General features: G+C 48.4%; 5 protein-coding genes, 1 long non-coding RNA gene and 6 pseudogenes across 10 annotated transcripts; 8 read left to right on the top strand and 4 right to left on the bottom strand.

Moving 5' to 3' along the window:
• Positions 1 to 8,203: 8,203 nt before the first annotated feature.
• BICD2 (BICD cargo adaptor 2) lies at positions 8,204 to 57,445 on the bottom strand. 3 transcript variants are annotated; one of them, XM_066195054.1, is made up of 8 exons: positions 57,039 to 57,343; positions 28,958 to 29,170; positions 25,919 to 26,071; positions 22,751 to 23,203; positions 20,749 to 21,768; positions 19,566 to 19,717; positions 13,582 to 13,747; positions 8,210 to 10,390 (listed from the first exon to the last, which is right to left on the bottom strand). In XM_066195054.1, the coding sequence occupies exons 1-8, from the start codon at positions 57,276 to 57,278 to the stop codon at positions 10,385 to 10,387; spliced, it is 2,403 nt and encodes an 800-aa protein (XP_066051151.1). In that variant the 5' UTR covers positions 57,279 to 57,343; the 3' UTR covers positions 8,210 to 10,384. The 3 variants fall into 3 exon arrangements, with proteins under 3 accessions (XP_066051148.1, XP_066051151.1, XP_066051150.1); XM_066195053.1 differs by having other exon boundaries at positions 13,537 to 13,747; positions 57,039 to 57,342; XM_066195051.1 differs by having other exon boundaries at positions 8,204 to 13,747; positions 57,039 to 57,445.
• An 8,298-nt stretch (positions 57,446 to 65,743) lies between these two features.
• On the bottom strand, positions 65,744 to 69,154 carry LOC136296321 (T-cell surface glycoprotein CD1b-3-like). Of its 3 annotated transcripts, none has more exons than XM_066195316.1 (6): positions 68,941 to 69,154; positions 67,472 to 67,732; positions 66,642 to 66,926; positions 66,263 to 66,547; positions 66,045 to 66,141; positions 65,744 to 65,910 (listed from the first exon to the last, which is right to left on the bottom strand). In XM_066195316.1, exons 1-6 carry the CDS (start codon positions 69,011 to 69,013, stop codon positions 65,865 to 65,867), a joined length of 1,047 nt encoding a protein of 348 aa, XP_066051413.1. In that variant the 5' UTR covers positions 69,014 to 69,154; the 3' UTR covers positions 65,744 to 65,864. The 3 variants fall into 3 exon arrangements, with proteins under 3 accessions (XP_066051413.1, XP_066051414.1, XP_066051415.1); XM_066195317.1 differs by having other exon boundaries at positions 67,472 to 67,729; XM_066195318.1 differs by having other exon boundaries at positions 67,472 to 67,680.
• A 2,733-nt stretch (positions 69,155 to 71,887) lies between these two features.
• On the bottom strand, positions 71,888 to 74,375 carry LOC136296344 (T-cell surface glycoprotein CD1b-3-like). The gene is made up of 6 exons (XM_066195348.1): positions 74,251 to 74,375; positions 73,690 to 73,947; positions 73,250 to 73,531; positions 72,871 to 73,155; positions 72,669 to 72,765; positions 71,888 to 72,500 (listed from the first exon to the last, which is right to left on the bottom strand). Exons 1-6 carry the CDS (start codon positions 74,324 to 74,326, stop codon positions 72,440 to 72,442), a joined length of 1,059 nt encoding a protein of 352 aa, XP_066051445.1. The 5' UTR covers positions 74,327 to 74,375; the 3' UTR covers positions 71,888 to 72,439.
• A 3,746-nt stretch (positions 74,376 to 78,121) lies between these two features.
• Positions 78,122 to 87,173, bottom strand: MAJIN (membrane anchored junction protein). The gene is made up of 8 exons (XM_066195650.1): positions 87,073 to 87,173; positions 86,729 to 86,774; positions 85,385 to 85,460; positions 82,817 to 82,942; positions 81,462 to 81,493; positions 79,396 to 79,468; positions 79,146 to 79,290; positions 78,122 to 78,360 (listed from the first exon to the last, which is right to left on the bottom strand). Exons 1-8 carry the CDS (start codon positions 87,171 to 87,173, stop codon positions 78,315 to 78,317), a joined length of 645 nt encoding a protein of 214 aa, XP_066051747.1. The 3' UTR covers positions 78,122 to 78,314.
• Positions 87,174 to 87,616: 443 nt separating this feature from the next.
• On the top strand, positions 87,617 to 91,288 carry LOC136296456 (uncharacterized). The gene is made up of 3 exons (XR_010722930.1): positions 87,617 to 88,026; positions 89,802 to 89,959; positions 91,040 to 91,288. It is a non-coding gene; the product is annotated as an uncharacterized lncRNA (long non-coding RNA).
• A 5,408-nt stretch (positions 91,289 to 96,696) lies between these two features.
• Positions 96,697 to 102,003, top strand: LOC136296531 (PHD finger protein 7-like). The gene is given in 11 exon segments (XM_066195668.1): positions 96,697 to 96,808; positions 98,808 to 98,918; positions 99,246 to 99,337; positions 99,795 to 99,919; positions 100,000 to 100,173; positions 100,175 to 100,216; positions 100,218 to 100,355; positions 100,570 to 100,683; positions 100,830 to 100,948; positions 101,103 to 101,273; positions 101,879 to 102,003. Coding segments are annotated over 11 exon segments (1,323 nt in total).
• Positions 102,004 to 103,035: 1,032 nt separating this feature from the next.
• LOC136296530 (PHD finger protein 7-like) lies at positions 103,036 to 107,027 on the top strand (annotated as a pseudogene).
• Positions 107,028 to 109,519: 2,492 nt separating this feature from the next.
• LOC136296529 (PHD finger protein 7-like) lies at positions 109,520 to 113,484 on the top strand (annotated as a pseudogene).
• Positions 113,485 to 115,899: 2,415 nt separating this feature from the next.
• On the top strand, positions 115,900 to 119,891 carry LOC136296528 (PHD finger protein 7-like; annotated as a pseudogene).
• Positions 119,892 to 122,228: 2,337 nt separating this feature from the next.
• LOC136296527 (PHD finger protein 7-like) lies at positions 122,229 to 126,220 on the top strand (annotated as a pseudogene).
• Positions 126,221 to 128,557: 2,337 nt separating this feature from the next.
• Positions 128,558 to 132,549, top strand: LOC136296526 (PHD finger protein 7-like; annotated as a pseudogene).
• Positions 132,550 to 134,886: 2,337 nt separating this feature from the next.
• On the top strand, positions 134,887 to 138,878 carry LOC136296525 (PHD finger protein 7-like; annotated as a pseudogene).
• The last annotated feature ends 466 nt before the right edge of the window (positions 138,879 to 139,344 follow it).

Genomic DNA, 139,344 nt, shown 5'->3' with positions numbered 1-139,344 from the left:
GTCTTTTGAGTGTTTGTGCAATCTCATTCTCATGAATTCGCAGCTGAGCCTTTGCACTTGCAGATAAAGCAGAACTGCTTTATTTCTCATTTACAATGAGATTGCAAATGCAATAAAAACAATTAAATTTTACGGTAGCACTGAAACTTATTCTGTTGCTTTTAAATTTGGGGGGGGAAAAAGGGCAGAAAGAAATAATTGATCAAAGGTGGTTTTCAAGGCAAAATATTTCTAAGCCAAAATCATACTGTGGTAGGGTTTGGTTTGTTGGGGGGGGGGTGTTGTTTATTTGTTTGGGTTTTTTTATGATATCTTAGGCAAAAGCAAGTCTATTCCACATTCACCAAGCCCACTTACCACAGCAGCCAAAAATTCAGAGGAAAAAACCCCAAAGAACAATATACAGAAATAAGGAACTGCAGATAAAAGTAAAGCAGCCCTCCATTTGGGACACAGGTCCTGTGGCAGCTTTTAAATTCTGGCATTTTTAAGATTTTTAAGCAGAATGGAATAGTGTTTTATCTGCACATCCTGAAGTACTTGAACTTAAATATTTACTGGGGCTTGAATGTCAATTTTTCTTAGCACTGAGACATTTCCAGTCGTGGACTTTCTAATATCACTGGTAGTCTTTATATACTGACTTAACAGGATTTTTTTTTTAATTTAAATTGATTCAGATCTTTTTAAGGTGATATACTTCAGAGTTGTTTTATGGGCTCTCTGAAAGCAGAATTAGGTTGATACAACAGTTAATGAATGATCAGTGCACCACATGTTTTTGGAGCCTGATGTTCACAGCTGAAAATGTCCTCTGTGTCCAAGGAGGGCACAAGAGCCATTCTTCATCTTTTAAATGCTGGGCTGGAGAAAAGAATAATCCTGTGGCCATTGCTTGACAAAAACCAATGAGCTACAACGGTGGTAGATCCATTCACTTCTGTCTCTGGGGTATAAAATGAGGGTGGATCGCTAGGGGACTCATAATATATTGTTTAGAAAGGCTACACTTGATGTGTGACTGTCCATCCTCACCAGAGAGGATGATGAGCATGAGGAGGTGTTGCTGACCACAGGCTAACAGCCAACATGTGTGACAGACAGCAGAATCCTCACCTGTCAGTGGGTGTCTCTCTGTTTACTGGCTGTTGCCAGAATACCAGGGCTGAATTCATGACAGTAGTGTTATAGAAACCTCTGTGCATAACTTAGGTTCTGTTTACTGTGGGTTTGCATTTATATTTTTAAATTACTTGAAGTTGTTGGCTTTTCAGATGTGCACATTAATTTGCAGCAGTGGGGGTGAACTCAGTGACCCAGAAGATCCTTTCAGCTCCCATGTTCATAATTTATTCTTGCATCACATTATGAAGTAAATGAGGAGCTATACCTTGTCACTATTCAATTAAACACTTTTAAAAAACACTGACTTTTGCATTACCTTAAAAACAAGATCTGCTTTATGAATTGAATCATGCATGAACGGTGATGCATTTCACAATCAGTGACTTTCAGGAACACAAATCCCATTATTCAAAAGGAAAAAGCACAGAGGTACCTAAGTGCTTTTCACAATTAGCAGGATTAGAGTTAAGACTTTTCAAACATTAAATAATCTAAAGGGCACTGCAGGTTTTATCCAAGATTTTCAGCACCCTGAAATCAGCCAAACTGAGATTCTGTCAGATTGCTGCTTTGATTAGAAAGGTACTAAAACTGGAATCTCTGTCAAACAGGAGAGGGAAATACTGGTTTTATTTCCTGGGCAGCACTAGATTAGAAATTTACTCCAGAAATGTTGACTTCTAATACATGCCACAGTAGTCTGGCAGATATAAGGTATAGCTTTTTAACAGAAAGAGGGAATTCCAGCACTTGATTTTTTGTCACCCTAGTCACTGTTAATATGGGTTCAGAAACAAACACTGAATTCTGATAAAAAGAGTTGTCGTCTTTTTTGTGTCACTCTACATACATTTCATCAGTTATGGAATTATTCTGTTACTTAAGGGTGATCCAGCAAATTAGCTGAAGCCAAAATATTTAGTAAAACTTTACTCGGAAAAAAAAAAACCAAACCAAAACAAAATGGTTAGTACAATTTTTCTGTAATCTATTATTAAATTATCCAGAATACAGATGTATGTTTCTTAAAAACAGATTCTCTATGACTCTTCTTGAAAGTCCTCGAAGGTTCTCATAAAGTTTCACACTAGCCATCATCAATGCTCTACTCACAGACCTGGTTGGTCTGTGTGTTACCAGGATCTTGGCGATTGCAAGAGTGTCATGAGTTACTCCTGCAGCCATCAGAGCTGCCCTTGCAGCCACGTGCTACAGCCCGGGGCGGTCACCACAGTCCTGCACAGCCTGGGCTGGGCTTAGTGCAGTCATTAGGCAGAGGCGAAGGGAAAGGTCTCCACACAGCTCCTGCCCTGTCTGTTTTCTGTCACATGGCAGATCTCAGGTCACATCTGTACCCAAGAAAGCAGGTAAGTAAACCTCATTTATTAAATGAGTCAGTTTATCCAAAAAGTCAGTTTGCATCTCCTGTCTTCAAGGACTCAGTGGGCCGACCCTTGCACAGAATGTATTGGATATGAATGTATGATGGATCAGCACAAATACCTTAAGTGACTTTTTCCAAAAAAAGTTTTTAAAATCACAGAATCATAGAATGGTTTGGGTTGGAAGTAGTCTTAACGATCATCTAATTCCAACACCCATATATATATATACACAATTATATAAATCCTGAACTTCCTTGAAAGTCAGAATCTGAGTGGCTTTTTAGCCAAATCACTTTTATTTCTAGATATTTATCTCCCAAAATATATACTAGATTTAGTTTTTACCTTGTGCAGACATTTTGGATATGCTTAATAGAGAGGAGATGTTAGACTATCTGTTTGTCTTCATACCTATATTTTTTTAGCTGTCACTATGATGAGCAAAGGCAGGCTTTAAGTGGTGTGGTCTTAACTAGCAATCCATTTGCAAGGCTTAAACACTTTTCAACCAGCAGCAACTGTTCCAGCATTTGACTTCACTCACAAGTTAAAAAAATACAGTTGGAGATGAACTGCAGATGGAAGAGGAGTTTCTGGTGGAGTACCTTCAAATGTCTGAGACAAATCAGATCTTTCTAGGAGTGCTAATAGCCTTTAATTGTTGATTAAATAAATCATTTACTACTTTTCATGTAGCAGGTTGATCTGCTAGTGAGAAATTGCACCCATTTTAGCAGGTATACCACTGGACTAATTACTGTAGTTTCCACATCAGCTCTTGGCAGCAAAACTTCCTAAACTAATGAAACGAGGCATGTATGTGGCATGTATGTGGCCGTGCTATCAATTACATAATGAGATTTTTGATTGATTTCAGTAGTTTTAGCTTTGTTCCTCTCTGTGCAATAGGATGATGTCTGCTGTAGGAACCTCAGCATTGCCTGCCTGTTTTTTTTAACAATTCACAAAGCCCCCCTGCAAGCTGACAATGCCAGTGCATGGTGAGCTGAGAACGTGCAGAAATACTCACAGGCAGCCACATCTCCCAGCCGAGCCACTGGCTGCTGGACTCAGCTGCGATGAAACCTTGGCCATGCTGATTGAAGCAGTGCTCTCAGACTCGGGGTTATGGATGGGCAAAGGGGAAGGTGCAGACCAAACTCTCAGTGGTTGCCAACCAGTCTGTCAAAGTTCTGACCTAGCACACAGCTAAAGACAGCTTTTGCTGCCGCAACCCATTTCTGCTAGGCGTTGAAATTAACAAGCAGGGCAAATTCTAGGCACAACAGATCCTGTGCAAGCCCAGAACAGTTATGTGACACATGGACAAATGATGAATATTCTGGAAGTGAACTGGGTTACAAGAGCAATGAAAAACAAACAAAAAAAACCCCAAAACAAAAACCAAAACAAAAACCCAAACAAACAAAAACAAAACTCAAAACAAACAAACAAAAAAGGAGAGAAAAATAAAAACTTCTTCCCAACTGTGGTTCCATTTATTGTCTGTCATGTGACTCAGGATAATCACTTGCAGCACTGGTATCCATTTATAAAGCTTCATACTCTTGCGCTGCCAAGCCAGGGACTTGCTGAAAGAGCAAGAAATACATCCGAAGTGAGCTGTACAAAACCATGGGTAACCACGGCAAACCTGAATGAAAGGGAGAAGGGCACGGGTGGAGGGGAGAATTCTTGAGACAAAAGTCAAATCTTTTAGTGTGAAAGAAGCGTGATCAGCTTTGATCTGCTCTCAGCTCCCATTTTCCTTGAAGCAGCAGAGGGTCCTGTGAACGGATGAGCCCTGCTGGCTGGTGCTGCCTGGCCCTGCCTGGCTCTGTCAGGCCCTGCCCGGCTCTCTCGGGCTCTCTCTGGCCCTGTCTGGCACTGCCATCTCCTGTTCTCTGCCAGAACTGCTCCCCGATCACACACAGCTGCCAGAAACTCTGTTTTACATGTTCAGGCATAAGGGTCACATCCCTTTTATGTTTCTTACTATTTTTCAGCTCCCACCACGGATTGTCCTCCCTTCATGTCGACCACAGCCAATGTTATTTCTCCAAGCTGACTTCCAAAGGGAGTTGCTGTGGACATTCAGCAACTAGGTGATTATGTGTATTGGTGAGAGATGGTAGCTGGGAATTCTGTCCCTACAGAGAAAGACAAAACCACAAGGAACTCACTTTTACAAACTGAATCTTATTTTTGAGACCTGTTACTAAACAACCTCTTGATTACCAGCTAAAAAGAATTAATGCTTCTCCCATCTTAATAAGGCAGGGTAATTTTAGGATACTTGTTAGAGCCAAGTAAGATCAAGCAACAGAACCTCCCTACAACACTGTCCACGGCATGTCAGCACTCTGCTCCCTGATGGAGACGTCGGGCTGCTAAACAGGAGAGAGATTTCTGCTCCAGCTCTATGACTCTGATACGTGGCTCAATAAAGGTTTGTTGTTCATCTGGCAATAGCAGGAAGCTGATGTTTCACTGCTGGATGAAGTATTTCATTCTTCATCCCTTGATAAAGCTTTGAGCTGCATTAATTTGAATTCCAGGGTAGAAGCTACAGAGGAAAAAAAGCTAAGCCACATTTGAGATTGCTGAGTAGAAGCTGCCTGAATGTTTAGTCAATATAATTAGAAATAACTGTCATAGTTAGGACCAGTCTCACCACCAGAAATTAAGGGGAAAATGTTTGTTATTATGCAACTGCCATATTGAGTGTTTTCTCTAAACTGAAGTTAGCATGTATCTGAATGCTGAGACAATGCTGAACTAAAAATTTCTATGTAAAAAATAGGGAGTAAAGTTTTGTGGAGAAGATACAGAAGAAATTATGTCAAGCAATATGAAGAAGTGTATAGTTAAATGAATTGTTTCTTATTTTCTCCTTTAACTTAATAATGGATAATTGTAATTCCTCAAATAGACTGCTGTTTGAAAAGCAGAAATGATCAGTTTCAAAAAAAGATTTTAAAATGCTGTTTTAAAATCACATAATTGCTACTGAGAATTTATTTTTAAAAGTTTTGCTCTTTTGGCATTTTTTTCCTCTTACGATTACTTTAAAACCCTAGAGTAAATCATCAGTATGGAAGTTTCTCCTGCCTGTTAAGCCTGCTACAATATTTTAGCCTAGGATATTCACAGCCCAAATGTCCACCTGCTGACATTTTAAAAGGAACAACAGAGATGCTTCAAATATATAAAATTGTTCAAAATTCTTGCAACATAAAAGAGAATCACAGAGGTCCATTTGGCCTACACAGAGTGTCCTCCTAGTATGACACTTGGTTCAGTCAAAAGCTACAGTATTTGGGGGTTCTGCCCTGAAAGCAATTTGCAACTTAGTTAAATCCTTATTCTCATAAAGCCAGTGGAGGTCTGGACATGCACTGCCTCACCTCAGCCTGCCTTAAACTCACCTCATCTACAAGCTTCGCTTATGTATGTAATTTTCACCTGTAAGTAACACATTACATACATTGTCCTAGTTAGGTATCAGTATAGATTTGGTCCAAATTTTAAAATTTTTCTCAGGTTTTCTCCAGCCCAGTCACAAAAATCAGCTTTCATTCCATGCTCCCACTCAGTGTATTACCTTTGCTTCAAAAGTACTCTAACATCTAGACCAGATCCAGCTTGTTAGCTGGCTTTCATGGGTTTTTTGTTTTTTAAACAGTTGCTGGACCTAGGACATTTTACAACCCCTTCACTTGATAACGATCAAAGCTGATGGCTTCCTTCAGGAGCAGCACGTCCCAAAGTCACAGGGCTGGGTCAGGGGCAGATCAGCCCCCATGTTACCTTTGAGACAACAGTCAGGATGAGGAAAGACATTCCCCCGCCAAAGCTGTGATAGCTCCTTCTTGGGGAAATTTGCATTTGCACTGGGAAGCAGCATCTTCCCCTCCCTTCCTGGGAAAGGACAGATGAAATTATTTTTTGAGTGGTTTGAATATGAGTGATTTTCCCAACAATGACTGATGAATGTTTGATTGAAGCTTTCATAGATAAACATTTAAAATAACCCTCAAAAATAATAATATACTCAGAATAATCATTAACTAGCTGTTTTGCTTGGTTATGAGCTCCCAGAGGTGATCTTTATAGTTTTTGTTTCTTCAAAGTTCTTGAAGATGCAAAAATACTTTTTCCTCATCCTGTAGGTCCAACTACTACATCAGCCTTTAAAAATCACAAGAATGTGAATATATTTTTAAACTCAAACTACTGTAAATATCTGTCTAGCTGAATTTTACCATGTTATCTAGTGGGATCTCCAAAAAGCACCTCTGTCTTAATTTTGATTGCCTTCATCCCACAAAACCAGGTACCTGGGAACTTCCAGGTCTCTGATCATTAGGCAGCTCAGTACATCCAGAAATCTGCCCTGTTCCTCTTTCTGGAAGTGAGCAATTTGTTTTCAAGCCTCACTTGCAAGACACAAAGGACCACTGCTGAATTACTAACTCCATAGCAAGCAGGAGTGTGACATTTGCTGGCAGATTCCTCTCCCAGAGACTTAACTCCAGCCACATCTGCAGCTGGAATGCTGAACCCACCCTCCATCTCTGCAGAGGCAACATTTCCTCCAGGGCTTAGGGAGGGGATTCTTCTACACAGAAAAGAGTCAAAGAAGTTAATGTTTTAATCAGCAGCCATCGCTAGACAAGCTTTTAATGTAAATACTCTCCTTTGCCTGTTTTCTCATTTTCTTTCTTACTAAAGCATTCTCAAATGACCCTGCTTCACTGTTTCACAGGTCGGCTCTCACGTGCATGCAGGTGGATTTACATGTTTCGTCTGTAGCTCATCCTGCAGGTAAAGCTCCTGTTATAGAAAATGCAGATCTCTACAAGCAGGGCAAGTATCCCAGCACACATGCTCTGCTAGTTCACAGCATACCCCTGAGCAAGTGTTTTCCATGCCCAAGGAAACACTGGCATCTTGCACTCCAGCTATAAATTATGTTGATGTGCTGGTGTCATGCAGCTGACTCCTACCAGGTAAGAGAAACAATCAGCAGAATGGTTCTGAGAATCCTACCTGGGGGCACAAGAATTGGTAAATTAAGAGTATAAAACCACATTTAATGTTTCTAGGAGACAATATGAAGTCATTGATCCAGGAACATCTTTGTATTGATGGGGCAAACCTCGGCCTTGCCCTCAGAGTTTTGGCATTGTCCTTCATGGGCCTTTTGTGAGTTTGTTTGCTAATTCTACTGGACAAACATCAACCTAATGCATTTTCACAGAATCCCTAACAGGTTGGAAGGGACTTCAAAGACCATCTTGATCCACGCCCCTGCCACGAGCAGGTACATCTCCCACTAGACCAGGGTGCTCAGGGAACACTGCCAGGCCAGGAAATACTTCCAGGGAAGCGTTCAGGGCTAGGCTGGATGGAGCCCTAAGAGTATGTGAGTGTTTTGGAGAGTGTATGAGAAATTAAGATGTAATTTCAGGATAACTTGTCACCACAGCCTTACTCCTACCCTTACTTTCCCTGTACCAGTAGTACAAGTGTCTGCAAGGCTATTCAGTGACACACATTAAACCAGTCTGATCCAGGCCAAAACTAATCCAAGAAGATGACACGAAATAGGAGAGGATGGTGCTCCCTGAATGTGAGCACTAATAATTCATCTTCTAGTTCTGCAGAAAACTTCATGTGATGTATTCCGTTTCTTTCAGATAAAAATCAGTATTTATTTGGGCCCCGGCTGAAAACCCCTTCAGCAGGTGATTTAAACCAGCACCATGTTACACCACAAAACCAATAGGCAGAACACACCAATTCCTTTTGTCTTTTATTGCTCCTGCCAATGTGACTACCTTTACGCAGGCACATTGCTTTCCTAGATTAAAAACTGTTTTATTAATCTGGAAGCAGTGTTTTGACTTCCACCCCTCCTCCTAAGGTTATCCAATTAACACAAAGTTATCCTTTTAAGAAGTTTTAACTTTTTTGTTTTTCAGATCTGTGTAAAGGTTACTTGGCAAGAATACATACACAGGACGTTAAATGGAGACCAACCCACCACTAAAAGGTAATGCACATAGAACATAATACAGTACTTTGACATCATTTCAAATAAATACCCACATACAAATGTAGTAGTTTTAAATGCAACAATATTTCTTATGAATCAATAGTGTAACAGAATATGGAAATAAAAGTCCCCACATCTAGGAATAATAATGCTCTTTCCAGCAAACAGAAATCTTTTCTGCACTGTCAATATTAGTTCAATTTGTACTTTTTTTGAGAAGTGGGAAGGCTCCCCTCCAGCAAGTACCAATTTAATCATCCACATGAGCCTCACCAAGCCAGTGAGAACCTGGCACGGCTTGTTGCTGCACTTCTCTGTTTCTGTTTGCTGAAATCACAATTAGATACAACATGCAAAGGAGATCCCGATGTGCTGCGGTTCACGCCTGCACACAGCGCTGTGGCTCCTGCCCCGCCACCGCCCACACACAGCGACATTCCCGACGCCTTCCCGGACTGAAACCATAAACGTGTCATACACTGCTCATCTCTTCAACATGAGTCCATCTGGTTCCCAAAGTGTAGTCGGGTTCATTCAGGTTTGTGGTTTTGAATTTTTTCCCCTCTATACCCCTGAATTTGCAAGGATTTGCATGATGAAATATCATTGATTAACAGAATTTTTTACAATTCCTTGAATATATAAACTCTATAGTAAGCCTACCATTAAAAATGTGCGAAATGGGAGTTCACTTTGCACTTATTGCTCCACATCTTTAACCAATTCCAAACCAGCCATTCCATTCCTCCTAAGTGACAGGACTTAGCCTACGCTACTCTAAGAGTCTCCCTTCAAATGATCAAAGGCACTACTGGCAATAATGAGTGACAAAAAGGCGCTGACAGATAACACCCTATCACTGACCACTTTAGAATTTTTCTTTCTAAATGTACCATAATTTGGCACAATAAAATGAAAAAGTAACAAAACAATTCCAATTTGGAATTTAACTGGTATAGTTGTATAAAATTCTGTTAATCGATAATACTTCAACTTCCTAAAACCCAGGAATTCTGGAATTTATGTAATACTACTTATTTAATATTTTTCAAGTGCCTATTACTGTTTTAACCAGAGCAAAGTCAAGTTTTCTTCTTGTTACATTGAACTATTCCTAAGAATAATAATACGATATGAAAAAAACCCCAGAATTTGAATACCCTGGATTTCTTAATGAACATGGCAGTTAAAAAAATCAGTAATTTAAACATATAAAGCATAACATTTTAATTAAAAAAAGATGCTGAAGCACAGCACATAGTTTAGCAGAGCTTCTGCTTTTCGTTGAAACTCTTTTCTAATCACAATCTAGACCGCCCCCCAAATCTCTGCCACATGCTGATATATAATTCATAAGTCAAAAGTTTCAAATTGGAGAGAGACTATGAGCACAAACCACTGCATTTATATAAACTCTTCTACATAAGGAATTAAAGAAGCTAAAGAAAAAATATCAAAAGTGCACAGGTTTAACAATCAGGTAAAAAATGACCATCTGCAATGAAGTAAATTCCCCCATCCAACATTTCTAGGAGAGCACAGACTAATATGGTGAGCATTACATTTGAAGTAGGTTTCTTCAGCACTTGTAAGGTTTCTTACTGCAGCAGCATTTATAGGTAAAGCTTGTTTGTTTTATAGCTTCAGGCAGTAAGGGAAGGTTTCAGGTAGTATATAGGAAAAGGTGTTTTCAAAAGTTAGGATCGGGTCAGTGGTTTCCATTCTGTGTGCAATGGGCCACCACTTTGAACCACAGAGAGGAGGGCTAAGAAATGCTGTTGCACTGTTGGAAAGGCCTTCTCCAGGGACTACTCTACAGCTGAAAAATGGAAAAATAAAATAGCATTAGGAAAAAAAAAAATCAGTGTTTATCTCTAAATCAACTGAAAACTTAACCCCATCCATGTGCTGCACAGGCAGGTTAGTTGGCTGAGGGTCTGTTAGCTGGCTTGGGGGAACAGCAGCCACTCCAGCTCGCAGATGCCTTCCCACTGCGTGAACAAGGCTTTGTGGGCTCAGCCTGGAAGCAATAGCTTTGCAGAAAGAAGGATTCTTACAAGTACTGAATAAAGCTTTGCTCTTCAAGCATAAGTTAAAAGCAGTGAGTGTGCAAGAAATGTTTTCAGTGAAGCTTTAGGTTCTCCAGAAACATGCAGGTCAGTATATCATGCAGGCCTATGCAGAGAATCATTCAGAAGAGCCTGCTTACAGAGGTAGGTGATGGCTTAAGGAATTTTCCATGCTTTACCCCAACCCATTGAGACTGATACAAAAGACTTACAGCAAATGAACATCTCAAGAAATTGTTAACCAAAGAATTAAAAGACTCAGTCTTAAATATTACCTAAAAATACCAACAGCAGGATCAAGTCACTTTACACCATTCCTCAGGTTTGTTTTTTTTTTTTTCTGACAGGATAAACCATACTGGAGATAGACTCAAACAGCAGTCAGGCTGGCTCTTAGGGTTTTTTTGAATATTTGCAGAAATGACTGAAGATGGAAATGATCACTAAGGCTATTGGGCTAATAGCAAAATTGCTCATACTTGGAACTGAAAGAATGAGCCAAGCCTGAAAGCAATAGTCACTGTCTGGTAACACCAAAATTGTTACAGAAAATTCCAACTAATTTGAAAAGAAACCTAACAATGCATTCAATTAGTTTCTCCAGCTTACCTTTTTGCCATCAGTATTTCGCAGAAGTACTGTCACTAGAGACATGGAAGCAGTGAAAACTGTGTTAAAGCTCCCTACTAAGGTGGAAGCAGAATTGTTACTGAGTCTATTAGAGCAGAGAAAGTTAGCACTCAAAGGCCTGCTTTCACCACGTATTTTTAAATTGTACTTAATGTAGGAATGAGAAGAATAAAGGCCTTTTGGAAGATTGTGCAGCAAAGAGAAAAGCAGGATTGAAAATTATAAAAGATGTCTCTTCTATAATATCAAGCCTGCTATTTAGCAATATTAAAGCTCAAATTCAGGAGAATTCAGTATTTTCTAAAAGAAGTAATAACAGACACACAGGGCCTGGTTTCTAAAACCAGAATTGAAATTTGTTTAAACCCCAAGCAGTCATGTTTTAGAAATGTATTAGAAATGAACCACTTGAGGTTTTTTCCTTCCTCTCATGATCAATAAATGCAATTCTGGCTCTGGGCTGCAGCATTTCCATGGTTCCCAGCTTTGTAGCAAAGATCCATTTGTTTCAAATCCCACTATATTAATTTAGAAGACTTCCCCACAACACGCCTAAAAAATATCCGGGAAGCCAAAATCTCCCATGGTTTCCCCTGAGCAGGAAAGCCAGCCATGCTCTTATCAGGTTCTGTTAGCACCGGGGAATCTCCTGCGTGTGCACGGAGCAAGCTGTGAGCACCAACAGGGACGGGCAGGGGAGCACAACCACAGCACAGGGTTAGAATGCCTTTGGGAACCACACTAGCAAGCACTCACCAGCACAGGCTTGCATTTCTTTTAGTAACACTACAGGCATATAAAAGTATTTGAAAGAGTACAAAACGAACAGGGCTTTACATTAAAATAAAGTCTGAGGCTAGGCACTTCAAACTCCAGGTTAAACAAAGAACTATGCCTTTCAGTGCTCCACAAATTTTCCACAATTTTAGAAGCAACATTTTCAATCTTTTTCTCTTATGTAGGCACCAATTATAAAGTACACTTTTATACTATCAAACTTATTGTAATTAAGTGGGTAAAAAGGCCCCTTAAAAGTTCACTATCAGACAAAGGTTTATTTGTTTTTAAAGATTAGTATGTGCACTAATCTACTTCATAAATCATTATTAGCAGGATGATCTGGATCAATTTCCTGTGCCTCTAACGTAGAGCCCTGTGAAACACATGGCTTGCATATGGAATGCAGTATCTTCTGTGTACTTAAAAAAAATATAAGAGCTCTGAAATGCTGCCTATTTAGGTTAATACTGAGAGCTGAGAAAAACTGTTTGTGACCAACAATGCTAGACCATAGTCACATTAATTCTACACATACATATTGTGTGGCTACAGGTTCTTTCCTGTACAGGATATCTCAGACAGGTTCTTTCCAAAGTGTTATGCTTGCAAGGAGCAACATAAGACCAGACCACACAGATCCTTTCAGGACATAACTTCTTAAAGAGAAACTGTCTACCAGGTAGAATCCCAATTCTTAACATTTTAAATTTTGTATCAGATTGAGTTAACATTGCATATTTTTAATATAAATGTGCAAGCTTCTTCTGATTATCCCTCTCAAGAGAGGGACGCAGAGTGTAGATAATGTACCAAGTTTTCTTCTAGCTTTTACAGCCTATAAAAGCTTTAGGACTTTGGTTAGTGGTGATACAACAGCAAGTATTTAACATCTGCTACAACAGGCAAATAAAGTTTGACTCCAGTTTCCAAACACTTTGCATTCCCAAGACATAGCTCTAATTTTAACCTTTGCTTTTCACCACTTAAGCCACAGTAACAAGGAAGGTTTTCTGTTTGTTTCTGCCTATGAAAGCATTTATTGAAGTATGCTGCAACCCTGGAGAAAGGATCACATTTGTGCTATACAAACTACAGTAAGTAACACCAGATATATACTCTATCAGATGTACTCTTAACACTTACCATAAACAGCAAACCCCAGACATGTTAATTGTGGAAAAAGCTAATTGCTTTCCACCATTAACTTGTTAATAGCATCCCCATACTTATGCATTAGTTACAGTTAAGACCACCGTAATACAGTCTGTATTACCCGGTTCAACAACATACTAGTACAAGTCAACTCACTGTGACGTTAGATAGTGGGGATTTTCGCTGACAGTTACAGCATAAAATAAGATGCAGAATATGGTTCTTCTAGACATGTGTCCTAGTCACAATAGATTTTGTATTTCTCACTACAAAACACCTGGTTGTTCAAGACAGATCCTTCAGACCTGTCTCCACAGGACCGAACGTGACTTACACTGGGGTTACTGCCCTTGGCTTTGGAGGCAGACTTTGTGCGCACCCTTTTGGACTGCTCGTGGTCCAGTTCCAAATGTTCCAGGCGCTGGGTCAAGGCCAGTTTCTGTTGGATAGCCATCCGAAGCAAGGAGTTCAGAGTCTTCTTCTCATCTTCGGCTGCTGCAAGTTGCCGCTGCATTTCATCCAGCTGCGTGACATATTCATCGCATCTGCAATGAAATGCATCAATCTTTAGCAATACCGCTTCTGTTATAAACACCTTCCAATACAAGCCCTTGTGTCCAGCCTATACAGCAACGATAGCTTTGCAGCTGTTTACACATACACTCTTAAATGTGAACTTCAACTAAACTTGTAGAAAACCACAACTGCTTCTCATTGGGGTTCTTAAACACCCATCCTCAGCACTTCATGTTTGCACCTTTTAAGATGGTGTATAATTAACAGCCTCCTTGGAGAGTGGAAGCGTGGATGTAACTGTACTCATGTCTGAATTTCAGTGAGATGTCCTCCCATGCCAAGTAGACCCCATGCAGTCATTCTACTTTTGCCTCTGCCTGCAGAGGATCACAGTGGTTCTAAGCTTCAGGTTGGAAAGGGTCTGAGGGCAGTAACAGCAGCATTGTGAAACGGCCACCTGAACTGTGCCATTTATTACTTTACGCAAAGTCCAAGTAACAAATCTCCAGTGGTGACTGAACAGCACTATTAAAGACAACCATCTTTCAGAATTCTACTTTAACCTACTCCAATTATGCTACAAATAGTGGCTGTCTTCTCAACAGCAAGTGACCTTTATTTAATTGTTCTCATCAAGAAAATCAAATTTAAAACAGTTAAAGGAACTGAGTTAGTGGGAAGGCTGTGGTAAATCTGTATGAATGCCTCAAGTTGTTCCATCTACAGTCATTGTCACTGAGCCTGGAAGCTGCTTAACTTGCACCACAAACAAAAAATTAAAGTCTATATGTAGGCGCATATTTACTGCACAGAGACAATATTTATGCATATGGATAGAGAAGTAAATATTCATAGCTCCCAGCTGAAATTACTGACTGCGAAATACAGCTTCTTCACAAAAGCAAAAAAGTATCAGCAGAGAAGTTCCTTTAAATTTTGAAACAGAAAAGCCCCTGACTTTAGGGGCCATTTAGCATTAGGTAATATAAAGCAGACTGGGAAAAAACCCACCACAAAACAAAAACGCATTGATATGCAGATTCATCAGCTGTGTTTATACTATCAAACCTCAAATTCTACTCTCCCTGACTTTAAATAGCAGGATTAGGCCTATATTCCTAATTATATTTGCTTGGCAATAGAAATAGGGAAAGGAAAAAAGCATATTTTTATTTTTGAATACATATAGAGATTAAACAGTAACTCAGAAATACAAATACAAAGCTGCATGAACTATAACTGCACTGCAGCTTTACAGACCAGAAAGTTCGGGTGAGTTTGGGGCCCCCACAGACACAGGAATCTGTCCCCTCGCATCTCTGGGCATCCTGCTCTGGAGTTCCTCACAGCCTCTCCCACACTGTGCAGCCCAGGAAAAACCAATATGTGAGGGGTCTTTCTTTAAAACAAAACCAAACCCAGAAAGCTTAAACTTGTTGGAACACCAGCACCTGCCCTTCTCAGTGTGGTTAGATGAACCTACACCAGGTGCTACACTCCACGGAGTGGAAGCCAGACTCAGGGCCAGATCTTGTCCCATTAAATCATTTCACCTCTAGAGATGAACTGAAATTGAAACAGCCCTGGGAAGTCTAAGAAGACTAAAGTAATCTTGAAAGCCTAAGAGTCCTCCTCTCTGAGGGAAGGTGTTACCAGCTCCAGAAGGAGGGAGTAGTCACAAAACTGAACTGCTCCCAGCTTCCTACTGACCCTGTGCCCTGCTGCTCCAGACTGTCAGAGACGTGTTTTCTTCCCCTGGGGGTGGAAGCAAGACACAGACTAAAGATTTCTGGGAGGTCAGAGAGCCTGTGGGGTTTCACCCCTGCTTTCAAACACACTCATGATATCTGAGGTGAAAAGCAAGGTCTGGTTATATCAGAAGTGATCTTTGTGCTTTCTTTTATGTGTATACCTCAAACCTGATTCCTTCCAAGCTCCACTATTGCAAACCAGGGGGATGTCCAGAATAGCATTACCAATTTCTTGAGGAATGGAATGTGATCACTTCAGGAAAATTTGATCTGGCACTGTTGTGGCCTGTCCCTGTTCCCCTTGTTTCATGCTCAGTATTCCCCTCTCAAAAGATTTGGGCAACATAAAAACATGTGGAGGTTTCCCCCCACCCTTTTCCAGCTTCTTTCTTGTGAATTAAAATATGTCCATGTTTTTGTACAGAACATAAAGTTAATGTAGGCCCAAAACTTTCAGTTCAGTCAAACAGTGTCAAGATTGCTGCTGCCTTGATTTGACATGCAACAGAGAAGTGTTAATCCAGGCTAGCCAAAGCAAAGGGGGCATATCTCTTCATCCCCACCCCATTTGGAACAAAAAGAGATAAGGAAGAGAAAACCAAATCAGTGCAGTAAAGCAGAGCAGGGACTTTCCACACCATCTTACTTATGTTCCGGTATCACTCCTGCCTCTTGACCAAGCACAGCCAGTCCAAACCAATGTCTGACTGGTGACACACATGCCTGGCATAGTCTAGAAAGCAGTGAAGTCTTTCCCATGTGAGCCAAGCCGTAATTAAAGCCAGGAGTTTGACTCAAAAAATTACTGTAGCAAGTCATTATCTCATAGAGCTTCCTGTTAGCACAAAAGTTTACAACATCAACCGACTGTCCTTAGAAATTACAAGGTACTCACTATTTCAAATACCTAAACTGGTTGTTTGGTTTTTTGTTTTTCATAGAACTCTATTCAGGGAGTTTTTCCTTTCTTCCCACAAAAGGGAGGTGTTGTCAGTAGCATATACGCACTTGCAGGTTTTAACTGTACCTGAGCAACTGTTTTCTCCTATAGAAGAGACAACCGGGCAGAGGCAGGAGTGTTAACTGCTTTGCCTACACATCATCCTGCATCCTGAACCTGCTTTCCTGATTCTTTAATCCAAAAGGAATCACATAGCCTCAAACTCAGACCTTATCCTGGCCAAGCGTGGCTGTCCTGGGTCAAGGAACATCACACTACAAAGCACAGCAATCATTTACTGGAACAAAGGGGCGAGAAGTTTCCTAGCAGCGACTGTAGATGCTGCACGCCAAGGTGGACTGGGATCAGCCCTTTCTTCCTTCATGCTGCTCACTGACTCTTAGCTTAATTTTCTCAAAAAACCCCAAACCAAACCCCAGCAATGTTGCCTCCCTAACCCTCCAGGACGACACAGGCTCTGGACCTGCTTTATAGCTGGCAGCAGCATCTAGGGCAGCATATCTTTGTGCTCTGTGTATTTTTACTGCTTTGTTTGACAGAACAATAAAGGCTCCTTCCCTTTTACAATTCCATTTGTCATGTGCTAGGCTACTTCCCAGCTATATATTCAATAAAATCAGAATAGAAGATGTCTTTCTTTTAAAACCACCTTCAAAAGAAAATCATTTAGCTTTCACACTTCTAAGAAGAATATGAAATTAGTATAAGCATGTTGTACTTTCACACATTTACAGCTTTAAGTAGATAGTGAACACAAGGCTTTGATGTTGCCCATTTTCTTACTACTGGTAATTAACAACAAGAAAAAAAGAAGCTTAAGGAAACATCAACTAGATTTTTAAAAACAACACCAGCTATATACCAATATCTACACAGAGAAAATAAACATCCTGAGTGTTAAATATAATGATGAGAAATAAAACCTAAATCTTCTGAAACTCTCTGAGGCCAAATTATTTAAAAACCTAACTCGACATTTTCCCAAGCTGCATACCACTGCTTCCCACAAACACTGGTTTAGCCTTAGTTCTACAGACCAATTTATGTAAGGATCAGCATGAAATAGTTGTAGTACCATTTATAAGTAAATTCACTAGTGACTCAAGATCTGTTCCAGAAAAAAAAATAAAGAAAAAGTGATGTAACCAAATGCACCTGGGCATATCCATATTTTTCCCTTCCTCCCTGCAATCAATGAGGACCACGTGACAACTTCCACAGAAACAAGACAGGTGACTCAACAGTGACTGAAGCAGGCTTTAGAGAGAAGCATCAACTACTTCTACCTTGAGAGATTAAATTGTCAACCCACTAAGGAAATTCAAATATGCAGGATTAAAATCACAATTTCTCAGCTTTATTAAAAACTGGGAAATGTATTAGCAGAGACAGTTAAAATGACATGTAAGTGAGCACTGACTGCATTTAGCTGCAAGAGATCAGCCACCTGCTGTCTGTAACTCAATCTTTATATTAGTATTTAATACTAAAGACAGATTTTCTTCTCCCCATCTTTTCCTTACCCCAGCATCTAATTCCAAGCTCTTCAGCTCTCTCCACCCCCACACCACCCAAGCTGTGTGTGTGCTTTGCTTTTAACAGCACACAAGCACTGACACTTTCTATGAATTGTCAAACAAAACCAGGACTTACCAATCTAAAACACCATGGAGACAAGTAATTGCTGCTGCAGTAATCTCCCATATCTTAAAGTAACTCACTTTCCACTTTGATTAAAACCAAAGGGCAAACTGCCAAACAAGAGCTGGCTCAGTGTACTGTGAGGAGCTCCCTGCACCACTATTATTTTTCACTGTGGTTCACTCTCCTCAGCAGCAGTGTTCAAGCAGAGCACCAGGAACACGGGAAGGTGGTGCGGACATAGACACTTCAACAAATCCCTGGAAGAAGGCTGTCACAACCCAGGTCTGGGGCCTATCTACAAGAGGCACCTACACCAAGGTTGAATCTCAACAGATGCAGCATTACATTTTAGTTCTCAGAGAGTCCAGAGCAGGCACCTCAGTGCTATAAATGTGAGTGTGTGCACAACATCATTTATGGAGTTTTGTAGCATGCCTATTGGATACTGAAATGCCTTTGTCCTGTCTGGACACCTTGCTTTCACATGGATACTGGCAGCCTGGACTGGTTTTGTCTTGATGTACCATTCACCACCTCTACATCTAGCACCAGGAATAGGAGGTAAATGCTGTTATTCCCATCTGGGAATACCTTTCTGGAAATGCTAAAAGTCACATCTTCTGCGTCTGGCTCTGAGCATTAATGAGGAACAGCTGAGGGAGCTGGTTTTATTTAGACTTGACAAGAGGAGGCCCGGGGGGGATCTCATTGCTCTCTACAACTGCCTGAAAGGCGGTAGTGAGGTGGGGCCAGTTTCTTCTGCTGTGCCTGCAGTGAGAGGATCATAGGACATGGCCTTGAGCTGAGACAGAGGAGATTCAGAGTAGATATTAAATAAATGTTTTCACTGTTCAGGTGGCTGGGCATTGGCATAGGTTCCCCAGGTCCCTGGAGGTGTTCAAAAGGCACCTGAATCCAGTGCTGGATGATTGGGTTAGAAGTTAAGTGGCAGTGCTGGGTTGACAGTTGGACTTGGTGACCTCAAAGATCTCTTCCAAACTTGATGATTCAGTGATTCTATGTGTCAGCACCACACAGCACAACTAAGAAGCAGAAGCAAATTCCAAAGACAAAGCAATGAAACAACAGATGCCAACTGCAGGATAGACAACCTAAGAATACCAAGACATTTGCAACAGCTTTACCTTTTTCTAGACCATCAAGGTAAAGCAGAGTCCCATCTTCAGTGTACATTAAATGCTCATTTTGTATTGTTAAATGTCACTCCTTCTCAGAGCTAATGGATTCAAGAACCAGGGATGATAGGTAATCTCCCAACCAACTTGCCACAACAGCTTTATATTTTGTAGCACACTGTGTTCATGCATGTTCCTCATCAATAGGAGCAATCACAGACACACACATTGCAAGCAGTGAACTTGGGGAAAAGCACCTACCGCTCCACTCTCTGCGGGGTGGATGGGAAGGATGTTCAACTCTTCCCCACACAAGCAAGGAAGTAAATTTTGCGGAGCTCACTATAGTCTTTACCTTGTAGCAAACATAGCTCTCAGGGAAGAGAAGGTGGCAGCATCTTCTTTCAAAGCCTTCAGCTCATTTCGCAGCTTCATCATAGTCTCCGTAACCATTGCTTTCTCATTCTCATACTTGCTTTTTAAGTTGGCAAGGGCTACTTCTGCAGTCTGTTGGTTACCAGGGAGAACAGAACATAACATTTAATTAAACTCTTCATCATATGGCAGGCTAAAAGACTTTTAATCACTATTCACATAATGAAACATTTACTTTGTACTGGAATGTGAAACTTGTGGTCAACTTATCTTGTACAGATAAAATAAAATTTCCTTTCTGAACACTGGGAACAGCTGTCTCCTACTCCCATTAACCATGCAGCAGCATCAAGGAAGTTACAGAATATAGATATAGTGAAACCTATCTACTAGCAACACAAAGGAACAAAACAATCTACTTAGTATCTCAGTACTTAAATGCATTTGTCAATCACTAGCACAGTTCTCCAACCATTATAGCATTTTACTTATCTTACATTTGGGAGACCTTTATTAAAATGTGCAAAAGCAAACTGAATGTGTTCATTTCATTCTTAAACAACAATATACCTTTTTTAAGACAATTTCAATTTAACCCTAGAGGAAAAGACAAAGCATGTCATGTGGTGCTTCAATGGCAGTTATTTTCACCTACAGCACTGCTAATGTTGTTGAATGTCCAAACCCCTAGGACTGATTTTACTTTTCACCTCTGTTATTTTGACCACATTCTTATCTTGGAAGGCTCTCTTTTATTTTGCAGTTTGAGAGAGAACAATACTTAAATTTCAGAACTCTTTTAAGGATAACTATAGAATTCTTTCAAGTAGAAAATAAGATTACATCTTCATTTTAGGTGTCCCATATTAAATATAACCTGATCTAATTCAGACAGACAGTAGATTGAAGCTATGTGAACCTTAATAAAGTCTCAAGAGTATGTGAGAAGCTGAAGTCAGTTACAGCCCCAGTGCTCATCTTTAAGTGGGACAGCTGGGTGCCTCTAATGGAACAGCCAGCTTCAGCCTCAGACTGGCCAAATACCAGCAACAAAAGCCCCACAGAGCTGATGCAATGGCAGAATGACCTCAAAGATAAATTCTCTTTTGCTTATGACCTAATTCCCTGACATTGTAACCTTTGAACCTCTAAGACCCGGTTACCTGTTTGTTGGCTTTCAGCACAGTTCTTAGAGTTGCTATCTGTTCCCTCTTGGTACTCAGCAAGGACTTCAGCTTCAGGATTTCTTCCATGAGAGCTTCCTTGTCTTTGTCCACCACGGGGCCAAGTTCTTGAGTAGCAACACGCTGCCTGGACAGCTCAGTTGTTCTGTCCACAGCAGCTTGCAGGTGTTTGATCTGATCCCGAATTATGGCAATCAAGTTGTAAATGTTCATCGGTTCCTTCCGAGGATCTGACACAGGGGATGGCAGAGATGACACCGGGGATGGGCTGCTGTCACCACTTCCATTCTCTGCCTTTCCCAGCTCAATAGTTAACAGCCCTTTAGAAAGAAGAATGGGAGATCTTCTTCCCTTGGCCTCTGGACTACTGCGTCCACCTTTACCTTCCTTGTAGTAGTCCAGCATCACTCTGTTTGGAGTTTCATTGTTGCACATGCACACATGGTGGTATAAATTGGCCAGCTCTTCACTGAAGGTGACTAGTTCATCCTGGGCCACACTGAGGCTGCCCTGTGTTTCTCCAGCAACATCACTGACTTTCTTCAGCTCCTTCTCCAGCCTGGCCATCTGTTCTCTATCATGCCGACTGGACTTCTCCAGTGAGGTGATCTTTTCAGTGAGAGCTTGGCTCTCAGTCTCATATCTACTCTTCTCTTCCTCATACTTAGACTCACATTCTTTGTATTTTGCCTTCAAATTTTTGAGCTCTTCTTTCAGGTCAGTAATTTCTGCCACAGCCACTTTGTACTTGCACTCCAGGATCTCTGGCCCATTGATGTCAACTTCATAATAGTCTCCATCTTCATGGCTATCCCGGTCCTTCTCGTTGTCAAGGGCAGACTGACGTTCCTTACTGGCCTGGAGCTTCTTCATGGCGTTCAGATTTTCAGTGAGCCTGCCAATTTTCTCATGCTGCTCTGAGAGGGCCCCCCGTGTATTTTCCAGCTGCTTCTGAGATTCCTGCAGTGTTGTTAACAAGTTAACCTTTTCTCTTTCCATCTGAAATGCAGGAACACAGACATCCATGTTAAGGGAACTGTATCACTGAAATGGTTTTAACTCTAAGAGACAGCAGCTTAGCCAATGGTCCATATGGTTACAGAAATCCAATCACTTGCACATTATGGGAAAGGCTCAACAATGTATTCTAAAATTATCTCAAGTACAGTGTTCATTCCCAATTCTTTCACATCTCTTCTTCAAAACGCACGTTTTTACACATTTTTTTCCTAGCTGATGGTCTCATTGTGTAAACTTCCTTTCAGATAACGACAAGCTAAAATTTATTGCTATCTTCTAAATTATCAAGTAAATTCTAGAAAACACACAGCTACTCTATGGTGAAAGCTTGGAACTTCATGAGAGACTCAGAAATACCAAAACTTTTTCAAGTTTCTCCTCTTAAATTTCTCATTTTAAAAAAAATCTGGAAGTTTTTTTGCACATGGGCTTTTTCTTATAGGATTTAAAACACACTTGACAAAATATTAGTGGGAAACAGAAATGTGCACCTTGTTCTAAACTCTCCAACCTCCTAATTGCACAAAGATAATACAAAAATGCTTGTTGCTGATTAAGACTTCATGCTCTTTGAACTAATTACAGAAAATATAAGTACAAAACTACTTTTGATGAAGGTGATTGGAGTAACTTTCAACTTTGAAACAAACCACTATTGTTCTTGCTAGTGATATAATGAAGCATTGCACAGCAAGTATTGCACAGGAGGTGCATTAGAACTTTCCACCAAGGAAAGGACATGACTGCCAATTCCATTGCATTAAAATAAAAGAAAGGAAAAGAAAAAAGCTGTGTTTTTTCACTGACAAACACTTAGCATCGTCAAATTCTAAATCAATTGAAGCCTTTAAAAGTACAGTATAAACAGTACCACATGAGATACCGAAAAGACTGAAACTACATCCCAAACAAACTTTAGGAGCTATTTGGAAGTGCACAACTGTTTAGGAAACCCATTTACCTGCACAAGCTGCTGTTTCAGCTTCTGGATTTCAGAAATGTTTAATTCACTCAGAAGATCTGAAACGAGACTTGGGGCTGGAGGGAAGCTTTCATTTTTCTTAGGTGTTGAAGTACTGTTCTTGCCGTTGCTGAGTTTGCTGAGGCAGTTTTGTTCAAATCCATTCATGATTTCATCATTATTGGGCTCTGTGGCTTCATCACTGAACTTCAGCCCATCCAAAGAGATGTTTAAGTGGCTGTTGTACATGGAATCATTGATGTTCATGTAGTGAGACAGCTCCTTCCGAAGGTTGTTCTTCTGCTCCCTCTCTGTCTTCAGTGTCTCCAAGGCCTCCTCAAGCTGGCGCTCAGAGATCTCCTTCAGTCGGATGGCATCTTCCAGCTGGCTATTGAGAAACTCAGTTTCCTCTTCCAGCCTTTTGATTTCATGTTTCAAGCCTTCAAACTCCACCTGGAGATATACAAATGGGGGAAAAAACCTCTAATGAAAATGTCTGCCTGCAAGGCACCAAATAATTTTGCTTCTGAATGTTTGATGTCACTTAAATATTCTAGTAATAGAATACCTCTTTTATTTCTGGGGTCTAGTTTTAGTACTATGACTGTAAACATGGCTTATGTAATTCCCGGGTTCTAACACAGAAGTATCCCAAAACAGTCTTTCCTAGCACTGCATGCAACATTTGTTTGATTTAAAAATTCCCTGGCCAGCCTTCCTACAAAGTTAAGCTTCACATTTCTAAAACCTGGCATGACAAAGGTACACTTTGGTACTCTGCTTCACTGCCATTCGAATACACCACAGGATTAAAATTGTGATCAAGCTCTGCTTTTTTACATTCAAAATAAAATGCTATAGCATTTCTCTCATCATCATTTCAGGACATCTTGAAAGGGCTGCAATTCGGACTCTACACTTGAGAGTCTGAAACACATTGAGTTTGATGGCATGCTATTTATTACCTCTAATACTGCACTTTTTAAAATCTCACTTGCACTGAAATTATGTACACCAACGACTGATGTAAAAATTTAAATCACTTGGGGAAAGCAGGGAAGAAGCAAACAAAGAATATTTTTCCTTACCCTAAAAGAAAGGAACTCATGCCATATGTTATGTCACATTATTTATTTTTTGCCAATTGCTAAATGTATTTTCGATGTCAACATAGAGCAACTTGGGAGTGCTGAACCACACCCAACTTACAAACCAGGAATCAAGCATGTTACTTCAGTGTTACCTGGGAAAACTTGATGGCTGCTTCTAGTTACATCAGTAACTAGAATAATTAAAAACTAGAATAATTAGAAGTTCATCAAGTAGGATTAGGACAAGGTAGAAAATTAAATAATCCACTGCCATGAAAAGAACAAGCTCTTGGTTCTGTATACTTCCACTGAGAAAATATTTCAGACAGTAGTCTATTTTCAAAGTTTCCACAATAAAAATACAGCAGCCAATAACTACTAGCAAGTACAGAGACAGCATCTGAGGTTAAATTTGGCTCAGGCCAGAATAGCAGCATTGTCCAGTATTGTTATTCTCAAATGTGAACATGGGGCTGGGAACTTTCACCTTCTGCTCTGAGTAAGATGAAAGGAAAAAAAAAAGGTAAAACCCCAAAGTAACCAACTACATAGGTTTGATTTTACCAGTTCCCTCTCTCATCCAGCCTGCATCTAGAGCTCAACACCCCCTTTCATCTCTACTACAGGATGTCAGGGCACCCAAAACTGCATAATTAGACCAAATATATGCAGATGAGAACAGGTCCAACCTGGAAGCTCATTTTGGGCAGTGAGGCCCAAAGTAATAAACACTAACACAGAGTTTCACTTGGACATAAATAAAATACATTCAATATCCCACTTTTTTAGCTTGGCAGGGTGGCTTTTGTTCAGAACATTGAAGGAGCTCTGCAGCAAATCCTAAAGAGATTTTACTATGTGCTGACTAGAACAGATGGTATTAACGTTGAGTTTTCTAAAGAATTTTGATTTTAGGAATATTATCATGGAATTGTAGAATCGGAGAATAGTTTGGGCAGAGAAGGACCTTAAAGTTCATCTCATTCCTTCCCCTGCCATGGGTATGAACACCTTCTTCTAGGCCAGGTTGCTCCAAGTCCTGTCCAGCCTGGCCTTGAACATTTCCAGGGATGGGGCAGCTGCAGCTGCTCTGGGCAACCTGTGCCAGGGCCTTACCACCCTCACAGCCAAAAACTTCTACTTAATCTATCTCTGCCCTCTGGCAGTGGGAAGCCATTCCCCCTTGTCCAAGGTCCTTTTCCAGCTTTCTTGGAGCCCGTTTAAGTACTGGAGGGTCTCCCTTGAGCCTTCTCTTCTTCAGGGTGGACACCCCCAGCTCTCCCAACCTGTTCCCTTGCGGCATCTTTTTTGCCTATGTCTTTCAATTTCCCAGTTGAGCTTTATTTATGCAATGGGACTGACAGCTACCTGAAGAATAAAATAGCAAGTCCCACACTGATAGATGAACATAAGTGAAGTATGCCAAAGACCACATCTAATCTAATTAGCTCTACAAGTGATAACTTGGGGAAGTTCTAAAGAAGTTCCAAGAATGCAGTTTTCTAGAACTCTGGAAATTGCTGGAGCTGCACAATTAAATGTGACCTTTCAGACAACCAGTCATACATATGTGACACTGTAGAGCAACTACAACAGCACTCCAAGTTTAATGGAAGCAGCTAAAACAGAAGAGGAGCACAGAAACGAAGAGAGAAGGTAAAGATTAAGTAGCAATGAAAACATATGTTTCAGAAACATCCCCATTTCCAGATACCATAGAGGGGGAAGGATGGAAGATGCATGGACGGGGAGCATTGTGGAGTGACACTGAAAAACTACTGTAGCAAAAAAGACTAAACCAAGTAACAAAGCAGAGCGATAGAGACTTTTCTTCCACCAGAGAAAAAGAAGGCAATGGAAGGACCTGGAAGTCAAAGTAGAAGCAATGAAGTATTATGACTGTGTATAAACGGAGTAAGAAAGGAGAAGTCTTGGTGCTAAAATGTAGAGCTTATAGTCTCAAAGTAGTACAAAGGTAGAAAATAAGTAGTTGGATGTTCGAATAAGACAGAACCATACTGTAACACAGGAATTAACTGGTGCTACCAAAGCAATGCTCACTGGTTGAAAAACTTGCCTGACTTTGCTTCAGGACAGACACTTGTTTCTGGAGACAGATGTTTTCCTCTTCAAGTTCAGTATAGTCCTGCAGCAAACGTGCTTCTCGGAATTTATATTCCTTAATATCATCTCGCAGGCGGGCCCTTTGGATCTCCACATTCTGGTTGACCTGGAAAAACAAACAAACCCCCAAATGATGGCAACTGGGTCAACTACAATTAAATTCCAAAATTTTATATCTCTTATGCATTTTTGATGTGCACTAATGAATTGAATAATACTGAAACAGGAACCCTTCCCCTCACCCCCTGAAATTACAGAAAACCAAGTCATTTACACAATATTTAGATTTTGTATTCTTGCTTTTCTTACAAATTCTCACCATTGACTCAGAAAAAAGTCAAGAAACAAGCAGGGAAAGCAGCATTCACACCTGTGTTGTTTCATTGGCTGTAGCAACCAGCAAAAGTTTTCCAAATCAGAAGTCAGTGCCCAAATCTGTTTCCACTTTAACAAGAAGGGCCTTTTCACAAGAGAAAGACAGATTCAGATGACTCCAGATGTTCTTATTTGGACATGTATTTGCTGCTGCTTTTCAACACACATTTTCTTTATAACCAGAGCAGTAAGTTGAAAATAAGATACAATTAATCCTTTTGGAGAGAGACACAGAGTTAAAACTCATGGAATCGAAGATCTCAGGTAGAAAAAAATAGAAACTGGTTGACATAAAATACTCCCTTTCCTCAGCCTCAAGACTTATGCAGGACTTAATGAAAGACTTCAAAGAAAAAGTTACCATTGTTTTGAAATAGATAAGAAGTAAAAAACAATATATTGGTGTAGTATGATCTTGGGATCTTTCATGAATATATACAAACACTTGAATAAATGGAGCTGGAACATATATACAGCTAGAGGAATGGCTCACCGTATTAGCTTGTATGTTTTCCAATATTATTTTCCTTCAAGCCCTATCTTCAAACACTTAATTCATACAAAGTGAAAAGTATGTTCTAAAACATTCATAGAATTAGCTTCAGATATTGGCAAACAGGGAATACAGTTGCCTCGAAAAACACTGTTTTTGTAGCTGTGCCCATGATGCAATGGGGCAGTTTTCCACTGTTCTAATTCAAAACCACTGCTGGCTGCTGACAGAGGCAGCCTGTCACCTCAGCTGGCACACGGGACCTGCTGCCTGATCTCACCTGTCCTGCAGCCCAGCCAAGCAAGCCTCAGCCTCAGGCCTACAAACTCAGATTCCTCCCGAGCTCTCCACTCCCAGCCAGACACAGGCACACCAGCAATGACTAAATACAGCCTCAGCCCCTGCGAGCGTGCAGCAGGGCTCCCCTGAGTAACCACACGGTACCAACAGGCACACACAGCACACTGAGATAAGGGAAATGTTTGCAGCTGGAGCACGTGCCAAGATTTGAATCTGGCACGTTCTGAACACAAATACTGAATCACCTGCAACTGTTAAGATTAATAAATTGAAATTACGATTCCCTCACACATCAAGTAAAGATTAGACTATATAAAATTGTCTGCTTGTTTTTAGCCGCAAAGTGAGCACAGCTTCACAGCACACCAAGGAATCTAAATTGCTGCAATCAGACACTACAGCACACCAATGCAAATTACAAGTCGCTATATCCTATATTCCGTGCCTCAGTAAGTGCTGTCTCTCTATCTTTGCACAAACCCAGGGCCACAGGGAAAGCTGAGGGATGATGTGAATTCACGTTTTTATGTCTCCTTAAAAGGTGACTGGAATGTGGCAGTATCCAGGAAGAAAAATCACCTCTAGTTGCAGTGACACTGGAAGCAGACTGGAAATCTGCTGCTCAGTGCACTTTGGGAAGTGACCAGAATCCTTCACAGACACCGTGCTACCTCTGGGGTGGGCAGCTTTTCCATAAAGCTAGACTTAAAGGTTGGGAAATGCAGACAAGAGCTGTGTCTTTGTTTCTAGGAACTGTTTCCCTATCTGTGGACAAGGCTTGATTCCAACTCTGTTCCACAAAGTCAAAGGAGAAGTTGACTGGCCTGTTTGATCACTTGTGACTGTTTGTACCACAAATCTTCTCTGTCATACCCCAAAAAGAGGCACCAGTGAATCCCTCCATCTCCAGAGAAGTAACACACATTTCCTCATCGATTTTACCACCAAATATTATCCACATATTTGTTACCATGTCCTAAAAAAATTACATGAGACACTTGCAGCTAAGGCCACGTGGAATAAGCTGAGATTCAGGTGTGGGCTCTTGGACAGCCTCCCTTCCTGGCAGGGGAGGCCAGTTGATTAGCTTAGGACTAGACAAGACTAGTCGTCAGTGCTTCAAAGAAGGTGCAAGAAAACTCAGGAGTAATAACTGCTGACTGTTTTATCCATCCATCTGTGGCTTATAGTTTCTGTAGTTTCACCAGTCTGAATTTAAGCAATGGTTTGAGCTCTCAATCATTTCTGCACCAGTGCCACAAAGACTTCTGCTGAGCTACAGATTTTGTAAGTAATTAAACCCTTTAAGGAACTTCTCAGCAATGATATCCCCTTAAAAATATGTGGTTTCAATAGTAAAACAATAAAAGGTCAAAGCTATTATGTTAAGCAATCTACATAAATGTAAAAGCCATCACTTCATGGGAGAAAACACAAGACTATAAACTTTACTATCCCTCTCTTTGTGCATTTCAGTGTTTTGTTATACCACACCTTCAGGAATTAGGGAGGAAAAAGGGATAAAAAGGGAAATTATGCCACAAATATTTTGCACCAAGAAAAACTGCATTGGGAATGAAGCAGAAAAAGTACATCCAAGGGTCTCTGTGCTTGGCCTAAACAGGTTCCTCTGCTTTTTAAAGCAGCAATTCTGGAACTGAGGGAACTGATGTGCAGTACCCACAGGACCAGCACGGCCAAACATCCAGCCACGTGTCTGTCAAATCACCCTTCAGCTCAAGAATCTTCCCTTTTTTTTGGTTACATAGCACCAGAAAATGTAATAAATCCAAGCTGCAGTGCACCCTGTGCATCTTCACTCACCTCCTTCAGTTCCTGTGCAACAGAATTAAGGCGTTCGTTTTCAGACTGTGTGTTGGCAAGGACATTTCTTATCTGCTTCAATTCTGTCTGCAACTCCATAACCTTCTTCATGTAGTATTCTTCTTTGGTAGCTGATTCTTGAATCAAGGTTTCCTCTCTGCTCTCTCCATCTGCTGCTACCTTCTTGTGGTTGGTATGGGCCTGTCCAAAAGCCTAGGACAGTCAGAAAACACATCTTTTATCAGTAAACCTATAATTCTGCATAAGTAACTTCAATTTTAAATAGTTGCAAACACTTACCCTCATATATTTCTTCAAGGCAAAGGAACGTAACCTTTTCCTACACCCTGCAATTCTGGGGTCAGATTTACAAATGCTAATACGTGGGCAAAAGTAAACCACAGCACCCAAATAGTGCTTTGTGATGCAGAATGCTGAAGTAGAACCTCGTATTAACCCTTGGGGGAGGGAACAACAACGCAATGACTTGAGTCTGCTCTTAAAATGACTGGCTCTCAACCAGATGACTGCAAGATGACGAGGCACTGCTGCACACACATATTCTCTGTAGTGGGGTCAGATTCACTTCTGCAAAACCAGAATCACTGAGAACGCATTTGGCATCAGCCCCCTGTTCCCCTTCCCAGGCTGGGAGCTCCCAGCAGCTGCTCCTGGCTGGGAGATTACAGCCCCCTCCCCTGGGCTTGGCGACATCAGCAGGGCTGCTCCGGATCCAGGCTAAGCCAGCGGGGTCACGCTGGCTGAAGTAGGTCAGCGGACAATCCCCCAGCCAGTTTGAGACAGCAATCCCCAGCAGTGTGTCAGTAAAGGCACTCGGAGGCAGGTCAGAAATCCAACCCACCTGGCACGCCTGCCTCTGGCTAGTCGTGACACTGGCATTATTTTGCCTCCTCACATTTCTTTTCGCGGGTCTTCATTTTGCTAAAAAACCCTTCCGGGTGATGGTCCCTGTGGGAGTGTTCCCCACGTGTGCGCCCAGCCCACGCAGACAGCCCAGCTGCTGTGGTACAGAACAGCCTGCGGCTGTCGCTGGCACGTGTTGGGAGAGCAGAGCTGGCCACTTCCAGTAGTTGTGTTTGTAACACACGGCCTGGCAGATCAGCCATATTCAACGAGATTAAAAATGCAATCTATTAAGTGTTACACACGCTTGCACCACAATCCAACCCAAGGCGTTTCTGGAGTTTTCAGCTGCCACAGCATCTTTTCAGGATGCAAAAACATGGCAGCTTTTCCTAGTCAACATTAATATCAGGCCAAGTCACGGACAGAGAAGCATCTCATGAAACTCCTTATCTAGTCACGCATTTTCAACTGATTGTCTTTTGCCAGCTCTTCAGAAAAATACTGTCAGAGAAGGAAAAACATCTGCTTTGAAGAGAAACAGATTTCAGCGTTTTATTACTTCTGTATATTACAGCAGGTGCATTAACAGCACAGAAACTACTGACTATACCAGGGCTGAAACAACTGATCAAGTATGCTAGCTCTGCCTATGATTAAAGGCACACAGATATTGCTCCTATCAGACTAAATTTCATGTCATATAAGCAAGTCAGAGATACAGAAGACAAATATCCATTGCAGAAATTCCAGCCAGATTCAGATAACCTAAGGGAAATTAAAAAGCACCATATTTCAGACAAAAAGCACCATCTGTGCAAGTCCTTGTCAAATGAATTTCAACAAAGCAGCTTAAAAGCCTAATACCCAAGATCTCCATAAATGTTAAAGAGATAACAAAAAGCACACCAGCTCCTCAAATACACTATTTTTTCCCCCTTAACAAATTAAGATCCACCTTTTATAGACCAGAATGTATGACAGATCTCTGGCATAGAGAATGGGACAACGGGCATCCCTTTGCCCAGTGAAGCAGAACCATTTGCTAAGCTGCAGGATGCCAAAACAGCAAATGGAAGTTCAGGACACTTAAAGCCACAGCTGATCAGCCAGACCGAGAGTCCAGGCATGATTCCATCAAGGAGCTCAATAATGCCACTAAGGGAGGGACTCTTTAAGAATAATGACTAATTTGCTCATGAGAGTTCCAAGGCAGATGCTAGGCCTTGGGTTTCTTTAACATCTGCAAAGAAAATGTCATCATTTTGCCCACGTCACAATTGACAGGGAGTATTTAAACACAGAAACTGCCATAGAGGACAAGACTGTGTTTTTAATCCAATATCCTGTCTTCTACAGAGGCTAATGCCAGATGCTTCAGAGAAAGGTGCAAGAAATCACATAATCTCCTCAAGCTGGGGATTGCCTTAAGCCTCAAAGGAAAATGTCTAATGCAAATTTGGAAGAGCTACTAGCATTGAGTTACCCATGTAAAATACCTCTTTATTTTTCAGGGGTTTATGCATTTTTTGCCTTAGTAAAATCCTACAACAATGAATTCTATATATAAAATCTTACTCTTACATGACAGTTTCTCATCAATTTACAAGTTTCTCACATTTCCACATAAGAACGCATATTTTCGTTCAGAGGCTTGAAGGTGTGTTGTTAATTCCATGGTCAACTGTCAACCATTCAGTGTGTTTTGAGACATCAATCAGAACTCTATTCTCTGGTGATGGCAAGGTGAAGTTCAGTCAGTTATCACTACTTTTATGTGTGAGAGGTTTTTCCATTCACTACAACAGTCAGACTCCCTTTTCAGAAACTGTCTTTTATTATGGCTTGTCCCAGCCGGCACAGCTGACTCAACCAAACGGGAAGAGCTCACACACATTAACTGCAGAAACCAGCTCATGGTCACTCCTACCTAAGGATGCTGCTGTTCTCTGTGGGCTCCTGTTACTCCTGTGCAGGAAAGCTGTTATTTGCTCTCAGCCAGCATGCTTGCAGTGTCGGCAGAAACCCTGACATTAGCTTGAGTATTACTGCCTAGAGTACAGCACTGTGAGTAAACAGCCTCTGACACACAGAACAAGAGGAACGTCTTTCAGAGCCATGGTCATCAGGACAGGCTCAGAAAAATTCAAGCTGCATACATTTATAAGACAACACTTGAAAAGCACTTCCCTTCCAACCAAGCTTTGTTATCTCTCTTGTATGTACTTACAAACAACCTCAGACATCACTGCTGCAAGCCAGTTTCATAACTCCCGTGTAGAACAGGAAATGTAACTTTTAACAAAATTGTGCAAAATTACAGGGCAATGCAATAGCCTGCCATAGCTACAGCCCAGACCTGTCTTAAATCCATCTAGTAAAAGGAAAACAGACTTTTTACTGCTATGCATGAAACCCCTACACCTTCATACATCCTGAAGCCCAGCATCTGCCCATCCGCTTTTGCTGTAACATTATCTAAAACACAGAAGTCAACTCTTCCTTCTCTTCCAAAACCTTTATTTCCATATACTAGGGAAGAAAACTGTCCACAGTTATATTGGAATGATAGACTTTGGAGCATCTCTTCACAAAATAAAAGTTCCTGACATGAAGGCTGCAAAACATCATGTTCTGCTCAACAGCTGCCTCTAGGAATTATGAGACACTAATGTTAAGGGATTAACAAAGTTCTTATCTTCCAGATTCCCAAGATCAGAGCAAAAGCAAAATCAAAGGAGTTCATGAAACAAAATTCTGTCTTGCTATTTGCTCAGCTGTGCTTGTCAGTGCATTGGAAAGCACTTTTCTGGACAAAGGTACAATTTACTCACAACTATCTCTTCAGAAAGCTGCACGAGACACACATCAAAAGCCCTCCTTGGGTTTAACACCATCTGAAACCAACAAAAATGAATATCTACCCCCCAACACACAACCTCAAATTGTGCAATACACAACCCCAAATTTTGTACAGTCATTTACCTCTGGACCAGGCAAACATGAAACACTTCCCAGCTGGGGACTCGCAGTTACGTGTCGCAAGCACAGTGAGCTTAGAGAAGTGCACCAAATCATTCCAAAGCTAATTTTTCTTGCTCTCATAACCTGCTGCAAAGCTGCAGATCAGCTGAAGCCCTGACAGGTTTCCTTCAGTCAAGCTGCCATCCCCTACCAGCCATGCCAGTCCATGAGATCCTTCTCTCTTCTTTCAAATACACTAGACAATGTTGCCCAAAGGCCAATTACAACACCCCTGAAACACACAGAAAATTTACCATAATTTGCTGGTGAAGGTTTACCAAAGTTAGTACCGAAAATGCTATTAAATCAATCTCCCTGTTCGCAGAACTACCTACATCAGCAGACTCAAGGCACGTAGCAAATACATGCTATCATATTCTTAAATAGCCCAGAAAATACTGTTGTTAAATTAAGGAGATTACTACAAATTTCAGATGATGATGTCTTAAATCTGAAGAATACAAAGCTCTCCACAACAACTGTGAATGGAAAAAAGAATCTGGACAGCAAATGGATGAGTCAGACTCATCCAAAAACTGCAATGTTACATTCCATGGTCAAACTCAGCTCACTTCAAATGAAGCCCTGGATCAAACTACATTTAGACTGAGTTTAAAGTACTGATGGTCCAAAAGACAGACTTCATAAAAGCTGAAGCTTCTTCTAGGTTTGATGGTAACACAGATTCATCTGTTTATGTTGCAAGAGGAACAAGATCTCAATCATGCAGATGCAGATAGTTTTTTGCATGAAACACAGTACACTGAAGGATGCTTTCATATAAAACTCCAAGCTTTGAGAAGAAAGTTTTCCCAATTCTGTGAAGTTTAGCATACCGCTAAGATATCAAGTTCTTAAAAACATTGTTAAAATTTTAAGCATGATCTTTTGAAAGAAGTTCTTTATCACAGCACAGCTGTTCACAGAACACACAAAATGTGAAGAATCTCTGAAACACGCTTCCTGGAGAATTCCAAATGCTTCTCTCAGAACAGCTGCTGTGATATGGGAGATGCACAGATTGACCTCAGTCATGCTTAAAAGCAAGACTCTCAGGCCTTCAGGAAAATCAGAACAGTCCTTCCTTATTTGCCTCTATAATCTGTCACTCCAGACCTCTACTTAGCCCAAAAGTCATCCAAAATTACGCTGGTTATGCTTCTGTATTTTCTGGGATCCTGAACTAGACTGCAAAAAAAAAAGAGTAACACAAAATACTGGGATGCCACTATCAAATAAAACCTCCCAAAGAAATGCTGGAAAGGGCTTTTTATGAACAAACCCAGCACGATCTCAAACACTCTACTAACCTCTGAAAACAGCTGATGTCCCTAAAGGCCTGTCAAGAGCTGATCAGAATTTAGGTGCTGCACAGGGACTCTCAGAGGCTCTGGAGGCTGCCCGGCACTGTCTCTAGGGTACTACCTTCACTCTGTACCTGTCTTCTTACACACATTGAACCACATCAACTAGGAAAGTGCAAAAAAAAAATCTCTATATATTAAAGCAGATATACTGACAAGGAAAGTCACAGCCCACCCATCCCGAGATGACACAGATAAACAGAGGAAGCGACATCCCCCTCATACTCAGTCAAAATCACAGGGAGATTCCTGTGCCATGCAGGAACACACCCAAGCAAACAGAAAACAACACAAATATTTCAGTGAAGGAGTTTCGTAAAGTAAATTGCTTAAAAATTCATTTGTCACCTGTTGTATTGCACTAAGTAGTTAGTTCATTTTGTTATATTGCACTGGGTGCTTTTGTTATATATATACACAAAATATTGGTTGCACCGTCCCATGAAGGTTTGCATCTCCCTCACCTGATGCCCCCTGGGTCAGTCCCCATTGGTAAACAGACCCCCTCCCCTGCCCTCCCCTCTTCCCTGGGGCTTAAAATTCCCCACACAGGGGTCTCACCCTCTTTCTCCTCCTGGGCTCCAAGGTGTAGGTTCTACATTAAAGCTGTGGGACTGTGTCCCGTGAGGATTAAGAGCCTTTTTGTCTTTTATCTTCATCCTAGTCCAGATTTCCCCCTGAGATCCATAGCTAGCCAGGACTGGACCGCAGGAGCAAGGGAATCTGAGCAGCCACCTAAACTTGAACTTTTGTTCTCCGTTTAAAGAAGGAGGGAGGGGGCAGAGAGAGACAATTCCTTATACATGAGCTGAAAAAATAAGAAAGAGAGAGGAAAATCTTAAAAGAGTGCAGAACTCCACAATACAAATCAACTTCTGGACATCATTGATCCTCGTGATCATTTCCTCTCAAATGAAGCCTCCTTCACCTGTGCATGTCTTCATTTCTTCCCATTTTCCAGGTTGTGCATCCAGCCACAAATGATGCTGAAATGCCAAGCAGCAGGGGCAGTCTTTAGTAAATGTCACACTGGCCGTTTCTCTGCAGTGAAACACTGCTATAAGATGCTAACCATCCTCAACAGACGAAGCAGAATGAGGCATTAACCCTTTCCTTCACTCACACAGTGATGTTTAAGAGATGCTTCAGCCCTTCTTGCTATCACAGTCACATTAACATGGCTGTTGCACCACCACAAGCAAACCAGAACTTGCACACGTTCCTCCAAGAAACGCATTAGGAAGAAGAGGGGTTCATTTCAAACTCATTGACAAAAAAAGCTGACATAAGTACATGAAAAAAGGAGGACTTGTCTGAGAAGAGCCCCTTGCCTTTCTCAATCAAGCTTGAAAAGCAGAGTGATGCCTGTGTGCATGCATGCACCAGAAAAGCAGTACCATGTACGTCCATCACCAGAGGAAACACACACAGAGGTGTCTATTCAACTTTGTGGTGAGGTTTGAGAGCACTCTAGTAGCTATGTTTCTATTTCTTTTGTGCTGAAGACCAAGAAGAATTTGCAGAAACTGCTCCTTTTAGAAGGCCAGCATTAGGTACTTTTGCAGTGAAAGAATGGTTTACCCATAAAAATTAAACAGAATCCAAGCCCCCAGTAAAAAAGTTGCCATTAATCAAGATGTTCTTTTTCTTAAAATAAGGATAAAAGTCATGAGACTAAACATCAAACAAGACATTTTCCTTCAGTTGCTCTCTACCACTACTCAAGAGAGACTCATGTCTTTTTCCAGGAGGCTTTCTACTGATTAACAGAGATCAGCCCTCATCCTCCCCTCCTTCAGCTGCAGGCACCAAACTGTGATCAAGGCACACATGCTCTTTCCCTTTTGTGTAAGGGAGCAAAGCCAGCCCTGTCAGGACTCATTACTGTCCACTCTGACTTCCAAGCAGAGGTCCTGGAAAGCTTGGGAGTTAAAAGCCAAGGACTTTAGTCACAAGGTATTTCATTCACCACTGTCATTCATCACTGCCATGAAAGACTGTGGGCACCACTGCTCTTGAAGAGGTGAATGTTGCTTTTGTTTCAAATCTTGTAGTATTAATTAGCTAAACACATACCCTCCCAAAATGTGGTCTCTGTCACTTACAAACACCTGTGACTACTGACATCAAAAGTACGTTCTCTGACAGTGTGGAGCATTTCCTCATCCCCAGTGTCCTGCTCTGGAAACCTCCTGCTCATGGCCACCTCAGAACCCGCTGCTGTCTAAATCATTAGTCACCTTCCCAGGAAAGCCACACAGCCAGAAGCCCCCTGCACAGCCCACCAGCAAATCCAGCTGTTCTCATTGACTGCAATGGGCACTCAGCCCAAAGCCTGAGGTTTTGGTTTTGGTTGGGGTTTTTTTGTAAGAAAAATTCCTTTAACTGTAACAGGGAAGGAGAATTAAAAAGGATCCAATTGCCTTCTACTGAGTTTAGACCAGAGAGGAATGGAAGTTTTGGTGAGCAAACATTTCTGCTTTCTCATAAATAAAGAAAAGGGCCATGTGAGGGGAGAAAGGTGAGGTGGAATGACACACAAGTCAACAGAAAAAAGTACTCCTTTCAGGATAACTTTAACTGATGGGTTAAGGAAAAACATAAAACAAGTTATCCTGAGGCATCTTTCTCTACTGTGCATCATAACAGATCGATGAACTGCTGCAAGCAACATCTACACAGCTCCAGACCAAGCCTGAAAGTAAAGATGGAAATGTGTAAAAGGAGTTAATGCTGCTGAACATCAGCACTGTTTAGGAGGTAGACAGCAGAGACTAGAGATTTCTACTTAAAAGTGCAAAGGGTGCCCTTACCTGCCCACTGTGATAGTGAAACACAGCTCAAACTCACTCTTCCCAGAAGTCACACTGCAGGAAATTTGATCATCAGTTGCTGATTTTTAAACCCTTCTGCTAAATTTGATGAAATTATTTACTTGTACAGGCCATTTCATAAAGTCAGTTGATCCTGTTAGGCAGGTTATTGGGTCATCTTCCACTGTATATGAAACAAGGAGTGACTGCAAATGGACTCTGTACAGTAGTGTCCTGTTAAAAGACTATTGCTCCTCTGCAGGCACCCGAGCTCAGCACCTATCAGGACACATATTACAAATGACTGTGCAAAAACTTGATGTAGGTATGATCTATAATGAAGTAATTCTTAGAAACTGAAAACCAGGAGCAGTGATCTGTAAGTACTGCACTTGATCTCTAGCAGCTGACCTCAAAGAATAATTTCACTAAGGCCCATAATTAGTTCTGAGAAGATATGTTATGAATGTTCAAAGGGTGCAATGGACACTAGAAACTTAGAAGCAGCCTTTTCCTTCTTAAAATGTTAGCTCTTTACTTCAAACTCAACAAGATCCTATTGAAATTACACATTTCATAAAGGACAATGCAGGGTTATCTTAAGTACGTGCCTCACACAGCCTTCATCGTAATAATTCATAGAAGAAAAAACTTTAGTGTTACTAATCAAATGATACCCATTGCTGTTCAGTAAATGCTTGATCAATAAATCACTGGAAACTGGGCAAATGCATCACAGAGTACCTCTGCTCACATCATTGCCTTCCTCCTCATCTTCACCTTTGATAAGGACAGTAGAATAGAACAACACTTTTGTTACTCTTATCAAATAAAGGGAACAATGGAACCTTGGAGAAACAGATACGGCTGACAAAGCAGAAGCCACACAAACCAGGGATATTGCAGTTCCTCAAAAACAGGGGTTGAAAAACAGCCACCTAAAAAGGACACCAGAAATTGAAGACCACCAAAGAAGACACCAACAAACACATAACGAGTTTCAAGAAGGGGGGCAAGCTATGTAAAATAAAGTAACACATACACATCAAGTAAGCAGGGATAGCTAATGAATATGTAATCAGTGTGTACAATAAAATCTCTGTTTATCAGGGTATTTGATTAGAGGAGGGATCCTCCAAGTGACTACGGCTGCAATGAAGGATGCCTGCTTACTAATCCTCAAAACCATGTCAGAAAGCTATCTGGCCAATTTTGGTACCATCTTAACCTATCCTGTGGCTCTGTGGGGCTTGGAGGCTGGATGGAATTAAAACACAACATTACCACTAAAAGATCCTGCAACATCATGAAAGAAAAATCAAATGAGATCTCAGGCCTCTAAACATGTATTTAAAGTTAGGAGGAGTTACAACTACCACAGACAACTTATAAACTCACTAAAACCAACTTAACAAAGCCAGTATATGCATTCTGTCCTTCACATTAGACCAAAATGGAAATAGTTTAACTGCCCCACACACAACTTGCAAGAAGAATCTTTCTTTTTCTATTTGAACACAAGTTTGCCTGCAGTCTATCATGCACATGCACCGGGAATATGGCCCTGCAGGTGTGACCGAGTTCCTCTTGGTAACCTTGGATCTCCAGCCCAGCACCACCACCTCCCTCATCCACCACCCTAGCCCACATTCAGACTGTGGCCAAGCCACCACTTGAGTGCCAGTACAGACCTCAGCTCCTCGTTCCTTCCTCACCATCGCAAAAGCTCTCACACTTCCACGAGTTTGGGAGCAGGCTCTTTCTCCCACACTCAAACACCCCCAGGGGCCGAACACAAACCTCAACTAAGCAGCAAGCATAGATTCACAAACAACAGCTCAAAGGAGATCTGGTACCTTCAGGGAAGTTGTGAGGCTTTCCAAAACATTACATCACTTCCCACCATGTCAGCCCACTCCATACTGACATCAAGCATCTTATAAAAGGTCATGCAACAGTGAAGACTTGTGCACACTTCAGGAAAGAGACTAGTCCTTGATCTGGCTTTCATTTTGCTAAAATAATGGTTCACACGTTCTCTGGAGAAAGCCCAGTTAACACACAAAATAATTCTAGACTGCGTTTCATAAAATGTTGTGGTGTGAGTTGGAGAAGGATTACACCTTCCAGAGTGTCACAGCAGCTCAACCCTACAGCACAGCTCACTTACCCTTAGGTGCCTGCTAAGTAATACACTGTAAGGAAACAAAGCGACACTGGAGAAATTTGGAGTATCAGGCTGCCCACCTTCAGCTGTAAAAGCCTGCTGAGAGTGCCTCAGTGCTATTACCTCCAGAACTGAGAGAAGCTGCTGCAGTATTATGAACTACTTTTCTATAAAAGGAACATAAAAACAAAGCACAAAATATAACATCCTTGTTCTCACACAAGAAAGATTACTTATTATGTATGAGTACAATCCACTTAAGCAACCAATGTTTAAGTGCAGGCTTCTACAAGGTCAACCAAGAGTTTAAGTTGGCACCAAAGGAACTGCTCCCTGGCTCAGCAGCCAGTCCCAAAAAATTAAGTTTAACCTCTCTATCACCTCCTCTGTCCCAACCCAGCATTTGAAATTAGGAGAAGGTAATTGCTTTAACTGGGAGCAATATTGAGAGGTTAGGGATGAGAAGACAGCTTCCCCTCACTCCTTAACTATTGGTAATCAAACACACACACACACAGAGTGGTGATAGAAAATACTTTCCATCCTCTTCACTGGCTTTGCTCCCCAACCAAAGACATTTTATCTGTATGGATAACAGTAAGCATGAAATCCTCCAGTGATACCCAACTAATTGTTTTCATTTTTTTTTTTTAATGCAATAGCATCTCATTGAATGAGGACTAAGAACAATGCTTGCCTGTTGCATAGGCACACCCACTCTAGAAATAAAACAAGGAAGTAGATTGCATCCTGCAAAACATATGTAATGCACAGCTTATTACACTGCTGCCTGCTTGTTTATCAGCATAGTGGCTTCCCCTGGTGTGACAATAATAGAGGCTTCCAGGAACAAGCCCTGCTCTACAAGGAGCTAGAAATATGGCAGCATAAACACAGCCCAGTACATATAAATGCCTACTAGTTGTTGGTACCAGAATGAACCAGGACATGAGGCACTTTGGGGAAAAATAAAAAAAAATTTTAAATCTCAGACTAATTATTTAAAATACCTAAACAGATTTTTAATCACCAAAAAAGGAGACTAGTGCTTAGTGTGGAAACACTTCCTGCATGTGTCAAAGTTACCTGTGCTCATGTGAGCTCTGCTGTTCATGTACCGTTATGCAAAGAGCTTTATAAAAACCGAAACTAGTAGTCGGCCTTTCTGGTTTTAGTGGTCTTCAATCATTCTCACACATGCACCCACACAACTGCACAAGGCATTTCATCAGATGTACCATTGGTTGCTAGTTCTGCACGGCAAAAGCAGACATTTTCTTGTTATCTAAATGCCCTTTCATTAAGAACTCATAACACCTGAATAACAAATTTATTTCCCCCCTAGAAGCTAAGCAAAGGTCCAGAGAGTTTAACCTAAATATAACTTTTATCATAATCTTTTGTGTCCTACTAGCACAGTATTTACAACAAACTCCAGAGGAGCCTCTCAATTCCCTCTGACGTGTTCTGCTTGCAGCCTACATCCAGGCTTCACACTGAACTATAGCATGTTCACTTACCATTGCCCATCACGGTCGTGTTTTGCTTAAAAAAATAAACATTAGACATATTTGAGCCTCTATTTTAAGGTTTGGGTTAAAAAGCAAGAAGGGAGAGGGACAAAACCCAGCTTTCTTCTCAGAATGCAATTTCTACAAACACCCTGTAGAGAGCAACTGCCAGCTGCAACAGCCACGTGGCCAAGTCACTGGTGTGCACCAGTTAATCTGGAGCACACAGCCCCGTCAATACTCAGTGTGGCTGGTGAGGTACTGCCCAGAGCCCCCAGACTTCTGTCTGCCAGCGGTGTCAGTGTCAGAAACAACTCAAGGACAGGATTTTACCATCACTTCAAAAAGGGAGGACAAGTGCCTTTCCGTCTGCTCAACTCCATGAGACGCTTTCTGGAGTAAAGGGAGGATTAGAAAAGAGAGAGCTACAAACTACAGGAGGAAGTGAAGCCCTGGTGCATGACTTTAACACTGGCAAACGGGAAGCAGAGGCTTCCCTTAGGGCCCCATCCCTGGAGGGGTCCCAGCAGCAGTGCACAGGAAGGGAGAAAGCCCCTCAGCACATGACAGCACAAGCACACTGGCAGCTATTTTTACAGGGCCCTGCCAGGAGTACAGCAGTCACTGCTCATTCTGAGGCAGAATGCCTGTCAAAACAGAACAATAACAGGCACTGTCCTTGCTGGCAAGAGCAAGAGTTTTGGCTAAAGCAAACAGCACTGCAGAGACTCCTGCACACCATCACACACGTGCTGAAGGTGTTATGGATCCTGCCCCTTTGCTCGAGCCCATTCCAGCAGCATCCAGCACGCCTAAAGAGACTGCAGGTTATCCTGGGATGTGACACTGCTCTGTGGCCATCTGAAAGGCCCTACATCACCATGACACCATCAGCTGCAAAGCAAGTGCCTCTTCTCTCCAAACATTCAAGTACTTTTCATGGTTTAAGTTCAGTCTTGTTTTCTACCTTATGAGCAAACCCACAGTCTCAAAAATTCAGGCCTGATGGGACCAGGGGAAGTCAATGAGTCTCACTGCCTGAAAGACAGAGCCGCTAATTGCAATGGGAGACCTTACCTCAGCAAGACACAATGTCTAAAACCAAGATAAACTTGGGAATTCCCTAAACTGGATCCAATCTGAGAAACTCAAGGATAGCTCAGGAACGCAGTCTGCTCCTGACTTCAGAAAACTTTCACAGAAACGATCATTAAAAATAAAAAATAAAAATTTTAAAAATCCCCACCAAAAATCAAAATGGGGCTTCAGAAAACACCCAAACAAAGCCCACAATGTTCTGTCCTGGCCAGAAATGCAGCAGCAAGCAAGCAACAGCAAAGGGTCAAGAAAAAGCTCTCCTCAGATTTCAAATTAATCGAACACAATTGCTGGCTACTGAAAAGAGACCAGAATTGGTTAAAATAAATGACTGAATAATAACAGGACAAGCGCCTGATTACTACTGGACATGGCAAAGGGTGGTCTTTTTTTGCTAATTAGATGACTGCAAAGAGAATTTGTGTAGATTTTTAAATTATTGGCTGAACTGTAAAGCACCTAGTCAGAGAAGAAAAACATTTTAAAAATTCTTCAAAGTTAAGAGATGCATTAAAACTCACAGTCAACATAGAAAAGATGTAATTACCAAACACTTCAGAAAACTGCTCAGCAAAAGTTAATTACACGCAAAGAGCAGTTAATTACAGTGAGAAATTAACAAAAATATGAATCACTGCAAGTTCCAAAGGATGTCTTGAAAAAACTCTGTCTTGGGAGTCCAAGGCCAAGGTCTGAAACCTGAAATGACAATAATGCTTCAGAGGACCCAGTGAGAAACAATGAAGAGCTGAAACAGCATGATGGGTTCACACATACTGAGAAACTGCCAAAACCATTAGACAGGAAATCTGTTCAAGCTTGTCAAAGACAAGAAACTTGAATAATCTACATTGTTATTTTATCCTGAGGCTTTGGACATTCAGAATTAAAAGTCGGCAAATCAAGTCTGTGAATTTTGGAGACTTTGAAAGCAGATCAGAGAGCTCCTAAAATAGTTTTACACAGCTAAGTCAAACCATAAACAAATCTTGTGTTTCATTAAAGAATTAATTTCCAACTAATCATATTGAGACTTTGCAGGTAAAAATAGGGAACTGATTTTCTCCCCCCTCCAGACAAACTTAAAAATAATTACATGTTCTTCATGTTTTCAGGAGACAAGAATCACCATGGTCATTTGCTTCCAGCTGCAAATCCAGAAATGAAGTGCTACTGATGCAGGTCCCGTATGATTTCACACCCCATGTAAAGGTGTGCAGAACTATGTGATTCGTATGGTAGGCAATAAATACAGCCAGCATGAGAAACACAAAATCCTGACCACAAACAGCAGATCCCAAATTGTAACACCACAAGACAGAACTGCATACACAGAGGTAAGGGCTAAGTTCAGACTCTCTTTATATAAGGAGTACTAATGAAGAGACAATAAAGTATTACTCAAAAATAAAAAGGAAGCATTTTTCTTCCAAATAATGGATGTAATTTCATTTTGTGCTCATAAGTTCATCACAGCCCTGATTTCAGCAGGGCAGAACACTGCAGCAGAGCAGAGCTGAGCAGCAGGAAGCAGGAGGAATGTTTACATTCCTGAGCAGTGTTCTCACTGCCAGATCCACTGAAAAGAAATCAATGTCATTAGCATTTAAAAAAATGCATACAGGAAACTTCATTAGGGATTTTGGACATGTGTAAGGGACCATCACTCTTTAACTGTTCCAAGGATTAATTCAAAGGCCACTTGTCACCAGAACAGCTGTTCGGCCAGCTCTTCTGTTTTGCCTGTGTTTTTGTTTTCTTAGATGGGGAATGTCTGTCACAGATTCACTCATGTCTGTCACCATGCTCCAGCCAGCATCCCTTCATGTGGTTGCTAACTGAAAACTCATCTTAAAACACATAAACACATCTTGACTTAAGTTCTGACCTCATGTTCAGTCGAAAGACAATGCAGGTTTTGTTGCCTCTAATAATAATCTAAACACCTCTATGAAGGTTCAGTTGCCCAAGGTCATGCACCTGAAGAGGGGATATGTGTGAACCCCTCTGCCAGCATCCAGCAGAGCCACTCACTCGTGCACTTGGGTGAGAATCAGACTATTCAGGAGACACCTACTCCTGGGCAGCAGACAGATCAAGAAGGCCCACACCAGGTCTGACCTTTGTAGTAGTGCTGCAGACACTGCTATACAGAATCATAAGTGAACAGGATGGAAAAAAAGTCTTACATAATAAGGATTTTAAGAGGATTTTATGTAATAGTATATTTCAGAGCCTATTGCTAGAATTATCCCACTGAAATTCTCCAGATTACCTTTTTCCCCTCAAGGAACTTGTGTAAAAACATGGAATCAAAGCAACTTCTGGATATGTTTCACTCATGAGCTGCCCACAAACTTGGGTCCCTACTGCTGATCCCTCCCTCCATCCTATTAGACTGCATTTTCTTTAAACAAGTCCACATATTTTTGAGAAAAAAAACATTTTGACTGCATCCTGCTCAACAGACACAATAGTTGTCCCAAGGAGAAGCATAAAAGCCTGGTCCTAACAAGGGCTCAAAAGGCAGTCTCCTCTTGTCCCCAAAGGTGAAATTTGTTGTTCATTAATCCAGATCAGCAATTCCAAGAGCGGTGAAAAGTTACCCTCCCCTCCCTCGCTGATTTATGTTGTGGCAGTAGCCTTATGTAACAACAATAATTTAAACTATAGCTTTATGCACACAGCTGCCTTGATTAAAACAAACCAACCCTCACTGCCAGGACTGTTTGCTTCAATGCAACACTGACACAGCACATGGCTGGTGGCTAGTGAGTGGGCAGCCAACAGCACAGACCCAGCACACACAGTCACAAACAAAGTCATCTCCCACTACCACTGTATCCAGGATAAGAACTTCAGCAACAGGAAACCTTCTCCCAAGCTTCATATGGTATGAGCCATACAAAGAAGTGGTAAATAACTCCTCTATTTCTCCATACGCCTCACAGAGATACTGGATCTACAGGCAGAGCGATCAAAAAGCCCGAGTCCCCTCCACAAACCATCCAGCCTGAGTCCTCACAGACAAACCATCCAGGACCATTGTTGTAAGGGTCAGTTGGATAGTGGCCCAAACAATAAGCTGTTTTCAGAAAACCAGGGATTCATCCTCTTATGTGGCATGAGAGAAGGATTAAGCCTTAATTTAGCACCATTTAGAAAAGATTACCCTTTAATTGCAATAGGAGTTGGCAGACACTGGCAGCAATGAAAAGCCTTTATCCTGCAAAGCTTCCAAGCGGTCAGTGACAGCTCCCAGGCCAGCAGCAGAGAGCCAGCCCACGCTGTCCCCAGGCAGCAGCTCAAGGCCACCAGACTGATGGGGTGGAATGCAGGGGGCACACAGCTGCATCACAGCTGCGGAGACAAACCTCCCATTCATTGGCATTTTCAGACTGGGTAGGGCATGTGGGGCTGTCACAGTGCACTGAGGTGCCGAAGCCGTCAGAAGGGCTCAGCTGCCAGTGCCACCCAGAGCTCTGCCCGGGGGGATCCAGCTGGTTTGGGCAAAGATCCAGTAGTGGGGATATGCCCACTTCCAGCCTTCTGGGATCAGTCTGGCCCAGGCAGCAGACAAAACTCCCTCCCCACTGACCTCAGCTCTGTCATTCTCTGGTGACAGGGCAAGAGAGGTGTCACGCTGTATTTTCTGGCACCAAGAACTCTGCTAAAGCAGATGCATGACATGCCTCAGGTAGAAGGTGGCCAGATTCCTGCCAAGGGTTCCCAGTAGCCCATTGCCACTCAGAAGCCTGTTACAAATGTCTTCTAATTTGGAGCAAAGCTGAATGTTCTTCCAGATTGTACTCGACGACACACTGAAGCAGACCAGTTTTACTTTTAAGACTACAAGGAAGAATTCTCTGTCTCTCCAGGAGTTCATTTCATATTCAGAGCTTGAATTTCAGCAAGTTGATTTGTTGCATTATAAACAGACACTAGCTTTATGCAAATGAAGACCACAAAGTTAAAGAAAAACTAAAGAAATTGAGTAAGAGGAGCTCTAGCTATCCCCACAGATGTTATTCAAATTCCTCAAACATAACTTTTCCATTATTACTGCAGTCTCCTGCACGCAAAAAGAAAGAGAAACAGACATATACCCATTATCTACAGACCTGAAATTTGAAGACACAAGGTCAGTAATCCAATAGGAAAACTGCAACTACACTCTGCTGCATCAGTTCCAAAGGCAACATTAAGACAGATCTTAAAACACAAGAAGAGGAATTAAACAATTCAAGAGTTAAAAAATCTAAGCCTGAGCACTGGAGAGCATTCTTGGCTACACAGACACCAAGTACTGGACTGTTCCTGATAGCTCTGGAATTCTTTAGAAGTAAAATCTAGCTTTAGAGCCTCATTGAACTAAGAGGCAATGGAACAAAACTTGGATCTGCATGAACTCCTCATCTCGTGGAGGCACTGTTCCCTTGTACAGCAGTGCCTACTGAAGATTAAGGCCACATTCTTCATACAAAGCCCAATGTTATGTGCAGTAAGACAAAGCTAACACATGACTAGCACAGCATGGTACCAGGCGACAAATGGACCCAGGGCAAGAAAAATACTTTCATCAAATTAATCACTTTCTATGGAGATGGCCCTTGCCACAGAGAAGAACGATAATAAAACAAGAAAATACATTTCTCGTAAAGCACACATAGAAATACCATGTCAACCTTAATGCTCTTTTAGGTCTGTTGTGGGGGAAAAGGGCATACACAGCCCCATTGAGAGCAGCAGACCACAGGGTTGATAAATGCTCTTTGAGGCCAGTTCTCAAAATTCTCAGAGCTGAGAACCTTAAAAGCAAACATGCCTCACAGAGGCTTCACCAGCCCCAAAAGCCTCCCTGGATGAGCTAGATTCCAAGATGCTCCCCAGCTGCAGTCCCTCACACTGCAGAGCATGAAAGGAATGAATGCCTTACTATGCTCCCCAAAAACCCTAACAATAGGGAGGTCAAAGGGAACATCAGAGCAATTTTAATGTTAACAGGCTTTGTGCCACATTAAAAGGGTCCATTTACTTCCGTCCCAATAAAGGCATTTATATTTTAGGGCACTTGGCCACACAGGCTACATTAGAACAACCAGCTACAAACCAGTGGAGTAGCTATTTTTTGTATATATGTGTGTGTGTTTGTGTGTCTGCATATACTAGCAGCTCTCTCCCACCAAATTCCTTTAGTGTACTCTTATTGTTTGGCTTCTACTTGTTTCCCACGTGAAATGAGTAAGCATTTCTCCTCATCTCCTTCTCCTGCTCTTTTCTATAGAGAGGATAAGAATAAGCTGATTTATTAAGTGCTCAGGTGGAAGAGCTGTCTGAAACATGACACTGCTAGGAAAGCTGCGCTCTCCCTTTTCACGTGAGCCTGGAAAACAGAATATCGCAATGAGAAAGTTTTCCTCCAAACTTCGAGGACAGACAATGCTCAAGTGCACTATCACAGCAGCCTTGACAAAAAGTCTACAACCCAGCCCTCAGAGGCCCTCTCTACTTCCTGAAACCCTCCCAGACTTCAGAAAGGAGAGGTCAGAAGATCCCTACTTAAGCCTCAGTCAAACCATGAAGAGTCCTAGCTAAAATTTCCCTCCAATTCACTACTGTGCTTAGGTCCACTGTGAATGGAGGAGGACAGGGAAGTGTGTCATTTGCACATGAGTGAAAATTAATCCTGGAATACAGGGTTTTTCCCACCTCAGAACCCCACAGAAGCTAAAGGTAACCACCATCCATTCACACTGTTTAAGGAGTTACATTAGCAGTTTACAACTATAGAGAATTGAATGATGCAGAAGAATACATGCAGGGGTGAGAGGAGGGCTTCAAAACTGACAAACATCAGAGTGATTAGTAGGCTCACTGCAAAAATCCTACATGCAGGAATAAAACCATAAAGCCCGTGAAATGCCTGACAATGACAGACGATTAACTCTTCTCTGCATTCCTTTCCTAAGGGGTAATAGTGCAACTGTCACAGTAGTCAGCATTCCTTCAGCCCTCCTGAAGTCCAGACAAACAACTAATATATCTCACATGCACCATTTGGTAAAATGCAGTTCCAGCTACTCAATCCTTCAGCGTGTATTCACTGACTAAATAGAGCTGGAGGGAGTGAACAATAAAAATTAGTTCAAACTTTAGAATTTAAACTACAGGGCATATTTTAAAGCACACTATGTAAAAAACATACGTATGTAAGCAACAAAATAACAGAATTGTAAAAGTGTTGATACTGAAGACTGGAAGGGGGCTCTGCAGGTCATTTATTCATTACATTTAGCCTTCCTACTTAAAGTACGGTCACCACCAAACACGTGTTCAGGACATTGTCCAGTTGGGATTTCAGTGATTCCCAAGATGAAGGTCACATATAACCTATGGACAAATAATAGAAAATAAGTTACACATGGCACATTATGTTTGTGGTTGCTCATGTATGTGCTAGCACTCAGTCTTTAGTTTTTATGGACTGCTCTGCAGCAGCACAAATAATACTGGAGGATAGAGCTGAACAACTCCACAGCTTGATTTGTTCCAAGTGACTCAAATCTGCTCTTAAAATATTTCTACGATTACTGAACAATCTTAGAACAAGACTTCGTTGTATCCAGTTGGGGGAGGGGGAAATGTTTTAAAACAATCCTACTCCCCAAACACTGCTCTAATTTAGCCATTAAATGCAAGCAGTCTTGTTTCCCAGGCAATAGTTTGGATATTTTGGCTTCAGCCCACCTTTAAGTAGCTTCCTGAACTGGACTCAATTAGTAGAGAACTTACATGCAAAAAAAGGAGGTATTAATAACACCTAAAAGAAGAAACTTGCAAAAATACCTTATATTTTGCATTTTGTGTCTGAGCCAAATGTGACTGAAACGCAACCTGACAAAGCTTCAGATGCAAGCAGATGTTATACTCAACCCTGTAAGCTGCACTACGAGCCAGAAGTGTCTAGTGCATCCATACGAACCCTCCCACCAGCAGATGCTCCTCATCAGCACGTCCTGAACCCTTTTCATCCATGCCAACCACTGACACGTGAACGTCACTCCCACTCAAAAAATACAATCTCTCATCAGTTTATAAATCAGCTACCCGCTGTATCTTCCCAGGGAACATCCCATATCTGCTGCTCACCATCACCTAGCATGCTTACCCCGACAAACCACCTTGAACAAGAGAAGAGAAACACCAAGCTATTAAGAGGCAAATCTGGTGTAAGATCACCAGCAGCTCTCCACCACTGACAGACTTGACTTATGTGTCTGCAACAACAAATTTTCATGTGAAGCTGGCTAGCCATTTCTTGGCTAAAACCCTATACTTTCTGAAAGCATCCCCAAAAGGGAGGCAAGTGAAATTGCTTTGCACAGCTGTTGAACACAGCGAACCAAGATACAAATTAGACAGAAGCTTTTCCTCACATGGATACAAGTCTTATAAAGCTACTGTATTAAACTGAGTCAGAGAAAAATTTAAATCAGGACCACTGCTGAATGATTTCTGCTGAATTGTAGACCTAAATTTATTAGGGAAGTATGTTTTGGCAAGATGACCTTCCTTCATTTGACAGTATGTACCAAAGCTGAGGGCACGTGCTACGTGACACTCTTGTTACTGCTCATGACCTGTTGGGGACAGTCACACTCATCCAACAATAGCCAATTTCTATTTCAAAAGCCAAATGCTCTCTCCAAACGACATCAGAGAAAACCACTAAATAATTATATACCAACAGCTTGAAAATGCATTCTTTTCCATTTCCTTCCTAATATCATATTGTTGAGAAGTTTCACCCACAGCTTTCAAAAGCTAGAGGGCTGAGTGGACTACAGGTAATGTGTCATGCTACTCAGCCACTCTGGGCATCACAACCAAATTTCTCCCTCGAAACACACACAACCTTGTGCAGAAAGATGTGAGAAAATCCCTTTTGGTTTACACTTCCCCATTTCATACAACAGAAGAAGCTCCAAACATCATCCTTCATCATCAGAAAATACAGTGGATTCTGACCTTGGAGAGTAAAATCAGATGTAACAAACTCTCTGTGCACAGGAAGCAATGAATCCTGTTTGATTTGGGCAGGTTAGATGCCAGTTATGGTATTAGGTCAGTATACTTCTCTGCCTTGGAGCTAGAGCTGAACTACAGGCCCAGCTCCATCCAGCACTGACACTGACCATGCAGAAGGACTTCCTAATGATCTTACTAAATACTGTCTCGCTGCCTACAGCACAGCACTCTGCACCATGCTGGGAGCTTGCCAAGCTCCACACTGCACATTGGCAACAACTGAGGGATGAAAAAAAAAAAAAATTAAGGAGATGAAGGAGTTCAGTATACCACTGAGTCTGGGCCATCCAGCACAACCCAGCACCCCACCAGACACACCACTTGCTTCAGTGAGAGCTGTACAGGTCCTCCTATGGCACAGCTGCTTCCCGAACATGGACACAGGACTGCAGAGAATCCATATCCATTCCCACACTGAGCTTCAACTATGCTGGGGCCAAACATTCAAAATTAGCCCCATGTTCCTGCTTGCCCAGAGCCCCAGTGGCAAATCTGCCTGTTTGTGAGCAAGACAGACCACACCTTTTAGCAGACTACCCGGGCAAGTCTCCCCTCTAAAGTGAGGTGAGCCTGACATCCCCTGCCTGGTATATATTTCAGCTAGATTAGTGAAAACAGCTGAGAAGAGAGGAAGGGGAGAAAAGTAGGAGGTGGAAAGAAGGAAGATGAGCTGGAGAATGGGGAAACTAAGAAAAAAACCACAGTTTGCAGCTATTATACCTAAACTTCAGCCCTTCTCTGAAATGGAGGATCCTCCCTTCACTTGGATGGCAAAGTTGATCTATGTCATTTCCCTTTGCTGAGGTTTTGTGGATCATATTTCAAACCCACACTATATTCCTCTGTTGCTGGGTTACCACATCTGAACAAACAATTCTCTGCAGTCTGCCAAAAGCAGAGAAAGAAAGCAAATGAATGCCTGGAGTATGCATCACCCTCTGGAAGTCATCTTACGGCCCAAAGCTGCTACACATTAGTCACAAGCTCAAATACCATAGAATGAAAGAGGAAATGGTGAACCTATTAAGTCTGGGGGCAGTGCACAGACTTGAGAACTGCTGTTCCCATCCTCCTGCCCCTTCCTAGTAAAATCAGGCAGTTTTCTAAATCATCAGAATTCTCTTGCAGACTAGAAGAAATATGGTTCTAATTCAAAGGGGTAAATTGGATATTAATATCCCTGGAACTAGTAAGCATGTTCCCCTAGATTTTGAAAGGATGAATCAAGATTTGAAATGAGGAAACCACAACAGCCCATGTGACAAAACACCAGTGACTGTAGGTTTGAGACTTTCAGTTTCCAGGCAGGAAACTGCCACATCAGGGGCTGCACAAACTTCCACTTCAGGGGTGCAGGAACACACAAGATGTCCCCCCAGTGTGAAGCCCTCTGAGTTCACTCCAGCCCTCAGCAACACCGCTTGGAAGGAATCTTCCCCTGCAGCTTCATTGCCAAGCTCAGCAGAAAGACCAGCTCAAGATGCTCCTCTCATTCCTTGTTTAACACAGTCTGGGTGAGGTGGTACCTGCACAACCACGTACAACACGCCTGTGACCCAAACTGGAGTACTGACCGAATTCAATAAAAAAAACAAAAGAAAGAAGAATACCAAAGAAAATATGGCTTGGTTCCGCAGTGTAGTTTTACCATATCCCCTTCATGGGACTGCAAACACTCAGCGCTACCACACTTCCAGGGAAAAAATAGGTAGCAAATTGCACTACTGCTGCCCAACATTGAAACTTTTGGTTAAAGGTAATGTAGAAACTTAAAAACAAATTATTTAATGTTTGCTGGAGGTCAGGGACAGCCCTCATTTTGGGCCAAGACACAGACAAATGCCACAAACCAAAAGTAAAACATTACTTTTCCCCAAGACCCAGCTCTCAACTGAGACTACAGCAGTTCAGGGAAAACCACTTCTGCAGAAACATGGGTTTTTAAAAAATAATTCCACCTGAAGGTCCTTACTATTCACCCAAATATTTATGGATGTTCTAATACATAAGGTACAGGTAATTTCAGAAAAAGACCAAGAAGAACATCCAGCAATTTCATAAAATAATCTGAATCGCTTCAAGAATATTATTTATTATTTTTAAGAAAGGCAGTTCAAGGAACACTGGAAAGGAAATTAATTTAGTAACACGAAGCATTACAGGTTACTATTTCTAGTACACCAGGAAGAACTAGAACATTTAATATTTCACTTGTTGTTTTTTTTTTCCCTAAATAAGGATATGTGAGAAAAGCACCTTTTCCAAAACGCAGTACTAAGTCACTATATCACTGCAAATATCAGATTAATACTGGTGTGCCTCTATTCTTCATATAAATCAACTGTGATTTATCAAAATATAAGAGGTTTAATTTACTGAGGAATATTTTGCTTTCCTCACCCACAGTTTTCAGTATGATTTGACAGTAGAGACAGCAATTGTGTTCTAACGTTTCAAGTGTGGCAGGTGTTGAAGACCACATAAGAATCACCATTAAGTCCCCATGACAGAGTTACAAAAGTATAACCATTTTCTCTTAGTATGTGCAAAATTGGTATCAGTTTCCTAAATTCAATTTGCAGTTGTACTTTTCCTACTCTAGATTTACATCTGTATAGCCAGAATTAAATTTCACCTAAGCTGGTCTATTTAAAGAAACATTTATTTTATGCATTAAACCCTTCAATTTTAACAGTGTTGCAAAGTTAGCAGTAATCTCAAATTACATTAATGTCCTTTCCTCTCAGCAGTAATCAATATATCACCTGAATATTTATGAGGAAGAGGCTGCAGAGCTGTACCTGAGGCCTTAGAGGTATTGCAATTGAACATCATTATTTGCCATGATTATATAAAAAGACTTGACCAATCCAGCATAGATTGGTGAGCAGAGGGTCTAATCCCAGTCACTCATGGGTTTCTTAGGTAACTTTAGCCTAGCCGTTTCTTCCCTCCTTGCCCTCATGTTCTTAGACAAAAAATGAGCACAGCAGTACAAACTGGCAAAATGCTTTGATAAATTCAGTGGGGAAAATCACTGCTACTTCAGCAAGCAGTTTACAATGTCTGTCTACAAGGCACACAGCACTACGTGGGATAGACAGGAAAGGGAATGATTACTCCTTCCCTTCTGAAGATGCACAGTTAAATGTTACGTTAGTAACATGTAACATAATGAAAGGTGAAATCAGCCTGGATGAAATATAACGTACCAAATTAACTAGAACATATATAAGTCAACTAAGCAAAGCCAAACGTCTGTCAGCGATCACAGATCCTGTACACTCCACCCCAATATAAACTCAAACAGTCCAAATATCACAGCCTGGGACACATCAGCTCAGCTGCATCATTCACCCCACTTGGGCTTCATGGGAAATGAAACAGCAAGGTGTCATCTGAATGTTTCTTTCAAAGTCACCTTGCAAGTTTACCCAGGAATCATCTACAGAGAAGCCATGAAATAGCATTAAAGTCAATACATGATTCTCAAAGGCAAAAAACAGAAACAAGGGCCACTTTTACCATACAAAGAAATGAAGATCCCTGTGGAGATCATTGCCAGTATTCCTGTAAGTTTGTTCCCCCCTTAAAAACCACAAACCATATACTTTACACTAACTGTGACATACTGACATGTCCTTTTAGACTTTAAGGACAGACATAGTCCACTTAAAAATTTTTGCATTATTACAGAAATAATTAATCATAACACACACATTTTCCAAGGGTTTAAACACAATTCTACCACCACCAATACAACCTAACTACTTAATGGGAAAGGAGCTTTGGACAGCTGCCAGTTTCGTAACTGAGCTAGTAGTTGGTTATAAATCTGACATTTTGAAGCAACTCTGAAGTACTGAGCGAAGCAGATAACCTCTTTTTTAAGCAAACCTTCCATGCCACATCCCTCCACAAATCACCAGGAAAGCAATAACTGAATCCTCAGACAATTACTTTTGTGAGCTGGACTGCACAAAGGTGTGATCATATGAATCATCCATGTAAGAAAAATGCCCCAACCTAGGCAGGTAGTCAGCCCTGTCATTTATACAATCAGCACTATAACAAAGGCTTGCAGGGTGACTTACCACCTGAAACAAAGCCTACAGAAAAAAACTTAGTTACTTCACCACCTAGAGGGAGTAAAAAATGAAGAAAAATATATGTTCACAATACAATGTAGTATTTTGCTACAAGAAAACCAGTATCTTATTTCTCTGAACTAGGGAAAACATTTATCATAACCTTTAGTACAGTTTGAAATTAATTCCCTTCTACAGAAGCAAAGGTGCTACTGCAAATAAGTCTATCTGGGAAGACAGTTTGTATTACAGTTTTGTTCTGTCAAATAAAACGACAGAAGAGATGCAGCAGAAAGTACCTTAAAACTGATATGAGATCAAGTCAGCACACATACAAGTAAAAGAGCAAACTTAGAGAAGACCTGACCCCAGTTAAAAAGAGGTTGGTGTGGAGGCTCAGCAGAGCAAGGACAGAGCAGCTCCCCATTTTCACCTGGACAACTTGGATTGCAAACAGTGAAAGTACACAGACATCTTTACAAAACGGGGGGTACAGTTCTGACAATGCCATTCACACTCACCAAAGGGATACAACAGTGGAGGTTTAAGGCCCTGAGTTTCTGCCACATTGGGGACTGGATGGCAGGGAGGAGAATCTGGCCAGAAAGATCTGATGACTGTAGTAGAAAAGCTTGTACTCTCAACAAACTGCATTACAAAGTTCCCACGCTCAGAACCCATTTACCTATGGTATGAATAGGGCCATGATACAGGAGTGCTTCATAATAGTAAACAAATAAAAGCATAGCCAAATCTACAGTACCCAGTGGGACAGAAAACAACTGTGCTTGCCCCACACCCTGCCTAACATGGCCTTGTGCTGCTTAGCTCTCTTGACACAGATGAACAAAGTAAGATCTATAGAGACTAAAAGGGCTATATCTTAAAAGGTTGCATGAAGTCACAGTTAAGAAGCAAGAGATGGGAAGAAATCCTGTTCTAGTTTGACATCAATCTCCTACATTCCCCAAGAACAACTTAAGTAACCCAAGGTGGAGGCCCTTTAGGGTTGAAGCTCCATGTGTAGTAAGTCTTGTATGCAGCACACCCCTAGCTGAATGTAGGAAAAACAAGAAGTTGCATAAAACAGCAAAGACGATAAACTCCTCCTCTGAGCATATGCTTCATACATCTGCTAAAGGTTTACAAGATCTACAGCAGACCAGATTCCTGCACAGTAGCACAAGAAAGCTAGAGGAGCAATGCTCTTTCCCTGTGTAGGCTATCAGAGTCCTCAAGCTGTTCCCAGAATTGTCTGCCTCCCAGGTTTAGACTCTATTAGAGCAGGACATGCACACACAAAGCAAATCCTTCAAAATATTAAAAGCAAAAAGGAGTGAATCATTGCTGATTCTGCCTTTTTTTGTTGTTGTTGTTTTATGTCTTTTTAATCTCTTTTACAAGCTTCTCAATTGGTACAGCCCTAAAAGAATGAAAAGACATCATCATCAAGCTTTTTACCATCTGCAAGTCAAAACATGTAATGCCCAAGCACACATAGCACAGCTCAATGACTAAAGCACTGCCTGTGATCAAGGCATCCTGGCTCCCACTGGTGTGTCAGGCACTGCCTTGCTGAACGAGGTTGGGCCAGTCCTGTCACCTCTCCCTGCCATGTTTTCTCTCCCATGAGCTCAACTCCACAGCTGCCTCTGCACTTGACTTCCAAGTTTCTGCTCCTGTATGCTGCTGTAATTGTGCTGATCTCAAGTGGCTTTAGGAACAGCAGCATATCAGTTCAGCTTGCATATTTAGTTAACAAGTTTATAGCTATGTAATTCAAAGTAATTAACCTCTGCTTATGCTTGTCTAACACAATAAAAATAAAGCTTTATTTATAAGAACAAAAGATACATAGTATGCAGGAAGGGAGGACATTCACCAATTCAGCTGATTTTTACCAGCCTGTTACAAGGATTTACTTTTCTTTAGAAATACTGTATTCTGATTTTACTTAAAATCCATTTCCAACTGAATAAACTAAGACTAAGCCCTATTGGATACAATTTGTACAGGTCAAATCCACCTATATTCACCTCTTAGGCTGTATCAGATGTTTTGCAATCAAGACAAGGCCTAAATCAGCTGAAAAGCAGCACAAGGTTTGCCTGCATGCCAAATCACTGAACCAAACAAAGCTATACACAGACAAGTTCACATGGGCCACGCTCCACAGTGGGCTGACGGGATCAGCTCACAAGGAGCACAAACCACCAGCCTGCATTCTCTGACTGCTCCCCGGACAGCACTTCTCCCACATTGAACACCTGGAAGAGATCTTGTACGAGAAAAACTTAATGTGCCAATTGCCTAATGCAGCGTTTCTACTGACAAACTTCACTCTCCTGTACAGACTAGATCTGGAATTTCCCTTAAAATATAAAGTAATAATAAAAAAAAAAAAGTCAACGGCAGGACCTGCACCAAAACAAAGCTATGTGAACTGAAGTCTGCTGTATTATTTTCGTGGTGGTCCCCATTGAGGAAGTGATTAACACCAAGGTAAGGTTCCTCCATCCACACAAAAGCAGGCATATGACAGCATCGTCACCGCACCCCGGTCCCGGCCCCCGACCCCCGCCGCATGCTGGCGTTTCTCCGGGGGCGCGGTGGCGGAGCCGCAGCCCCGGGGAAGGGCAGTCCCGGCACGGCTCCTCGCCCTACGGCAGCCCCAGGGCGGCCCACCTACCGCATCCCGAGGCGGAACGGCACGGCACGGGAAGAGAAAGAAAACCGTTTGCCCGCCTCCATCCCACAATCCCCCTTCACAGGAGCGGGGGTCGGTACAGAAAGGCCTTTTCTTCCACCCTTTCCCTCTCCCGGGCCGGCCTGCCGCCAGGCGCCTCGGAGCTGTCATTTTGGGGAAGGGTGCAACCGCCCTGCCGGAGCCAGGCCGAAGCCTGGGAACGGGCCGGTCGCCCCACAGCAGCCCCGGGGCCCCTCACCTACCGCCCCCGGACCCCAAACCGGCCCCGCTCTCACCGCTCCGCTCTGCCTTCGCCCCTCCAGCCGCCACGGCCGCGCTCGGGCCCAGGCCGCCCACCTGCCGCCGCCCTCGCCTCACCTCCTTCAGCTGCTCCATCTCGGTGCGGATGGTCTCGTACTCCAGCTCCAGCTCCTCATACTGCTGCTTCAGCTGCTGCTTCTCCTCCAGCACCGCCAGCCCGTACTCCGCCGCCTGGATCTTCTCCCGGGTGGTCTCGCCCAGCTCCTGGAAGAGACGCTTGATCTCGCTCCGCAGCCACTCGGGCTCCGACTCCATCACCAGCCGGGCGTACTCCTCCTCCTCCATAGCCAGCGACATGTCGGCGGAGGGGCCGCCGGCCGCCGAGGCGGATGGGCGAACGCGCAGCCCGTCTGCCACTCCTACCAGCGGCACGGCCCGCAGGCGGCCACGGCAGGGCCCGCTCGGGCCGCCATCGACGGGCCAGGCGCGCGCTGCTCCCGCCGCGGACCCTCCCCGGATCCCGCCCGCCGCCGCCGCCGCCGCCGCCGCACTCGCCGCAAGCGCCGAGCGCAGTGAAATCATTCAAAAGGCACGGGCGGACCGGCGCCCCGCGGGATGCTGGGAGTGGGAGTCCTCGGCACTGGCCGCGCCGCGCGCCGCGCGGTTCGCTGGACTACAGCTCCCGGCAAGCACCGCGTCGGGCGAGGGCGGTGGCGGGCGGGGAGGAAAAGGCCCTCTGCCGGGCGGCGCGGGTAGCGCGGCGGCGAGGGCGCAGGGCCGGCGGTGCCGGGAGTGGCCGGGCCCGACAGCGGGCGCGCCCCAGGACCCCCCAGCGACCCCAGACACAAGTTCGGGCACGGGCGCCGGGACCGCGGACACATACCCCGTGCACACAGCCCCTGTACGCACCCCGGCGGCCCGGACCACGCTCAGGAGGGCTTTCGGGGCGGGTTTGGGAAAGGGCTGGGATCGGCCGGGCATGAAAGATGAGGCCCGTGCACCAGAGCGTGTGGCGGGGGGAGACGTTCCGGTGCGGCGGGTGGTGCCACTGCAGCACGGAGAGAACAGAGGGTCACAGAAGGCTTGGAACAGTCCCACGCCATCCCGAGAGCTGCGAGCATCTCACTGTTCCCGGTGTTCTGTGTCTAGAGGTGGAATTCCTGCTAAAAGGCGTTCTCCATCCACCGACAGGGACCAAACCGTGTCCCCCGAGTCATCCTGAGGATAACCACGGCCGCGGGACAAGGTGTTCCCCTACGGCTGAGCTACCTGATGAAAGGAGGGACAGGTTGCATCAAGACCCAGTGCCATGACCAGCCGTGGGACAGTGACATTTGGTACTGTGCTGCCTGAAAAGGATTTGCCAGCTTGTGAGGAAAACGCCATGAGCCTTTGCCCCAGGTTACACCCCTTGGGCACGTTTGGTGGCAAAGGCACCAGGATTGGGACACTCATTGGGGCACCACGGGTAGAACTAATTTCTAAAGCATAGTGAAGATTGAACAGAGAAAAACCTCTACTAGTTGGACCATAGCAATTCCTGAGCAGCCCCATATAAAGGTGGGGGGGTGTATGTCCCTGTGGAGTGGGGAGATGCTTCACTTCCATCGTCAGGAGAGCCCTGCAGCTTTACCGTCCCTTCATACAGCAAGCGCAGCTTGTATTTCTTCCAGAATCAAAAACAATCAGTAATGAACTGGTGAGCAGATAGCAAGCATAATAAAAACAATTACGTGTTTGAGCACTCCACAAGGTCTCAAACATAAAGCAACGTATTTGCTCACAGCTGCAGGGTTTTTTCAAGCTACTTTGAACTTCTGCCTGTGCACATATCCCTTTAATAAGCTGTGTCATGGCTGAATGCTGCCTGTTATTCATGAAGCTGCCTCACTCAATTTTTCTTCAGGGCCCTGACACTGCCTGGAGCTCCCTGTGCATCAAGTGCAGGGATGTGTTTGTCCTGTGAGCACTGATGTGACACTCAGCCACCCAGACCTTAGAAGCAGCAAATCGATGTCCTCAGCCTAGAGTGTGTATGTGAAATTCCTTTAGTTTTTTATTTTCAGAATTCTCAGTAGAAGGCATTTTCACTCTTGTGCACCTCTGTACCATCATGACTGTCACAGGATGTTTTTAGGGAGTTTAAACATTCTGATTCTTTTATAAAGCCAAGTGAGGAAAATAACAGAATTATCTCTCCTCCACACTCTGTTTCTCACTATTAGGACTTCTTCATGACCTTTTATGTTTTTCTTTTGTCTGCCCAAGTAGGTAGCATTGCTAGTCCCACCCATTCACAACTGATTCATCATTAAGATATTTTTTAATAATAAATAATGGCTTGTTTTCTTTCACCTCATACTTTCTTAGCCTTCATTCCAGGTTTTCTTTGCAACTCTGGGCTCAAGCACATTAGCTACCCTTCGGTGCTCCTCCCACTCCTAAACTGAAACTTGCATGTAATGACTTGCTCTCAGGACACAGAGCTTCAGCTCACATCCCGTATATTTCTGGGATTACAAGTGAATTTTGAGATATGACTAGTTTGGGGAGTTAATAGAGATGAGCTGATCAACTCATCATAGCACAAGGGACTTCACGGGATAATTTGTATCCTAGGTCATATCTAGAACTATTGCTTGTTTCTAGGTTTCAAACTTTGTTATTTTATAAACTGCCCAAGATGCAAAGGCAGAAATTATAAATACTGCAACAGTTAATTTTAAAGCATTCCTGCCCAGTTTCAGAAAACTGGAGTAACTTGTCAAAGTTAAGGTTCCCATCATCCTTCAAGGTAATGATACAGGGTAAGAAAATCTTGTATAATGAGTGGAGGAGTACAGCCTGGCCAGTGCCCATCATCTGTCCTGAGCACACCCAGAGACACCTGCCCATTTCCCCAGGTCAATGTCCCCAAACTTCATCAATGCAAAGGCTTAACTGCCACCGCACTGATTCAAGGTGTCATGGCCAAGTGTATTTTGGTGATATAGACTTCCACAACAGCTGGAGATAGTTGCTCTTATTTTTCCTGTTGAGATTTTAAAGCTATCCACTGAGAACAAAGTGGTAGAATTATACAGGAACCATCTTGAATGCTAAAATAAATTTGGGTAGTGTTTTCTTCTTGTGGAAATTAACCCACAGAAAAAGAAAAGAAAAAGATAGCCCTTCAATGCTAGTTTTATTTAACCTGAGTCCAAATCCCAAAGGAGGTAGGCACTATAATCTAATGCTGCAAAACATTCAGGTATCTGAATATGTAAACCAGCCTAACCTGTGCTTAAAATTGGGGTCACTGCAGACAGGAAACTCCTTCTAGATGTCTTTCCTTTCATACATTACTTTGGATAAGTTCAAGTGTACCACAATTAGGGTGGTACAGCACATCATAATTTCAATCTCCTTTTATCCACTGCATTTGTGTACAGCTCAGCTATAGTAAACACCAGAACAAGAAAGTCTTTAAATTGGCCCTGAAACAGCCGTAAGAAACCCTAGCAAGCTGTTCCATATTTCTCCTCTTATTTTCTACTTAAAAAAGAAAAGAAAGCAAAACAAAACACTTTAGGCATAAGAGCATTTTGGGACTTCTTAGATGTTTGATAAAGGTATGGTAATGATCCTAGGGTAAAATGAACTTACCAAGTCCTCTATATGTAGCCTATGTCAAAGAAAAGAAACCGTTATTTTTCAAAGTATTAAACTCATTCTGGAGAAAAAAAAAAAGGAATTGTATGATAGCCTTGGAAATATCCAAAGCGGGTTTTAGAAGAAAAGTATTTTCCTTTTCTTTTACACAACAAGTAAATTCCAGAGAAATAGTCTGTCAGTACCAATATACTTAGTGAAGATTACTATAATGACTTGAATGCTCTTTCTCTGTTTATCACAGATATGAGGATTAAAATTTAACATACTATTGTTCAGTACAGTATGTATTTCTCTTTGGTATCACAGATATGAGGATTAAAATTTAACATACTATTGTTCAGTACAGTATGTATTTCTCTTTGGTTGAAGTCTTTATACACAGATTGTCAAATTAATTTTTTTAAAACCCCAAAACACACAAACCACCCCCCCAAAAAAAAAACCAAACAAAAAAAAAACCCAAAAAACCACAAAAACCAACAAAAAACCCCCCCAAAACCCAAAACAAAACAAAAAAACCTCTCCCCCCCAAAAAAAACCATAAATTCCACCCCCCCAAAAAATACAAATAGCATGAAGGATCCCACTACTGAAAGGGAGCTGATATCTCCATCCTCAGGCTATTATCACCGGGACTCTGACTGTTGACTTAAAGTGACCTCTGTCGTCTGCAACAAAATTTCCAAGCAAAGATCAGCTGATGAATTAGCACAAATGCTCAGATCACTATGGCCGGCAGGAGACAGAGAAAGGAGAGAGGAAAAAGAGAGAGAGAGAGAGAGGGGAAAAAGAGGTCTTCAGATTTCAGCTTTACTCTGGTATTCAAATCCACGTGTGTTGCCCTCAAAATTATTGTTGCTAGAGCTGCTACTGCTTCCAATTTGCTCACTACCAGTTGAAATGCTGCTCTTCTCTTCACAGACAGCTGTTGCTCTTGCCAGCAGCAGGAAAAAGATAGGCAAAGGAAAAGCAACTTCCAGGTGGCAAACTGTCACCTCCAGGGGCAAGAGCCCTTGGTCCCAGGCTTGATGGCAGACCTGCTGTTCTCCATCTCTCTGCTGTTCCATGCGATGCTGCCTTTAGGTCTGGGGAAAACAGACTTTAAAACATCAGATACAACTCAGCTGCACAAGCACAGATTCACAGGAACAGCATTTCCAGTACAGACTGTTGTGAGTGGGTAGCAAAAGTGAAGCTAAAATAAGCTATAGTCAAGGGAACATTCTGAGAGAGCTGTGTGGACCATGGGCATGGGTCTGCGCTGGTAGAAGGTGATGTGGTGTATGGGGCTGAGTGATTCTAGCTGCCAGGTAAAATAAGCATGCCACAGGTTCAGACACATGGGCTGAACAGAAAAAAACCCCCAAAACAATACAAACAAAATCACCAGGAAAAGGGCTAAACTGAGGTAAATATCAAAATGGCAAAAGATTAATAGAATCCATATGGATTCCTGGCCCTTCTTTCTCTGGTATGTGTGATGGTTGTCTGGTAAGTTGCTGTGGCCTTGAACATTGAGTTTAAGAGCTTCTTGTTTTACCTTCAGGAAAGCCCAAAAGGGCAATTATAGCAATTAGGGATCAAGATGGCTGGAATAATTTGCTGGATTATTTTAGCGTGTATACCCAATTTCTATACTGGAGGGAGAAATAGGAAGAGTGTCTATTTAGTCTCTATCTTCAAGACAGAAATTATCTCTTGTCCAATTTTGAGATGATTATTAAAATTTGAAACATGTTTACAAAAGCAAAAATCTGGAATAAGTAATTTTGCAGCATGACTGAAACAGTTTCTGCATCTTTTCCCAGTCACTCAGTTCTGGGATCATGCTGCAGGCAGCTCATGTGAGCAACAAGTATCAGCCCTGCAGCTCTGATAGAGATTTCAAGAGGACAAGAAATAACAAAATAGATAAGGAAATAAAGAGATGTGTAATTAGCCAAGGATGGATGGGCTTCCAAAATTCAGGCCAGAATTAACTAACTTCAGATTATTTGTAGGAAACAAATGACAGAGAGATGGCTCTCCCTCTTATCTAAATATGTGTGCTCTGTAAAGGACGTATTTTGGAAAAAACAATTTAGGTTTCTCTGTCATAAATTGTGGATGCAAATGTACTTTCCACTCTGCTGAACTACTGTGGAAAGCAGAAGGGAAGGTGGTAATTCATTTCTGTAGACCAGTAAGAAGGTAGGCATTGCTGAAGAAGGTGATGGAGAAATTGCCAAAGATGGAAAAGCTTTACAAGCAGGTCTGGAGGAACTGACATCAGGTGAAAAGCTTAACACCTTGCTGACAGAGATGCACATGGTGTCTCTCCAATATGAGGAGTAGTAGGGGCGTCACCTACATCCTTCCATGTGCTCTGGAAAACTCTATCAGGTTATTTGTCCAGAGCATACAAATTGAGGGAGGATTAACCCCTCTCCCTTGACTTAGCTCCTTCTCTCTAAAATAGGGCTCCAAATATCCCCTCCCTCCACAGGGCTGAAAAAAAGATGCTGTGAAACCTGTGCTGGGTGCCATAACCAGAAGGATTTGGTAATATTTAAAAATTATCATGGATGCAGGAGGTAAGACTTGAGCTGCCCACTATGAGTGAAAAGAAAAAAACCACTTAGTCACGATTGCTCTTTGCTTCTCAGCTTGGTTGAGCTGAAGGAAGTCCTGAGAAAACATTTTTTCCAAGAAAGGTTACTAAAGCTGACAGTCTTCGTCTGCATTGTAACTTCCACTGGAATATTGAGAGAGGGATCTGGAATACATATGCAGTCCTGGGATCAGGAGGTTTTTAATGGCTAATGCATTTTCTGCAGATGTACAGTGTCATCTGACATGCGTATACTCCACATGGATCTTAATTGGAGTGTAACCGATAGGCTGCTGTGCCTCGTGGAAAGTGTGTGCCTTGACTGGAAAGTATCAGGGTCTTCAGTGCCTTTAAGGGGGAATAGAAAACTTGTATCTATGGCAGAGATATTACCGTTGAGGGGTTAATAAGGCATTAACAACTTAGGTAGGAAAGCATTTTCTGGGGATTAGTGGCCATCTGGGGAGAAACCAATGGCCTAAGAAACCCTCATTATTAGTGTATTGGCCTTGTTCTTACTCAAGGTCATTAGCTGGGCTGTAGGGTATGGCTGGATCACAGTCCAAATATCTGTTCAAAGGTGCCCTCCGACCCCTGAGGAGTTTGTGCCTGGTTTGCAGCCAGCTGCGAACAAACTGGTACTGGTGAGGTTTTGAAAGCATTCAGAGACCATGTTTGAATGAGGGATAAAAGGGTCACAGATTAGGTAAGCTTTAATCTTTTCAGTTTATAATATCCATCAATTAATTTATTTTACAATAAAGGCTTTACCCTGGAGCTCATTAGCAGCAGTTTTGCTGGTGTCAGTCCCCAAATATGATAGTGCCTTGGCAGCTCACATTTCTGCTTGGCATACCCACTAGCAAGAGATGTTTTTCTCAAAAGAAGTGGGAATTGCAGGATAACCCGCCCAAACAGGGAGATTTTATTGCTTTGGTCTGAAATCTGAGAGTTTAAATTTTCAGTAGTTTTATACACACACTCCGTGTACATACACATAGGTATGTGCATACAGAAAGAAAGAGGGGAACAATGCTATGACAACGAGGTCCACAGAGCTCCAATCATTCTGGACCAAGTGGTTGGGTTATTTCACCATGTCTCTCTGGCTTCCCCAGACAGGTGATGCAGCACGGCTTTTGGGTATTTAAGCAGGCCTGACAATTGCAAACATCTTCCTCCATTTTTCTCTTTATCTTGAGATCTGGAGCAGAGGCGGGAAACGCCTTGGGCTCATCCCCGGCTCTTCAGTGCTGGGGTAGGCTGACGGCCGGATCCGGGGACATGCGGAACCGGCGGGAAGCCACAGCGAGTCCCTGGAAGCGCAGGCCGCGGTCTGGACGGCGCCGAGGGCAGGGACGGGGCTCCGGGTCAGCCCCACAGCCCGCCGCGCTCGGCCCGGGCCCGCCCGGTGACCGGTGACGGCTGAGGAGCACGGATGGCATTGGCGGGCGGGCCGCGGCGCAGCCAATGGGGGCGGGACGCGGGCGGGGCGGCGCCATCTACCGGGGCACCATTGGCAGCGGGCCCGGCCGCGGCCAGGCCGGACCCCGCCGGCTCCGGGCCGGCGAGCACAGGCGGGCCCGAGCGACCTGGGGTGGAGACCGAGGGCAGGCAGCTGTCCTGCAGCGGCCCATGAAGGTCCAGACCTGCAGAAACCCACCTGCAGCCTTTGAAGGAGGCCAATGCCGTGGAAAGTGGGTGTGCCTGAGAGAGACTGCGACCCTATGGAGACATTGCGCTGGAGCAGTTTCATGGCAGAACTCGTGACCCTGAGGGGAATCCACACTGGAGCAACACGTTCCTGAAGGAGTCCCATAGAAAGGACCCATGCTGGAGCAGTTTGTGAAGAGCTGCAGCCATAGAAAGGACCCATGCTGGAGACGTTTGTGGAAGGCTGTCTCCTGTGGGTGGGACTCCACACTGGAGCCAGGGTGAGAAGGAGCAATGGACAATACATAATGAACTGATGACAATCCTCATTCCACATCCTGTTGTGGAGTGTGTTGCTCAGAGTCTCCCAGAGCCTCAGCATGGCTCTTTCATGGCTGTCAGGCGTAGTGGAAGGGTGACAATCCCCCATCCTTCCAGCTTTTACAGAGACAGGAGGCAGACATGGGGGCAAAAGTCAGAAGTGGAGGAGATCCCGGTCTAAAACCATTCTGAACTGAGGGTGAGATAAGCTCCGGAGATGGAGCTGCTCAATGTACTCCAAATGTGTCAGGGATGTCAGGGGTGTCACTTGGGTCCTCTCTTCCCCTTCTCTCCCCAGTGAAAGAGCTCACATCTCTCCAGCTCTCCCTGATTTGTGGCCTGCTCCATCCCACATCTCACTCAGCAGCCCTGCAGTGGTCTGGCCTCTGGTTGAAACTGCCCGGCCAGGGACAGACACTGGCCACGGAGGGATGTGGTAGGGGCTGTCAGAGGACTGCCTTCTCCAGGTGGAGACCAACCACAGTCCGGGAAAAGGAAGAGTCTCTGGCTGCAATATGGAGTCTCTGTAGTGCGCTGAGGGGTTTCATGAGAAAAGCTCCCGAGGGGGAAGAAGGGTGAGACACACAGGAATCATATGCAGGGGAAGTCTGTAGCTGTTTAATGCGGTGGTTTTCCAGAAAAAACCTTGTCAATGCTGATGGATCGGGTGAGACACGAAGTGAGAAGGGAGAGCAAGCAGTTGTTGCTGTGTGGGCAACCAAGTCTCAAATGGTGAATTCCTGGGTCTCCCATGCAGCCTCATTGCCCTTCCTGCAAAGGGTATGTGAGCTGTGATGACAGTCAGGGAGTTCACCCCTACAGACCTGCTGCTGCTGCTGCAACCCCTGGACTGACCTACATGCCCATAAATCTTACATCCCTCCGTAATGGGAGGGAGAGCTCACCTGTGCTTCCACCACCAAAATCCCCCAGCAGAGGCTGTGGCCAAAATAAGCAGCACCGCAATGGTGATGCCAATTGTTGGAGCTGCGCTGCGGTTTTCTGGGACAGGGAGGGAACAGGGTGACTGTGTGAAGTTGGCAGCGCCAGCCAGGAGCTGCCCCTCCCGGGGCTAGTGGCTGCTGTCTGCAGCCTGCACCCCATCCCCATGGGTGGCACCTACCCCATGAGATGAGCAGGCTGCGGCTGCCCAGGCTCTGGTGGCGCACACGGCAGACGTAGCTGTGCCCATCCCGGGGGGTCACGGCCAGGACACTGTGGAGCTGGTACGTGAGGTCAGCGTTGGGCAGGATGGGGCTGGTGTTGAGCGCCGGGCCCAGAGGCACCTCCTGGCCATCCCGCAGCCAGGCCACGCTGATGGGACGGGGGTAGAAGCCGGTGACGTGGCAAACGAGCAGCAGCTGGGCTGGGCTGGGGGTGCGGGCGAAGACCGTGGCCACAGGCAGCTCTGGGGAATGAGAGCAAAGGCGTGGGGCAAGCCCGGTGGGGCACGGCTGGGCCCCAGTGTGGGGGTGGCTGTTGCAGGGTCAGGGTAGGCTCACCTTGTCTCTCCAGAATTTCCCTCCCATACCTCTTCAGGGCGAGGAAGTTGCTCTGGCATACCCAGATGGAGAGAAGGTGCTCCAGAAACACTCTGACAGACTTCTGCTTGTTGAGGCTGTTGCTGACCAGCTCTGCCACCTGGGATGGCTGCCGGGCCTCCCAGCACTGTTTACCTACCTCAAAAGCTACGAGGTCTCTGCCATCCCAGCCGATATTCAGGAAGCCCTGGCTTGTCGTATTGGGGTACAGCACACAGCCTCCACGGAACTGAACCACCAACGGGTCTGTCAAAGGCAAAGCCAGTGGACAGGTCCCATGAGTGTGTGGGACATGGGTGGCATGAGGTGGGGTGTGGCTGAGGGCACATACAAGGATGTAGTGGAAAGCAGGGTGCAACGGGCAGCAGGGGGTAAGGCTATGCTTCAGGAGACCCCAGACACCCTGCAAGCCCTCATGCCCTCTGGAAAAATGGAGTGGATACCGGCATGGGGTGCTTGCTTAAAGAGAATTCTGTCCCCCAAAATATTTGCCCCCAATTTTCTCTTCCATGATCTTTGCTGTGTCAACCCCCCAGTTCCAGTACATCTGGCAGCAGCTCTCTGACACACAGAGGGGCTCCTTGTGCCAGATGGCAGAAGCTCTGAGGGGTATTTTTGGTCTGCTGCCCTCCCCACTCCTGCTAGTCATATGCCCCAGCAGCTGCAGGGTTTCAGGAGCTGTTGCATTCTGTGAGACCCAGCCCCCAGATGCCATCCTGTTGGGGAGGAGGCCACAGCCAGAACATAGGGAAAAGGACTCAGCCTCTGGCAGGGCTCGTTTCTGTACTCACAGTGCTGTTCTGTCTGCTGAACTGTGTCGTGCACAAATCGGATGATATTGCGCAGAGCGATTTTGTACTGGGACATTAACTTTTCCGAGTCACCTTGAGCTGCAGCCTGGCTGAGCCAGGGCCAGTAGAAGTGGATGCTCCAGTTGGCCGGGTGCAGTGTTAAGAAGGGTATGTCCCCTACGAGTGCCACGCATGACACCTCAGCAGAGCTGATGTTGGCAAAGAGACTAGTCAGGAGGTACTGGATAACCTGTGGCTCTGCTAGGAGAGAGGATGGAGACAGGAAAGGGTGCAGGAAGGAGATGACTAGAGGTGCTAAAGGGGAAATGGGAAGTGGAAGTGCTGGAGGGGATTCGGGCTAGATAATAAGAAATAAAGAAATAAGAAATAAATTTTTTATGTGAGGGGTAGTGAGATACTGGCATATGTTACCCAGACGTATGGTGGAAGCCCCATCCCTGGAAACATTCAAGGCCAGGTTGTTTGGGGCTCTGAGCAGGGAAGGTGTCCCAGCCCATGGGAGAGGGGTTGGACTGAACGGCCTTTTAAGGTCCTTTTCACCCCAAATCATTCTATCCTTCTATGATCCTATGCTCTTCACCCTGATCAGGGTTGCTTTCCTGTCTGAACTTCCTCTGACCTCACTGCTCTTTTTCCTTCTCTATTTTACTTTCAACAAAGTGGTTGTCTGCTGCAGAAGATTTTAGGCATCTTATCCCCTCCCTTCCATGCCTCCCTCCTGGCTAGAGCTGCCGTCTGACTGTGGAGAGCAGATTAAGAGACACCCTGCTACTCATCTGGGGTGATGTTTCCCCCTAGGAGAAGCACCTGTGCCAGGACCTGTATCTGCCAAAGACCTGAACATGGTACAGAGGATACAGACGATGGTTGATAGGAAAGGGCATTTTGTCCAGGCTTGGGGCTCCCTGATAGGGCCAGACCACCAGCCCAGCCCAGAGATCAATCCTGCCTTTCTGTGTCTGATGCTGCCTGCTCTGGAAGCATAATGTCTCACAGGCTTGTGGTAAAACTCTGTGTGACAGCAGTGCCTGAAACACCCTCTGGCAGGTGCAGCTCCCTAACGAACGAGGGGCTGCTGTAAGGGGCCCTCAGCACCATGTGGAGCTGAGCTCTGCCTGGCACCCATGGGCTCCCTGCAGGGGAGGACATCTGGCAGGGAAACTCAACACCCAAGGCCTGTTTTGGGACCACTGTTGTTTCTTCTGCTTGTGTGCCCAAGGCTCTGTGTTGGAGCAGGTGGGGCAGAAGTCCTGAGCTGGAGGTAGGAACAGAGAGGGTAGGCAGGGACAAAGCATGTCTGGGTGGTGCCCGGTGGGAGGTGGCCCTCTGATGCTGGTAATCATCCGCTCCCCCATAGGGCACAGTGCCTCCCCTGGGCAGAACTTGCGGGTTCCTCTGACAGGGCGTGGGGATGAAAACAGTTGAGGTGAGCCAGGGCTCCCACTTACCCTCTGGGTCTGCCCACATGCCAGGGAGGAGGATCGGGAGAAAGAGGAAGAGGAGAAGGTGAGGGGGCTGCATGGTGCATGCGGCAAGGCGGAAGAAGCAGCAGCAGTGACCGTGGGATCCCAAGCTTCAACCCAGCCCAGCCGTCACTGCGGCGGTTCTCCACCGATTGGAGAATCGATGTGTCAGGGAGGGGCCCAGAGGCCCCCAGCTGAAGGCTGGGGACATGTGGGAGGGACAAAAGCTGAAAGAAGATCTTGAGCACGAAGTACTGTAACAGGCTGGGGCTGGGAAAAGCCCAGCTAGAACGAGAAGGCGGGGGAAAAGCCTCCCAGGGAACAGCCCTAGGAAAAAAGATATTCAAGCTGGGTTTTCCTGACTCCCTCTCCCCACCAATATTACACAGTCCTATCCCTCTTCTTGTGGGATGCATCAGCACCAGAGCAGGTGACCACGGCTTTTGGATTTCAGACGTGATCGGAGAAAGATGATTTCTGTCCTCTCAACCCCTACACAAGGAGAAGGGATACTTTGGGTCACCCCCTCCCACTCCTGCCACTTCCAGCTCAGGCTGCTACTGCATCACTTACCTCATTCTGGGGATGGGCCTCCCGGGGAGGAGGCGACAAACTGTTCCACGTAGTCCCAAGCTGTAGGACACGGCTGGGGAGCCCCAGCTCTGCTCTAAACACCTGGGAGTGGGCCTGGCAACTCCCCTTTCCTTCCCACCAACTTTGGTGAGGAATCTGGTCCCCACCCAAGTCCCCCTGTGCATGGGAACAGAAATGGTGGGAGCCATCCCCCTGCTCTGTCCCCACTGGCACCAGTTTCCAGTGCTGGAGGGATCATAGGGTGACAAGAGTCAGCCTCCCCCCCATAATGTCCCCAATCCACTGCTCCTCCCTGGCTCCTCCCTCTCAACCTGCAGTTTCTCTTCCCCTTTTTTGCATAGTGCCTGCATTGGAGGTGAAGGCAGAACCAAAACACCAACCAAGGGTGAGTCTGAGGGGTGCACCTCGGTAGCATCCCAATACTGAATACTTTTGCTTCCATGGAGCTGTCCCAGAGAGAAATAGGGATGCTGTGGCAGCCTGGTAGGCCCAGAAATGGCATCAGCTTCCCCAGCAGCATGACACAGGAGTTGTCCAGCTATGCCATCATGAGGTCCACCTCCCTCCCACTAGTCCTAGACCCAGAGGAGAGTGTTTGGCTGTCAGGGTGGCAAAGCGCAGCCATGGGGCAGCCAGGAAGGGAAGAGACAAGGGGGCTTCTGTCTCCGCAGTGCTGTGAGGTGATCACTTGTCCCCATGGTCTCCCCTGAGATGACTGCTGGTCACTTTGTGCTGAGCAGCTGTGAGGCTGTTTGCAGCCCTCTGTCCTCTGAAGGTGCATGTGACGCTACTGGTGTCTGAGTTGCTCACAGGACAGGACCAGGCACCTGGCTTTTGCAGGTGGTCACAATGTGTTCAGCCCCCTCAGAAATTCCTCCAGATGTGTCCCACTGATGCAGTGGATCTGCCTTAAACTTCTGCTTCAGCCCTTCCACTTCCCTATGTGGAATGTACTTCTCATGTTTGGAGTTTTTTTCACTTCCTTTTTTTGTTCACAACCTTTTCCTCCTTCATACTGCCAGTTCTCTGACCTGAAAATGACCCAAGGGGACAGGGGGCTGTTGGTCCACACAGACCATTGGTCCTCAGAGTCCTCTCAAGTCACCATGGTCCTCAGAGTCACACCCAGGTTACCACTGGTCCTCACAGTTCCCTCAGGTGACATTGGTCCTTGCAGTCCTCTCAAGTGATTACTGATCCTCACTTTCCCCCTACCCTAGAGGACTATAGGACTTTGAAATTCTCATGTAGCCACTGGTCCTCAATGATCCCACAGGTGACACTGGTCTTTGCAATCTCCCCTGAGGTGAAGGCTGCAGCCCCCCAAGCCATGCCTGGCTGAGCTGGGGTGGGGTGGACAGGGATGCAGTGCCTCTGGGTGCCATACTGGGTGGGTGAGCAGCAGCAACCACCACGCTGGGGTGGGGTGCCTTAAGAGCCCTCTAAAAATGCCTGGGTGGGGTGTGTTATTGTAAAGTCACTTAGGGGATGTGAGCAAACACCTGCAGACACCCCCCCTGGTACCAGGTGTTTGTGGGTTTGGTGCTGTAGGGTCTCTTGGGAGGTCATTCACATGAACAGCTTTCCTCAACACGTTTCCTCACTGGAAGCACCTGCTCTCCAGGTCTGCCCGGTCCCGTGACTGCTGCAGGATGTTCCACTCTGCTTGGGAGAGGAGTTGCCCCATTTGCCCTGTGGGTGCCAAGGCTGCAGGGAGGCATGCCCACACCAAAGAGTTTCACCTATCTGTCCCAATTCAGCAGGGGCTGGGAGAAGCTTGGTGTCACTCCTCTTGCACCGAGATGCTTGAGCCCTGTGACGCCCGCAGGTGACTCTGGCTGCCAGGGAAATGCAGTCCTCACCCCAGCATTCTGGCCAAGGGAGAACAAACACTCTTGGATTTGTGGTGGATATGGCCACAAGCCAGCCAGGTTTTCTGTCTTGCACACATCTGCCAGACTTATCCTGGGAAACTTTGCAGGGAGTTGTCCAGTGAAACCAAATCTTTTGAAGCTACATGTTCAAGTTGATTGGGAGTGTGAACTACATGCCTTCCTCTGTGTGTGTGAACTCTGCTATCTTTGATGGGATGTGGGCTTCTTTCTTCTCCTTTATTAGGAGCCTTGGGGTCACTTTACCCCATGTGCACAGTTGCTTATTTCCATGCAATATGTGAGAACATGTTCATATATGCACAGGCACACATGTACTGTTTTTTCCCCATGCCCTGGTGCTTTCTGCAATTAGTGCAAATAATTCAGCAATGTTTCAGCTTCCATATGTGTGTGATCAAAACCTCTCCAAGCCCATTCAACTAAGGAAAGGCACATGACCTTAGTGAAAATATGAATGGTTTATTTTCATTTCATACACATCTGCAGCTCCCGCACATTACACCAGATTTTCAGTGTTACTCAGCACTTTGTAAAGCCATTTCTGGCTAGGTTCTGTTAGTCTGTGTGGAACAGTTCAGTCTCAGCACAAATATTTCTGGAATATGGTTAATAAAGGCAGTTTTTAGGAAAAAATATACCAGAAAGTGACAGTAGAAGGGGACAGCTTTCCAGCCTCTGACAAAACTGTTACTGAAGCAGAGCCAGGAGAATTTGCCATTGGGTATTGAGGTGCCCTAGAGCATCAGTGGGTGGACTGGCCAGTGCCACAAGCTAAGAGATGATCATGTGTAACAAGTGAGGAGGTCTCAGACTTGAATTTGTGTCTGTTTAGAAAAGCCAAGTAAGTCAAAAGCTCAGGTTTCTCTTCCAGGTTTCTCTTGTGCGTCTATGAATCGAGTTAGTCTTGCAATTGGCAATGCCCAGAACTTAGCTGAAGCAGAATAGTAGCTGTGAAGGCAGTGGGAGGGAATGGGGACTGTTGGCTCCCTTCTGAGCTAAGCTTCTCTGCTCAGGATGGAGTTCCTGGACTCTGATTCCTCCATCTGCTGGTGCTTTCTGAAATGAGAGGAGGACAGCTGGATGCTCCATGGCAGAGCCCTTGTGGGAGTGCAGACAGCATCTGTCAGGGCTAATGCAAGAGCTTTGCTGCTCAGTGCAGAAATCCCCTGGGCATTTCCTCCCCTCCTCTCTCACTGCCGCTTCATGGGTCAGAGAGGGACTCACCTTTGTCTCCACACCCAAAGCACCAACGTGGCAGCTATGGCCATGGCTGCAAGCAGCCCAGCTGTAAGCCCTGTGATCAGCACCACTTCTGAGTTCCCTGGGAAACATAAGGAGAAGCTGCCATGAACATTCTGGGATTTGCTCCAGCTTGTGGGGCAGTGTGGCTCAGAACTCCCATCTCATCCCCATGGGTGGCACCTACCCCATGAGATGAGCAGGCTGCGGCTGCCCAGGCTCTGGTGGCGCACACGGCAGACGTAGCTGTGCCCATCCCGGGGGGTCACGGCCAGGACACTGTGGAGCTGGTACGTGAGGTCAGCGTTGGGCAGGATGGGGCTGGTGTTGAGCGCCGGGCCCAGAGGCACCTCCTGGCCGTCTCGCAGCCAGGCCACGCTGATGGGACGGGGGTAGAAGCCGGTGACGTGGCAAACGAGCAGCAGCTGGGCTGGGCTGGGGGTGCGGGCGAAGACCGTGGCCACAGGCAGCTCTGGGGAATGAGAGCAAAGGCGTGGGGCAAGCCCAGTGGGGCACGGCTGGGCCCCAGTGTGGGGGTGGCTGTTGCAGGGTCAGGGTAGGCTCACCTTGTCTCTCCAGAGCTGCCCTCCCATAGTGCAGGAGCATCTCCATCTCATCAACACAAGTATCATTGAAGATCATTTCCACCAGCTCACTGAAGGCAGTGTAGTTCTGGAGAACTGACTGGACATACCGTGACAACGTGGTGTCCTGGGAGAGGGTCCAGGTGGCATTCGTTGTGTCGAAGCTGAGGAAATCCTGACCATTGTAACCCACATAGGCAAAGGCCTGGGAGGTTCTGTTGGGGTACAGCACGCAGCCTGCCGTGCACTGAGCCACAAAGGGGTCTGGTGGAGCAGAGAGGAGACAGAGGTTGCATGATGGGCTATGATTGCCTTCCTGCAGCCATGGTCAATGTCTCCTATACAGCACCAGCACTGTCAGATCATTCCCCACTTCCCAGCTGCTTTTTAGAAAGGGCATGCAGTGAAGACTGAGTACTCACAGGGGACGTCCCTTTCCATGGCCCCTTCATTGATCAGATGGTTAAACTTCTGCAAATAGATCTTAATCAGGTTCTCAATGGTGTCCCAGTCAGCTCGGGGCAGGGCTGAGCGCACCCAGGGTTGGCAGAAGTGGATGGACCATGTGTGTTTATCAAGAGAACCAAGTTCGATGTCTTCCAGCAGGCCCAGCCCCTCCGTGTCTGCAAACGAGGTGTTTTGGAAGGTGGTGGTCTGGAGCAGCCGGATAGTGAAGCTCCCTACACGAGACAAGGGTTGACAGGGAGGAGATGGGACTGAGAGAAGAGGGTTGAGGAAAGTGGAGGAGCTGAGGGATGGGTCCGTGAGCTTGCAGGGGTCCATGGGCCCCCCATAAGCCCCTTACAGCCTTTGCAGCCCCACTTCCCATCCCCTGCACCCACCTGGGGTGGCTGCATCCCTGCTGGGGAGGAGATGTGGAGCCAGGGGACAAGGAGTGAGGAAGCAAGTGCCCAGGGTGGTGGGGAGCAGGAAGCCTCTCTCCTATGGAGTCCCATGTGTATGAGCCAGGGGCTACCACTTACCCTCCAGGTTTGCCCATGTCCCAGAGAGGAGGAGGAGGTAGAGGAGGGAGACAAGGCAGGAGCAAGGGGACTGCATAGTTCCAGCAGTGAGGCCCAGAGTGTGCAGCAGTGGGTGCAGCAGCAGGAAGAATAGACTGTTGAGAGATGTGGCCTCAGATGTCTCCTCAGGCTGGCTCTGCCTGGGCAGCTCTGCTGGTACTAATAGCCCTGGCAGCCAATGGGGCTGGCACTGAGGTTTAGGGGAGGGCTCTGAGGTGCCCACATGGAGTGAGCTGGAGCATCCTGAGTATGGCTGTGAGCACTGGGGGAATTTGTGAGCAAGGTCATTCCATTGCATGCAGGAGTGGTCCCTCATGGCTGCAGCAGCACCTTGACAATCAGGGTGGTGTGGGTGAACTGAGTCCTCCGTTCTACCCCGTCAGGTGGATGTGTCACTTGGCCATGCGCTGCATCCACTGCCCTGATAGGAATGTCCCTTACTTGTGCCTGGCATATCTGGCCCTGCACAGAACACACACTGCCACCTGCTCTGAGCTGCCAGGTGGGTTCACAACAACATGGCTGTTTTCCCCACAGGGCAGGCAAGCCCTCTGCCCACCACAGGGCCTCATGCCTGGCCTCTCTGTGCCCCCCAGGCTATACACTGGTCCTGTGCCTCCTCATCACCTCCCAACCATCCCACAGCCAGGCCACTCTGATGGGCCACAGGTACATAAGCCAGTGATGTGGCAAGCCCGCAGAAGAGCTAGGCCATGGCCTTGGACAGTTCTGAGGGGTAAGAGTGAAGGAGAAAAGCTGATGGTAATATCCCTTGACCCCTCAGCACTGCTGGTATCATCCTGGGGAAGGAACTTCTCAGAGTTGAGGTGATGAGTACTTCCAGCCTGGAGCACAGCTGTGGGGTCAGGAATGGCTGCAGAACAGCTGGAGGAAGCAGTCCTCCAGGAGCTCTTCTTGGGGTGCAAGAAGTGAAGGGACTAGAGCAGCTATAGCGTGGTGATCCCCAAGAGGAAAGATAGGCTGCAGGGCCTGGAAAGGACTGTTTCCCACTGACAGTCATCAGACTCCTGGAGCAGTGGCACTTGGCCAGACGGGATCTTCAAGCTGAGATGGGGATGGGACCCCACCATCAAGCCCATCCCAGGGAGTTGCAGTGGATGTGCCACTTCCCCCTTTCCACAGAGCTCTATCCATGCCATGGGGCCTGGGAGCTGCCTCTCTGCTTCCCTGCACCTCACAGTGTAGGGGTGCCTGAACTCTGCCCTAAACACCCCCACACAGGGGAGGGCCTGAGGATCAGTTGCAGCCTGGCAACTCCCCTTTCCTTCCCACCAGCTTTGGTGAGGAACCTGGTCCCCCTCCCCAAGACCCCTCTGCGCATGGGAACAGAAACGGTGTGAGCCATCCCCCTGCTCTGTTCAAATTGGCAGCAGTGTCCAGTGCTGGAGGGACAATGTGGTTACCAGAGCCAGCCTCACCACACAATGTCCCATATCCACTGCTCCTCCCTCACCCGCAGTTTCTCTTCCCCTTCTCTGGGGGTGCCCATGTTGAGGGCAGAGGCAGAGCTGAAACCACAACTGCGGGCAAGTTGAAGGTGGGGTGCCCGGATAACAACCAAACACAACAGGGGCAGAGGGTTGGTACGTGACCCTTCCAAGCACAACTGAGACCAGGGATCACCACTCCACGTTACCATTTTTGGTGTCTCCAGCTGTAGGGACATGGGGAAGGCCCATATGGGGCTGCTGCAGGCTGAGCTCCAGCACCCCATGACACTGAGTCAAACACAGGGACAAAGAGACACCAAACCCCTTCCTTTCCATGGAGCTGTCCCAGAGAGAAATAGGGATGCTGTGGCAGCCTGGTAGGCCCAGAAATGACACCAACTTCCCCAGCAGCATGACACAGGGGATGTCCAGCGATGCCACCACAGGGTCCACTTCCCTCCCACTAGTCCTAGACCCAGAGGAGAGTGTTTGGCTGTCAGGGTGGCAAAGCACAGCCATGGGGCAGCCAGGGAGGGAAGAGACAAGGGGGCTTCTGTCTCTCCAGTGCTGTGAGGTGATCACTTGTCCCCATGGTCTCCCCTGAGATGACTGCTGGTCACTTTGTGCTGAGCAGCTGAGAGGCTGTTTGCAGCCCTCTGTCCTGTGAAGGTGCACGTGATGAAACTCAACATGCAGTCCCCTCTAGGTGAAGATGAGGTCCAGTGTACACAATCCACTTATATCTGCTCATATTGCATTTCTCCCTCCTGGTGGAAATAATCACTAGATACAGAATTGCTAAATCCCACAAACTCTACAGGAACAAAGACAAACCCAAAGTGGAGGGGTACTCCCCCTTTTCAAGATGGCATCCACCATGGGCAACCATATTTAGGGAGACAAAGGGAAAATAGAGTCAGCCTTCCTCCCTGCTTATCCCTCCATCAGCAAAGGCAGCTGGCACATTCCAGCAGGTGATACTCAGCAAACAGCTACAACTCATAGAGAGATTTTGCCTTCATTATGGCAGAGAACAGCAAGGCAAGGCAAGGCAAGGCAAGGCAAGGCAAGGCAAGGCAAGGCAAGGCAAGGCAAGGCAAAGCAGCTGGGCTGGGGTGACTTGGTGCCTTCTTGCCTCAGCTGGGCACTGCTGGAAAGCTATGGGCAACTTGGACTGGAGCAAGGCCACTCTTCTTTGTGGCACAGTGCTGCTGACAAGGCACTCCTGGAACTTGCATTGAGGCAGTCCAAGATGCAAAAGAGGAACAAAAGGGAGGGGGAAAAAGAAAAACCAACAGAAAAACCCAAGGCAAAGATTCTGCCTTGAGCAAACACCACAAGGCAAGAGGGGTCTGCCTGAGAGACATCTGACTTTGAAAAGGAACCCCAGCAAACCCTGTCCCTCGAGTGTCACCTTCCAGCCATGGTGCTGGATCTTAAAGAGACAGTCACAATTTTGGGCACAGATAGAAATGGACTACAATAACATCTCAGGTTACCCAGGATACATGCTCATTTGAAGTAGACCAATTTGGCTTCCTTCCTGCCCTTTCCCAGGCTCATCTTCCCCTCAGACTTCTCTCCTCCTGCTCATTACAGCTGCAAGTCACACTCGATGCCACTAGCCAAGGTGGGTCTGTGCACAGTGTGGCCTCTTGCCTTGCCTGTGCTCCCACCCGGCTTCTCTGCAGATTTCAGCCCCTTCAGGGGTGGGAGGGGGTGGCCCTGGATGGCAGGTGACCCCCCATCCTGCTGCCCACTCCCACTCTCTCAGGGGGACAGGGGAGAAAGGCAAATGTGAGAAAAGACTCATGGGTCAAGATACAGACAGTTTAACAAGCGAAAGAAACTCAGGAAACACTTCATCACATCACACTGTGGCCAAGGCTGGCAGGGAACTCTGGAGGCCCAAGCCCTTGCCCAAGCAGAATCACCTACAGCCAGCTGCCCAGTTCAGGGAGTGGTTCAATAATGATAGATCATTTTAAAAGGATTAGCATGGTGGCAAAAAGTTGCCTGAGTGTGGCCTTGGCATGTCTGAAATCTTCGATTCCAACCTCATCCCATTACATATTGAATGCATAAATAATTGCCCAAGTTGTAGTGTAGTGGCAATATTTAATGCAAAATATTTATCCATCATTTTGACCTTTTTAATGTTGTGAAGCGTAGTACTGGAATCCATCTAGTACTAGAAACCGCTGCTTCTTCTTGAAGAGAAAGAGTATCTGCTGCATGGGTAAGTCTGATTAAAGTAACACAGAGTTCCAAGCTGATGCTTGTTTTATTAGAATACCACACAACGTGAAATTCACAATTTATGACACTTAGGCATCAAAATCTTAAAGTTTGTTGCTCTATTCCAAAACCTCTAAGATGTGAAGAAAAACCCAACATGTTATTCTAACCCAACATCTTCAGAATGTTACTTTGAAAACCTTAGCAAAGTAGAATTTAATTTAAAGCATTTAATAGCTGAGACAAGCAATGTGAAAAGCTGAATTACAGAAGAAACAATGCAACCCAATATTCATACTACAAATCTACCTTTCCACAACAATTAGTACTTCCAGGTCATTTTTTTCCACCAAAAAGATGTTGTAGTGGTGAAAAGATGATGCTGGGGAAACAATAACAACAAGAAAAGAACATTAGACTTAAAATACTTTTCAGAAAATCGGGAAAAAGCTAATTTCTGTCCAACTGAAAGACAAGGCCAGTACAAAACAATACAGAGGGAGACTGAAAAAACAGGAAACAATAACTTGTGCACTAATGGTCTGGTCTCAGTCATTAAAGGAATGGCACACATTACAATTAACAAGGAGTTTTAGTTTTTAAAAAACTAACAAAAACCAGCAGCTGCCAATATCCAGCTGGTGCTGTGCAGTGATGGACAGCACTCACAGGATCCAGCCTCAGCAGCATGGAGAACTCCTTTGGGCCGCCAGCAGGTGTCTGCACAGTGACACTGATTTCCATTTAGAATGGTGCCTTTGGGAGTCTTGGGAGTTACAAAATCCAGATTTGCTCAGTGGCCAAATAAAGGTCACATGCACCTTAATGGGGCCAAAGGTCCATCTGGGAAGACCCTTTTGGCTGGCACTTCTCAGCTGAGAAAAGCCACTTTGTGTTAAGGGCTGTGGCGGAGGTTCAGTGACCCTCTATCATCAGGAGTTTTTCCCAAAGACAGCTCAGAAGAGGAACATTTAGTGGGAATGCTGCCCTTTAGCATGAGAGAATATGACATCCCTTTTTTTAGCCTTGGGAGACTTTGGTTTAACCACAGAAAAGATGTCTCCATCCTTCAAAATGATGGAGAACAACTTGGCACTGCCAGAATCAGGTTTTGACAGGCTTGGACAGAGCCAGGACTGCCTCTGCTAATCAGTGCAGGATTAGTACCTTCTCCAGAACTGTGAAAAACCTCTTCCTTCTGACTTCATGTTTCCTTTCTTTCCTGTTTGGTCCATTTGCTGCAGCAGCTGCACTGCACCCTCAGCCTGACTGGCTACTCCTTTTTGTTCATGGGCAGATTCCACAGGTTCCCCTGTAAGAAACAGGAGCAAGAACAAAACCACAACCTCACTCTCTACCCACTCCCTGCATACCCAGAGGAATGACACTCAGTGGAATCCAGGAATTCCTTACTCACAGAAACCCAGTTGATCACAGTCTTTAGTAAGGGATGCTGGGCTAAACTCAAGCTCATTTGCTTTGGAGGAATTCTGAAAGGAAAAGGAGCCAAAGAACTGTTACATAATGCTAAATTCTATTGCACAGAGATTTTTGTTAGCTTGCTTCCTGAAAATATTAAAAAGCAAGGTCTACACTGTTTGTTGTGTGGTTTCATTTGGAGATTTTTTCTGCTACAATGAGGACTTTCTTCACCAAGGTATTTTTACACCTCGCTCATCAGGACATAACATAAAGCTGTAATTCATTTAGAAGACTTCAGCATACTAGACAGTAAACTAATAGTAGCTATGGTATAGGCAGAGATTTCAAAAAACATAAACAGGAGAGCTGTGGGAAACGACAGCCCCTGGACAGTGCAGGCCCCTGGACATTAGCCCTTCTAAGACATAGTCCTGGGACACGGACTTAACTTGGAAGGGACAAAAATGAAAAGTGACATAAGCCAGAGGTGGGCCAGGAATACCCATTAGGAAGGTGATCAACAACACAAAGTACCACAAAAAACAAAATAAGCATACAAAACCACAACAAAACCAGCAGGTAGGCTTCTATAAGAGAGTAAACCCTAAAACAATGACAGGTCCTGATGGTGTTTCCCTTGCACTAATCTCAGAACCATTTAGGCTGGAAAAGCCCTGTAAGAATGAGTCCAACTACTAACACAGCACTGCCAAGGCCATCACTAAACCACATCCCCAAATGCCACATCTAAGCTCAGGTTAACACAAAATTCCAAACCTCTGATGGTCTGAGATCTTTGCAGTTTAGGCTGAGAGCATGAGCTAAATTAGGAAAATTCTCTGGAGTGACAGGCTGAGCGTCTCTTTCTTTCTTTGACTTTCACTAGTGCACTGTGTAAGTGGAAAGACATGCAGGTTTGACCACATTCATCCTAAGCAGATGTCACAGGCCTGAGAGTCATTTGGATGACAGCTGAAAATGCAATCCATTGAACAGTCATGTGCCTGTGCCATTTCTTTGCTCCTCATTCCAAATCCAACATCCCAAAGTCAATCTCACAAGTACTATGTAGACAGATTTCCTTCCTGTTTAACAAGACCCTGCCCTTCTTGAGAAGCACTATAAAATACTGGGTGGATTTGAAACCAAAGCCATACAGTGTTGATAAACTGAGAAAGAGCCTTGGAAGAACGACCAGAAAAACTCCAATAAAGTACAGGAGCTACTGACATGTTTTTATCTGAAACCTGAACATTTAATTTCTTCTCCTGACCTTCAAAACATTGCAAATTTGGTACTGATTACAATTTATTTTGAGTTTTCTATTTTAGAACAAAATTCATAGTCAATATACATTTATATCTTGCTAAAATTGTTCCTATTTATACACTGAACACCAAGAAAGGATGCAGGACTAAAACAAGCACTGGGAGGTCAGCCAGAGAATTATGCTCAACAGTTTTAAACAAAGTATTTTTTTTAGAACATCCTATTTCCCCCATTTTCAGAGCACTGACAAGGAATGTAAGCACCAGGAATGCAGAGATAGAAAAATTCCTTAGGGGGATTTGGACACTTCCTTGAAGGAATTTGGATTTGAATTATTTTTCATTAATTCACTTCAGACACTTAGCTATATTGAAAATAAACCTACCCTGAGCTCTTGTTACATAAAAACTTCTCAAATTAGCATAATTTCGCTGTTTATGACACAATACCTAGGGAACTACTTAATTACTCAGCAATATCAACCTCACAGACTCTTCCAGTGAAGAAAACACTGGACAGCTCACTCAATCAGGCTTGCAGAAAATCCATGGAACTGAAGGCAGCAGGCTCTCAGGTCCTGATACAGGACTGCTTTCCAAGGCTAGCGGAACTGCCAGAAGAAGTTCTCTCCCCTTGGATGGTTCTAGGGGAGAATTTGGTGCCACTTTACACTGACTGACTAACTTCTAGCAGTAGGAGAACTCTAGCATTGCCTACAGGCATATGTTCTGCTTCTTAAGAATACTTAGAACATAACTGAAACAACGAAACAAAATCAAATGCCCAACTTACAAGCTCATCACTGCCCTTCTTTACTTCTTTACCTGCAACAGAGGTATAAAACTTGGTGAATATTTAGACTGGACTTTCTTTAACCAATTGAAAAGTACATTTTTGCATTGCACTTCCTCTTCCAGGAGCAAGATAAACTATCATGAAACAGTCTGGACCTGCATATGACATACTGAAATAGAAAATGTTCAAATACAGCTCTTTCTGAACCAGAATTCCTGGGTATGAACACCAGATATCAATGGGATGGGACAACTCCTTGTCTTAAAGAAGTCAAAGGTGTCTTCAGAAGAGATGGGCCTGAAGAAAAGTTAGCATCTCACTGTGCTTTGGCACCAGATGGATGATGCAAGGACATCTGGAACACAGCCTCTAGAGAATAGTGGCCTGCTGTAGGACATATGGGATTCATATGTATTTCCCTGAGGAAAAATCTCCACCAAAAGAAATTTGAGACATCAAGTCTGAAAGTAACAGTGCCTTACACTGTTCTTAATTTTAGAACAGCAGTGCTGTAGAACTATCTGGATAGGACAATTAAACACTGGAGCAGGTGTACAGGGAAGTGAGTGAACTCTCCATGGTTAGAGGTTTTTACATCCAAACATGGGATGTTTGATAGGGAATGCAAATAGGCAAGACTAAGAAATTACTAATAGGCCATTTTATAAAGATCACATTATCTGCTAAGCAGTCATTAAAAAAAAACCCCAGAAACTTTTTTTCAGAGCCTGATAATCAGAACAGGAAATCGTGAGGATACTCAGTTTTCAAAACAAGGGAGTTTAAATGTAGAGTCCCACAGAGGCCTTAGCTGTAGCCTGAGGTTGTTCATAGAATTCATAGAAAACCTGGAAAAAGAGACACTATTGAGGTGAAAATGTTTATTATACAAAAGACATTATTATCATGATTACTATCACTATTTTTTCTACAAAAATCCATTATATCTTTAGGAAAACAGCAACAAAGACTGTGATGTTCTATGTCAACAAACATAGTCAAGCACAAGGAAGAAAAACCTGTGCCTCATATACATGTATGTGCTGACTCCAGTCCAATGACTGACATTAAAAAATGATGGTTGGGAGCCACTGGGCATTGCCACACAAAAATACCAGCTAAAGAGTCAGCAGTGGTTGGAAAGACAAAGGGGAATCCAAGGAATTTTAGAAAAGCAATACAAGACAATAAAGAACACCCTGTTATGCACTATTTCAAACTCACAGTAGAGTCATCCCACATGCAGTTTTCATCTCTCTGATTCAGATACAGTAGGCGAAGGAAAAGAGAAAAGCAAAACATAGATCATAGATGTTTCCAGAAATTACCCAAACATTATCACAGTGACTTACCACAAGGCATGTTTCGCTGAAATGGGTTCAATTCTAGATACAATGTACAAATGTAGGGATAAGGCACAAGATGGACATTCTCATGTTTGAATTTCATCTTTGATACTCGCTCCCATTTACTCAAATCTGAGAACGATGGTAAGACTTAAAAACACAACACCAACATTTCAAAAGAGCATGAGTCCTAAAGACCATGTCTTCTAAAGCCTCAAAAGTCACAGCACACTGCACATGTGCACAAGGGAGCAAATACAACCTGTTACTAAGAACTTGTGAAACTGCACCAGTAACACACTACAGGAAACACTTTATGCAGGTTTATTTATCCACACTGCCCCATCAGTCACCTGTATTAATAGTGTTTTGTTCCCTTAACTGTATTTGGCTTCAGCACTGACACCCTCCTGCAAAAAAACCTGCCAGGTTCTCTTCCAAACCTATGAACAGATAAACCCCTCAGCAGTCTTCCTAATTAAAAAGGAATTATTTTAAAATTTCATTTAAAATTTGAAAAATATTTAGATTCATAGAAGCAGCATTGTTAAATTTACTTCACAGTTCAAAATGGGGGAAAAAACATAATTGACATGACAACCACTACAGTTACAGCCACTCCTTCATGTGAGTGCAGTTCTGACATCCAGGAGCTTCTGCTTGGAAGAACAAATGGTGCTGGACGTAAGTCTGCTCACACACCTCTGATCTCAGGGAGAAACACATGACATGACTACTGTTAGTCCACATTTGCTAGCAGAAACTAACATCCCGGGGACAGAAGATGATGAAACATTGATACAATCAGTTCCTTTAAGGACTGAAATTGCCTGGTTTTTTGGCTTGAAGGACTCACAGCTGGTGATTAACGAAGAGTCACTCTACAGAGAGGAGCCTGACACACCAACGGTAAGACAGCTCCTCGTGCCAGTCCTCTGAGCTCACAGTTCTCTTCCAGGCCCAGTGCTGGCTAAGCCTGTGGATAGACTTAAAAGTTCTAGAAATACAAGTTTGTGAACCAAACACTCCCCAACACACAGGCAGAACTGGCTGAGCTTTAGAGAAGCAAACCAGTAATGTTGGTTGGGTTGGGTGTCTCCCGTATAATGATGCTCTTGGCTATCTAATCTTCATGACTCTAACAGGAATAAACTGCTGTCGTATGTACCTGCTTTGGACAGAGAAAGAGGATGTCCTCGTTCCTGCCTGCTATTAGGAGGCATAATGCAGTCATCTAAGATAGGAGAGGAATGCCTTGGAGGTGTTCATTACTCCTGGGCACTCAGAATCACAAGAGGTGATGCCAGATCTGATCCAAAAGCTGACACACCTTTAGGACTGGAAAATGCTAACATTTAGCTGAATTACTTTTCAACAAAAGCCTCAGGATAGTAGCTTCTTAACCCATTACACAACAGCAACTACAACAATAATATTAATGGTTACCGTATCTTTAATCAAATTATCATTGATTTAAATTAATAATCTGCAGAGTATGTAGCAGACACAACTAAATTCTGTCCAGTTGCACAAGCCAGAAGAAAAAAAAATGAAGGCCAGTCTTGGTGAACTGTGATGGAAAAACACCTAGAAAGCAGAGGAGCCCGTAGTACAGCTGCTAGCTAGAATAATCCAATCTCAAATGCCTCAGCACTTCTATATCAAAAGTGAACTCCCAGGAAACTACACTCCTCAAAACCTGTGCATGCCAATAGTTTAATATCAGCTTTTATATGACTATGCTGTGCAATTGCACAGAGCTTTTAGAGCACTATCTGTGGACAGCAGGCCAGACTGACAGCAGCTCAATGCCTCTGCAAACTTCAGGGAAGACAGAAAAGATCTGCTGACTGGTCCCACAGGAGTGAGGGCCATGAGCACAATAAGGTGAATACGGTGCAGATCACATTTGCTTCACATTTGTTTCCAGGTTTCAAAGACGTACACTGAAGAGGGGACCAGGATAACTGGATGACAATCTTAGAGGCTTTGTGTGTTCAAAAGCCTGTCTGGACTTCCAATAATCTTAGCTCAACTACTGCTCCTCGTAAAGTTCACTCTGTGAAGTGCTTTTTGCTTCTCTCAGCCATCTCTGTGGAGACACGAGCACAGACTCACACTTGCTCCCATCCTCCATCCCCAAAGGCTCATGTTGTTTAACCTTGAGGGACCTCACAAGAATAGCACTGTGAGTATCCCTGCCCACAGGCCAGCACTCCTGGGCCTGTAAGGAGAGATTTACATTCTACCAACCTTTGGGAGCTACGCAGCAGCTGCGCTTGCGAGCGCATGAGGTGGGCTTTACATACACTTGGCACTTTATACACACCTTCACCTGCTCTGGCTAAACCTAATTTGGATGAAAACACTGCAAAACACTCTTGTCACATCAGTTCTCTGGTGAAGGCAACATCTGAGGTGTCCACAATAACTTCAGCCAATGTCAAACTGCAAAAATCGAAGCAGTACTGCTCCAGCTAAAGATCTGCACACTCCTACACATAAATGTTGATTTATGCAATGCCCAACAGATACAAGTCATTGAATCTTTTATGAGTAGAAAAGAAAGGATACATGGAAAGACAGTGAAGTGGTCTGTAGAAAATGGATGTAAATCATCAAGATTTCCAAGGACTACTCGAATCACTTCCTGAAGAGGCAAAAAAAATAAACAAAGGAAAAATATTAAAAACATAGTCACAATTCCACTGTCAAGTACACTTTCAAGGCTTGGAAAAAAATAACATTACTTTACAGTTTGCATGAATCCTGGAACACCAGCTTCTCGATACTCTGCTTTTCCTCCTTCCTTTCTTCTCCCAGCTCCCTCCTGCCATTTTAGAGTATACTGCACTGACTCATAGAAGTTTAGGTGAATGAGTATCTTAATCTTGAACTAACATAGAAGTAGTACCATGGAAAATGGAGGTGTGCTTTTAAATTTAAGAAGTTTTAAATTTAAGGAGTGTCATTTTATTTTTTCCAGCAAAGCACACATAGCATTTACCTACTCCTCTTTCTCTGAATAGTGGCCCAAAACAGTTACAAAGGAACTGCAGTTAAGCCCCAACAAACTCCACCTCTACAAACACAAAACTTTTTCTAGTAATACCTTTCAATATTTTCAAAAGTGAAAAAAATCTGTAATTTTTCATATCAATTAAAATCAGCAGATTTTCTGCAGCAGGGTTTTTAATGCTATCACTATACTCTGAAGATTTTTAGAAATTAAGTAATAGGAAGGAGCATTTTTAAGCAGGCAGTATATTTGTCTCAATTTCTTAGTAATGGCAGGGGCCTTCTTCTGTCTCAGGAATTAGATGACATCAATGCAACTCATCAATTGTGACCATCAGTTTGTGCTTGGACACAAAGCAATGGCATCATTAAAAGAACACCAATTGGTTCCACAGTTTCAAGGAAAGCATATGCAATTTAGCATTAGATTAGCCTCCATCAAGCCAGCTCACCAGTACTGCCACAGCTCCTGAAAAACTAAGAGGAATTAACAGCTAGTCAAGCCTGATAACTTGAAAGCAGTGGTCAGTTTCGAGGCTGAGACTGAAAAATCCTGGGAAAGACCTCCAGCAAGAATGATTCTGAAGAGGAATCAGGCATGAACTGAGGGTGACTAGCTTAACAAACAGGAGTTTCCATTTGTCCAATTTTAGCAGTCAGTAGTTTCTTTGGAATGTTTCAAACAAAAGCATGACCCTTCTACACTAAATTTTGCCTGTTGAGGAACATTTTTCATTTATATATTTTTTTCATGCTCAGACTCTCCAGGGAAGTTCCCCAGGGAAGTTACTCACACTTGAAATGCTGCATTTGGCAAAATGTTCTCAATCTTGTAACAAGCATATGGTTTGTTCAGCCTAACACTCATCAGAGGTCCTGTGGACCTGCCTCAGCTCCTACCTCCAATTCCTTGGCAGCACTTTCCGTGAGACTGAGATTGGGAGCGCTGTGAAACAAAGAGAGAGCTGGAATCATCCCAGTCAAAATGCAATTAAGCTACATTTCGTGTAAGAAATGAAATAATATATTATATAAAAAAATAATTCCCACTGAACAGGAAAAAATACTTAGCAGGCAGATTAATTCCTAATCTATTACTCTTTAAAAAACGTCCCTGATTCACAAGAATTATTCCGAGTGAACTTTCTACCCACTCGTGTTTTGTGTTTTAACGTCTTGTGTTAACTCACTGCCACATGCAGTCAACAAACAGCAGGCTGATTTCTTGGCTTTAACACACGTACCTGTTGAAATTGCCATAGCGGATTTTAAATTTGTACACATGCCTGCCAGCATGAAGAAATCTTGTTTCGGGCACTGGGTAAGTGAATGCTTTCAACGACATCTCTCTCTCTCTCTCTCCCTGAACGCCAGTCTAGGAAAGCATGGAAGTCAAAGGTTAATTCCTAAAATCCCTCACCACATCTCGTTCTGTCATATGAAAAAACCACGCAGTTTTTCTTCCAGGGGACATTTGCGGAGAGAACTCTCCCACCAGTCAGCAAACGGCTGATGTGAGTGCCCTTTCAATAGCGCCGTGTTTTTGACCAGGATGCGAGGACACACCGTGAGCAGACAGACCTCGCCTTCAGCTGCGCTGCCCCACAGCCGTCCCTACCGAGGTCCCCGAGCTTTATTGGCCCCGGGGCTGGCAGCCCTCAGCCCCCGCCGGCCCGGCCCCTTCCGCAGAGTCCGGTGGGGCCCGCCACCGGTGCCGGCTGCGAGGAGACCCCGCCTGCCGCGGATCCCGGCACCCCCGGGAGTCTGGCCCGCGGAGCTCGTTGCTCCTCACCGCCGCCGCCCGTCCCCGGTGCCCCGGGTGAGGGGAGAGCCCAGGCCCGCTGAAGCACGGCCGGGCGGCGCTGCGGACACCGGCCCAGCGTGTGGCCTGCCAGACGCCAGATGCCGCCGCCTTCCCGGAGTCGGGGGCCGCCTGAAAGGCCTCCGGACAGCCCCGGCGCCTCCCGGCCACCCTCCGCTCCACACCCGCCGGCCCCGCCGCACCCACCGAGCCCTCGCCTCAGGCGGGGCCGGGCCGGGGCTGCGGACCGAGAGGAGCCGAGTGCCGCTTAGCCGAGCGCAGCCGAACCCGCCGAATGGAGCCGAACCAAGGCGAGCCCAGCCGAGCCCAGCCAAATCCCGCCGAGCCCAGCCGAGCCCAACCTAATCCCGCAGAGCCCAGTTGAGCCCAGCGGCAGGTAGGGAGGGTGGACATGGGCCGAAGCGGGTCCGCAGCCCCTTTCCTCTGAGGGGTATCGGGGCAGGACGTGCCGGTGGCGGGGCTGGGCCGCTGAGGTGGCGTCTCAGATGAGGCAGAGGCTCCGGGAGGCACCTGCCGCCAGAGGGGCTGGCGGTCCATCTTCAGCCACTATAGCACCTCTTTCTTTTCCCTTTCTGACACACACAGCAACCTCCTCCACTTCTGCCGCAACCCCTGTTGTCCCTCCTTTGTATAGCTGGAACATTTTATACACTACATCTCTTTAAGAAAGACTGGAGTTGAAAGATCTTTCCTTTCCCCACAGTGTTAATATCCAGGGGCTGATACAGCATCTCTCGCCATCCACTCAGTGAGATGAAGTCGAGTTCCTATAAGCAGCTGCATGAGGGTGCCCCCTTGAATCAATATTGAATTGATTTTCACTCTCTTTTGGTTTAAATAAAAAGCAAAATAAGCTTAGCTAGTCAGGAAGTAAATTGATGCATTGATTTCATTGGTAAGTACGGGGAAATGATGTTCAAGCAGGCAGATAACACAGTGGAAAACAGCTTCACTAACATCTCTAACCTTCACTGGCCACGCTGAGCCCAGCATTCTGGGTGCATTCAGCAAGAAGGGCTCTATCCTGTTTGAGGTGCCCTTCAATAGCAAATAGGAACCCTACAGCTCTACTGCCAGATAAAGTGATCTCAAAAGTTGGAATACAAATTTTTTTTTTTTTTAATTAAGTGTCTTAGCAGTACTGCGCTTCCTGATATCCTCTGGTCATTCCTGGAATGCTGTATGTACCTCCCCCTCTTAACCATACTAGAAAAAATACCGGGAGGGAGAAGGCTTGCAAATGTAGCTCATGAAGTCTAATCCACAGCCACCTTTAATGGTGTATGCCTGTCTTTCCAACATTTTCATGTCCGAGAAGACCAACACATTTTATACACCACATTCTTGTGCTCAATAGTCCATCGATAGGAATAAATGAGGGAAAAAACCTGGTTCCATTCCCCTTCTCTACAAAAATTATCATATGGTTTCTTCCAGCTGTACTATATAGAACTGAGATATTTCATATATTCCATGCAAAACTATTCAAACTAATGCCTAAGACGTTTAAGCACTTAGGAATTTTATTCCATTTTGTGTTTCAAAACAATTCCAGTAAACAACTTCAAATATTTTTGGGTTATGTAAAACACACAGTAAGCTCTTAAGGTGAGTTTTGGGCACGGGGTTGGCTGAGATTGCTGTTTTGTCACAGTGATATGGCAGTGCTCTCTGGTGAGCAATGACAATATCTCCAAGTCCTGGCTGCTTCTGAGGACAATCTGTGCCAAGGCAGGGGAAGGTACTTGGGCATTCTGAATATTTTTTTGTGTATGCTCTGAAAAATGTATTAAATCAACTTGAGTGTAATACGTGAAAAACAGTGAATATTGCCAATGTGATAGTTTATTGGTGTGATTGTATTTTTAATTTAAAGAAAATGTTTTTCTGTAATTTTCAGGGGATCATTATGAATTTTCTCTAGACAGGTAGTACCACCTCGCTCAGCCTTGGTAAGACAACCCTGTGTTCTTCAGGTAGTTTTGCTTTCATGGGCCTACTGTGTTAGAAAAACAATTTGTTTCTTTTCAATATTTGTCAGACCACCCAAAATGTTTGCTTCCTTCTCCTGCTGTTATATATCTAGATGTGACTTGTTTGAATGTGTTACAAACTGGTTTATCCTTTCTGGTTTATCCTTTCTTTCTGCAGGATTTCTATGGAGGAAGAAAAACCTCAGATGGGGAATGCTTGAAGATCTACCAGAAACATTTTAGCATTGGGCAGAAATTCTCAGACAGAAACTACTGTCATATCGAAAGCAGGCAGATGATTGCTATAATTTCTGTCTGAGAGGTAAATTCATTCAGGTAAGGCTTTTAATTTCTTGTGTATGTAATTTTTCAGTATGTAGCTGAAAAGACCAAGAATTATGTTGTTGTCTTAATCCATAGCATAATCCATAAACCAAACACTGGAATACATGCATCAGACAAGAGACAACTATTTGGAAGAAGTTAGAAGTGAAACTGGACCTTTGCAAATATTTGTTCTTGTACTATATACACTGTAGAAACTAGATACATTAAAATTATATTTTAGCGACAGTATGGTATTGTAATTTTCTGTATTCACAGAACACATAAAAGCAGTTAACAAATACATTTTCAATTCATTTTGGCATTTGATAAAGGTCTGTGTTACATATGCAAGAATATAATTTTTAATGTTAATGCCATTATGTATCACAATTATTTTATTCTGAGGAGTAATTGATTAAAATTGTGATTTATCAGGGGTTTTACAGTCAGGAGCTGTAATGTAACCAGAAGTGTGGTAATTACGGATAGATCCCAAGCTGCATGTTACCAGCTAATTATTAGTTTTCTTTGAATAGCAGATTATGAGACATACTTGGTTTGTTATATATTGCCATTCAAAATATCCTAGTATTAAATATAGGTACTAATGTTATTATTGTCACAACATGTTTTTGCAACTGTGGACATCATCAGACCTAAAATAAATACAGAATTTCTGCTCCTATTCATTTATGTACTAAAAACTGTGAAGTTCTTGTGTATAAATGAATCCCCATGTGTCTTCAGACCTGCTGGCTTGCAGTACAGTTTGGGCACATTTTGCTGCAGCTTTGGCACTTAATAACTGGAAATCCATGGGTTGCTGGATGATTCCCATAGGTTCTCCTATTCTGTCAGTATTCTGAGGGAGGCCCTGGCAAAGCTGCCAAGGGCAAGGAACATGGAGCATCCAGGGGCTTCTCCCAGCTGAGTTTCTCCTGCGTGTCACGCCAGATGTTTAACCTGAATTTGGGGTGTTCTGCAGTCCCAGCTCTCCCTGAGCTGAGGCCTTGCTGTGTCCCAGCACTAAATCCAGCAGATATCCTGCCTAGCTTTGAGACTTTATTCCTGTTGTTTTTCCTCTTGCAGGTAGTTGACAGAAGAGGAGAGAGCCACTAGGAAGTGAAGCCACTGGAAGGCCTTATCCCAGTCCAAGGTTGCCACTTTTCTCTCTGACTCCTGGATAATTACCTGGCCATAACTGGACAGAGACTGTCCCTTTGATTTCCTGCCTTTTCCAATAAATGGTTGCTTTCAGCTGGAGTGTGTTCCTCATGCCCTCCTCCTTGTCCTCGTCCTCCTCCTTTTGCCAAGGTGAATTTTGTTATTCCAGCAATTGTGGCTCTTTTGTTCCATTGAAACTTGCCAACTCTGCTGAGAGTTTCAGATGTCAAATACAAGTAAGATTGGCATTTCTTTGCATTGTTACTCCCACAAAATACAGGGATTATTCTGGGATAGGAGTAACTTGACCTTTTTAATTCAGATAAGCACTGGAACCACCACACACCATCAGTCTCTCAGTGAGCTTATTCTCTGGAAACGGGACTCCTTGTTCCCCAGGGGTGCCCCGATTCCTTGTGTGCCCACAGGTCAGTGTCCTCCCTCACCTGCGACGCCTGATGGAAACCTGCCATGACAGCCATCTCCAGACGCTTTGATGTACTCCTGGATTAATGCCCATCAAAGATCAATTTAACATCTTTGCAAATGAGCACGACATACAAGGGTATTTAAAAATTGAGTCTGATCTAATTGTTAAAGATAAAGCCTCTTCCCTTTAAACTTACATTTTCATGGTTGCCAAACAATACGTGAAAACAATAGAGAACTTTTCTTATATCTGACTTCAAACATCTGTAATGCAAAATTCATTCCGAAGACAGGAAAAAAGAAAACAATTAAAATAGGATGTAGACAATCTTCACAAGGCACAAAGAAGAAACCAAAAATGAGAGCACCTTAGAAAAAATAGTTTTTCTTCTTCATCTTCTCAGTATTTGCTATTTGAACTTTTGTTGTCTCCGTTGTCCCTCTCAAAGCAAGGCACTTTACAGCTTTGTCTCGGTGGTGTATTTCCCCAATTGCTGACTTGCCATTTAAGCTCTGGTTTACTGGATATACACAACAAGGGATTTTCCATGGCACAGAATTGCCAAGACTCTGGATTCTGGAGCATTCACCACTGCCAATGCTCACACTAATCTAACGCACCTGAGCTTTTCCTGTCTTTCAAGAGAAAGATTCAGATAAAGTCTAGGAAATAGGGCAGGGGAGACCAAAACCTTCCCTTGAGACACTGTCTGGAAGGCCTGCAGGACCCTGCCTTTCTTCAGAACAGAGGTGGTCATGATGCATGGTGTTGGCTGTTTTGCCCTAGGTGCCTCCTCTATTCTAAAAAGACTTTTGTCCACTTCATCACTTGTCTGTCCCTCCAGTTCCAGGGCCTCAAACCTACTCTGTAAGGTACTAAACCTGCATGTCAACTGCAAGTTTTCAGAATAAGGTAGTTAGCTTGGCTCTAACTAGGTTTTCTTAGTCAGGCTTACAATATACTTTGAGTAGAAGGAGAGAAGGGGTAGATAGCACACAAGAATCCTGCACAGTCTCGCCAACTTTTTCATCTGGGGTCTTGAAACACAATGCCCAGTGCTTGCCCTGTACTGTGCTGTCTTTTCGTGTGTTCTGGTAACTGAAACCATCCCATGGTCAGCCCCAGAATAATTCTGGTGCCAAAGTCCCGTTGCCTGCAAATACACTCTTTTTTTTACCCAGCTGGAGCTGATTTCAGCGTATTTGCTGAGTGGCCTTTATTAGTGCTTTATCATGGCAGTTCTACCAGATGTCTTTACGGCCCCTAAATGCTGCATCCTTTGTGTCCAGTATTAGTGGGCATCCTTCTTCCCAAGCTTTGTCAACCTCCCTCTGGGTCTGAGATCAGTGAAACATGCCCAGCCCTGAGCCTTCAAAAGACAAGGCTTTTGAAAAGGCCTAGAAACAAGTACTTTTCTAACACCTGGACATCACTTCGAGCTCGCAGGCTGCTATGTGTGTCACAGGTTAAATGTCTCTTCTTGTTGATCAGGCTTGAAAGTGTGGAAAGCTCAAGCATTAAAGGACATCCTTTCTTCAGGAAATTTGACCTGTCGCAGACTGTGCGAAAGGTCCGCCTCCGCGCCCTCCTGAGGGCCAGAACGTTCCTGGCGCCATTCCGGGGCTTGGGGCGCCCCCTTGTCGGCGAGAGCGGCCATGACAGCGCGGGCGGGGGCTGGAGGGCGGGAAAGGCGAAGGCGGACGGGAGGGGTGGGGCGGCTGCTGCCCAGAGCGGAGTTCCGCCGTTCCTTCAGCGCATTCCGGCTGCGCTGCCGTTCCTTGGGCTCTGGGAGAAGTGTGCGGCCGCTGCCGGGTCCCAGCTCGCAGATCTGGCTACTGCACGAGGCCGCAATGCCAGAGCTGCCGTGAACTGGGGCGCTGCCGGGGCCCCCCGGCAGAGCCGAGCTGCCAGTGCTGAAACATGAGGGAGACTGCCATGACACCGCCGGAGCCGCTCCTGCCCCGACGTCGCCAGCAGGAGCGAAACGTGGGACCTGCTGACAGACCAGAACTGTTTCTGCTTCCCTTCTTTTTTTTTTTTTTTCAATTTATTTGCAAGTAGGAAAGCCCGGTCCAAAGCGGCAAAGTTCCTTTCATGTGGGAAAAGCATCTTCCCACATCTGACTTTTGAGTCCAAGACTGTGGCATGCCCTCCAGTCAGATGCACACAGAAAACTCCCGTTGAATTCTCCAGGTTTCCATTGAGTCACTGTAAAAGATGATGCTTCTCAGGACCTTAATACTAATTCTTCCGTTTAATATGAAATGTCAAAGTTGTTAGTTCATAGGATGAGAGGACAATTGAAGTTGGGAGGCAGCTGTGGGGGTCTCCAACTTTATCTCCTGTTCCCAACGGTGATCAGCACCAGCATCAAATCAGGTTCATCTTAGATTACTCCAGAGAGGACCTGAGGAAAATGTCGGTTCACCTAGAGCAGGTTTTGAATCTCTCCAGTGCAAGAGACCCTGCACAAGCTCTCTGGGCAACCGACTGCCAGGGGCAGGAGCAGAGATTTCCCTTGGCCGCGGCTGGAGCCCAGGAGTGGCACTGCCTGAACAGCACCTTTCTGCCTACAGTGCCACCCTTGATGGCTGCCCCAGGGCCTGGCATTTGACCTGCATTGCTGCAGGAATCCCTGCCCTGGTTCCGCGCTGACCAAAGGCTCGGCCCCATCTCAGAACCTCGGTTGCCAAGGGTGCTGTCTCAAGTGGGTGGCGGGGGACTGAGGCCATGGCTGCCCCAATTTTGGGTGCACCGTGCTGATGTCAGCGCGGCCATTGTGACCTGTGCGACCAGGGCCACAAAAGGGAATGCTGTGCTCAGGCCGTGTGTCAGTGCGACCTGACAACGGGAGGAGAAGGCAGGGCCGGGCTCTGGGTGCCCAGGGACCAGAGGGGCCCCACACCTCGGGGCTCTGGGCCTGTGCTGCAGGCTCACCTGCCTTTCCCTTCCAAGAGTCAGCGGAGGAACAGAGCAGACAGCAGCGTTCCTCGACGCCACGACGGGTGGAGAAGGCGGACAGGAGCAGGGCTCACGCAGGGCTGACCAGGGAGTAGTGCCCTCGTGGCTCTGGGCCTGTTCTGCAAACTCCTGACACTCTTCATTCTCCCGCAGAGGGAGAGACCCAGCACCTGGAGGAGACCGCGGTGTTCCTGCACAGGGACCGACCCCTGACAGGTGCCATGTCTGACAGTGTTATGAACAACTCAGACCCCAGGCAGGAATGAGAAAATAAAATTTATTTAGCAGCCATTAAAATTACAAAGCAAAAGCGGACAGCGCTGGGAGTGCAGCATAACACTTTCTGCTCACCAGAGGCTCAGGCTCACAGAATGGCTTCTCTGGCTTTTAAAGGCCTGAGATTGCATCACGCTCATTAATATTCATGAGCAGTCCTTATATGTCCTTTCCAGTACCTCCCACAGTCTGTGGCTTCATCCTTTTATGTAAACTTGACTCCTCCCAAGGCCTGTCAGTCAGTTCTTCCATGCCTTTCATTGGTGGAGCTCTTATTCTGCCTTGATTGGTGGTGGATGTTATCTTGCCAGACATCCCAGGAAGCTGGCCTCCCTCTCCCTGCTGATTCTTTCAAGGCGCAAGTATATGCCCTCCACCACATTTTTTACAGCCCTGTCAGCCGGAGCTGCCAGACAGTAACCACAAAAGGGGAGGGGAGGATTGGAGGGAGAACAGAAAAGGGTTCAAAACCATACTGGAACAACAAAACTACTTGTCATAAGAACTGCAAACCCCAACAGAACTTCTCCCCACCAGACTCAACAACTCTTCCTCATTTGCATGAGTCAATTGCCACATCTTAATATCATCTTATTAATATTTCAGTCTTCCCTTTATCTTTTTGCACACCTTTGTTTTCTTTTCCTTTCAATCCTATGGTTTCCCTCAGCTGTTTTAAATCAGGTGTTAGTAGTATTTTGCTATCTTGTGGTGTCACTGTCTTGATGCACTGAGGATGGCCAAGCAGTGCCAGTGTGTTGGCAGATCCCACCTGTGGCTCCTGCTGGTAGCCCCGGGGCAGGAGCAGCTCCACCTGCTCCTGGAGGGCTGGGGACACTGCTCTGGTCTCACCTGGCCTGGCCCAGGCCCAGGGAGCCCTTGACCTTCTTCCTGCTTCCTCCTTAGAGCCTGCAGTCATGAGCCAGAGTTCAATGGCCCCAGGCTGACCAGACAGTCAGGTCTGCAGCCTTCCCACGGCTCCACAGAATCCACGGCCATCAGCCCCAGCCCTGGCAGCCCGGTGCCATTGGGTTTCTCTCCCCAGTCTCGGCTGCCAGACACCAGCAAGCGTGGCAGCGTCCAACACGCACCATCAGAGCGGTCTCCAGTTTTCCTCGCTGGAGAGCAGCAGATCCAGCTGGTAGAGTTGAGGCAAGATCAGGGTCAACATACAGCAGGTCCCCAGACCCTGAGGACAGGGTCCTTTCCAGACATGCTGGGCCTCACTGCAGACTAAAGCACTCTTGCCAGCAACATCGGGCCCCAAATCCAGCTGTCCAATGGAGGAGTCCCCAGGACAGGAACAAGGTGTGAGAGGCCAAGGTGCAGGGAGATGCCCTGGGGGATGACGCATTGGGGTAATCCTCTGATGTGTCATCCCCCAACACGGCCACTTCTGCCAGCAACATCGAGCCCAGCTGTCCACTGTACTGCAGAGCTTTGCCCAGACCCCAGGGAAGAAAGGCCGGCCATCCAGCCGGCTGTGGTACAAGTCTGGCTCCCAGCAGACCCACAGAGGCTCTGGCACAGGAGCCTCCTCCACCAGGCAGCTCTGTGGGCTGAGACCCAGCAGTGGCTGAGCCCTGCCCGCAGCTGTGGGGGCTGCCTGGGGAGGCCCCAAGGCTGCTGCTGATGGAGCTGCTTGGCTCTTGGCAGCACTGCTACGTCTGCGGCCAGAGAGGGGCCACCATCATGTGCTGTGGGGAAAACTGCGACAGATGGTTCCACCTGCCCTGGGCCAAGGAATAATAATCCCCTACAGGTACCTACCCCCTCTCCACTTCTGGCCACCCCTTGGGAAAGACCCAGCATTTCTCACTTTGCCCATCCCTGTGCCCCCAGCTCCTACTGCCCTGAGCACATTCCAGAGCAGGACGTGCAGGCGCCTCCAGAGCTTGGATACGTTTAGGGAGACATGAAGAGCAAGGCGGCTCTTAGGGAAGCTGTCTTTGCAAAGGACGTGCGCTGTGCTGCTATCCTTGAACAATCTCATGTCAGTAAAGCCAAAAGGAAGAAGAAAGAAGAGAGTGAGGCACTGCCTCAAGGGTCTGAAGAAATCTATTATGATATTGCAGCTGATTTCAATGACTCGTTTTGACCTTCAAGGAACAAATGAGGAAAAAACCGTGGAAATACCTTGGGACAAAGAGGATGTGCAGGACTCGGCCCCAGACGATCATCTGGTTGGAACCTTTGCCTGAGAACAACTGTCCTGGTTTAGGGCAAATTTGGCAGGAAACTTCCAAAGGGGTCCCTCGAAAAGCAGATTCAAGCGGCCCCTCCCCCAGCTGCTTGAGGAAAAGAGTTCTTTGGACAAGAGTGAAATAAACTGTTCATTTAACACACAAAGTATTGACGAGCATAAAAAATGAATCCTGTTAACCAATAAAACCACTTGCAGTTTTGAAGAGGTGGCACATTCAGAAAATGCTTTTGGTGGGGTGTAGCTTGGCTTGCTCAGTCTCTTGTCGGTCTCTCCTGTGGTAGAAAATGCCATGTCCCGGGCCCTGGTGGGACACAAGGGTGAGCTCCCAGTGTTTTTCCGGGTTTGCCTCAAAGACTTTCTTTACATACAGTTAAGGAACTGGTCCTGGAACATACAGAGATGTAGTGGTTTCCATGACTGGACATCACAACATGACCTTATACGCTCTGTATACTATATACTGTATGTAAGTGCACCTTATAAGTTCCCTAAGTGCACCTGTCCAGTCAATGAAGGCATGGTTTGCCACCCAAGGTGGTTCTCCCACAGAGACAGGAAAATGGATGAACTACTGCTGCCCCAGCATCAGGCAGGTGCAGGATGTCCCTGCCCATCAGCCCTTGCCCCACTTCCCAGGGATCCCGCTGATAATTCTAGAAATCATTCATCTGGATTTTTCACGCGCACGTTTGCAAAGAGATGAATGAGAAAGGTCTACGAGAACTGTTTGTGCTTCTCTTGATTTCTTTCAATTTATTTGCAAGCAGGAAAGCACGGTCCAAAGCGGCAAAGTTCCTTTCATGTGGGAAAAGCATCTTCCCACATCTGACTTTTGAGTCCAAGACTGTGGCAAGCTCTCCAGTCAGATGCACACAGAAAACTCCCATTGAATTCTCCAGGTTTCCATTGAGTCACTGTAAAAGATGATGCTTCTCAGGACCTTAATACTAATTCTTCCGTTTAATATGAAATGTCCAAGTTGTTAGTTCATAGGATGAGAGGACAATTGAAGTTGGGAGGCAGCTGTGGGGGTCTCCAACTTTATCTCCTGTTCCCAACGGTGATCAGCACCAGCATCAAATCAGGTTCATCTTAGATTACTCCAGAGAGGACCTGAGGAAAATGTCGGTTCACCTAGAGCAGGTTTTGAATCTCTCCAGTGCAAGAGACCCTGCACAAGCTCTCTGGGCAACCGACTGCCAGGGGCAGGAGCAGAGATTTCCCTTGGCCGCGGCTGGAGCCCAGGAGTGGCACTGCCTGAACAGCACCTTTCTGCCTACAGTGCCACCCTTGATGGCTGCCCCAGGGCCTGGCATTTGACCTGCATTGCTGCAGGAATCCCTGCCCTGGTTCCGCGCTGACCAAAGGCTCGGCCCCATCTCAGAACCTCGGTTGCCAAGGGTGCTGTCTCAAGTGGGTGGCGGGGGACTGAGGCCATGGCTGCCCCAATTTTGGGTGCACCGTGCTGATGTCAGCGCGGCCATTGTGACCTGTGCGACCAGGGCCACAAAAGGGAATGCTGTGCTCAGGCCGTGTGTCAGTGCGACCTGACAACGGGAGGAGAAGGCAGGGCCGGGCTCTGGGTGCCCAGGGACCAGAGGGGCCCCACACCTCGGGGCTCTGGGCCTGTGCTGCAGGCTCACCTGCCTTTCCCTTCCAAGAGTCAGCGGAGGAACAGAGCAGACAGCAGCGTTCCTCGACGCCACGACGGGTGGAGAAGGCGGACAGGAGCAGCGCTCACGCAGGGCTGACCAGGGAGTAGTGCCCTCGTGGCTCTGGGCCTGTCCTGCAAACTCCTGACACTCTTCATTCTCCCGCAGAGGGAGAGACCCAGCACCTGGAGGAGGCCGTGGTGTTCCTGCACAGGGACCGACCCCTGACAGCCACCATGTGTGACAGGAAGCAGGAGGCCCCTGATGCCAGGGAGCCAGGTGAGAGCCAAGCAGCCCTCTCACAACCTGGCCCAGGGGCTGTCAGGGCAGACAGCGTGGGGCCCTGAGCAGAGGCAGGGGGAGGCAGGAGCTGCTCAGCCATGCCGGGGCTGGGAGCTTCCTTCCTGCCCAAGCGGGGCCCAGCTGGGCCAGGGGCCAACTGTTGGGACACCTGTGCCCGCAATGGCCCCTGCTCTCCAAGGCCTCCAGCCCTGGCCATCAGCCAGGCAGGCAGGCAGGGACAGAGCAGCCCTTGGGGCCGATGCTGCAGGCTAAGAGCCCCGCAGAGCTGCTGATGCCCGGTGCCATTGGCTCTGTTCCCTGCAGCATGCATGCTGTGCCGCCGTGCAGGGGCTGACCCGGACGTCTGTGGCGACAAACTGGAGAAGTTCAGGTTCTGTGCCCACGTGTTCTGCCTGGTGAGTGGCACTGGGCACTCGCTGCAGCATTGCAATGGGCAGTCCCTGCCACTCTCTCCTCATCAGCTCCTCTCCTTTCCTGCAGTATTTCGCCACACTGCTTTTCCCAAAAGACAACGAACGTGTTGGACTCCTGGGCTTTCTGCCTCGAGATATCCAACTTGCAGTCAGGCGGGCTGCACAGAAGGTGAGAGCCTGACAAGAGTATGTGGGTTTGTGCCAGGCGAGGTTTACCAGGGCTTTGCCCAGACCCCAGGGAAGAAAGGCCGGCCATCCAGCCGGCTGTGGTACAAGTCTGGCTCCCAGCAGACCCACAGAGGCTCTGGCACAGGAGCCTCCTCCACCAGGCAGCTCTGTGGGCTGAGACCCAGCAGTGGCTGAGCCCTGCCCGCAGCTGTGGGGGCTGCCTGGGGAGGCCCCAAGGCTGCTGCTGATGGAGCTGCTTGGCTCTTGGCAGCACTGCTACGTCTGCGGCCAGAGAGGGGCCACCATCATGTGCTGTGGGCAAAACTGCGACAGATGGTTCCACCTGCCCTGTGCAAAGGAAGGCGGCTGTGTCACTCATTACATAATCCCCTACAGGTACCTACCCCCTCTCCACTTCTGGCCACCCCTTGGGAAAGACCCAGCATTTCTCACTTTGCCCATCCCTGTGCCCCCAGCTCCTACTGCCCTGAGCACATTCCAGAGCAGGACGTGCAGGTGACTCCAGAGCCAGGCACTGAATGCCCCATCTGCATGGAGCCTGTGGAGGACAGAAAGACCTTCAGAACCATGGTGTGCCCAGCGTGCAAAAGGGCCTGGTTCCACAGGGACTGCATCCAGGTAGGAGCCATGCGCTCTGCCCCAGGGCACAGCAGGTGCTCAGCAGCACCAGGGCCTCGCTCACACTGCTTCTGTTTGCCGTGCAGGCACAGGCCATCCGCGCTGGTCTTTTATGCCTCTGCTGCCCTCTCTGCAGAGACTCCGAAGAATTTCTGACAGAAATGCTCATCCTGGGGATCCGGATCCCCTTCAGGTTGGCGTCCTTTGCCTGGCTCAAAAGACAGGAGGGTGCAAGTGCTGTGCTGTGCTAGGCCTTGCCCCAGCAGTCCTGGCCCTGCTCTATCCCGTGAATCTGGGCTTCAGCTTCACACAGGACTTGGAAAAGCACTGGAGGAAGAGCAGGGACATCCTGTACCTCCATGAGGGCAGGGCAGCAGAAACTCATCAGCATTTCCTTTCTCCATCAGACTGCCAACATGGGAGGACAACGATGCCTTTGCCGACCTAGGAGAGAGGCACAGCCAGTGCAATGCCAAGAAATGCCTTTACCCCGGAGGCAGGGAGGAGGCAGAGGAAGAAGGGTAAGTTGGGAAGCTGCACCGGAGGCTCTGTAGGGAGCCCGTGTATCCACAAGGGCTGGAAAGAGAAGGAGCCAGAAGAGCTTGGCCAGACAATCCTGTGCTGGGACACTTGGTCTTCAGAGCCACGAACCCATTTGCTTCTCCAGGCCCTGGGAACTGCTCCTGTGCTCGTCCTGTGCTGCTGAGGGCACCCACAGGCGGTGCTCTGGCCTGAGAGGAAGGAGGGGAAACTGGGAGTGTGATAGCTGTGCTGGTCTTGGCGCAGGTACGAGGCAAAGCACCCGGGTGTCCCTGGGCTGGGGTCAGTGCCCAGATCAGGCTTGGCAGAGCCTGCTGGTTCCTGAAGGGCCAGGGACATTGCTCTGGCCCGGCCTGCCTTGGGCCTGCTGCGCCCTTGACCTTCCTGCTTCCCCTAACAGCCCCCAGGGATGAGTTCAGTGGCGCCAGCCTGACCAGACAGTCGAGACTGAGGCCTTCTCATCGCTCTGCAGAATCAGAGGCCATCGGCCCCAGCTCTGGCTTGCCGGGGCCGTTTGGTCGGGCTCACCACACTGTGTCTCCAGAGACCAGCAACCGTGGCAGACGCCAACGTGCAGCATCATGGCAGTTGCTGCCATCTTCCTCTCTGGACCCTAGCAGCCGCAGGACACAGAGGGAGGCAACGTCAGGGTCATCATTCAGCAGCTCCCCAGGCCCTGAGGACAGGGTCCATTCCAGACGAGCTGGTCGTGACCGCAGGCGAAACCGCTCTCGCCAGCAAGGCTGGGCCCCAAATCGAAGCGTCAGCTCAAGATGTCACCGTGACAGGAGAAGGAGGAGAGGACCGTGGGCTGACAGGCCCAGCCAAAGGGAGACATCACCACAGGCATCCCCCAGGCGCAGCCGCTCCCACCAGCAACGTCGGGCCCTAAGCCCAGCAGTCTGGTCGGGGCGTGACAGGAGAAGCAGAACAGGATCAAGGGTTGAGAGGCCCAGGGGAAGGGAGACATCACCACAGGCATCCCCCAGACGCAGCCGCTCCCACCAGCAAGGTCAGCCCCAGAGTCCACCTGTCTGGCCAAGGAGCTGCCGTGACAGGAGCAGGAGGACAACATCAAGGGCTGACAGGCCCAGGGGAAGGGAGACACCGACAGGGACATGCCCCAGACGCAGCCGCTCCCGCCGGCAACGTCGAGCCTCAAATCCACCTGCCCAGTCCAGGCGTCGCCAGGACAGGAGCAGGAGCACGGACAGGAGCAGGAGCAGGAGCAGGAGCAGGAGCAGGAGCAGGAGCAGGAGCAGGAGCAGGAGCAGGAGCAGGAGGAGAGCAGCAAGGGCTGAGGGTCCCAGGCACTGGGGGACACTGTCGGGGACGTCCTGCAGGAGCAACCGCTCCCGCCAGTGACGTCGGGCCTCAGCACAGACCTCGAGCAGCACTGTCAGAGTCTGTTCAAGGATGTGATACGCCTCACAACTGTCTCCAATGATGGAGGACTGAGACCCCAGACTCTGAAAGGAGCCCCTGGTCTGGCTGAGGTGGAAGGCTTGCCAAGCCTCAGAGGACTGCGTTAGGGTTAGAGTTAGGGTTAGGGTTAGCCCCATGAGAACAGAATGCAAGGACAATGGCACAAGGGACCAAGCCCAGGCCACCTGTCCAAACTGGTCTGTCCGTGACGGAGGTACAGCTTGCAGCTTGCTCCTGAGCATTCAACCTTTAACCTGGTAGTTCCTGCTTTGGCTCTGTGCCCCTCACTTCGGTTACCTAGAAAAACCCTGGAGACTCTCGCTCACTTTTGAGATCTCCCCGCGGAAGAACGTGGTCTGTTGGCTGGACCACGAGGATTTCGTCTCTGCGCTGGTAGCTTTAACCCACCCCCTCTTTCTCTTTTCTCGCTATCCTTTATTTCCTTTCAAATCCTTCTATTGCACTTGTTGGCCCTAAATAAAGGTGCATTTTTGATTGAGCAAACTGAGTTGTCCCCCGCTGTGTCTTTTGCGCCTTGTGATCCCTAAAACGAACCATCAGGTTCCCCACATATATCTGCGGAGCCTGACAAGCACATAGTGTCATCTTTGCTTTCTAGTCTGTTTGCTGCCGTGAGTGAAGGTGAGAAAGGTCAATACAGGGACCTTGAGATCTGCAGGTCTGTGAGGAACCCATATTAGCTCTTGATGTTAGTGTTGGCAGGAAAGAAATCTGTGCTAAATGCCTTGATTTCTGTGTTACCGTGTACTAAGCGAAAAGTCACTTAAGGATGTCGCTAATTAAAGGCAGGACACTCGTTCCTGCCTTTAGACTCCAACCTCAGATGTTTCCCCGCTGCTTAATCTTGAACGTGAACCCCTCCTTAGCTTGGATACGTTTAGGGAGACATGAAGAGCAAGGCGGCTCTTAGGGAAGCTGTCTTTGCAAAGGACGTGCGCTGTGCTGCTATCCTTGAACAATCTCATGTCAGTAAAGCCAAAAGGAAGAAGAAAGAAGAGAGTGAGGCACTGCCTCAAGGGTCTGAAGAAATCTATTATGATATTGCAGCTGATTTCAAAGACTCGTTTTGACCTTCAAAAAAACAAATGAGGAAAAAACCATGGAAATACCTTGGGACAAAGAGGATGTGCAGGACTCGGCCCCAGATGATCATCTGGTTGGAACCTTTGCCTGAGAACAACTCTCCTGGTTTAGGGCAAATTTGGCAGGAAACTTCCAAAGGGGTCCCTCGAAAAGCAGATTCAAGCGGCCCCTCCCCCAGCTGCTTGAGGAAAAGAGTTCTTTGGACAAGAGTGAAATAAACTGTTCATTTAACACACAAAGTATTGACGAGCATAAAAAATGAATCCTGTTAACCAATAAAACCACTTGCGGTTTTGAAGAGGTGGCACATTCAGAAAATGCTTTTGGTGGGGTGTAGCTTGGCTTGCTCAGTCTCTTGTCAGTCTCTCCTGTGGTAGAAAATGCCATGTCCCGGGCCCTGGTGGGACACAAGGGTGAGCTCCCAGTGTTTTTCCGGGTTTGCCTCAAAGACTTTCTTTACATACAGTTAAGGAACTGGTCCTGGAACATACAGAGATGTAGTGGTTTCCATGACTGGACATCACAACATGACCTTATACGCTCTGTATACTATATACTGTATGTAAGTGCACCTTATAAGTTCCCTAAGTGCACCTGTCCAGTCAATGAAGGCATGGTTTGCCACCCAAGGTGGTTCTCCCACAGAGACAGGAAAATGGATGAACTACTGCTGCCCCAGCATCAGGCAGGTGCAGGATGTCCCTGCTCATCAGCCCTTGCCCCACTTCCCAGGGATCCCGCTGATAATTCTAGAAATCATTCATCTGGATTTTTCAGGCACACATTTGCAAAGAGATGAATGAGAAAGGTCTACGAGAACTGTTTGTGCTTCTCTTGATTTCTTTCAATTTATTTGCAAGCAGGAAAGCACGGTCCAAAGCGGCAAAGTTCCTTTCATGTGGGAAAAGCATCTTCCCACATCTGACTTTTGAGTCCAAGACTGTGGCAAGCTCTCCAGTCAGATGCACACAGAAAACTCCCATTGAATTCTCCAGGTTTCCATTGAGTCACTGTAAAAGATGATGCTTCTCAGGACCTTAATACTAATTCTTCCGTTTAATATGAAATGTCCAAGTTGTTAGTTCATAGGATGAGAGGACAATTGAAGTTGGGAGGCAGCTGTGGGGGTCTCCAACTTTATCTCCTGTTCCCAACGGTGATCAGCACCAGCATCAAATCAGGTTCATCTTAGTTAACTCCAGAGAGGACCTGAGGAAAATGTCGGTTCACCTAGAGCAGGTTTTGAATCTCTCCAGTGCAAGAGACCCTGCACAAGCTCTCTGGGCAACCGACTGCCAGGGGCAGGAGCAGAGATTTCCCTTGGCCGCGGCTGGAGCCCAGGAGTGGCACTGCCTGAACAGCACCTTTCTGCCTACAGTGCCACCCTTGATGGCTGCCCCAGGGCCTGGCATTTGACCTGCATTGCTGCAGGAATCCCTGCCCTGGTTCCGCGCTGACCAAAGGCTCGGCCCCATCTCAGAACCTCGGTTGCCAAGGGTGCTGTCTCAAGTGGGTGGCGGGGGACTGAGGCCATGGCTGCCCCAATTTTGGGTGCACCGTGCTGATGTCAGCGCGGCCATTGTGACCTGTGCGACCAGGGCCACAAAAGGGAATGCTGTGCTCAGGCCGTGTGTCAGTGCGACCTGACAACGGGAGGAGAAGGCAGGGCCGGGCTCTGGGTGCCCAGGGACCAGAGGGGCCCCACACCTCGGGGCTCTGGGCCTGTGCTGCAGGCTCACCTGCCTTTCCCTTCCAAGAGTCAGCGGAGGAACAGAGCAGACAGCAGCGTTCCTCGACGCCACGACGGGTGGAGAAGGCGGACAGGAGCAGCGCTCACGCAGGGCTGACCAGGGAGTAGTGCCCTCGTGGCTCTGGGCCTGTCCTGCAAACTCCTGACACTCTTCATTCTCCCGCAGAGGGAGAGACCCAGCACCTGGAGGAGGCCGTGGTGTTCCTGCACAGGGACCGACCCCTGACAGCCACCATGTGTGACAGGAAGCAGGAGGCCCCTGATGCCAGGGAGCCAGGTGAGAGCCAAGCAGCCCTCTCACAACCTGGCCCAGGGGCTGTCAGGGCAGACAGCGTGGGGCCCTGAGCAGAGGCAGGGGGAGGCAGGAGCTGCTCAGCCATGCCGGGGCTGGGAGCTTCCTTCCTGCCCAAGCGGGGCCCAGCTGGGCCAGGGGCCAACTGTTGGGACACCTGTGCCCGCAATGGCCCCTGCTCTCCAAGGCCTCCAGCCCTGGCCATCAGCCAGGCAGGCAGGCAGGGACAGAGCAGCCCTTGGGGCCGATGCTGCAGGCTAAGAGCCCCGCAGAGCTGCTGATGCCCGGTGCCATTGGCTCTGTTCCCTGCAGCATGCATGCTGTGCCGCCGTGCAGGGGCTGACCCGGACGTCTGTGGCGACAAACTGGAGAAGTTCAGGTTCTGTGCCCACGTGTTCTGCCTGGTGAGTGGCACTGGGCACTCGCTGCAGCATTGCAATGGGCAGTCCCTGCCACTCTCTCCTCATCAGCTCCTCTCCTTTCCTGCAGTATTTCGCCACACTGCTTTTCCCAAAAGACAACGAACGTGTTGGACTCCTGGGCTTTCTGCCTCGAGATATCCAACTTGCAGTCAGGCGGGCTGCACAGAAGGTGAGAGCCTGACAAGAGTATGTGGGTTTGTGCCAGGCGAGGTTTACCAGGGCTTTGCCCAGACCCCAGGGAAGAAAGGCCGGCCATCCAGCCGGCTGTGGTACAAGTCTGGCTCCCAGCAGACCCACAGAGGCTCTGGCACAGGAGCCTCCTCCACCAGGCAGCTCTGTGGGCTGAGACCCAGCAGTGGCTGAGCCCTGCCCGCAGCTGTGGGGGCTGCCTGGGGAGGCCCCAAGGCTGCTGCTGATGGAGCTGCTTGGCTCTTGGCAGCACTGCTACGTCTGCAGCCAGAGAGGGGCCACCATCATGTGCTGTGGGCAAAACTGCGACAGATGGTTCCACCTGCCCTGTGCAAAGGAAGGCGGCTGTGTCACTCATTACATAATCCCCTACAGGTACCTACCCCCTCTCCACTTCTGGCCACCCCTTGGGAAAGACCCAGCATTTCTCACTTTGCCCATCCCTGTGCCCCCAGATCCTACTGCCCTGAGCACATTCCAGAGCAGGACGTGCAGGTGACTCCAGAGCCAGGCACTGAATGCCCCATCTGCATGGAGCCTGTGGAGGACAGAAAGACCTTCAGAACCATGGTGTGCCCAGCGTGCAAAAGGGCCTGGTTCCACAGGGACTGCATCCAGGTAGGAGCCATGCGCTCTGCCCCAGGGCACAGCAGGTGCTCAGCAGCACCAGGGCCTCGCTCACACTGCTTCTGTTTTCCGTGCAGGCACAGGCCATCCGCGCTGGTCTTTTATGCCTCTGCTGCCCTCTCTGCAGAGACTCCGAAGAATTTCTGACAGAAATGTTCATCCTGGGGATCCGGATCCCCTTCAGGTTGGCGTCCTTTGCCTGGCTCAAAAGACAGGAGGGTGCAAGTGCTGTGCTGTGCTAGGCCTTGCCCCAGCAGTCCTGGCCCTGCTCTATCCCGTGAATCTGGGCTTCAGCTTCACACAGGACTTGGAAAAGCACTGGAGGAAGAGCAGGGACATCCTGTACCTCCATGAGGGCAGGGCAGCAGAAACTCATCAGCATTTCCTTTCTCCATCAGACTGCCAACATGGGAGGACAACGATGCCTTTGCCGACCTAGGAGAGAGGCACAGCCAGTGCAATGCCAAGAAATGCCTTTACCCCGGAGGCAGGGAGGAGGCAGAGGAAGAAGGGTAAGTTGGGAAGCTGCACCGGAGGCTCTGTAGGGAGCCCGTGTATCCACAAGGGCTGGAAAGAGAAGGAGCCAGAAGAGCTTGGCCAGACAATCCTGTGCTGGGACACTTGGTCTTCAGAGCCACGAACCCATTTGCTTCTCCAGGCCCTGGGAACTGCTCCTGTGCTCGTCCTGTGCTGCTGAGGGCACCCACAGGCGGTGCTCTGGCCTGAGAGGAAGGAGGGGAAACTGGGAGTGTGATAGCTGTGCTGGTCTTGGCGCAGGTACGAGGCAAATCACCCGGGTGTCCCTGGGCTGGGGTCAGTGCCCAGATCAGGCTTGGCAGAGCCTGCTGGTTCCTGAAGGGCCGGGGACATTGCTCTGGCCCGGCCTGCCTTGGGCCTGCTGCGCCCTTGACCTTCCTGCTTCCCCTAACAGCCCCCAGGGATGAGTTCAGTGGCGCCAGCCTGACCAGACAGTCGAGACTGAGGCCTTCTCATCGCTCTGCAGAATCAGAGGCCATCGGCCCCAGCTCTGGCTTGCCGAGGCCGTTTGGTCGGGCTCACCACACTGTGTCTCCAGAGACCAGCAACCGTGGCAGACGCCAACGTGCAGCATCATGGCAGTTGCTGCCATCTTCCTCTCTGGACCCTAGCAGCCGCAGGACACAGAGGGAGGCAACGTCAGGGTCATCATTCAGCAGCTCCCCAGGCCCTGAGGACAGGGTCCATTCCAGACGAGCTGGTCGTGACCGCAGGCGAAACCGCTCTCGCCAGCAAGGCTGGGCCCCAAATCGAAGCGTCAGCTCAAGATGTCACCGTGACAGGAGAAGGAGGAGAGGACCGTGGGCTGACAGGCCCAGCCAAAGGGAGACATCACCACAGGCATCCCCCAGGCGCAGCCGCTCCCACCAGCAACGTCGGGCCCTAAGCCCAGCAGTCTGGTCGGGGCGTGACAGGAGAAGCAGAACAGGATCAAGGGTTGAGAGGCCCAGGGGAAGGGAGACATCACCACAGGCATCCCCCAGGTACAGCCGCTCCCACCAGCAACGTCGGGCCCTAAGCCCAGCAGTCTGGTCGGGGCGTGACAGGAGAAGCAGAACAGGATCAAGGGTTGAGAGGCCCAGGGGAAGGGAGACATCACCACAGGCATCCCCCAGACGCAGCCGCTCCCACCAGCAAGGTCAGCCCCAGAGTCCACCTGTCTGGCCAAGGAGCTGCCGTGACAGGAGCAGGAGGACAACATCAAGGGCTGACAGGCCCAGGGGAAGGGAGACACCGACAGGGACATGCCCCAGACGCAGCCGCTCCCGCCGGCAACGTCGAGCCTCAAATCCACCTGCCCAGTCCAGGCGTCGCCAGGACAGGAGCAGGAGCGCGGACAGGAGCAGGAGCAGGAGCAGGAGCAGGAGCAGGAGCAGGAGCAGGAGCAGGAGCAGGAGCAGGAGCAGGAGCAGGAGCAGGAGGAGAGCAGCAAGGGCTGAGGGTCCCAGGCACTGGGGGACACTGTCGGGGACGTCCTGCAGGAGCAACCGCTCCCGCCAGTGACGTCGGGCCTCAGCACAGACCTCGAGCAGCACTGTCAGAGTCTGTTCAAGGATGTGATACGCCTCACAACTGTCTCCAATGATGGAGGACTGAGACCCCAGACTCTGAAAGGAGCCCCTGGTCTGGCTGAGGTGGAAGGCTTGCCAAGCCTCAGAGGACTGCGTTAGGGTTAGAGTTAGGGTTAGGGTTAGCCCCATGAGAACAGAATGCAAGGACAATGGCACAAGGGACCAAGCCCAGGCCACCTGTCCAAACTGGTCTGTCCGTGACGGAGGTACAGCTTGCAGCTTGCTCCTGAGCATTCAACCTTTAACCTGGTAGTTCCTGCTTTGGCTCTGTGCCCCTCACTTCGGTTACCTAGAAAAACCCTGGAGACTCTCGCTCACTTTTGAGATCTCCCCGCGGAAGAACGTGGTCTGTTGGCTGGACCACGAGGATTTCGTCTCTGCGCTGGTAGCTTTAACCCACCCCCTCTTTCTCTTTTCTCGCTATCCTTTATTTCCTTTCAAATCCTTCTATTGCACTTGTTGGCCCTAAATAAAGGTGCATTTTTGATTGAGCAAACTGAGTTGTCCCCCGCTGTGTCTTTTGCGCCTTGTGATCCCTAAAACGAACCATCAGGTTCCCCACATATATCTGCGGAGCCTGACAAGCACATAGTGTCATCTTTGCTTTCTAGTCTGTTTGCTGCCGTGAGTGAAGGTGAGAAAGGTCAATACAGGGACCTTGAGATCTGCAGGTCTGTGAGGAACCCATATTAGCTCTTGATGTTAGTGTTGGCAGGAAAGAAATCTGTGCTAAATGCCTTGATTTCTGTGTTACCGTGTACTAAGCGAAAAGTCACTTAAGGATGTCGCTAATTAAAGGCAGGACACTCGTTCCTGCCTTTAGACTCCAACCTCAGATGTTTCCCCGCTGCTTAATCTTGAACGTGAACCCCTCCTTAGCTTGGATACGTTTAGGGAGACATGAAGAGCAAGGCGGCTCTTAGGGAAGCTGTCTTTGCAAAGGACGTGCGCTGTGCTGCTATCCTTGAACAATCTCATGTCAGTAAAGCCAAAAGGAAGAAGAAAGAAGAGAGTGAGGCACTGCCTCAAGGGTCTGAAGAAATCTATTATGATATTGCAGCTGATTTCAAAGACTCGTTTTGACCTTCAAAAAAACAAATGAGGAAAAAACCATGGAAATACCTTGGGACAAAGAGGATGTGCAGGACTCGGCCCCAGATGATCATCTGGTTGGAACCTTTGCCTGAGAACAACTCTCCTGGTTTAGGGCAAATTTGGCAGGAAACTTCCAAAGGGGTCCCTCGAAAAGCAGATTCAAGCGGCCCCTCCCCCAGCTGCTTGAGGAAAAGAGTTCTTTGGACAAGAGTGAAATAAACTGTTCATTTAACACACAAAGTATTGACGAGCATAAAAAATGAATCCTGTTAACCAATAAAACCACTTGCGGTTTTGAAGAGGTGGCACATTCAGAAAATGCTTTTGGTGGGGTGTAGCTTGGCTTGCTCAGTCTCTTGTCAGTCTCTCCTGTGGTAGAAAATGCCATGTCCCGGGCCCTGGTGGGACACAAGGGTGAGCTCCCAGTGTTTTTCCGGGTTTGCCTCAAAGACTTTCTTTACATACAGAGATGTAGTGGTTTCCATGACTGGATATCACAACATGACCTTATACGCTCTGTATACTATATACTGTATGTAAGTGCACCTTATAAGTTCCCTAAGTGCACCTGTCCAGTCAATGAAGGCATGGTTTGCCACCCAAGGTGGTTCTCCCACAGAGACAGGAAAATGGATGAACTACTGCTGCCCCAGCATCAGGCAGGTGCAGGATGTCCCTGCTCATCAGCCCTTGCCCCACTTCCCAGGGATCCCGCTGATAATTCTAGAAATCATTCATCTGGATTTTTCAGGCACACATTTGCAAAGAGATGAATGAGAAAGGTCTACGAGAACTGTTTGTGCTTCTCTTGATTTCTTTCAATTTATTTGCAAGCAGGAAAGCACGGTCCAAAGCGGCAAAGTTCCTTTCATGTGGGAAAAGCATCTTCCCACATCTGACTTTTGAGTCCAAGACTGTGGCAAGCTCTCCAGTCAGATGCACACAGAAAACTCCCATTGAATTCTCCAGGTTTCCATTGAGTCACTGTAAAAGATGATGCTTCTCAGGACCTTAATACTAATTCTTCCGTTTAATATGAAATGTCCAAGTTGTTAGTTCATAGGATGAGAGGACAATTGAAGTTGGGAGGCAGCTGTGGGGGTCTCCAACTTTATCTCCTGTTCCCAACGGTGATCAGCACCAGCATCAAATCAGGTTCATCTTAGTTAACTCCAGAGAGGACCTGAGGAAAATGTCGGTTCACCTAGAGCAGGTTTTGAATCTCTCCAGTGCAAGAGACCCTGCACAAGCTCTCTGGGCAACCGACTGCCAGGGGCAGGAGCAGAGATTTCCCTTGGCCGCGGCTGGAGCCCAGGAGTGGCACTGCCTGAACAGCACCTTTCTGCCTACAGTGCCACCCTTGATGGCTGCCCCAGGGCCTGGCATTTGACCTGCATTGCTGCAGGAATCCCTGCCCTGGTTCCGCGCTGACCAAAGGCTCGGCCCCATCTCAGAACCTCGGTTGCCAAGGGTGCTGTCTCAAGTGGGTGGCGGGGGACTGAGGCCATGGCTGCCCCAATTTTGGGTGCACCGTGCTGATGTCAGCGCGGCCATTGTGACCTGTGCGACCAGGGCCACAAAAGGGAATGCTGTGCTCAGGCCGTGTGTCAGTGCGACCTGACAACGGGAGGAGAAGGCAGGGCCGGGCTCTGGGTGCCCAGGGACCAGAGGGGCCCCACACCTCGGGGCTCTGGGCCTGTGCTGCAGGCTCACCTGCCTTTCCCTTCCAAGAGTCAGCGGAGGAACAGAGCAGACAGCAGCGTTCCTCGACGCCACGACGGGTGGAGAAGGCGGACAGGAGCAGGGCTCACGCAGGGCTGACCAGGGAGTAGTGCCCTCGTGGCTCTGGGCCTGTTCTGCAAACTCCTGACACTCTTCATTCTCCCGCAGAGGGAGAGACCCAGCACCTGGAGGAGGCCGTGGTGTTCCTGCACAGGGACCGACCCCTGACAGCCACCATGTGTGACAGGAAGCAGGAGGCCCCTGATGCCAGGGAGCCAGGTGAGAGCCAAGCAGCCCTCCCACAGCCTGGCCCAGGGGCTGTCAGGGCAGACAGCGTGGGGCCCTGAGCAGAGGCAGGGGGAGGCAGGAGCTGCTCAGCCATGCCGGGGCTGGGAGCCTCCTTCCTGCCCAAGCGGGGCCCAGCTGGGCCAGGGGCCAACTGTTGGGACACCTGTGCCCGCAATGGCCCCTGCTCTCCAAGGCCTCCAGCCCTGGCCATCAGCCAGGCAGGCAGGCAGGGACAGAGCAGCCCTTGGGGCCGATGCTGCAGGCTAAGAGCCCCGCAGAGCTGCTGATGCCCGGTGCCATTGGCTCTGTTCCCTGCAGCATGCATGCTGTGCCGCCGTGCAGAGGCTGACCCGGACGTCTGTGGCGACAAACTGGAGAAGTTCAGGTTCTGTGCCCACGTGTTCTGCCTGGTGAGTGGCACTGGGCACTCGCTGCAGCATTGCAATGGGCAGTCCCTGCCACTCTCTCCTCATCAGCTCCTCTCCTTTCCTGCAGTATTTCGCCACACTGCTTTTCCCAAAAGACAACGAACGTGTTGGACTCCTGGGCTTTCTGCCTCGAGATATCCAACTTGCAGTCAGGCGGGCTGCACAGAAGGTGAGAGCCTGACAAGAGTATGTGGGTTTGTGCCAGGCGAGGTTTACCAGGGCTTTGCCCAGACCCCAGGGAAGAAAGGCCGGCCATCCAGCCGGCTGTGGTACAAGTCTGGCTCCCAGCAGACCCACAGAGGCTCTGGCACAGGAGCCTCCTCCACCAGGCAGCTCTGTGGGCTGAGACCCAGCAGTGGCTGAGCCCTGCCCGCAGCTGTGGGGGCTGCCTGGGGAGGCCCCAAGGCTGCTGCTGATGGAGCTGCTTGGCTCTTGGCAGCACTGCTACGTCTGCGGCCAGAGAGGGGCCACCATCATGTGCTGTGGGGAAGACTGCTACAGATGGTTCCACCTGCCCTGTGCCAAGGAAGGCGGCTGTGTCACTCAGTACATAACCCCCTACAGGTACCTACCCCCTCTCCACTTCTGGCCACCCCTTGGGAAAGACCCAGCATTTCTCACTTTGCCCATCCCTGTGCCCCCAGATCCTACTGCCCTGAGCACATTCCAGAGCAGGACGTGCAGGTGACTCCAGAGCCAGGCACTGAATGCCCCATCTGCATGGAGCCTGTGGAGGACAGAAAGACCTTCAGAACCATGGTGTGCCCAGTGTGCAAAAGGGCCTGGTTCCACAGGGACTGCATCCAGGTAGGAGCCATGCGCTCTGCCCCAGGGCACAGCAGGTGCTCAGCAGCACCAGGGCCTCGCTCACACTGCTTCTGTTTTCCGTGCAGGCACAGGCCATCCGCGCTGGTCTTTTATGCCTCTGCTGCCCTCTCTGCAGAGACATTGAAGAATTTCTTGCAGAAATGTTCATCCTGGGGATCCGGATCCCCTTCAGGTTGGCGTCCTTTGCCTGCCTCAAAAGACAGGAGGGTGCAAGTGCTGTGCTGTGCTAGGCCTTGCCCCAGCAGTCCTGGCCCTGCTCTATCCCGTGAATCTGGGCTTCAGCTTCACACAGGACTTGGAAAAGCACTGGAGGAAGAGCAGGGACATCCTGTACCTCCATGAGGGCAGGGCAGCAGAAACTCATCAGCATTTCCTTTCTCCATCAGACTGCCAACATGGGAGGACAACGATGCCTTTGCCGACCTAGGAGAGAGGCACAGCCAGTGCAATGCCAAGAAATGCCTTTACCCCGGAGGCAGGGAGGAGGCAGAGGAAGAAGGGTAAGTTGGGAAGCTGCACCGGAGGCTCTGTAGGGAGCCCGTGTATCCACAAGGGCTGGAAAGAGAAGGAGCCAGAAGAGCTTGGCCAGACAATCCTGTGCTGGGACACTTGGTCTTCAGAGCCACGAACCCATTTGCTTCTCCAGGCCCTGGGAACTGCTCCTGTGCTCGTCCTGTGCTGCTGAGGGCACCCACAGGCGGTGCTCTGGCCTGAGAGGAAGGAGGGGAAACTGGGAGTGTGATAGCTGTGCTGGTCTTGGCGCAGGTACGAGGCAAAGCACCCGGGTGTCCCTGGGCTGGGGTCAGTGCCCAGATCAGGCTTGGCAGAGCCTGCTGGTTCCTGAAGGGCCAGGGACATTGCTCTGGCCCGGCCTGCCTTGGGCCTGCTGCGCCCTTGACCTTCCTGCTTCCCCTAACAGCCCCCAGGGATGAGTTCAGTGGCGCCAGCCTGACCAGACAGTCGAGACTGAGGCCTTCTCATCGCTCTGCAGAATCAGAGGCCATCGGCCCCAGCTCTGGCTTGCCGGGGCCGTTTGGTCGGGCTCACCACACTGTGTCTCCAGAGACCAGCAACCGTGGCAGACGCCAACGTGCAGCATCATGGCAGTTGCTGCCATCTTCCTCTCTGGACCCTAGCAGCCGCAGGACACAGAGGGAGGCAACGTCAGGGTCATCATTCAGCAGCTCCCCAGGCCCTGAGGACAGGGTCCATTCCAGACGTGCTGGTCGTGACCGCAGGCGAAACCGCTCTCGCCAGCAAGGCTGGGCCCCAAATCGACGCGTCAGCTCAAGATGTCACCGTGACAGGAGAAGGAGGAGAGGACCGGGGGCTGACAGGCCCAGCCAAAGGGAGACATCACCACAGGCATCCCCCAGGCGCAGCCGCTCCCACCAGCAACGTCGGGCCCTAAGCCCAGCAGTCTGGTCGGGGCGTGACAGGAGAAGCAGAACAGGATCAAGGGTTGAGAGGCCCAGGGGAAGGGAGACATCACCACAGGCATCCCCCAGACGCAGCCGCTCCCACCAGCAAGGTCAGCCCCAGAGTCCACCTGTCCGGCCAAGTAGCTGCCATGACAGGAGCAGGAGGACAACATCAAGGGCTGACAGGCCCAGGGGAAGGGAGACACCGACAGGGACATCCCCGAGACGCAGCCGCTCCCGCCAGCAACGTCGAGCCTCGAATCCACCTGCCCGGTCCAGGCGTCGCCAGGACAGGAGCAGTAGAAGGAGCAGGAGCAGGAGCAGGAGCAGGAGCAGGAGAAGGAGCAGGAGCAGGAGCAGGAGAAGGAGCAGGAGCAGGAGCAGGAGCAGGAACAGGAGAAGGAGCAGGAGCAGGAGCAGGAACAGGAGCAGGAGCAGGAGCAGGAGGAGAGCAGCAAGGGCTGAGGGTCCCAGGCACTGGGGGACACTGTCGGGGACGTCCCGCAGGAGCAACCGCTCCCGCCAGTGACGTCGGGCCTCAGCACAGACCTCGAGCAGCACTGTCAGAGTCTGTCCAAGGATGTGATACGCCTCACAACTGTCTCCAATGATGGAGGACTGAGACCCCAGACTCTGAAAGGAGCCCCTGGTCTGGCTGAGGTGGAAGGCTTGCCAAGCCTCAGAGGACTGCGTTAGGGTTAGAGTTAGGGTTAGGGTTAGCCCTATGAGAACAGAATGCAAGGACAATGGCACAAGGGACCAAGCCCAGGCCACCTGTCCAAACTGGTCTATCCGTGACGGAGGTACGGCTTGCAGCTTGCTCCTGAGCAATCAACCTTTAACCTGGTAGTTCCTGCTTTGGCTCTGTGCCCCTCACTTCGGTTACCTAGAAAAACCCTGGAGACTCTCGCTCACTTTTGAGATCTCCCCACGGAAGAAGACGGATCTATTGGCTGGACCACGAGGATTTCGTCTCTCCGCTGGTAGCTTTAACCCACCCCCTCTTTCTCTTTTCTCACTCTCCTTTATTTCCCTTCAAATCCTTCTATCGCACTTGTTGGCCCTAAATAAAGGTGCATTTTTGATTGAGCAAACTGAGTTGTCCCCCGCTGTGTCTTTTGCGCCTTGTGATCCCTAAAACGAACTATCAGGTTCCCCGCATATATTTGCGGAGCCTGACAAGCACATAGTGTCATCTTTGCTTTCTAGTCTGTTTGCTGCCGTGAGTGAAGGTGAGAAAGGTCAATACAGGGACCTTGAGATCTGCAGGTCTGTGAGGAACCCATATTAGCTCTTGATGTTAGTGTTGGCAGGAAAGAAATCTGTGCTAAATGCCTTGATTTCTGTGTTACCGTGTACTAAGCGAAAAGTCACTTAAGGATGTCGCTAATTAAAGGCAGGACACTCGTTCCTGCCTTTAGACTCCAACCTCAGATGTTTCCCCGCTGCTTAATCTTGAACGTGAACCCCTCCTTAGCTTGGATACGTTTAGGGAGACATGAAGAGCAAGGCGGCTCTTAGGGAAGCTGTCTTTGCAAAGGACGTGCGCTGTGCTGCTATCCTTGAACAATCTCATGTCAGTAAAGCCAAAAGGAAGAAGAAAGAAGAGAGTGAGGCACTGCCTCAAGGGTCTGAAGAAATCTATTATGATATTGCAGCTGATTTCAAAGACTCGTTTTGACCTTCAAAAAAACAAATTAGGAAAAAACCGTGGAAATACCTTGGGACAAAGAGGATGTGCAGGACTCGGCCCCAGATGATCATCTGGTTGGAACCTTTGCCTGAGAACAACTCTCCTGGTTTAGGGCAAATTTGGCAGGAAACTTCCAAAGGGGTCCCTCGAAAAGCAGATTCAAGCGGCCCCTCCCCCAGCTGCTTGAGGAAAAGAGTTCTTTGGACAAGAGTGAAATAAACTGTTCATTTAACACACAAAGTATTGACGAGCATAAAAAATGAATCCTGTTAACCAATAAAACCACTTGCAGTTTTGAAGAGGTGGCACATTCAGAAAATGCTTTTGGTGGGGTGTAGCTTGGCTTGCTCAGTCTCTTGTCAGTCTCTCCTGTGGTAGAAAATGCCATGTCCCGGGCCCTGGTGGGACACAAGGGTGAGCTCCCAGTGTTTTTCCGGGTTTGCCTCAAAGACTTTCTTTACATACAGTTAAGGAACTGGTCCTGGAACATACAGAGATGTAGTGGTTTCCATGACTGGACATCACAACATGACCTTATACGCTCTGTATACTATATACTGTATGTAAGTGCACCTTATAAGTTCCCTAAGTGCACCTGTCCAGTCAATGAAGGCATGGTTTGCCACCCAAGGTGGTTCTCCCACAGAGACAGGAAAATGGATGAACTACTGCTGCCCCAGCATCAGGCAGGTGCAGGATGTCCCTGCTCATCAGCCCTTGCCCCACTTCCCAGGGATCCCGCTGATAATTCTAGAAATCATTCATCTGGATTTTTCACGCGCACGTTTGCAAAGAGATGAATGAGAAAGGTCTACGAGAACTGTTTGTGCTTCTCTTGATTTCTTTCAATTTATTTGCAAGTAGGAAAGCACGGTCCAAAGCGGCAAAGGAACTTTCATGTGGGAAGAGCATCTTCCTACATCTGACTTTTGAGTCCAAGACTGTGGCATGCCCTCCAGTCAGATGCACACAGAAAACTCCCGTTGAATTCTCCAGGTTTCCATTGAGTCACTGTAAAAGATGATGCTTCTCAGGACCTTAATACTAATTCTTCCGTTTAATATGAAATGTCAAAGTTGTTAGTTCATAGGATGAGAGGACAATTGAAGTTGGGAGGCAGCTGTGGGGGTCTCCAACTTTATCTCCTGTTCCCAACGGTGATCAGCACCAGCATCAAATCAGGTTCATCTTAGATTACTCCAGAGAGGACCTGAGGAAAATGTCGGTTCACCCAGAGCAGGTTTTGAATCTCTCCAGTGCAAGAGACCCTGCACAAGCTCTCTGGGCAACCGACTGCCAGGGGCAGGAGCAGAGATTTCCCTTGGCCGCGGCTGGAGCCCAGGAGTGGCACTGCCTGAACAGCACCTTTCTGCCTACAGTGCCACCCTTGATGGCTGCCCCAGGGCCTGGCATTTGACCTGCATTGCTGCAGGAATCCCTGCCCTGGTTCCGCGCTGACCAAAGGCTCGGCCCCATCTCAGAACCTCGGTTGCCAAGGGTGCTGTCTCAAGTGGGTGGCGGGGGACTGAGGCCATGGCTGCCCCAATTTTGGGTGCACCGTGCTGATGTCAGCGCGGCCATTGTGACCTGTGCGACCAGGGCCACAAAAGGGAATGCTGTGCTCAGGCCGTGTGTCAGTGCGACCTGACAACGGGAGGAGAAGGCAGGGCCGGGCTCTGGGTGCCCAGGGACCAGAGGGGCCCCACACCTCGGGGCTCTGGGCCTGTGCTGCAGGCTCACCTGCCTTTCCCTTCCAAGAGTCAGCGGAGGAACAGAGCAGACAGCAGCGTTCCTCGACGCCACGACGGGTGGAGAAGGCGGACAGGAGCAGGGCTCACGCAGGGCTGACCAGGGAGTAGTGCCCTCGTGGCTCTGGGCCTGTTCTGCAAACTCCTGACACTCTTCATTCTCCCGCAGAGGGAGAGACCCAGCACCTGGAGGAGACCGCGGTGTTCCTGCACAGGGACCGACCCCTGACAGCCACCATGTGTGACAGGAAGCAGGAGGCCCCTGATGCCAGGGAGCCAGGTGAGAGCCAAGCAGCCCTCCCACAGCCTGGCCCAGGGGCTGTCAGGGCAGACAGCGTGGGGCCCTGAGCAGAGGCAGGGGGAGGCAGGAGCTGTTCAGCCATGCCAGGGCTGGGAGCCTCCTTCCTGCCCAAGCGGGGCCCAGCTGGGCCAGGGGCCAACTGTTGGGACACCTGTGCCCGCAATGGCCCCTGCTCTCCAAGGCCTCCAGCCCTGGCCATCAGCCAGGCAGGCAGGCAGGGACAGAGCAGCCCTTGGGGCCGATGCTGCAGGCTAAGAGCCCCGCAGAGCTGCTGATGCCCGGTGCCATTGGCTCTGTTCCCTGCAGCATGCATGCTGTGCTGCCGTGCAGAGGCTGACCCGGACGTCTGTGGCGACAAACTGGAGAACTTCGGGCTCTGTGTCCACGTGTTCTGCCTGGTGAGTGGCACTGGGCACTCGCTGCAGCATTGCAATGGGCAGTCCCTGCCACTCTCTCCTCATCAGCTCCTCTCCTTTCCTGCAGTATTTCGCCACACTGCTTTTCCAGCAAGACAACGAACGTGTTGGACTCCGGGTCATTCTACCTGAAGATATCCAACTTGCAGTCAGGCAGGCTGCAGAGAAGGTGAGAGCCTGACAAGAGTATGTGGGTTTGTGCCAGGCGAGGTTTACCAGGGCTTTGCCCAGACCCCAGGGAAGAAAGGGCGGCCATCCAGCCGGCTGTGGTACAAGTCTGGCTCCCAGCAGACCCACAGAGGCTCTGGCACAGGAGCCTCCTCCACCAGGCAGCTCTGTGGGCTGAGACCCAGCAGTGGCTGAGCCCTGCCCGCAGCTGTGGGGGCTGCCTGGGGAGGCCCCAAGGCTGCTGCTGATGGAGCTGCTTGGCTCTTGGCAGCACTGCTACGTCTGCGGCCAGAGAGGGGCCGCCATCATGTGCTGTGGGGAAAACTGCGACAGATGGTTCCACCTGCCCTGTGCAAAGGAAGGCGGCTGTGTCACTCAGTACATAACCCCCTACAGGTACCTACCCCCTCTCCACTTCTGGCCACCCCTTGGGAAAGACCCAGCATTTCTCACTTTGCCCATCCCTGTGCCCCCAGATCCTACTGCCCTGAGCACATTCCAGAGCAGGACGTGCAGGTGACTCCAGAGCCAGGCACTGAATGCCCCATCTGCATGGAGCCTGTGGAGGACAGAACGACCTTCAGAACCATGGTGTGCCCAGCGTGCAAAAGGGCCTGGTTCCACAGGGACTGCATCCAGGTAGGAGCCATGCGCTCTGCCCCAGGGCACAGCAGGTGCTCAGCAGCACCAGGGCCTCGCTCACACTGCTTCTGTTTTCCGTGCAGGCACAGGCCATCCGCGCTGGTCTTTTATGCCTCTGCTGCCCTCTCTGCAGAGACTCCGAAGAATTTCTGACAGAAATGTTCATCCTGGGGATCCGGATCCCCTTCAGGTTGGCGTCCTTTGCCTGGCTCAAAAGACAGGAGGGTGCAAGTGCTGTGCTGTGCTAGGCCTTGCCCCAGCAGTCCTGGCCCTGCTCTATCCCGTGAATCTGGGCTTCAGCTTCACACAGGACTTGGAAAAGCACTGGAGGAAGAGCAGGGACATCCTGTACCTCCATGAGGGCAGGGCAGCAGAAACTCATCAGCATTTCCTTTCTCCATCAGACTGCCAACATGGGAGGACAACGATGCCTTTGCCGACCTAGGAGAGAGGCACAGCCAGTGCAATGCCAAGAAATGCCTTTACCCCGGAGGCAGGGAGGAGGCAGAGGAAGAAGGGTAAGTTGGGAAGCTGCACCGGAGGCTCTGTAGGGAGCCCGTGTATCCACAAGGGCTGGAAAGAGAAGGAGCCAGAAGAGCTTGGCCAGACAATCCTGTGCTGGGACACTTGGTCTTCAGAGCCACGAACCCATTTGCTTCTCCAGGCCCTGGGAACTGCTCCTGTGCTCGTCCTGTGCTGCTGAGGGCACCCACAGGCGGTGCTCTGGCCTGAGAGGAAGGAGGGGAAACTGGGAGTGTGATAGCTGTGCTGGTCTTGGCGCAGGTACGAGGCAAAGCACCCGGGTGTCCCTGGGCTGGGGTCAGTGCCCAGATCAGGCTTGGCAGAGCCTGCTGGTTCCTGAAGGGCCGGGGACATTGCTCTGGCCCGGCCTGCCTTGGGCCTGCTGCGCCCTTGACCTTCCTGCTTCCCCTAACAGCCCCCAGGGATGAGTTCAGTGGCGCCAGCCTGACCAGACAGTCGAGACTGAGGCCTTCTCATCGCTCTGCAGAATCAGAGGCCATCGGCCCCAGCTCTGGCTTGCCGGGGCCGTTTGGTCGGGCTCACCACACTGTGTCTCCAGAGACCAGCAACCGTGGCAGACGCCAACGTGCAGCATCATGGCAGTTGCTGCCATCTTCCTCTCTGGACCCTAGCAGCCGCAGGACACAGAGGGAGGCAACGTCAGGGTCATCATTCAGCAGCTCCCCAGGCCCTGAGGACAGGGTCCATTCCAGACGTGCTGGTCGTGACCGCAGGCGAAACCGCTCTCGCCAGCAAGGCTGGGCCCCAAATCGACGTGTCAGCTCAAGATGTCACCGTGACAGGAGAAGGAGGAGAGGACCGTGGGCTGACAGGCCCAGCCAAAGGGAGACATCACCACAGGCATCCCGCAGACGCAGCCGCTCCCACCAGCAACGTCGGGCCCTAAGCCCAGCAGTCTGGTCGGGGCGTGACAGGAGAAGCAGAACAGGATCAAGGGTTGAGAGGCCCAGGGGAAGGGAGACATCACCACAGGCATCCCCCAGACGCAGCCGCTCCCACCAGCAAGGTCAGCCCCAGAGTCCACCTGTCTGGCCAAGGAGCTGCCGTGACAGGAGCAGGAGGACAACATCAAGGACTGACAGGCCCAGGGGAAGGGAGACACCGACAGGGACATCCCTGAGACGCAGCCGCACCCGCCAGCAACGTCGAGCCTCGAATCCACCTGCCCGGTCCAGGCGTCGCCAGGACAGGAGCAGGAGGCAGGACAGGAGCAGGAGCAGGAGCAGGAGCAGGAGCAGGAACAGGAGCAGGAGCAGGAGCAGGAGGAGAGCAGCAAGGGCTGAGGGTCCCAGGCACTGGGGGACACTGTCGGGGACGTCCCGCAGGAGCAACCGCTCCCGCCAGTGACGTCGGGCCTCAGCACAGACCTCGAGCAGCACTGTCAGAGTCTGTCCAAGGATGTGATACGCCTCACAACTGTCTCCAATGATGGAGGACTGAGACCCCAGACTCTGAAAGGAGCCCCTGGTCTGGCTGAGGTGGAAGGCTTGCCAAGCCTCAGAGGACTGCGTTAGGGTTAGAGTTAGGGTTAGGGTTAGCCCTATGAGAACAGAATGCAAGGACAATGGCACAAGGGACCAAGCCCAGGCCACCTGTCCAAACTGGTCTGTCCGTGACGGAGGTACGGCTTGCAGCTTGCTCCTGAGCAATCAACCTTTAACCTGGTAGTTCCTGCTTTGGCTCTGTGCCCCTCACTTCGGTTACCTAGAAAAACCCTGGAGACTCTCGCTCACTTTTGAGATCTCCCCACGGAAGAAGACGGATCTATTGGCTGGACCACGAGGATTTCGTCTCTCCGCTGGTAGCTTTAACCCACCCCCTCTTTCTCTTTTCTCACTCTCCTTTATTTCCCTTCAAATCCTTCTATCGCACTTGTTGGCCCTAAATAAAGGTGCATTTTTGATTGAGCAAACTGAGTTGTCCCCCGCTGTGTCTTTTGCGCCTTGTGATCCCTAAAACGAACTATCAGGTTCCCCGCATATATTTGCGGAGCCTGACAAGCACATAGTGTCATCTTTGCTTTCTAGTCTGTTTGCTGCCGTGAGTGAAGGTGAGAAAGGTCAATACAGGGACCTTGAGATCTGCAGGTCTGTGAGGAACCCATATTAGCTCTTGATGTTAGTGTTGGCAGGAAAGAAATCTGTGCTAAATGCCTTGATTTCTGTGTTACCGTGTACTAAGCGAAAAGTCACTTAAGGATGTCGCTAATTAAAGGCAGGACACTCGTTCCTGCCTTTAGACTCCAACCTCAGATGTTTCCCCGCTGCTTAATCTTGAACGTGAACCCCTCCTTAGCTTGGATACGTTTAGGGAGACATGAAGAGCAAGGCGGCTCTTAGGGAAGCTGTCTTTGCAAAGGACGTGCGCTGTGCTGCTATCCTTGAACAATCTCATGTCAGTAAAGCCAAAAGGAAGAAGAAAGAAGAGAGTGAGGCACTGCCTCAAGGGTCTGAAGAAATCTATTATGATATTGCAGCTGATTTCAAAGACTCGTTTTGACCTTCAAAAAAACAAATTAGGAAAAAACCGTGGAAATACCTTGGGACAAAGAGGATGTGCAGGACTCGGCCCCAGATGATCATCTGGTTGGAACCTTTGCCTGAGAACAACTCTCCTGGTTTAGGGCAAATTTGGCAGGAAACTTCCAAAGGGGTCCCTCGAAAAGCAGATTCAAGCGGCCCCTCCCCCAGCTGCTTGAGGAAAAGAGTTCTTTGGACAAGAGTGAAATAAACTGTTCATTTAACACACAAAGTATTGACGAGCATAAAAAATGAATCCTGTTAACCAATAAAACCACTTGCAGTTTTGAAGAGGTGGCACATTCAGAAAATGCTTTTGGTGGGGTGTAGCTTGGCTTGCTCAGTCTCTTGTCAGTCTCTCCTGTGGTAGAAAATGCCATGTCCCGGGCCCTGGTGGGACACAAGGGTGAGCTCCCAGTGTTTTTCCGGGTTTGCCTCAAAGACTTTCTTTACATACAGTTAAGGAACTGGTCCTGGAACATACAGAGATGTAGTGGTTTCCATGACTGGACATCACAACATGACCTTATACGCTCTGTATACTATATACTGTATGTAAGTGCACCTTATAAGTTCCCTAAGTGCACCTGTCCAGTCAATGAAGGCATGGTTTGCCACCCAAGGTGGTTCTCCCACAGAGACAGGAAAATGGATGAACTACTGCTGCCCCAGCATCAGGCAGGTGCAGGATGTCCCTGCTCATCAGCCCTTGCCCCACTTCCCAGGGATCCCGCTGATAATTCTAGAAATCATTCATCTGGATTTTTCACGCGCACGTTTGCAAAGAGATGAATGAGAAAGGTCTACGAGAACTGTTTGTGCTTCTCTTGATTTCTTTCAATTTATTTGCAAGTAGGAAAGCACGGTCCAAAGCGGCAAAGGAACTTTCATGTGGGAAGAGCATCTTCCTACATCTGACTTTTGAGTCCAAGACTGTGGCATGCCCTCCAGTCAGATGCACACAGAAAACTCCCGTTGAATTCTCCAGGTTTCCATTGAGTCACTGTAAAAGATGATGCTTCTCAGGACCTTAATACTAATTCTTCCGTTTAATATGAAATGTCAAAGTTGTTAGTTCATAGGATGAGAGGACAATTGAAGTTGGGAGGCAGCTGTGGGGGTCTCCAACTTTATCTCCTGTTCCCAACGGTGATCAGCACCAGCATCAAATCAGGTTCATCTTAGATTACTCCAGAGAGGACCTGAGGAAAATGTCGGTTCACCCAGAGCAGGTTTTGAATCTCTCCAGTGCAAGAGACCCTGCACAAGCTCTCTGGGCAACCGACTGCCAGGGGCAGGAGCAGAGATTTCCCTTGGCCGCGGCTGGAGCCCAGGAGTGGCACTGCCTGAACAGCACCTTTCTGCCTACAGTGCCACCCTTGATGGCTGCCCCAGGGCCTGGCATTTGACCTGCATTGCTGCAGGAATCCCTGCCCTGGTTCCGCGCTGACCAAAGGCTCGGCCCCATCTCAGAACCTCGGTTGCCAAGGGTGCTGTCTCAAGTGGGTGGCGGGGGACTGAGGCCATGGCTGCCCCAATTTTGGGTGCACCGTGCTGATGTCAGCGCGGCCATTGTGACCTGTGCGACCAGGGCCACAAAAGGGAATGCTGTGCTCAGGCCGTGTGTCAGTGCGACCTGACAACGGGAGGAGAAGGCAGGGCCGGGCTCTGGGTGCCCAGGGACCAGAGGGGCCCCACACCTCGGGGCTCTGGGCCTGTGCTGCAGGCTCACCTGCCTTTCCCTTCCAAGAGTCAGCGGAGGAACAGAGCAGACAGCAGCGTTCCTCGACGCCACGACGGGTGGAGAAGGCGGGCAGGAGCAGGGCTCACGCAGGGCTGACCAGGGATTAGTGCCCTCGTGGCTCTGGGCCTGTCCTGCAAACTCCTGACACTCTTCATTCTCCCGCAGAGGGAGAGACCCAGCACCTGGAGGAGGCCGTGGTGTTCCTGCACAGGGACCGACCCCTGACAGCCACCATGTGTGACAGGAAGCAGGAGGCCCCTGATGCCAGGGAGCCAGGTGAGAGCCAAGCAGCCCTCCCACAGCCTGGCCCAGGGGCTGTCAGGGCAGACAGCGTGGGGCCCTGAGCAGAGGCAGGGGGAGGCAGGAGCTGCTCAGCCATGCCGGGGCTGGGAGCCTCCTTCCTGCCCAAGCGGGGCCCAGCTGGGCCAGGGGCCAACTGTTGGGACACCTGTGCCCGCAATGGCCCCTGCTCTCCAAGGCCTCCAGCCCTGGCCATCAGCCAGGCAGGCAGGCAGGGACAGAGCAGCCCTTGGGGCCGATGCTGCAGGCTAAGAGCCCCGCAGAGCTGCTGATGCCCGGTGCCATTGGCTCTGTTCCCTGCAGCATGCATGCTGTGCCGCCGTGCAGAGGCTGACCCGGACGTCTGTGGTGACAAACAGGAGAAGTCCAGGCTCTGTGCCCATGTGTTCTGCCTGGTGAGTGGCACTGGGCACTCGCTGCAGCATTGCAATGGGCAGTCCCTGCCACTCTCTCCTCATCAGCTCCTCTCCTTTCCTGCAGTATTTCGCCACACTGCTTTTCCAGCAAGACAACGAACGTGTTGGACTCCTGGGCTTTCTGCCTCGAGATATCCGACTTGCAGTCAGGCAGGCTGCACAGAAGGTGAGAGCCTGACAAGAGTATGTGGGTTTGTGCCAGGCGAGGTTTACCAGGGCTTTGCCCAGACCCCAGGGAAGAAAGGCCGGCCATCCAGCCGGCTGTGGTACAAGTCTGGCTCCCAGCAGACCCACAGAGGCTCTGGCACAGGAGCCTCCTCCACCAGGCAGCTCTGTGGGCTGAGACCCAGCAGTGGCTGAGCCCTGCCCGCAGCTGTGGGGGCTGCCTGGGGAGGCCCCAAGGCTGCTGCTGATGGAGCTGCTTGGCTCTTGGCAGCACTGCTACGTCTGCGGCCAGAGAGGGGCCACCATCATGTGCTGTGGGCAAAACTGCGACAGATGGTTCCACCTGCCCTGTGCCAAGGAAGGCGGCTGTGTCACTCAGTACATAACCCCCTACAGGTACCTACCCCCTCTCCACTTCTGGCCACCCCTTGGGAAAGACCCAGCATTTCTCACTTTGCCCATCCCTGTGCCCCCAGCTCCTACTGCCTTGAGCACATTCCAGAGCAGGACGTGCAGGTGACTCCAGAGCCAGGCACTGAATGCCCCATCTGCATGGAGCCTGTGGAGGACAGAAAGACCTTCAGAACCATGGTGTGCCCAGCGTGCAAAAGGGCCTGGTTCCACAGGGACTGCATCCAGGTAGGAGCCATGCGCTCTGCCCCAGGGCACAGCAGGTGCTCAGCAGCACCAGGGCCTCGCTCACACTGCTTCTGTTTTCCGTGCAGGCACAGGCCATCCGCGCTGGTCTTTTATGCCTCTGCTGCCCTCTCTGCAGAGACTCCGAAGAATTTCTGACAGAAATGTTCATCCTGGGGATCCGGATCCCCTTCAGGTTGGCGTCCTTTGCCTGGCTCAAAAGACAGGAGGGTGCAAGTGCTGTGCTGTGCTAGGCCTTGCCCCAGCAGTCCTGGCCCTGCTCTATCCCGTGAATCTGGGCTTCAGCTTCACACAGGACTTGGAAAAGCACTGGAGGAAGAGCAGGGACATCCTGTACCTCCATGAGGGCAGGGCAGCAGAAACTCATCAGCATTTCCTTTCTCCATCAGACTGCCAACATGGGAGGACAACGATGCCTTTGCCGACCTAGGAGAGAGGCACAGCCAGTGCAATGCCAAGAAATGCCTTTACCCCGGAGGCAGGGAGGAGGCAGAGGAAGAAGGGTAAGTTGGGAAGCTGCACCGGAGGCTCTGTAGGGAGCCCGTGTATCCACAAGGGCTGGAAAGAGAAGGAGTCAGAAGAGCTTGGCCAGACAATCCTGTGCTGGGACACTTGGTCTTCAGAGCCACGAACCCATTTGCTTCTCCAGGCCCTGGGAACTGCTCCTGTGCTCGTCCTGTGCTGCTGAGGGCACCCACAGGCGGTGCTCTGGCCTGAGAGGAAGGAGGGGAAACTGGGAGTGTGATAGCTGTGCTGGTCTTGGCGCAGGTACGAGGCAAAGCACCCGGGTGTCCCTGGGCTGGGGTCAGTGCCCAGATCAGGCTTGGCAGAGCCTGCTGGTTCCTGAAGGGCCAGGGACATTGCTCTGGCCCGGCCTGCCTTGGGCCTGCTGCGCCCTTGACCTTCCTGCTTCCCCTAACAGCCCCCAGGGATGAGTTCAGTGGCGCCAGCCTGACCAGACAGTCGAGACTGAGGCCTTCTCATCGCTCTGCAGAATCAGAGGCCATCGGCCCCAGCTCTGGCTTGCCGGGGCCGTTTGGTCGGGCTCACCACACTGTGTCTCCAGAGACCAGCAACCGTGGCAGACGCCAACGTGCAGCATCATGGCAGTTGCTGCCATCTTCCTCTCTGGACCCTAGCAGCCGCAGGACACAGAGGGAGGCAACGTCAGGGTCATCATTCAGCAGCTCCCCAGGCCCTGAGGACAGGGTCCATTCCAGACGTGCTGGTCGTGACCGCAGGCGAAACCGCTCTCGCCAGCAAGGCTGGGCCCCAAATCGACGTGTCAGCTCAAGATGTCACCGTGACAGGAGAAGGAGGAGAGGACCGTGGGCTGACAGGCCCAGCCAAAGGGAGACATCACCACAGGCATCCCGCAGACGCAGCCGCTCCCACCAGCAACGTCGGGCCCTAAGCCCAGCAGTCTGGTCGGGGCGTGACAGGAGAAGCAGAACAGGATCAAGGGTTGAGAGGCCCAGGGGAAGGGAGACATCACCACAGGCATCCCCCAGACGCAGCCGCTCCCACCAGCAAGGTCAGCCCCAGAGTCCACCTGTCTGGCCAAGGAGCTGCCGTGACAGGAGCAGGAGGACAACATCAAGGGCTGACAGGCCCAGGGGAAGGGAGACACCGACAGGGACATCCCTGAGACGCAGCCGCACCCGCCAGCAACGTCGAGCCTCGAATCCACCTGCCCGGTCCAGGCGTCGCCAGGACAGGAGCAGGAGGCAGGACAGGAGCAGGAGCAGGAGCAGGAGCAGGAGCAGGAACAGGAGCAGGAGCAGGAGCAGGAGGAGAGCAGCAAGGGCTGAGGGTCCCAGGCACTGGGGGACACTGTCGGGGACGTCCCGCAGGAGCAACCGCTCCCGCCAGTGACGTCGGGCCTCAGCACAGACCTCGAGCAGCACTGTCAGAGTCTGTCCAAGGATGTGATACGCCTCACAACTGTCTCCAATGATGGAGGACTGAGACCCCAGACTCTGAAAGGAGCCCCTGGTCTGGCTGAGGTGGAAGGCTTGCCAAGCCTCAGAGGACTGCGTTAGGGTTAGAGTTAGGGTTAGGGTTAGCCCTATGAGAACAGAATGCAAGGACAATGGCACAAGGGACCAAGCCCAGGCCACCTGTCCAAACTGGTCTGTCCGTGACGGAGGTACGGCTTGCAGCTTGCTCCTGAGCAATCAACCTTTAACCTGGTAGTTCCTGCTTTGGCTCTGTGCCCCTCACTTCGGTTACCTAGAAAAACCCTGGAGACTCTCGCTCACTTTTGAGATCTCCCCACGGAAGAAGACGGATCTATTGGCTGGACCACGAGGATTTCGTCTCTCCGCTGGTAGCTTTAACCCACCCCCTCTTTCTCTTTTCTCACTCTCCTTTATTTCCCTTCAAATCCTTCTATCGCACTTGTTGGCCCTAAATAAAGGTGCATTTTTGATTGAGCAAACTGAGTTGTCCCCCGCTGTGTCTTTTGCGCCTTGTGATCCCTAAAACGAACTATCAGGTTCCCCGCATATATTTGCGGAGCCTGACAAGCACATAGTGTCATCTTTGCTTTCTAGTCTGTTTGCTGCCGTGAGTGAAGGTGAGAAAGGTCAATACAGGGACCTTGAGATCTGCAGGTCTGTGAGGAACCCATATTAGCTCTTGATGTTAGTGTTGGCAGGAAAGAAATCTGTGCTAAATGCCTTGATTTCTGTGTTACCGTGTACTAAGCGAAAAGTCACTTAAGGATGTCGCTAATTAAAGGCAGGACACTCGTTCCTGCCTTTAGACTCCAACCTCAGATGTTTCCCCGCTGCTTAATCTTGAACGTGAACCCCTCCTTAGCTTGGATACGTTTAGGGAGACATGAAGAGCAAGGCGGCTCTTAGGGAAGCTGTCTTTGCAAAGGACGTGCGCTGTGCTGCTATCCTTGAACAATCTCATGTCAGTAAAGCCAAAAGGAAGAAGAAAGAAGAGAGTGAGGCACTGCCTCAAGGGTCTGAAGAAATCTATTATGATATTGCAGCTGATTTCAAAGACTCGTTTTGACCTTCAAAAAAACAAATTAGGAAAAAACCGTGGAAATACCTTGGGACAAAGAGGATGTGCAGGACTCGGCCCCAGATGATCATCTGGTTGGAACCTTTGCCTGAGAACAACTCTCCTGGTTTAGGGCAAATTTGGCAGGAAACTTCCAAAGGGGTCCCTCGAAAAGCAGATTCAAGCGGCCCCTCCCCCAGCTGCTTGAGGAAAAGAGTTCTTTGGACAAGAGTGAAATAAACTGTTCATTTAACACACAAAGTATTGACGAGCATAAAAAATGAATCCTGTTAACCAATAAAACCACTTGCAGTTTTGAAGAGGTGGCACATTCAGAAAATGCTTTTGGTGGGGTGTAGCTTGGCTTGCTCAGTCTCTTGTCGGTCTCTCCTGTGGTAGAAAATGCCATGTCCCGGGCCCTGGTGGGACACAAGGGTGAGCTCCCAGTGTTTTTCCGGGTTTGCCTCAAAGACTTTCTTTACATACAGTTAAGGAACTGGTCCTGGAACATACAGAGATGTAGTGGTTTCCATGACTGGACATCACAACATGACCTTATACGCTCTGTATACTATATACTGTATGTAAGTGCACCTTATAAGTTCCCTAAGTGCACCTGTCCAGTCAATGAAGGCATGGTTTGCCACCCAAGGTGGTTCTCCCACAGAGACAGGAAAATGGATGAACTACTGCTGCCCCAGCATCAGGCAGGTGCAGGATGTCCCTGCTCATCAGCCCTTGCCCCACTTCCCAGGGATCCCGCTGATAATTCTAGAAATCATTCATCTGGATTTTTCACGCGCACGTTTGCAAAGAGATGAATGAGAAAGGTCTACGAGAACTGTTTGTGCTTCTCTTGATTTCTTTCAATTTATTTGCAAGTAGGAAAGCACGGTCCAAAGCGGCAAAGGAACTTTCATGTGGGAAGAGCATCTTCCTACATCTGACTTTTGAGTCCAAGACTGTGGCATGCCCTCCAGTCAGATGCACACAGAAAACTCCCGTTGAATTCTCCAGGTTTCCATTGAGTCACTGTAAAAGATGATGCTTCTCAGGACCTTAATACTAATTCTTCCGTTTAATATGAAATGTCAAAGTTGTTAGTTCATAGGATGAGAGGACAATTGAAGTTGGGAGGCAGCTGTGGGGGTCTCCAACTTTATCTCCTGTTCCCAACGGTGATCAGCACCAGCATCAAATCAGGTTCATCTTAGATTACTCCAGAGAGGACCTGAGGAAAATGTCGGTTCACCCAGAGCAGGTTTTGAATCTCTCCAGTGCAAGAGACCCTGCACAAGCTCTCTGGGCAACCGACTGCCAGGGGCAGGAGCAGAGATTTCCCTTGGCCGCGGCTGGAGCCCAGGAGTGGCACTGCCTGAACAGCACCTTTCTGCCTACAGTGCCACCCTTGATGGCTGCCCCAGGGCCTGGCATTTGACCTGCATTGCTGCAGGAATCCCTGCCCTGGTTCCGCGCTGACCAAAGGCTCGGCCCCATCTCAGAACCTCGGTTGCCAAGGGTGCTGTCTCAAGTGGGTGGCGGGGGACTGAGGCCATGGCTGCCCCAATTTTGGGTGCACCGTGCTGATGTCAGCGCGGCCATTGTGACCTGTGCGACCAGGGCCACAAAAGGGAATGCTGTGCTCAGGCCGTGTGTCAGTGCGACCTGACAACGGGAGGAGAAGGCAGGGCCGGGCTCTGGGTGCCCAGGGACCAGAGGGGCCCCACACCTCGGGGCTCTGGGCCTGTGCTGCAGGCTCACCTGCCTTTCCCTTCCAAGAGTCAGCGGAGGAACAGAGCAGACAGCAGCGTTCCTCGACGCCACGACGGGTGGAGAAGGCGGACAGGAGCAGGGCTCACGCAGGGCTGACCAGGGAGTAGTGCCCTCGTGGCTCTGGGCCTGTTCTGCAAACTCCTGACACTCTTCATTCTCCCGCAGAGGGAGAGACCCAGCACCTGGAGGAGGCCGTGGTGTTCCTGCACAGGGACCGACCCCTGACAGCCACCATGTGTGACAGGAAGCAGGAGGCCCCTGATGCCAGGGAGCCAGGTGAGAGCCAAGCAGCCCTCCCACAGCCTGGCCCAGGGGCTGTCAGGGCAGACAGCGTGGGGCCCTGAGCAGAGGCAGGGGGAGGCAGGAGCTGTTCAGCCATGCCAGGGCTGGGAGCCTCCTTCCTGCCCAAGCGGGGCCCAGCTGGGCCAGGGGCCAACTGTTGGGACACCTGTGCCCGCAATGGCCCCTGCTCTCCAAGGCCTCCAGCCCTGGCCATCAGCCAGGCAGGCAGGCAGGGACAGAGCAGCCCTTGGGGCCGATGCTGCAGGCTAAGAGCCCCGCAGAGCTGCTGATGCCCGGTGCCATTGGCTCTGTTCCCTGCAGCATGCATGCTGTGCTGCCGTGCAGAGGCTGACCCGGACGTCTGTGGCGACAAACTGGAGAACTTCGGGCTCTGTGTCCACGTGTTCTGCCTGGTGAGTGGCACTGGGCACTCGCTGCAGCATTGCAATGGGCAGTCCCTGCCACTCTCTCCTCATCAGCTCCTCTCCTTTCCTGCAGTATTTCGCCACACTGCTTTTCCAGCAAGACAACGAACGTGTTGGACTCCGGGTCATTCTACCTGAAGATATCCAACTTGCAGTCAGGCAGGCTGCAGAGAAGGTGAGAGCCTGACAAGAGTATGTGGGTTTGTGCCAGGCGAGGTTTACCAGGGCTTTGCCCAGACCCCAGGGAAGAAAGGCCGGCCATCCAGCCGGCTGTGGTACAAGTCTGGCTCCCAGCAGACCCACAGAGGCTCTGGCACAGGAGCCTCCTCCACCAGGCAGCTCTGTGGGCTGAGACCCAGCAGTGGCTGAGCCCTGCCCGCAGCTGTGGGGGCTGCCTGGGGAGGCCCCAAGGCTGCTGCTGATGGAGCTGCTTGGCTCTTGGCAGCACTGCTACGTCTGCGGCCAGAGAGGGGCCACCATCATGTGCTGTGGGGAAAACTGCGACAGATGGTTCCACCTGCCCTGTGCCAAGGAAGGCGGCTGTGTCACTCAGTACATAATCCCCTACAGGTACCTACCCCCTCTCCACTTCTGGCCACCCCTTGGGAAAGACCCAGCATTTCTCACTTTGCCCATCCCTGTGCCCCCAGCTCCTACTGCCTTGAGCACATTCCAGAGCAGGACGTGCAGGTGACTCCAGAGCCAGGCACTGAATGCCCCATCTGCATGGAGCCTGTGGAGGACAGAAAGACCTTCAGAACCATGGTGTGCCCAGCGTGCAAAAGGGCCTGGTTCCACAGGGACTGCATCCAGGTAGGAGCCATGCGCTCTGCCCCAGGGCACAGCAGGTGCTCAGCAGCACCAGGGCCTCGCTCACACTGCTTCTGTTTTCCGTGCAGGCACAGGCCATCCGCGCTGGTCTTTTATGCCTCTGCTGCCCTCTCTGCAGAGACTCCGAAGAATTTCTGACAGAAATGTTCATCCTGGGGATCCGGATCCCCTTCAGGTTGGCGTCCTTTGCCTGGCTCAAAAGACAGGAGGGTGCAAGTGCTGTGCTGTGCTAGGCCTTGCCCCAGCAGTCCTGGCCCTGCTCTATCCCGTGAATCTGGGCTTCAGCTTCACACAGGACTTGGAAAAGCACTGGAGGAAGAGCAGGGACATCCTGTACCTCCATGAGGGCAGGGCAGCAGAAACTCATCAGCATTTCCTTTCTCCATCAGACTGCCAACATGGGAGGACAACGATGCCTTTGCCGACCTAGGAGAGAGGCACAGCCAGTGCAATGCCAAGAAATGCCTTTACCCCGGAGGCAGGGAGGAGGCAGAGGAAGAAGGGTAAGTTGGGAAGCTGCACCGGAGGCTCTGTAGGGAGCCCGTGTATCCACAAGGGCTGGAAAGAGAAGGAGCCAGAAGAGCTTGGCCAGACAATCCTGTGCTGGGACACTTGGTCTTCAGAGCCACGAACCCATTTGCTTCTCCAGGCCCTGGGAACTGCTCCTGTGCTCGTCCTGTGCTGCTGAGGGCACCCACAGGCGGTGCTCTGGCCTGAGAGGAAGGAGGGGAAACTGGGAGTGTGATAGCTGTGCTGGTCTTGGCGCAGGTACGAGGCAAAGCACCCGGGTGTCCCTGGGCTGGGGTCAGTGCCCAGATCAGGCTTGGCAGAGCCTGCTGGTTCCTGAAGGGCCAGGGACATTGCTCTGGCCCGGCCTGCCTTGGGCCTGCTGCGCCCTTGACCTTCCTGCTTCCCCTAACAGCCCCCAGGGATGAGTTCAGTGGCGCCAGCCTGACCAGACAGTCGAGACTGAGGCCTTCTCATCGCTCTGCAGAATCAGAGGCCATCGGCCCCAGCTCTGGCTTGCCGGGGCCGTTTGGTCGGGCTCACCACACTGTGTCTCCAGAGACCAGCAACCGTGGCAGACGCCAACGTGCAGCATCATGGCAGTTGCTGCCATCTTCCTCTCTGGACCCTAGCAGCCGCAGGACACAGAGGGAGGCAACGTCAGGGTCATCATTCAGCAGCTCCCCAGGCCCTGAGGACAGGGTCCATTCCAGACGTGCTGGTCGTGACCGCAGGCGAAACCGCTCTCGCCAGCAAGGCTGGGCCCCAAATCGACGTGTCAGCTCAAGATGTCACCGTGACAGGAGAAGGAGGAGAGGACCGTGGGCTGACAGGCCCAGCCAAAGGGAGACATCACCACAGGCATCCCGCAGACGCAGCCGCTCCCACCAGCAACGTCGGGCCCTAAGCCCAGCAGTCTGGTCGGGGCGTGACAGGAGAAGCAGAACAGGATCAAGGGTTGAGAGGCCCAGGGGAAGGGAGACATCACCACAGGCATCCCCCAGACGCAGCCGCTCCCACCAGCAAGGTCAGCCCCAGAGTCCACCTGTCTGGCCAAGGAGCTGCCGTGACAGGAGCAGGAGGACAACATCAAGGGCTGACAGGCCCAGGGGAAGGGAGACACCGACAGGGACATCCCTGAGACGCAGCCGCACCCGCCAGCAACGTCGAGCCTCGAATCCACCTGCCCGGTCCAGGCGTCGCCAGGACAGGAGCAGGAGGCAGGACAGGAGCAGGAGCAGGAGCAGGAGCAGGAGCAGGAACAGGAGCAGGAGCAGGAGCAGGAGGAGAGCAGCAAGGGCTGAGGGTCCCAGGCACTGGGGGACACTGTCGGGGACGTCCCGCAGGAGCAACCGCTCCCGCCAGTGACGTCGGGCCTCAGCACAGACCTCGAGCAGCACTGTCAGAGTCTGTCCAAGGATGTGATACGCCTCACAACTGTCTCCAATGATGGAGGACTGAGACCCCAGACTCTGAAAGGAGCCCCTGGTCTGGCTGAGGTGGAAGGCTTGCCAAGCCTCAGAGGACTGCGTTAGGGTTAGAGTTAGGGTTAGGGTTAGCCCTATGAGAACAGAATGCAAGGACAATGGCACAAGGGACCAAGCCCAGGCCACCTGTCCAAACTGGTCTGTCCGTGACGGAGGTACGGCTTGCAGCTTGCTCCTGAGCAATCAACCTTTAACCTGGTAGTTCCTGCTTTGGCTCTGTGCCCCTCACTTCGGTTACCTAGAAAAACCCTGGAGACTCTCGCTCACTTTTGAGATCTCCCCACGGAAGAAGACGGATCTATTGGCTGGACCACGAGGATTTCGTCTCTCCGCTGGTAGCTTTAACCCACCCCCTCTTTCTCTTTTCTCACTCTCCTTTATTTCCCTTCAAATCCTTCTATCGCACTTGTTGGCCCTAAATAAAGGTGCATTTTTGATTGAGCAAACTGAGTTGTCCCCCGCTGTGTCTTTTGCGCCTTGTGATCCCTAAAACGAACTATCAGGTTCCCCGCATATATTTGCGGAGCCTGACAAGCACATAGTGTCATCTTTGCTTTCTAGTCTGTTTGCTGCCGTGAGTGAAGGTGAGAAAGGTCAATACAGGGACCTTGAGATCTGCAGGTCTGTGAGGAACCCATATTAGCTCTTGATGTTAGTGTTGGCAGGAAAGAAATCTGTGCTAAATGCCTTGATTTCTGTGTTACCGTGTACTAAGCGAAAAGTCACTTAAGGATGTCGCTAATTAAAGGCAGGACACTCGTTCCTGCCTTTAGACTCCAACCTCAGATGTTTCCCCGCTGCTTAATCTTGAACGTGAACCCCTCCTTAGCTTGGATACGTTTAGGGAGACATGAAGAGCAAGGCGGCTCTTAGGGAAGCTGTCTTTGCAAAGGACGTGCGCTGTGCTGCTATCCTTGAACAATCTCATGTCAGTAAAGCCAAAAGGAAGAAGAAAGAAGAGAGTGAGGCACTGCCTCAAGGGTCTGAAGAAATCTATTATGATATTGCAGCTGATTTCAAAGACTCGTTTTGACCTTCAAAAAAACAAATTAGGAAAAAACCGTGGAAATACCTTGGGACAAAGAGGATGTGCAGGACTCGGCCCCAGATGATCATCTGGTTGGAACCTTTGCCTGAGAACAACTCTCCTGGTTTAGGGCAAATTTGGCAGGAAACTTCCAAAGGGGTCCCTCGAAAAGCAGATTCAAGCGGCCCCTCCCCCAGCTGCTTGAGGAAAAGAGTTCTTTGGACAAGAGTGAAATAAACTGTTCATTTAACACACAAAGTATTGACGAGCATAAAAAATGAATCCTGTTAACCAATAAAACCACTTGCAGTTTTGAAGAGGTGGCACATTCAGAAAATGCTTTTGGTGGGGTGTAGCTTGGCTTGCTCAGTCTCTTGTCGGTCTCTCCTGTGGTAGAAAATGCCATGTCCCGGGCCCTGGTGGGACACAAGGGTGAGCTCCCAGTGTTTTTCCGGGTTTGCCTCAAAGACTTTCTTTACATACAGTTAAGGAACTGGTCCTGGAACATACAGAGATGTAGTGGTTTCCATGACTGGACATCACAACATGACCTTATACGCTCTGTATACTATATACTGTATGTAAGTGCACCTTATAAGTTCCCTAAGTGCACCTGTCCAGTCAATGAAGGCATGGTTTGCCACCCAAGGTGGTTCTCCCACAGAGACAGGAAAATGGATGAACTACTGCTGCCCCAGCATCAGGCAGGTGCAGGATGTCCCTGCTCATCAGCCCTTGCCCCACTTCCCAGGGATCCCGCTGATAATTCTAGAAATCATTCATCTGGATTTTTCACGCGCACGTTTGCAAAGAGATGAATGAGAAAGGTCTACGAGAACTGTTTGTGCTTCTCTTGATTTCTTTCAATTTATTTGCAAGTAGGAAAGCACGGTCCAAAGCGGCAAAGGAACTTTCATGTGGGAAGAGCATCTTCCTACATCTGACTTTTGAGTCCAAGACTGTGGCATGCCCTCCAGTCAGATGCACACAGAAAACTCCCGTTGAATTCTCCAGGTTTCCATTGAGTCACTGTAAAAGATGATGCTTCTCAGGACCTTAATACTAATTCTTCCGTTTAATATGAAATGTCAAAGTTGTTAGTTCATAGGATGAGAGGACAATTGAAGTTGGGAGGCAGCTGTGGGGGTCTCCAACTTTATCTCCTGTTCCCAACGGTGATCAGCACCAGCATCAAATCAGGTTCATCTTAGATTACTCCAGAGAGGACCTGAGGAAAATGTCGGTTCACCCAGAGCAGGTTTTGAATCTCTCCAGTGCAAGAGACCCTGCACAAGCTCTCTGGGCAACCGACTGCCAGGGGCAGGAGCAGAGATTTCCCTTGGCCGCGGCTGGAGCCCAGGAGTGGCACTGCCTGAACAGCACCTTTCTGCCTACAGTGCCACCCTTGATGGCTGCCCCAGGGCCTGGCATTTGACCTGCATTGCTGCAGGAATCCCTGCCCTGGTTCCGCGCTGACCAAAGGCTCGGCCCCATCTCAGAACCTCGGTTGCCAAGGGTGCTGTCTCAAGTGGGTGGCGGGGGACTGAGGCCATGGCTGCCCCAATTTTGGGTGCACCGTGCTGATGTCAGCGCGGCCATTGTGACCTGTGCGACCAGGGCCACAAAAGGGAATGCTGTGCTCAGGCCGTGTGTCAGTGCGACCTGACAACGGGAGGAGAAGGCAGGGCCGGGCTCTGGGTGCCCAGGGACCAGAGGGGCCCCACACCTCGGGGCTCTGGGCCTGTGCTGCAGGCTCACCTGCCTTTCCCTTCCAAGAGTCAGCGGAGGAACAGAGCAGACAGCAGCGTTCCTCGACGCCACGACGGGTGGAGAAGGCGGGCAGGAGCAGGGCTCACGCAGGGCTGACCAGGGAGTAGTGCCCTCGTGGCTCTGGGCCTGTCCTGCAAACTCCTGACACTCTTCATTCTCCCGCAGAGGGAGAGACCCAGCACCTGGAGGAGGCCGTGGTGTTCCTGCACAGGGACCGACCCCTGACAGCCACCATGTGTGACAGGAAGCAGGAGGCCCCTGATGCCAGGGAGCCAGGTGAGAGCCAAGCAGCCCTCCCACAGCCTGGCCCAGGGGCTGTCAGGGCAGACAGCGTGGGGCCCTGAGCAGAGGCAGGGGGAGGCAGGAGCTGCTCAGCCATGCCGGGGCTGGGAGCCTCCTTCCTGCCCAAGCGGGGCCCAGCTGGGCCAGGGGCCAACTGTTGGGACACCTGTGCCCGCAATGGCCCCTGCTCTCCAAGGCCTCCAGCCCTGGCCATCAGCCAGGCAGGCAGGCAGGGACAGAGCAGCCCTTGGGGCCGATGCTGCAGGCTAAGAGCCCCGCAGAGCTGCTGATGCCCGGTGCCATTGGCTCTGTTCCCTGCAGCATGCATGCTGTGCCGCCGTGCAGAGGCTGACCCGGACGTCTGTGGTGACAAACAGGAGAAGTCCAGGCTCTGTGCCCATGTGTTCTGCCTGGTGAGTGGCACTGGGCACTCGCTGCAGCATTGCAATGGGCAGTCCCTGCCACTCTCTCCTCATCAGCTCCTCTCCTTTCCTGCAGTATTTCGCCACACTGCTTTTCCAGCAAGACAACGAACGTGTTGGACTCCTGGGCTTTCTGCCTCGAGATATCCGACTTGCAGTCAGGCAGGCTGCACAGAAGGTGAGAGCCTGACAAGAGTATGTGGGTTTGTGCCAGGCGAGGTTTACCAGGGCTTTGCCCAGACCCCAGGGAAGAAAGGCCGGCCATCCAGCCGGCTGTGGTACAAGTCTGGCTCCCAGCAGACCCACAGAGGCTCTGGCACAGGAGCCTCCTCCACCAGGCAGCTCTGTGGGCTGAGACCCAGCAGTGGCTGAGCCCTGCCCGCAGCTGTGGGGGCTGCCTGGGGAGGCCCCAAGGCTGCTGCTGATGGAGCTGCTTGGCTCTTGGCAGCACTGCTACGTCTGCGGCCAGAGAGGGGCCACCATCATGTGCTGTGGGGAAAACTGCGACAGATGGTTCCACCTGCCCTGTGCCAAGGAAGGCGGCTGTGTCACTCAGTACATAATCCCCTACAGGTACCTACCCCCTCTCCACTTCTGGCCACCCCTTGGGAAAGACCCAGCATTTCTCACTTTGCCCATCCCTGTGCCCCCAGCTCCTACTGCCTTGAGCACATTCCAGAGCAGGACGTGCAGGTGACTCCAGAGCCAGGCACTGAATGCCCCATCTGCATGGAGCCTGTGGAGGACAGAAAGACCTTCAGAACCATGGTGTGCCCAGCGTGCAAAAGGGCCTGGTTCCACAGGGACTGCATCCAGGTAGGAGCCATGCGCTCTGCCCCAGGGCACAGCAGGTGCTCAGCAGCACCAGGGCCTCGCTCACACTGCTTCTGTTTTCCGTGCAGGCACAGGCCATCCGCGCTGGTCTTTTATGCCTCTGCTGCCCTCTCTGCAGAGACTCCGAAGAATTTCTGACAGAAATGTTCATCCTGGGGATCCGGATCCCCTTCAGGTTGGCGTCCTTTGCCTGCCTCAAAAGACAGGAGGGTGCAAGTGCTGTGCTGTGCTAGGCCTTGCCCCAGCAGTCCTGGCCCTGCTCTATCCCGTGAATCTGGGCTTCAGCTTCACACAGGACTTGGAAAAGCACTGGAGGAAGAGCAGGGACATCCTGTACCTCCATGAGGGCAGGGCAGCAGAAACTCATCAGCATTTCCTTTCTCCATCAGACTGCCAACATGGGAGGACAACGATGCCTTTGCCGACCTAGGAGAGAGGCACAGCCAGTGCAATGCCAAGAAATGCCTTTACCCCGGAGGCAGGGAGGAGGCAGAGGAAGAAGGGTAAGTTGGGAAGCTGCACCGGAGGCTCTGTAGGGAGCCCGTGTATCCACAAGGGCTGGAAAGAGAAGGAGTCAGAAGAGCTTGGCCAGACAATCCTGTGCTGGGACACTTGGTCTTCAGAGCCACGAACCCATTTGCTTCTCCAGGCCCTGGGAACTGCTCCTGTGCTCGTCCTGTGCTGCTGAGGGCACCCACAGGCGGTGCTCTGGCCTGAGAGGAAGGAGGGGAAACTGGGAGTGTGATAGCTGTGCTGGTCTTGGCGCAGGTACGAGGCAAAGCACCCGGGTGTCCCTGGGCTGGGGTCAGTGCCCAGATCAGGCTTGGCAGAGCCTGCTGGTTCCTGAAGGGCCAGGGACATTGCTCTGGCCCGGCCTGCCTTGGGCCTGCTGCGCCCTTGACCTTCCTGCTTCCCCTAACAGCCCCCAGGGATGAGTTCAGTGGCGCCAGCCTGACCAGACAGTCGAGACTGA

Source organism: Chamaea fasciata, unplaced genomic scaffold (genome assembly GCF_029207755.1).
Source record: "Chamaea fasciata isolate MVZ Bird 193981 ecotype frontalis unplaced genomic scaffold, bChaFas1.0.hap1 SCAF_13, whole genome shotgun sequence".
Lineage (NCBI taxonomy): Eukaryota > Metazoa > Chordata > Aves > Passeriformes > Sylviidae > Chamaea > Chamaea fasciata.
This window is presented reverse-complemented; position numbering and strand designations above follow the sequence as displayed.

Excerpts from the sequence above, each read along its gene's own strand:
- BICD2 (XM_066195051.1), bottom strand. The coding sequence starts at position 57,278 with ATGTCGCTGGCTATGGAGGAGGAGGAGTACGCCCGGCTGGTGATGGAG. Across the intron at positions 26,072-28,957 it reads TTGCACAGGAACTGAAGGAG|GTCAACCAGAATGTGGAGAT; the intron begins GTGAGTGAAGAT and ends TTGTTTTTCCAG. Across the intron at positions 19,718-20,748 it reads TGCTGAAAGCCAACAAACAG|ACTGCAGAAGTAGCCCTTGC; the intron begins GTAACCGGGTCT and ends GGTAACCAACAG.
- LOC136296321 (XM_066195316.1), bottom strand. The coding sequence starts at position 69,013 with ATGCAGCCCCCTCACCTTCTCCTCTTCCTCTTTCTCCCGATCCTCCTC. Across the intron at positions 66,548-66,641 it reads GGAAATTCTGGAGAGACAAG|AGCTGCCTGTGGCCACGGTC; the intron begins GTGAGCCTACCC and ends CTCATTCCCCAG. Across the intron at positions 65,911-66,044 it reads TTTTGGTGGTGGAAGCACAG|GAAGGGCAATGAGGCTGCAT; the intron begins GTGAGCTCTCCC and ends TACCCTTTGCAG.
- LOC136296344 (XM_066195348.1), bottom strand. The coding sequence starts at position 74,326 with ATGCAGTCCCCTTGCTCCTGCCTTGTCTCCCTCCTCTACCTCCTCCTC. Across the intron at positions 73,532-73,689 it reads CATGGAAAGGGACGTCCCCT|ACCCCTTTGTGGCTCAGTGC; the intron begins GTGAGTACTCAG and ends CTGCTCCACCAG. Across the intron at positions 72,501-72,668 it reads CTTTGGGTGTGGAGACAAAG|AAAGCACCAGCAGATGGAGG; the intron begins GTGAGTCCCTCT and ends CTCTCATTTCAG.
- MAJIN (XM_066195650.1), bottom strand. The coding sequence starts at position 87,173 with ATGTCGTTGAAAGCATTCACTTACCCAGTGCCCGAAACAAGATTTCTT. Across the intron at positions 86,775-87,072 it reads CGCTATGGCAATTTCAACAG|CGCTCCCAATCTCAGTCTCA; the intron begins GTACGTGTGTTA and ends TTTGTTTCACAG. Across the intron at positions 82,943-85,384 it reads CCACTTCACTGTCTTTCCAT|ATTTGAGTAAATGGGAGCGA; the intron begins GTATCCTTTCTT and ends CATCGTTCTCAG.